The following is a 131,936-nucleotide window of genomic DNA, read 5'->3' as shown; positions in this document are numbered from 1 at the left end:
AAATAAAGATGGCCATGATTAGCGTTACCTTGAAAAGTATTAAGTTTACGAGATAGTGCTGTCAAAGTAAGAATGGACAAATATTTGTCGAATGTAACAACTACAGCTTAGTTCTGTTGTATGGACCGTGATGTTGCTCAGCAATAGAATCTTTTCCTACATTGGATTATAGAGGATACAATTGGAATGTGCGCGTTATTAGCATTCTTTGTTTTGATAGAAGTTTGGTTTTAGATCATGAATATGTAAAGCAATAAATGGCTGTGTTATTTGTTGCGTGATGGTGATCAATCTAAAATTTGCAGGCAAGATTTAGGCTGGGCATCACAACACACATTGAGATTATAATCAGATTAGATAAAATAATGTCAAAGGAAAAACGGGCCCTACTGAGATAGCTCTGCCTATCTCAGCACTAAGGAGAAGAAAGAAAGAGCTAGGTCCTTTAGGAAAGGACCTTCTTATTATCTCTGATCAGATTTTGAAGGGAAGTTGTACCACTCGTCCCGTATGTGGGATGATATTGCTCAAGAGCGTGTGACAGAAATGGTTGTATGGTATCTTTTGCGGCCCTATATCTTTAAGGGTTGTCGCTCTCCTGGCAAAGGTCTTCGTCTGTTTGACTTTGGCCCTCCTGGCACTAGGAAAACCAAGATTTGAACAGCTAGTATGCTCTTGCGCTATGGATTGACGAGTTTATTTTGTTTTCCAAGTGTCAGAGTTCATGGGATATGCACTGGTGCTGTTATTCTCATATGAATTTCTGTGGAGGGTATTGGCATTTGCATTAGGGTTTTTATATTAGGCATTGCCTAGGAAAGATATGTCAGGAAACGGTTTTACGGGGTATCTATAAATGCACTGCATATTACATCTGAGAATTTTATCAGTGTAATTTTCTATGAACCACCAGTGTACAGACCCTGGGCTGCTATCAGTATGCGCTAATTTTACATTTTGAAGATAGGAGAAGGTATGAATGATATCGAAATCCAAGCAAAAGATGATAGCAGTTCAGTCATGGGCTCAGTATAGGATGTTCTAGATGATATCGTTGTCTTGCAGACAGAACATTGATCTGACGCAGAGGCAATTGGCAACTCATTTGAAGATTTCTTTGCACTGAGCATTTGTATTGATGGACACTCCAAAAGGTACAGGTCTCCACTGGAAAATACCACATGTTTCTAATTGAAGATCGGATCAAGTATATTTGCAGTTCTGGGCCGTGGGTCAGAAATCACTCAGTGTGGGGCATGTTTCAGGTTGAATTTTCCATAGTTTTGAATGTGCCTCAAGTATCAGGCTCTCGTAGTCATGCTGCTTTTGTGACTCAGAATGGAGCAGCTTTTATATGGGAAAATTTCAAATAATTTTTCTTGTTATGGCAGATTATGTCAAAGATTTTTAAACTTATGCGTTCATATAGTTCATTCAAAGCAGGCAAGGATGGAATCATCTAATCAAGAAGCAGATTAACCATTGGTATTCATTTCGCCCCCCCAAACAGTGGTTAAAAAATTTATGTTCTCCACGCAAAGAAGGGCGTCCAAGTTTATACAGTGGCCAACGGATGCCACTTCACCTGAGCATATTAAGGAGGATTTCCACCTTAAACAGGGCTTCCCAAATTGTTGTGGGGCAATAGATGCAACCCATGTAAAACTTGAGCTTCCATATAATGAGTTATCCGGTGATTGGTATACCCAGGCCATTTGTAGATAGTAATTTACACCTCCTCGACATTTGCACCAGTTGGCCAGGTCTCCTAATAATGTTGGTCTACTAAGGAATTCTTCCTTTTACAGACTTTGTGAGAAACTGAAAGACATAGCGGGCTCTTTTCGGTGGGCTCCATATAGAAATATGTTGATTTGGGTTAGTATCAGATGTGCTCTAGCTACGAAATTTGGTGGAGAGGTTGGGGCACATGAGATCTCCAATACCCAGAAAGGGTTTGGGCAGATTCTAGACAGATCAAGAAATATTAAAGTAATTAATATTTTTAATGGAGTCTCTAAGTCTAAACTTAGGGAAAATAAAATATTAATGTGTATTAATATGAATCTGTGTTAGAATGGTCCAAAAGACATGGATCAAGCCAGATCTAATTTTAACCGTTGATTAGAGACTTAATCTCGGCCGTTGATATGTTAACAGGAAGAGTATAAGAGGAGGCTTGAGGGTCACTTGGAGAATGCATCATAGTGATCAGTCATTCTATTCTCTAGAGCGGGGTTTGCTAAGAGAGATAGAACTCTAGAGAATATAATTAGTGATCGGGAAATGCAGCTGAGGGGCATTTGAGTACAGAGAGATAGAGAGGCATAGATAGTGCCGGGAGAGCAGTGTAGTAGCCAAGGAGAGTGACGCAAAGCCAACCAGGGCTCACGTAAGGCCACGCAGAGGCAGTAGGGAGCTGTGCAGAGCCTCAGAGAGGCCAGTGTTGCTGATGCAGAGGGCCAGAAGGCTGACGCAGTGCCTCCCAGAGCTGACGCAGACCCATCCGAGGTGACGCAAGGCCAAGGCACCTTCCAGGGCTGACGCAGACCTCATGCCTTTTGGCCTTACTAATGCACTTTCAACATTTCAAGGTTTGATGAATTCCATTTTCAAACCCTTCCTTAGAAAATTTGTGTTAGTATTTTTTTATGATATACTAATCTACAACACGTCTTGGAAGGATCATGTTCAACATGTTAACAGGGTGCTCAAATTATTGGAGGAGAATCAATCATATGCAAAAGTCTCCAAATGTTTCTTTGGAGTACACGAGGTGGAATATTTAGGTCATATTGTATCTGATGAGGGTGTTAAGGTAGGCCTAACAAAATTGAAGCCATTAAGGAATGGAAAATCCTCACAACCATTAAGCATATTCGAGGATTTCTCGAGTTGATAAGGTATTATCGCAAGTTTGTTAAGAATTATGGGAGAATAACAACACTACTGAAGAAAGATGTATTTTCTTGGACTCTAGAAGTGACTAAGGCCTTTGAACATATTAAAGAGGCAACGTGTCAAGCATTGGTCTTAGCTACACCTAACTTCGCAAAAACCTTTGTTGTGGAATGTGATGCCTCAGGAAATGGAATTGGTGTCGTTTTAATGCAAGAAGGAAGACCCGTTGCTTTTGAAAGTTGTCCAATCAAAGGAAAGTGTTTACAAAAACCTATTTATGAGAAGGAAATGTTGGCAATACTAAATGCACTAAAGCAATGGAGACCTTATCTAATGGGAAGACACTTCAAGGTAAAAACGGATCATGATGGTTTTAAATATTTTTTGGAACAAAGATTATTTTCAGAAGAGTAGCAAAAATGGTCACAAAGATGTTGGGTTATGACTTTGAAATCATTTACAAAAAGGGAAGCAAAATGTTGTTGCATATGCACTCTCAAGAAATAATGAGGATGTGGAAGCATTGGTTTTTTCCATTTCTATTATCCAACTTAATTGAATAAACAAAGCAAGGGATGAATGGAAGAATGACGAAGATGTGTGGGCACTCATTCAAGAGTTGTGGCAAGATCCTAGTACATCTGATACATTTAGCTGAAAACATTATTCACTATGGTACAAAGATTTCTTATATCTTTGTAAGAATTCTCTACTCAAGAAAAAAATTCTTTTGGAATTGCACACATCCCCCTTAGGAGGGCACTCAGGATTTTTGAAAACTTACCATAGGGTCAAGAAGGAATTTTTTTGGGATGGACTTAAATATGATATTTAGAAGTTTGTGGCAAAATGTTTAGTTTTCCAACAAAATAAAGTTGAGATAATTAAGACCTCGGGTATGTTACAACCTTTAGTCATTCTAAGTCAACATTGGGAGAAGGTCTTAATGGATTTTCTCACAGGTTTACCCAGGTCTAAAGGAAAGAGTTTCATCATGGTGGTAGTTGATAGACTTCCCAAGTATGCACACTTTTGTGCATTATCTCATCTTTTTAAAACTAGTACAGTTGCTATTGCATTTATGAAAATAATTCAAAAGCTACATGGAAACCGAAATATTATGTAAGTGACAGAGATCCCATTTTCACTGGAAATTTTTGGACATAATTATTTTCTTGTCTTAGTACTCAACTAGCTCATAGCTCATCTTATCATCCTCAATTTGGCAGACAAACTGAGATAGTGAACAAATGTTTGGAAGGATATCTCTGTTTCTTTGTATTGGATAAAGAAACACAATGGGTCAAGTGGTTACCTCTAGCTGAGTGGTGATATAACACTTCCTTCCATACTACAACAAAAATGACCCCATTTATGGAAATTTATGGATATCATCCACCATCTATCACATCATCTTTAAGAGAAAATTCTAAGGTTCAAGCAGTGGAATATCACATCGAGCATCAACAACAAGTTCTCCAACTCTTAAAGGATAACCTCACTTTGGCGTAGAATTGAATGAAACAACGTGATATCACCATTGCAGTGAAAGAAGTTTTGATATAGGCGACTGAGTATTTTTACAGATACAACCATACAAACAAATGTCCCTAAAGAAAGCTAAGAAGGATAATAAAGTATCACCCAAGTACTATGGTCCTTACAAAGTGTTGCAAAAGATTGATAGTATGACATACAAATTGGAGTTGCTTGCATCTTCCCGAGTACACCCAGTTTTCCATGTTTCATGTTTCATGTTTAAAGAAGGTTATTAGTGACAAGCTCCCAGTTGAAGTAGTGTTTCTGGAACTCGACGAAGAAGGAAAAATTATATTTGAGCTTGAAGAAATCATGAAAACAAGGACCTGAAAGCTATGGAATTGACTAATTTCATAGTATCTCATTAAGTGGAAGAACTTACTCGTTGAAGATTCCACATGGGAGGATGACAATTTTATACAGAAGCATCCAGAACTACTCAAGCGTTGAGGACAACATTATTTTGAAGGAGAGGGGCATGTTTGGTCCCTATAGCACTGGTGTATTCCCCTTATTGTTATTAGTGTAGCACCATATTGTTATTTTTGTGCACATGTATCCCCCACCCCATAGAATCTCACTATTGTTATTGTTGTTCCGTTACATTATTAGTGTTATGTAGGCTCTGATTATATTGTGACCCTTAGACTCCTATATATACCAAGGAGGTCTTATCATTTGCATTTTCCAAAAATTGTTCATTTATGTAATGTAAAGGAGGTTTACCCCTTGAAGAGGATACTTTTTAAGTCGTTGATCTATCTTTTTTGTGAGCTGGTTGCATAACATGGCCATAATGAACGAGGTAGAACTCATGCTTGGATTTTTCCCACATGCCAATTCAAATGTCCTAGCCATATTTTTCATTTTGATTTTTCTTTTGGTTTTCTTGTGGCCATCATATGTTTTTCTTGTTTTTTTCAGTTGCATCAACCTCCCAGGGTACATTTCCATGCACTACCCAAGTATGAGGATGTGTGGGTTCCAAGTCCCAATGAACCAGTGGTTATTTGAACTCGAAGAATGGAGGTGGAGGAGGGGCTCATAACATAATATGGAATGTGGTAAGTATGGAATAGGGAGAGATGGGGCTACACTATTGCAACCATGACTTCCTATGTAGTGGCCCTCATATACTCATTGGGCCATTAGGGGAGGTCCCACTAGACTAGGATTGAAAATTAACCCCCATTTAAGGTGAGGGAACAAGATCACAAGTAAGACCCTTTTTTCTTCTAATTTACCCCATAATGCATGTCAAAATGCCCAAATACAAAAAAGCATAACCCCCTGATTGCAAAATGAATAACGTACCTTTTGATCAAAATCCCACCTTCCAACATGTGGTCTTGGAAAATGGGTGAGGAAACATATAATTGATGTAGGTGGTGGAGATATGAATGACACGTTGTCATCAACTAATAATGGCTCTCAGGGGTTGCTGGTTGCCGACTGGAAAAGATGAATAAGAGAAAAAAATTTCCTAGGGGTCACCCACATTTGGTGGGTAACATCTCGCTGTAATTGAGATATGAGCTCACCGTAGAGTGCATGATCCATGTACTTGAATGGGGAGTTCATGATAACTCCAATAATCCCCTTAGACCGCAGACCTGTAACCTGCACATTATGATACAACTGTTTGGAAGCATGTGCACTAGGTGTAGGGTATTTCCCATCTTTTATATAAAAGATAATAATCCAGATAGAAAATTAAATCTAGACTAAATGTAAATATAATCTACATGTAGTATATTCTCGCATGAGAACATGAGTTGTTGATATTAGCTATGAAAAAGGAACATGCAATGCACCTACACTGCCATGCATAACATGTGAAATCATGTATCCAAGAAAGGGGTGATATGGTTAGCTTTTATCGCAGAGGGCCAAAGCTCACTATCAATTTTAGCTATGTAAAGTAACCCACACAACCTTTCCCAAGGATATTATCAAGGATGGGATGCTTATCGAATAAAACCATTTCCCTAATTTGAAATTATTTCTTAGGATTTTTCACCCACTACTTCTTAGGTATGGTCAACTTGGGATCTGATCTCTTAATAAGGAAAACATCCTGAGAAGGGGGAAGATTGATAGGCTTAGATTGGCTAGCGGGAGGGCCTAAAATTTTGGTTCTAGGTTGTTGACTAGGATATGGGAAAGGGTCCATATCTTCAACATGATTTGGGAGTTGAGGCTCCTTGTAGAGGATAAATGGGGTCCCCACCAGGCTGAGGAATAGTGGCATATGATAAATCCATTTGAAGTTGTCCAAAAATTGATGCACCCCATTTCCTAGATAGAAACATTCCCCATACATCGGGTATATCAATAACAACAATATCCATTAGTACAAAAATTTCCTTGTTAACAACTAAAGTCATTTTCAAATCCTTAATGAGCCCATGAACATGAATGTACCTGGAATCAAAACCATAAACATTTCTATAAGGCCTAGTAATATACAACTCTAATTGGTGCATGACCTTTAATGGCATGATATCGGCGAAAGCTCCCAAATCTAGCATACAACTATGGAGACAAAAACTATTAATGGCCAAATTAAATAAGAATGGCTCATGATCGAGGTTTGTCCTATCAAAGTGCATATTTTGCAAAATGACAGGGGATCATTGAGTTCATCATCAAGTCCAAGAGCCTTCTTAACTTTCCTTCTATGGGGAGTGAGCTTCACTATCTCTCTTATGGGAACTTGCATGCTCATCTTACCCATGACACTACCCATATTAATGTCCAGCTCGATTTCATTGTCCTTGGCTTTGTGCTTGGGTCTTTCTTAGTAATGCCTCTTTTCTTGAGACAGATTTGCATTAGAGCTTGGTTGTGTCTTCTTATCATTTTTTTAGATTATTGCAAGCCCTTAAATATCCCACTATTTTCCACGACCAACACCTCTTCTTCTTGCTCACCTTTGAATTTAACTTGGTCAGGTAGTGGGTGGACATAAGTATTCCCAAGAAAGACATTAAATGGATGAGTCTCGTCTACCATATTCAATCACTAAGGATCCTCCTCATTTTGCTCATACGAACTATCCTCTTGGGGTTCCTCAGAAGATTGACCCTACATTGACCCTCCTTGCCCTACTATGTTGGTTGGGGCAAGAGTGTTAGGGACACTTTGTTGAACATCAAAACCTCCCTCAACATTATTCTTAGAAAAGGGTTTGTCCCTATTGAATTGCTTCTTAGGATGATAATTCAACCTTGACCCTTTCTCCATTTTTAGAGAAGTCATCCTATTCATGATGTAATTTTGACTAGTAGTGACATCACTAGGTATCTTGTCAACCTTTGGTCCAGGGATAAAACCACTTCCTCAAGTTGAGACTTTGGTCTCATTTTGGTTTCAATCTTGGCCCTAGGGTAATTGAACATCTCAATTTGTACGAATTTCATGTTTTTTTCAACCTCTATGGCAATATCCTTTGCCCCGGCCAAAGTGGTAGGATTTTTATCTCTAAAGGCATATGTAAAATGATCACGGATCCCTTGATAAACCTTTCTATGATAATAACATCAAAGGGTTTGATTCTATCAGGAATTTCCCTCAGGAGATTATCAAATCTTTGAATATATTCTTTGACACTTTCTTTATCAAGCTTATCCATTTGAAGGAACTTATCAAGGGCTATGCTTCCATCTAATTAAGAGGCCCACCTCTTCTTAAAGGAATTTTTAAATTGATCAAAGTTGGCCATACTTCCTTGAGGTAGGATAGCATACCAATCCTTAACATCACCTTAAAATTTCAAGGAAAATGGCATCATAACAATATCCTCCTCATCAACATTCTCAGAACATAAAGTTGCTCACATTTCTTTCTATAAATATAACAATACTTCCATCAAACTTAGGTATCCATTCATGGAATTTCTCAAGAAAATGGTGAGGCGCTGTTAAGTCCCTATAATATTAGTGATTACCCCATTACTATTGTATTTGTATCCCTTATTAATATTGTTGTGCCCTTATTGTCCCCATATTGTTATTATTGTGCCCCATAGAATCCCTCTATTGTCATTTTTGTGCCTTTATATTATTATTGTTAGGTCGGCTTGGTTATATTGTGACCCCTTAGACTCCTATATATAGAAAGGAGGTTTTTTCATTTGTATCATCAAAAGAATTGTTCATTTATGTAATGTAAAGGAGGTTGCCCCCTCAAAGAGGCTTAATTCTAAGGCGTTCATCTATCTTTTCTATTTTTTTTTGAGCTAGTTTCATAACATTTGGTATCAGAGCTTGGATTCTAGGGTTTCGCTTCTCCAAACAGGTCATTGTGGCATTTGCGCTATAACTTTTTTTTTCTGCAATGTTTCAGATGCTAAAAACAAAACCCATTTGGGTTGAAATCGTTATGAACCTCAGATCCGAAATTCAGAGCTTTTCACGCTATATTTCCGGAGATATGATCTGAGGAAGTTGCCCTTTTTGCAGACTCTCAAATTACATTCCAAACAGGTGACCTGGGGAAAATAGTCATAACTTTTGTTTTGAGCATCAGATTGAAATTTCGTAAGAAGTTGCAGAAAGAGGATAGACTGTAGTTTCTTGTTTATATTTTCAGATTCTAAGGTCAAAACCGTAACACGTGGCACTTCATACAAGTTCGCTCTTCTGAAAAGGTATATAATCAGGTCATCTTGAGAGATTGTGCATAACTCTTTCTTAGAGAATCTAAACTCGATCAAATTGGTGGCATTGGAAAGAGGACGCAGAGGGCTACTATAGGTCGCAATTTCATAACTGGAAGATCCGAAATTGCAGAGATACATCAGATGCAATAATGAGCTCCTACAAAGTGAAAAAAGGTGTGTAGATTTTTTAACTTTTTGCATAAGCTTGGTTTGAAAAATTAGTTTGAAGAAATTCAAAGGGGCATAGTGAAGCATTATTATCGGTAACTGATACCTCGAGGAAAGAAAATGCAAACACCTAATAAGCAACCTGAAAGCTATAGCATGACTCATGAAGAAGAGGAAGAAATGCAACATGATATATCAAAATTACGAGACCAAGTGCAACAAATGTCACTCGCATAAAAAGTAACAGAATCTAAGATGTATGGCATGGAAGCTAAGATGAATGACGTGGAAGGTAAGATGGACGATTTGAAGATAGATTTGAAGACAGAATTGACAAATTTTCTACAAGAAATGCTTACTAATGGTGAAAGGGTAGTAAAGGAAACTCATCATGAGAACAAAATAAATGTTAATCGTGATTTCATAGACTCTAATGTTGGATCGAAGAACCACCATATTCCAAAAATCGATATGAGGAAGTTTGACGGCAAGGATCCTGCAACATGGATACTACAGATGGAGCAATTTTTCGATCCGCATAATGTGCAGAACACACAAAAGGTATGTATTGCAACTTTATATTTGGAACCAAATCAGTTTGTATGGGATCGATGGCTTTTCTCTTGTAAACAAAGTGTCACTTGGGCAATTTTTACGGAAGAAATGACAACACATTATGAGGATACAAAAAGCAACACTTTTTTTAGCCAATTGATAAGTCTCAAACAAAGGGTTCAATGATGGATCACATTGAGGACTTCCAAAAATTGAACATAAGGGTAAAATATATTCCAGAGGAGCATAGTATTGATGTGTTCATAGGGACTTTAAAGAATAATATCCAACATGAGGTCCGCCTTTGGGAACCTGATTCATTGGAGAAGGCATTCAGGTTAGCAAGAAAAATGGAAAGCAAAATTATGGCAACCAGGAAGCCTACCACTCACAACTATAAACATGGAAGTGTTGTTGCCCCTAGCCTTCCACAACATATAAGGTTGACACAACAACAATTGGAAGAAGAAAGAGCAAAAGGGCTTTGTTACAATTGTGATAGCAAATACACTAAAGGTCATAAGTGTGTTGAGAAGAAATTATTCTACATAGATTGTGACGAGGAAGAATAGGAACAAGAAATGTCAAAAGAAGAGGATATACTCCAGGAACAAACCCTAGATAAAGAAGTAATGAATCCGACCATATCTTGTAATGCATTGGCTGGAATTACCACTCCTCAAACTATCAAGATAGAAGGGCATATCAAGAAGAAAAAGGTAATAGCGTTGATTGATTCAGGAAGTACCTACAATTTTATTCATTGTAAGATAACAAAAGAATTGAATTGGTTCCTATATCCAACACTAGAGTGTCAAGTGATGGTTACAAGTGGAGGAACCATAAATTGCTCTGGAAAGTGCCATAATATCAAGCTATCCATGGGAGAATATGTATTGAATAGCCCAATGCTTTCCATTCCAAGTTGAGGTGCTGATGTTGTACTAGGAGTCTAATGGCTACAATCCTTGGGTACAATAGCTTTTAATTTTCAATAACTTTTCATGAAATTTTTTGCGGAAGGAAAGGAAGTTGAATTAAGGGGTATTGTAGGGAAACCAAGAAAGATAATCAGCTCTAACGGCATGACAAAGCTTCTAAAAATGAACAATGAGGTGTAATTGCACAATTCTGTTCGCTAGATGTTTCCACATCGAAATCATCTATTTCTCCAGATCTCCAAAAAGTCTTGTACAATCATTCCAAGGTATTTGAGACTCCCAAAGGTCTCCCACCTATTCATGATCATGATCATGCTATTCATTTGATTCCAAGAAGTGTTCCTCCAAACATCAGGCCATACAGATATCCCTATGCCCAAAAGAGTGAAATTGAGCGTATGGTTGCAGAAATGCTAGAGGATGGTATAATTCAACCTAGTCAAAGTTCTTTCTCTGCTCCAGTAGTATTGGTGCACAAGAAGGATGGATCATGGCGCATGTGTCCGGATTATAGGGAGCTCAATAAGCTCATTATTAAAGATAAGTTTCCCATTCCTATCATTGATGAATTATTGGATGAATTGCATGGATCAATTTACTTCACCAAGTTGGATCTTCGTTCAGGATATCATCAAATCAGAATGAAGACTGAAGACATTCCGAAAGCAACATTTAGAACTCATGAGGGTCATTATGAATTTTTGGTCATGCCTTTTGGCCTTACCAATGGACCTTCTACATTTCAAGGTTTGATGAATTCGATTTTCAAACCCTTCCTTAGAAAATTTGTGTTAGTATTTTTTGATGATATACTAATTTACAACAAGTCTTGGAAGGATCATGTTGAACATGTTGACAAGGTGCTACAACTATTGGAGGAGAAACAATTATATGCAAAAAGATTCAAATGTTTCTTTGGAGTACAAGAGGTGGAATATCTGGTCATATTGTATCTCATGAAGGAGTTAAGGTAGACCCTAGAAAAATTAAAGCCATTAAGGAATGGAAAATCCCCACATCCATAAAGCATATGCGAGGATTTCTTGGGTTGGCAGGGTATTATTGCAAGTTTGTTAAGAATTATGGGAGAATAGCAGCACCTCTAACAACATTATTGAAGAAAGATGCATTTTCATGGACTCCAAAAGCAATAAAGGCCTTCGAACATCTTAAAGAGGCAATGTGCCAAGCACTGGTCTTAGCTACACCGGACTTCACAAAAACCTTTATTGTGGAATGTGATGCTTCAGGAAATGGAATTGGTGTTGTTTTAATGCAAGACGAAAGACCCATTGCTTTCGAAAGTCGCCCAATCAAGGGAAAGTTTTTACACAAAGCTATTTATGAGAAGGAAATTTTGGCAATACTACATGCACTTAAGAAATGGCGACCCTACCTAATGGGAAGACACTTCAAGGTAAAAACAGATCATGATAGCCTTAAATACTTTTTAGAACAAAGATTATCCTCTGAAGAACAACAAAAATGGGTCACAAAGATGTTGGGTTATGACTTTGAAATCATCTACAAAAAAGGGAAGCATTGTTGTGTGCCATTTCTATTATCCAACCAAATTGAATAAACGAAGCAAGGGAGGAATGGAAGAATGACGAAGAAGTGTGGGCACTTATTCAAAAGTTACAACAAGATTCCAGTACATCTGATACATTTAGCTGGAAAAAATGATTCGTTATGGTACAAAGATCGCTTATACCTCTGTAAGAATTCCCAACTCAAACAAAAGATTCTTATGGAATTGCACACTTCTCCCTTAGGAGGGCACTCAGGATTTTTAAAAACTTACCACATGGTTAAGAAGGAATTTTTTTGGGATGGCCTTAAATCAGATATTCAAAAGTTTGTGGCGGAATGTTTGGTTTTCCAACAAAATAAAGTTGAAACAATTAAGACCCTAGGTCTATTACAACCTTTATCCATTCCAAGCCAATGTTGGGAGGAGGTTTCAATGGATTTTATCACAGGTTTACCCAAGTGTGATGGAAAGAGTGTCATCATGGTGGTAGTTGACAGACTTACCAACTATGCACACTTTTGTGCATTATCACATCCATTTAAAGCCAGTACAGTTTCTACTACATTTATGGAAACAATTCAAAAGCTACATGGAAACCCAAAGATTATTGTAAGTGGCAGAGATCCCATTTTCACTGGAAATTTTTGGACATAATTATTTTCTTGTCTTGGTACTCAGTTAGCTCACAGCTCATCTTATCATCCTCAATCTGATGGGCAAACCGAGATAGTAAACAAATGTTTGGAAGGATATCTTCATTGCTTTGTATCTGATAAACAAACACAATGGGTCAAATGGTTGCCTCTGGTTGAATGGCGATATAACACTTCCTACCATATTGCAACAAAAATGACCCCATTTATGGCACTTTATGGATATCAGCCACCATCCATCACATCATATTTAAGAGAAAATTCTAAGGTTCAAGCAGTGGAACATCACATTGAGCATCAAAAACAAGTTCTCCAACTCTTAAAGGATAACCCCGTGTTGGCACAAAATAGAATGAAACAACAGGTAGATCAACATCGCAACGAAAGAAGTTTTGATGTAGGTGACTAGGTATTCCTATGGCTACAACCATATAAACAAATGTCCCTCAAGCAAACTAAGAAGGATAATAAATTATCACCAAAGTATTATGGTCCGTACAAGGTGTTGCAAAAGATTGGTACTATGGCATACAAATTGGAGCTTCCTGCAGCTTCTCTAGTGCACCTAGTTTCCCATGTTTCATGTTTAAAGAAGGTTATAGGCGAAAAGCTCCCAGTTCAAACAATATTTCCAGAACTTGACGAGGAAGGAAAAATTATATTGGAACTAGAAGCAATCACAAAAACAAGAACTCGATAGCTACGAAATCGATCAATTTCGAAGTATCTCATCAAGTGGAAGAACTTATCTGCTGAAGATTCCACATGGGAGGATGAGAATTTTATACAGAAGCATCTAGAACTACTCAAGCATTGAGGACAACACTTTTTTGAAGGAGAGGGGCATGTTAGGTCCCTATAATATTATTGATTACCCCATTACTATTGTAGTTGTATCCCTTATTAATATTGTTGTGCCCATATTGTCCCCAAATTGTTATTACTGTGCCCCATAGAATCCCTCTATTGTTATTTTTGTGCCTTTATATTATTATTGTTAAGTCAGCTTGGTTATATTGTGACCCCTTAGACTCCTATATATAGAAATGAGGTTTTGTCATTTGTATCATCAAAAGAATTGTTCATTTATGTAATGTAAAGGAGGTTGCCCCCTCGAAGAGGCTGAATTCTAAGGCATTCATCTATCTTTTCTATCTTTTTGTGAGCTGGTTTCATAACAGGATCCCTCAGGAAGGCACTAAAGTTCAAAGGCTTGAAGGATGCAAGATTCCATATCTTAGCCATCACGATAATGTGATTGGGATTATGGTTAAGATTGGTATTATTATTAGGGAACAAATGCCTATCTACAGGGGTATGTTGTCTTGTAGGAGAAAAGCTAACTTCACCCCTCCTATTAGAGGCTCTAGTTCTTGGAGTTATGGTTCTTTTAGGAGTATTCTTTGGAGATTGGGAACTAGTTTTTTTAGGAGTCACCGAAAGAGGATCTATCTTGTCGTCAAAGAGACCACCTCTTTAAATGGGGAGAAGCTTAGATGCTTCAATCTAGGGGAAAGTTAACTCACTTCCTCCCTGGCAACGACACCAAAAATGTTGCTGCAAAATCTAGTAAGCTTTGGAGAAGGAAACCCTACAAGGCATAAACTAGACTAAGAGATAACAATAAGGTAATGACCCACTGTCACCACAACCAAACCCCCTTCTTTATGTATTTTCATTGATGGGATGTGTCCCAGTATGTGAGAAGGCCACCTAATTGATATTCCAAGTTTAGGATATAAGGTGACACAATAAAGCTTTCTACAAGAAAGGCACAATTTAGGTTTAAGGATCTAATGGGAGGAAATTCACTTTCTTGGTAGAGGCCTATTTAATGAGGCACAAGACCTAGGGTTTGGTTGATGGTTTGAGAGTTGGAGTAACAAAAGGTCAAGGCTATGAGAAAATGTTTCCAAGAATGCGTATTAGCAAGTCCAAGGCTCATGAAACCTTCAAGAAGCCCCCAAGTTGAAGGAATACAAAACTAGGGTTTCCCTCTTAGGGAAAACAACTAGGGAAAGAGAATTTAGGGATGAAATTAAAGTGGATGCCCACCAAAAGGATATATTTTATGGAAAGTACTATCCTCTTGATGTTTAGGCTCTCCAATCCTCGAAACTCGCCTTTCCTATGGATTTTCACTAAGCCCTAATTTACCATCTTGGCTTTAAAGGGGTTGAAATTCAAGGGAGAGAGAAAATGGATAAGAAAGGTAAATGATAACCAATTGGACCAGTCACTTGTCCCTTGGGAGAATGGCATCTAGGATGAAATAAGTTAGCCAATAAGTTTCCAAGAAGGTTGAAATCTGATGTCCCAACAATAAGGTTTCAAGCATTTACCTATGACAATTCGTGACATGCTATGCATGAGTAATGCATGCCATAATCATCTAGATAGCAATTCAATTAATATTCAACAAATTATGGCACAATTTAGCATAACCTAGAATCAATTATTCCATACATTATACATAAAGAAATAACTTTTCAACAATTAGGTGCACTTACAAGATAACATGCAATATTTCCATCCATTTGACTAAAGAATAGCTCCAAAGATAAGTAAAATCATCTCCAAATATTAAAATGCATCCAAATCATCCACAAGAGGACAAATCCAAATTCAACTAACTAGGCTGAAAATCCAAAGAGGTGTTATGATGATAGATCACAATGACATGTTTCTAAATTTATATGAGGCATGCAAATGCATATTTAGCCTAGATTCCTCTCTCTATATAAAAATGGTCTAGGTCACAAGATGACCTAGTAGCCTTTCAAAAATTAACTAAAACTCCACATGTGGAAATCGAAATGATGATGTCATGCTAGTGTAGGCTTGCTTAGGGCAAGCATTGAGGGAAATAGGTGCCTTAGCAAGTGTAGAGGCCCTCTAAAATCACGTTCTAGGGGTTGGCCCCTAGATCTATATCATAAACATCATGTGGACCCTAGTTTTGGGTTTGGGGCACAAAATGGGTTTCATGGGTCTCCCTGTGGTCAATACGCCTCACTTTGTTGCAATGTTGAGGGCATTGAAGATGGTGCTAACCCTCTCATGTCTCAAGGTACGAGACAAGCCTCATCTGGGCCTTGGATCAACTTCTTTCCTCTATGATCGTTACTAAGCCAGTTGGGCGGATGCTGGTCCAGGTTCATCATCCCATGAAAGTAAATGATATAGGGTCAAGTGCAAGAACATTGTGGGTTTTGAATGTTGGTTGATATAGCTCAGATAGGTGTTCTAGCCTCGAGTGGTGTTAGTTAGGCTAAGAACACAAGAGCAGAAAATATCTCCAAGCTCAAGTTATTATTTTGAATGGAAAAATCTTAATTACATTAATTAATCAGTGCTAATTATTTTCTTAAATTTTAACTTAGGGAAATATATTAATTAGTTAGTAATAATTGAGACATGGTCAATTTTCCTCTAAAGACTTCTAGAAAATTTTCTAAGTGATCTTAGCCATCGATTAGATCATTTCAAATCTAGATCTTGGCAGTTGATTTATTAACGAGAGATTATAAAGGAAATTGATGGGTAGCCTTGGAGATGAATGATCATTGTGATTGCGGTTTAACACAACGAGGGTTTCAATAGCAGTTGAAGCAATGAATATTTCTTCAGGGTTTTCTTTTATCAGTGTTCTTCTAGTTTCTGAGATCCAGGGGAGGAACTCTCCAAGATTTATTCTGCAGATAGGAAGGTCGAGTTATTGAGGTTGTGAGGATTCTAGGAGGGTCAATGTTTCTCTAAGGGAGGCCAAGATTCATAGTAGAGGTCATATTTTCCAGGAGGAGGTCATACTATGACACCCTTGGTATGATTTCCCCTTGGTTTTTGTAATGTAATGATACCTGATATAATAAAATAATGCATTTTTATGTAATGGCCTGAAGGGTGGGACAACAGATCCATGATCTAAGAGGCAACATGAAATATGTACCCATGTGGGGTGTGTATGGGGTTGGATGGCACCGTTAATTAATTTTATGGTGCAAATAATAAGAAAAAGAAGAGGAAGAGTCCAATAGGAACATGAAGAGGCACCTTGAGGAAATAATAAAAAGGAAAATGCACAACAATGTGGGGGTTGGACCTCCTCTTGGTGAAGTTCATGAGGAAAGATGGAAAGAGCTATGAGTTGAGGGAATGGGATTCCCTGAAAGGGAAAGTTGTGACCAAATTGCAAGAGGATTAAGAGGAAATCAGAATGAGTGTTTTCCAAGGACTAGCTGAGAAACCAATCAGGTTGCTAGATAGCGTTGATAAACAACATGCATATGGGTCGTTGCTGAGAGAGAGATGATAAACCACCTAGGGTGCTTGTTGTGGGTTGATAAACCACTCTTAGAGTGCTTGACACAACTGATAAACCACCCATTGTTGTGAATTCTACTATTCTTGACTAGTTGACAAACCACCCAATGCCATGTGTATTTCCTATCCTCTGTGGACTGAATATGGCTTCTTGCTAAATCTGCTAAAAATAAATTCCCCTTAGATCGTGGATCTGACTTGGGGGTGACTACTATAAATCTAGATGCAGTGAGTCTAAGGTTTTGTAGAAAATTGAAGTCCCACCTTCATTTTGGCCATTGGCTTTATTCTAATTGCATGTATTTAGCGGAGAGTCGTGGAATTGAAGCATTTCTTTGGGTAATTTGATATGTAGCTCTAAATGATGTTGCATTTCTATGTAATTCAGGTGCATGAACTTATTAATCTTTTTATGAATTTCTATCATGAATCTATAAGCTAAATGCCTAAAGTTTTCTATTCAATGTATATGGAGTGTGTTTTGGGTTTTGTGGTTGATAGATGGTTCCAAGTCTTAGCATGGAACACTCTCTTTCTTATGTGGAAACGAGAGGCTCATTTCCTGATTACTTTCCTAAGGAATGGGTTTATTCCTATGTCTACTTTGGGACTGTAGATTAGTCTAAATACCTATGCATGGAAACAAAAAAAAAACTCTGTTAAAAGGAAATTGAATTACTATATTAAAATGGTTTGGCCATCGGGCCTTATTTTATAATTTGCAAGTTTAGGAGGGATAGCCTTGGTTATATATATATATATCACAATGATGACATGATGGGCCTAGATTGTGTAAAAGATAAGAAGGGATAATGTAGGGCATATATATAAATATATGCGCTTATTCATGTGTGTATACCCTTGCATACAAGAATAAGGGTCGGGTCGAGTCTTCACAAAAGCTCAAGAAGGATAGCTAGTTAGGCCACCAAAACATTCACATATGTTGTGGCTTTGGAGGCCCTAGTAAAAGGCTCGGTTATTTATTCTTATAAAAGCTTTGAACTTTGTTGAACGTGCAGGAGTTGGAAACCCTAAGCCCCAGAGGAAATTAGGCCTTAAGCCTCATACACCCATGTGTCTAGGCGCCATGACCAAAGGCGAGAGAAATGTGGTCTTAGAGTCGTTGATTTACCTTATAGAGTTTTCATTGTTAGATGACCTCGATGTTTAGAACCTGTGATGTCATCTTGGAAATTTAAATCTATGACGTTACCTCAATGTTTATTCCTCGACAATATCCTGTGGTGATGGGTACAAATGTCCTAGGATTTTATTTCAGGGAGTACGTGGCATGGTGGGCCAGTGTTACACTGCGTTGGAGTAGGGAGGAGCCTTCTCATTCATCCATGCCACCCCAGAGTTTTTAAAAGGAGGCCAGTTCACCCTGATGGTTTGAATGCATCATCAAGGGATAAGTTCGTGACGATGTGGTAGGGTGGAGCCTAAGTGCGCAACCACAACAAATGGTGATGGGACATGTGGAAGAGGGTTCAAAAAAGGGTCCATGTAACCTCGGCAATTCTTTACCAGTGGTTTCAATGGGGGATTGCAAAGGAAATCCCTAGGATTTTATTTCTGGGGTGAGGTGGAATAGGGGGCCTGCATGACATATGTCTCTGGAAGGAGGGTTCACCCTTATATTATTTATATATGCACATATGTCCAATGAGCAATGGAAAATGTGTGACATGACACCATCATGAACGGGTTAGTAGTTTCCATGTGGGAAATGACATGGCATTAATTTAAATAGCCATGTGTCGGACATGTGGGTGCCACATGGGGGACAAGTGGGTGCCATGTGGTAGGCTAGTATGACTTGGAAAAAGTTAACAGGAAACATCTTAAAATGGATATATCTTTTGATGTGGGAGGCGGATCAAGCAAATTTTGTATCATTGGAAAGGTCTTGACGAGACGAACGTAACAATGCTATCCATTTTAAGTTTTGAGGAAGTTGGAAAATATTAAAAATTTTAGATCCCATTTCCATAACTAGAATCTTGGAGTTCGTGTCAACTTAGTAATTGCCCTCTTTCTACCATAGTGGGAACTATGGGTTGTAGGGGGATATGTTAGAAAGTGGTATCAAAGCTCTAGGTTCAAGCATTGGACTTGAAAAATATTACATGTATACTCTAGATGAATGATTGATATGCTTGATCTATTATATTTCCATTTTGCTGACAAATGTGTGATGGTTTTGAGAACACAAATCACTGAAATGGATGGTTTCATGGAACTACTGATAGAATATTATTTATGTGATAACCAAAATTTGTTGTTTTAGATTGATATATACCAAGGTAATGAGAATCTGCACTATTATTCTTTTCCTTTCTGATTAGCTAACATATATGTGTGTGTAAAAGAAGATTAACATGCATCAAGATACATTAAGAAAGAGAAAGACTAAGAAGCATATTTGAACAGTACGGTGTATTAACATAACCCAGCAAGGCCCCAAAGAAGAGTCAATTGGAATATGAAAGAAGAGAAAGATCTTGAATTGATGGACACTCTTCGAAGCCTAAGAGCTGAAATAAGAAGTTGTAAGGAAGATAACAAAAATATTGTTAGAGAGAAAGAAAACGTGAATGACATAATATTGCAATATGTTAGACTTGCAAAGACAGAGGCAACAAGGGATTGGTACTAGCCATCATGATAAGTATAGGCCTAAGAATAGTTCACTAGAGATCCAAAAGCATGAGTTGGATAACAAGAAGGCATAAGATAACCAATCAAGAAAGAGGCATAGACATGTCGAAGAGGGAACAATTTTGTTCAACACACCAAAAAGAGAATGAAGCATTAGTTACAGATCATCAGAAAGTGCAGATAGAAGATATTATAATCAAGGGAAAAGCAAGAGGGTTCCCATGCAAGAAGAATTCAAGAAAGAAAAACCCTCGACCTTTGATGGAGAAGTAAAGAAAGAAGAAGATGCAGAGGCTTGGCTCTTGGGAATAAATAAGTACTTTAGATTGCATGATTATTCTAAGAATATTAAGGCCAGGGTAGATGTCTTCAAATTAAAGGGAAAATATGATATATGGTGGGAATATTTCAAGAGCATCAAAGGAATTAAGGAGGAGTTGACATGGAGGAAGTTTGAGAAATACTTCTAAGCAAAGTTCCTATCCGAGAAATATTATGACAGTAGAGCCAAGGAATTATATGAAAACAAGATAGGGTAGATGACACGTCAGGAGTATACTAAAAAATTCTTGGAACTACTAAGGTATGTACCTTACATCAAGGATGAGAAGACTAAGATCCAGAGGTATGTCAGTGGGTTACAACAAGCATACTGAGACAAAATAGAATTCGATGAACCTAAGACTCTAGAGGAGGTTATTCAAAATGCGAAGAATTTCTATCACTAATCTAAGTATAAGGCCGAGGTGCTGGCTGAATGGAAGAAGAAAGGAAAAGGAGGAGGACAAAGAACCCCATGATATAAGCAAAGGGAAAAGGGTGGAAATTTTAATAACCTCACCAAAAGTGAACATTAGTAAAATTCCACAATCAACAAAAATACACCTCAGAAATTAGTGAATGAACAAGGTGAAGGATTCAGGAAAGGGAGCATACAATGCAGAGAATGTGGAGAGAACCATTTGCAAGAAATTGTCCTATATTATAGAATACTGGCAAGACGTTATATAGCATACAAGAGGCAACAACTATGAATGATGTGGCCTAGAGCATCCCTAGGATATATGTTGCATTGGATAATAGGCAGGAAGACTAGCAAGCAACGATCATTCAAATGGAAGGTATGGTAAAAAAATCACCAATCTCAATTTTAATTGACCTGGGATCTAATTTTAGCTATATTAGCCCTAATATTGTGGGAAAATGTGAATTTCCAAAGAAAACCCATGAAGAATCATGGCTTGTTCAGTTGGTAACTGGGATAAAGAGATGGATAACAAATATGGTTGAGTCTTGCCCTATACAAATTGAGGGCATCACTACTGCAGTCAAATTTAATTTTCTGCCATTGGGATCATAGAATGTCCTAATGCATATGGATTGGATGACATCCCAGAGGGTGAATGTGGGTTTTTATGACAAAGTGCTGGAGTGGCTTAGCGAGAAAGTCGACCCAATAACACTGCAGGGTATTAAGAGGCTGATAGCACTAAAAATGATCTTAGTGATGCAATTGGTGGCCTGGGTGCAGGCGATATGCACAAACAGTCGAAACCTTTTATAATTTCTTCTAACTCTGGCTGAATTTCTCCTTCTACTTCAAATGGTGTATTAGTCATCTATTGTTAGACTCACTGCTTCATGAGTTTTCCCTTCTGATCACCCCAACCTCGTTATCGACACAAATCATACCATAGGCCTGGTTTCCTCCTTCGGAATATAATTCCATAGGAATTATAAAAATACACTATCGTTGTTTTAAAATGAGGAAACTACATTTTAAACGCAAAATACACAGACGACAGGCTTTTGTTCCAAAGGATCGGAATAACACTATTGGCGCTTTAAAACCACTATAGTGTTGATTCCGAAGAATTACACTATCGGCGCAAGACTTCAAAGAAAAGCGTTATACCCAAATAACACTATTGGCGGTTACTATCGGCCCTTCCAACGCTCCTTTCTCCGATGTGATAACACGTAGTGTTATCAGAGATCGCAATCAGCGACTCCAATATTCTAAAGGCTTGGATCCTCCCACTCCGATCTTGCGATGCGATAAGCCTCGTGGACCCGATAACTTATCCACCTTGCTCTATAGCATTTCGAGTCTGAGCTATCAGAGTTTCGGACTTCGACGGTTCCAAAGGTCCTTTCTGCTCCACTTTTGGTTCTACGATGCGATAATGGTTCAGACCCAATACGGGTATGAGCTAGATTTAATAAGATTTTAGGTCCAGAACTTCATTCAGACTAAGTATTTTCACGGGTTTCCTGTGTAAACAGAGTTTCCACTTGCGAAACTCAACAATTCTTATAAGGAAAACAGGCGTGCCGATATAAGGGAAAAACCATACCAACAAGCTTAAATCAAGTATAAATAGGGAAACAATGCCGAATCACCATTAACAAGGTTCAGAAGAAAAGAATCGCCACCAAATACACATGAAAATACCAACTAATAGAGAACCGTCAGTTCAAATGCACAGAGAGAGTTCTTCGAAAGTCACAATGCATCTGGGATTGACTGACTCAGAGAAGTCTCGTTATCTCCTTTTTAAAATCATAGATAAAACCCTTTTAGTCCTTATCCCTTTACAAAAGCATGCCAATTACATAGATCGATTAAAACAATTATCCATAAAGCTTACTACAGCTTATCCATAAAGCGATTATTACAACATGATCTTATTCTTAAATTATATCCTTATCCTAAACTAGAAAAACATGGAAATTAATGGCTAAAGGACCCCACTCCTTTGCCTGTAGATTTTTTTTTTTTGGAATAAGTTTGAAGATTTTTTCCTCCAAGTCGCATGCTCCTACATCAGACTCCTGAGGACAAAATTCTTCATGGGCTCCTGTCCATGAGCTCATCTACAGAACTTTCCAGTTTCTATAGCATGTCTTCTGTAACCCAAGTAGCTTTAGTGGTTGGCTGATCCTTCCATTTTACCAAATACTGGAAGTACTCTCATCCCCTTGTCTTCTTAAACACCTTCTTGTCCAGAATTCTTTCTGGCTACAATTCCTTTGTTGTGGGTAACTGTTTTACCCAGTTGATCTCTTAGGTCTCTTGATCCTTTTTTGTATCACTTGCAGTTTCACCTTCATACTTGTACAGATCATCAACATTGAAAATTGGTGATATTCCAACATCAGGGGGTAACTCAATCTCATAGGCATTTGTAGAAAATTTCCTCAATACTCTGCACGATCCAATTTTCTTGAACTTCAATTTTTTATACTCCCTCTTTGGAAACCTCTCCTTTCTGAGGTGTGCTAAAACCATATCTCCAACTTCAAAGTTTACCTCTCTTCTTCTCATGTCTGCTCTAGTTTTGTACTTGATGTTGCTATCCTGCAGCTTTTGTTTCACTTGTTCATGTATTGCTTGCATTTCTGAAGCAAAATCTTCACCCTTTGCACTTCTCATCTCTTATTTTCCCAAGTTTCTTAACTCAGATACTCCTCTTGGATGCATTCCATAAACAATATGGAATGGACTCTGTCCTGTACTCCTGTTAGGTGAGTCATTATATGCATATTCAACTTGTGCCAACACTTGATCCCACTGTTTTGGATGTTCTGCAGTAAGACTCCTCAAAAGATTGCCCAAACTCCTGTTCACAACTTCAATCTGTCCATCAGTTTGTGGATGATAGGCAGAACTAAAACTTAGTTTAGTTCACAATTTCTTCCATAGTGTCTGTTATCACTCAGGTTGCCCCTTGGCTCCTTAAGGGAGACGGCCGAGGTAACCACAAACCAATCTTTGGACTGCAGGTGCTAGCCCACCAGCAATCAGAGAGGGCTCTCTCTTTAGGATTTAGCTTTGTTGATGATGATTTTAGGCTAGTTATTGAGTTCAAAGGGTTTTGTTTGAGTTTTGGTGGGAAGGATGATGCTTTCAAGTAAAGAGGCAGGGATATCATGAAAGTTTTAAAACCATTGGGCGTGGAGTCAAGGAGTAGGACTGTTGGTGCATTTTCTTGGTCACAAGAGGGAATATGGAGCAAGCTAGTTGCACATGAAACAATGATTCAAGCTAAAAGGATGGAATGAGGGCTAGGAATGAGAGGCAGTTAAGAATCTCTCGTTCAGCTTAGCAGAGGGAAGGTGAATGGGCTCTATCTAGGAGCAATAAAGAATCCCTAGATAACTGTCAAACATGGGTGAATTAGGGTAAATATGAGCCACGGGAATTCATATTCATTACTAATCCTGATGAAAACATAAAGAAACAACAGAAATTGAGCATAGAGGGCAATTAAACCAAGTCTAAAATATTCATTCTTTCTGCTATTTTAGATGGTACATCAATGGAAAACAAAGGTAAGAAACACTTATTGAGTCATGTTGCAGCACAAGAATTCCACACTCAATTCTTCAAAACATTAATACACAGTCATTCCTCCAAGATTTTCAGCAGTCTTTGATTAAGTAAAACATCAGATATACAAAGTGAGTCTCTCTTGGAGCTATACAACCAACCAACCTTTTTTACAATGCAGAGGGTCGTATATATACAAAAAACAAGATACAAAATATCTAGATGATGAATTAATAGCTCATAACTTCTTCGCCAACTTTTAAGGAGTAGTAGCTAAAAGAATAAGTTCCACAGTAATTATGAATGTAACAGTTGTTCATTCTGTCAGAAAAATTTGACTTTTGAGTCCAATTGAGTCGTCCAGGCTGCGCTTTTAAAAATCCGCGCTTTTAGGCTTACCGTCCCAACTCTTTGCTTTTCCACTGCTCCAACCTGCTTTGCGCATTCCTTGACCGCTCTGTCCGGTGCTCTCATGCCTCCTTTTGCTGACTCATAGCTAACCGAGATTTGAAATAAACAAAAAGGGGCAAAAACGGAAATTACCTGGGCAAAATGGCCAACATCGCCTGCCACCAATCCTCGGGAGGCAACTGATGCTTTTGTATCTTGACGAGTGTCTCATCAGCCTCTGTGTACTTGTAATAGTTGGGTGGCATCTCAAACAGATGGTTAACTTCATGTTCTATGTAAAATAAGTTTTCCAGCTTGTCATAGGGAGTCTGTCCTGAAGGAGGTTTTGCTTGTGTTGGAGAACCTGATGAAGCAGTAAGTTGATTTGTGACATAATTATTGAGCCTGGTTGCATATTGGTCACGTGTCAATAACCTCCCAGCGCTAGTCAGTAGGTTGGGCAATCCTTTAGTCTGTAGTTCTGCAAGCTTTACTTCAAAATTGTCTACATCCCTTTGTATTTCCCGACATCTTGCTTCTAGGGTTTGCACAAAGCCTCTTAATACTAGCACCCTCTTTGCTGTCAATATGGCGTATGTTCTGTTCATGATATGGAGTGTTGCCAACTCTTCCTTAATATGATGATTTAAAAAGTTGATCATCTTGTTGGCCTGCTCAGGCATGTTTCCCAATGCTGCTTTGGCTCTCTGAGTTTCAAACTGAGCTAGGCCAATTAGTTCTACCTGTTCATACATGGCCTGAATTGACCTCCATTGGCTTGTGATTGACTGATTAACCTTGGCCCACAGAATCTTTTTTATTTCAGCCAGGGTTTTGTCCAAAGACAGCTCTTTCTCCAAGGCCTTTATCTTGTCCTTCAGGGCTTTAATCTCCCTTGTCTGCTCAACCACTGTCATTTTGGACTTATCATATTTTCCTTCAAGATTGGCCAACTTTTCTTTGGCCTCTTTTATCTCTGTTGCTTGAAGCTCTAGCTGCTTGACAGCTTTTGTCAATTCATCCATGCTCATGCTAGAGCAAGAGCTGTTGTTGTTGCCGCTGTAGCTTGTGTAGCTGTTGTAGTAGCTGGAATAATTGGAGGGGTCGCTGATGCTTGCATAGGAGGTGTTAGCGCTTGAAATTTGACCTCAGGCTGAAAAAGGTAAACTCCAAGGCAACATCAAACCACTTAGCCTCGTAGCTAGCCCTACGGGGCAGGAGAGGGCTCTCTCTGGTCTATCTCGGTAAAGATCTTCAACGGGTGAGATAGCCAATGAGGAAACACTGATTTTAGGCTAGTAAACTGATCAAAAGGTTTAATTTGGGATTTTTAGGGTTTTGGTGGAAAGTTGGGGAAGGGCAAATTTTGGTGCGGGGATTGGACACAGTTTCTGCAGGGGGTTCTTTGGGGCGAGGTAGGAAACAGTATTGATGCCTTTGATAGAGGTGGATGGATGAGAATGACCGGTGAGGAGTTAAGGAGAGCAAGCAATAACCTTGAATTCCCCTTAAACAGTTGAAAACATTGATATTAAGCAAACTTAAAAGCAGAGCATGACAGTCATGAATTCTACTTTAACACTTCATTTGCCTAATTTGCAGAAGGAAAAGTAAGGAAATGATTCACATAACACACTTACAAGTACAAAGAGAAACACACCATCAACACATGTGACCACAAGAATCCCAAAAAGGACTGCAAAACCCTGGTCTTCCTTTGCCAAAAATTGCAGAGATACAGTGAGTAATACAATAAGAGCTTCTCCCTCAAGAGTCCAACCTCTCCAACCTCTGAAAATGACTAAGAAAATACATAATATAGGCAAGCTAACACCTTTCCTTGCCTCTAGGGGTCGAGCTCATCCTTCTAGGAGCTGTTTCAACCAATTCTAAACTGAGCACTAAAATCTAGGCAATCAAAACAACTTGCCTCTATAAGCTAGGAAACCAATTCATTCATTAAATGTTTGCTATTTCATGAATGAATCTTCTAGAAGAGATAAATAAGTGTCAAAATATCATAAAATTACACCATTTACAACAAGGACGATGAAAATCAACTCCAAAAAGTCAAATCCAGTCAAAACTGCGTTTTGCTGAGCTGTAGGTTGAATTCCTGTGCAAACTGCCTGATGGGTCGCGTGCAATTCCTGAATGGGTCGCGCGCCTTTGGAGGCACTTTTGAGGCACTTCTAGGTGTCCAAATGAGGCAAAAGTGGGATTTTTGGAAAGGTCTGGATGTCTACTTTCCAACCCAAGTGGAATTTCTAAATTTGGTGGTCATTTTCCCCTCCAAAATTGCAATCTCCCAAGACTGCTTCCTGTGTGTCAAAAATGTGGCAGAAAGTCATTTTTTGCTTGTTTTTTGACTTTCTGGAGGCCCAAAACTTGGTGAAATTTCTTGGCAATGGCTGAGCAAGTGTAACTTTTCATGAAAAATCCAGAAATGCTGAGTTTTCCCAAAATGGAGTTGCCCAACGAAAGGGTCGCACGCGGCGCGCGACCCATTGGTGGAGAAAACCTGTTTTTTGGCACAAAAAATTCACAATTGACAAAATTTCCTCCAAATTTCTTGAAATTTGGGCTGGGAGTCTCCAATCAAGTACAATGCTCATTCAAAGAGGATTTGGCCAAAATTTGGAGTGGATCGGGCATTTTCCGTCGTTTTAGTGCCTTGGCCAACCTCCTTGGATCTGGCGATTGTAATTTTGACATTTCTCTAAAACCATGACACCTGTGCAAAAAGTGAAGGAGGTTTTTCTTCCTTGGCCTGTTGTGGACAAAAACCTCTCTCATTTTTCCAAAATTCATTTTTGATTGCTCTGAAACGGCTTTTGAGTGAGACTGATCCCGATGTGTGAAGCAAGGAATTTCGTGGAAATGAAGCGAAATGAAGGGGATAGGGGGCTTCTAAATTCTTGGGGAAATTTTTGGGAGTGGGGAGGGATGTTAGGAAGCAGGGGAAAGTGGAATCTCAGAGATTGAGCGAGGGGAAGGGGTCCAAAAGGGCAAAACACAGGCCAAACCTAGAAAATTGCCAGGTTGTAGCTAGAAACTAGGGTTTGTGCAAAAATGAGGAATTTGGGGGATCTAAGGAATGGGAAGCATTTAATAAGGTACTTTAAGGATAGGGGAAGGTGTATGAACATCAAGATACAAGTTTCGCTAATGATTTGACCGTCCAAGAGATATTGCCTTCAAAACCCTAGGAGAGGGAAATGGCCTTGCCTGGGCGCAACTGAAGCATGAACAAGGTGTAAAATGACTCATTAGACACTGACATGATAATGAAAACCCTATGAATGATGATAGACTCAGCTGAATAGTGACATAGATTGGCATTTGGACAATTTTAGAAGGAGTGAAAGCAAACCCTAGACCTAATGCCTAGTGACCAAATTTTGCTTGAAGACTCACTGAAATGACAAAATTTGACCTTGACACTCTGAGACCACTTTGTAAGAGCATATTTGATCACTGGAGGAAGGCTGGAAAGACTGACACTAACAGGAGGAACAGTAACAACAGTTGGAACTGTTTGAGGTGGCTGGGAAATTGACTCTCCCTGCTTGCCTTGTAGTGCTTTCTCCAACTCCCCTTCCATCTCAACTATTCTCTAGTTCATTTGCATTAGCAGGGCCAATGTATCCTCAGTTTCTTTCTCTTTCACCAGTTCTCCTGTTTGAGGATGCTCAGTGGGAAGCAACCTCAATCGCTTTTTTAATGCAGCAATATCATCATCCTTCTTTTTCATAAGTGCCCTCACACCTTTAGGATCCTTAGGATCGTGTCCTAAGTCAATAATGATCTCCTCCAATGTTTTAATTCTGTTGTCTTTAGCTGTGGAGGACATTCTTTCTAAATCCAGCTGAGTGTTTGTATTCTTCAGAGATTCCTTCAACTCATGGGCCAATGTGGCCTTGTCTACCAGGGTGGCATAAACCATTTCCCCTGTTTGCTTATGTAACTCTATTTGATCCATGGGGTGAATGTCCTTGGCTAGGACCTCTAATCTTGTCCTGACATAGTCTGCAACTGACTGTGGCTGCTGAACCTTGGGCTTGAAGTGGGTGAGAATCATCCTTTCTTCTTTAATTTCATATGCTACCATCAACCTTTCCTGCTTGGCAGGTGTTGCTTTTAGGAATTGGTCATACAATTGCACTCTCAGTAGCTCATTTTGAGCCTTAATTTCTTTAAAGCTGGCTTTGACGCTAGTTGGTCTCTTGCTTTGTTGTGTGGAGGAAGATACCTCCATGGCATGCTGTCTGTCTTGCTCTTGTTGGAAAGAGCTTGTAGCTGTATGCTGGCTTGCTTCCCTTCTCGGGCTTTCTATGAGTTCCTCACTGACTTCCTCCTCAAATGGAGGATCAACTCTTTGCCTTTTAGCTTCGGGCTGCTGTGCAGAGCCACTAGCTGGTGTAAATTCTTCCCTATCTCGCTTCTTGCTTCTTTCTTCATTGACAGGAGTTTGCAAAGGTGGCACTTGTAGCGCCTCTGTTTGTTGAGGAGGGACCTGCCCTTGAGTTTGTTCTATTGAAGTGGCAGGCTGATCTGTGACCACTCCTTGCTCTGTCTCCATTGGCTCTTTTCCTTTAGCTGTACCTGTTGCTGATGTAGAAGCTCCTTGGGCAGCTTGTGAAGCTGTAGTTGTAGATGTTCCCTCTTCAACTTGGTATTGCAGTTTGAAAGTTACCTGGTCAGCAGAATCCAAGTCAAGAGTTTTTTCAAGATCTTTAGCAGTTTGCTCCAAAATTTCCTCCTGAGTGAATTCTTCAACTAAGGTTCCTTGTGCCCATGCATCTTGATTAGCGTATTTTTCAATGTGTGGGGTTTTGCAGTGATCATAGGGTGTCAATCTATATTTGACTCTTCTGGCATTAATAAAGCCAAGTGGGTCATAAGGGACCCACCAGAAACTTCTTTTCAGCTTAAGTTGATCCTTGAGTATCAGGTTAGCATCTTGCCAACCTTCCTTCTTGTTCACGATAAAGGGGCCTAGGTGGTCTTTAAGTTTCAGTCGAGCCTTCTTCTTGGTGCTGTGTAAATGTGTCAGATCTGAATTGATAAGCTGCCTGTAGTATTCCAAGGCAAACAGCCTCATTGGTACATATCTTGGGAGCCTGTAGGGACAAAGCTCATAGCCATAGATTCTGATGACAGTGTGATTCTGGTATAGGTACCAATCACCTACTTTGTAGCTCTTAGATAGCTGCAGTATCTTCTGCATCTCATAAGTTATTCTGGGAGGAGGAGCCTTCATTAAGAGGCAGGAGACTGGATAAACAAACTGGTCAATGAACTCACAGTAAGAGTAAGGAGAATGCTGCATTTGATGGAATACTGATGACCAGAAGACAACAGATCTTCTTTCTCCCTTTGAATCCAATTTCTTGATGGGGCATTGGAAGCATTCAGACTGGTAATACATGAACAAATGATAGATGTATGAGGAATATTTGAAAACTCCCTGCCTATCTAGCTTAGTGAGCTGGTCATGAATTTTGTTTGCTATGAACTTGGCATAATTATACTTGATAGCAGGAGGCTGTCCTTGGCTGAATGAAGACAACAGAACCAGCACTGTCTCATCCACATGTTCACTTGTTTTGAAGCCTAACACATAGGATATCATGTCTACAAGTAGCTTGCCCACCTCATTGAAATGGACATAAAGGAATGGAGGTGGTTCCTTAGGTTGGCAATCTGCCCTCATAAATGTCTTAGCAATTCTCTCAATCCTGGGGCCAGGGAGCCAGGAGGCCTCATCCAGCAAGTGCTTCATGGAGAAGGGCAGTAGTAGCTCAGTCTGTTTGAAATTTAACATCTGGTTGATGGAGTCAGGAGTGATGTAGAAAAGTATGCTCCCAGATGGAGACTTAACAACCCTCTGATTTGGCTCATAGTTTGCAGCACACAGATGAATAATCTCAAGAAAAATATTGACAGAGGGGAGAAATAATGTGGCAAATTGGACTCCCATATGCCATACATGTCAGTGTTGTTTATAAAGTTGTTTCTTAGCTGGCAGTAGGTATGCAAATGATTCCTGTTCCCAATTAGGTCTTGAATGAGATAATCTGTGTCAGCCAAGGCCATTGACTCAAGCTCTTTGCTTGCTGGATTCATGGGAGTGATGCTCAGGTCTGATGGAGTGGCCATTATGTAATTTTTCACTGTTTGAGCTTGGAAGGAAAGGTCAATGCAATAGCTGGCTAACAAATTTGCCTATAAGGAGTAGCAGAGGAACCTAGGATTGAACTCAAATGTAACGATAGCTTGACTGCTTGGCACTTATGCTATGAGATAGACAATCTTTGCAAAGTTTGTGGGCCAAATTCCCTTCCCTTAGTGAACTTTCTGGAGTTAAAGACTGCGAGGATTAATGCAGAAGGGGAAGGAGTTACTATGACTTCAAATGGATTGATTTATACAGTGGAATGAGGTGAAATTGGGCAATGCTGAGCTCTTGAAAGGTTTTGTCTGGAGGCCAAGCTTTAAATGGAGTTTTGACGGTGAAACTGGAAACGGGTGTGGGTTTAAAAGATTGCTTTTGAAATAAGGGCTTACCAATGGGTTTTAGTGAAGTCTTAGGTGTAGCAGAATTGCCAATTGAGGAATTTTGCAGGTTTGCAGCATGTACAGCGGAAAAACATGGAAGAACAGGAGCGAAGAGGGGAGAAATTGGCAAATACCTAGTTAAAACGACGCCGAAAGGGGACGAGCTGGTGCAATGGCAAGCTATGGCGTCGAATAACAGGCCGCAGCAGCTTGGTTGGTTGATTTCAAGCTTTGGGAATGAGAAAATGGTAAAAACAGTGAGCCAGAGCTTTGCAAATGAACCAATAGAAGTGAAATACAACGGTCGTTTGCGCGCTTTTTATGCAGAAAATGACATTTTGGCGATTTGGCGCTTTTTCGGGATGACGTCAGCGCGACGTCATCGGCGGGTCCCGGGTACGGATAGGTGACGTGGCAGCTGATGGGGCGGTGACGTGGCAATGACACGGTGGCAGGGCGCGGGTACGAAAGGGATGAGGTGGCGGCAATCGCGGCAGAGCAGCGGAGGCGTGGAGGTGACGTCATGGGGAGACGTGGCGCTGACGTTTACACAGGGGAGGGCAGTATCTGGTTTCAGGCGCACCGCTTTTGTGCGTAGGCAGTTTCGAAGGGGGGGGCTCCGCCACAGCCGGGAGGGCGACGCGTGGCAGGAGTACGACGGGAAAACCGCCCATCTCCCGGACGCTAACCCTCGGCATGTTGAGTCACAAAAAGGCCCGCACACCGTAGATCTTGGACGCGACAGATTTGACGGTCGGCGGCACTGATAACGCGGTGGATGGTTAGATACGGGGCCCACGGCGTTTTATATTAATTGTTTTATTGTGGCGGGGGGAAAACTTTAGGAAAGTGGGTTTTGGGTTATATACAAACGGGGTGAAATATATTTACATGTGTGACCTTAGGACAAGGGCGAGAAATGAGTATTATAGGGTCAGGACTTAAGGGAAAAGGTTATTAGTGTGACCAGTTGTCAGACTAATTCCAGGCTTGGACACGGAAGGGTTGGTAGGAGCCCCAGATGGGCTACTATCTCCCGGACTAAAAACATATGGCTATAGTGCCAAGGTGGGGGGTTATTTAATATTTTTGGGAATTTCATATAATTTTAGTAGTAAATGGGAATGGGGAAATAGTTAGGGAGCTACATAATACAATTAGAAGTTAATATGGCTTGGTGGAGTGTAAATGGAAAGGGAACAATGATAAGTCTATGAAGTGGTGATATACATAGGAATTGCATAGAAAGTGGACAAATGACTTTTGTACAAGAAATGTGGCTTTCTTTTCATGGAGAAAACCAAAACTTTGACTTGATGTTTCACAAAAATGAAATGAAATCAGGACTTGTTGGGCAGATTCCAAGGTCCTTTAGGGGGATGTTAGTAAGAGACTTTAGGGGGGGTGAAGGGAAATTAAACATGCTTTTCATAATTCTGCCATAAACACTGCTTTGCTACCTCTGCCACTGATGAGATGAGCTTTCTTTGTCAGGGCCAAAACTGAAGATAATCTTGCTTCTGCAACCCCAGGCTACCTACCCAGCTTAATACTCCTAGCATTTTTGTTACTTCAGGAAGGGTGCACTTAGACTTACAAACCCTAATTGCTTTTTTCTTTTCAACTGCCCTCCTATCTAAAACTACCCTTATTGCTTCCAAGAGCCCAAACTAGACAGTTGGGCACCTTCATTCTCTACCTAGCTATTAATCTGCCAAGCTTAAGCTGTTTGGACAGATGTTTATTCTCTATCTCTAAAATAAGAAGTTTAAACCTAAGGAAACCAAGATTAAGCTGTTTGGCCTTCCTTTAACCGAGGAATCTTTCAAAAATGAAACTTTTGCAGTATGGAAAAGATGAACATTTTTGGCACTTCCACTGTCAATCATGAAATATGAAACCTGTTGCAGCAGGAGGCTAACAGTGTCCTCCAGAAATGTCCAACAAATTTGGAATCCCTATCTGAGACAATACTCTTAGGCAACCCATGCAATCTTACAACCTCCTTAAAAAACAAATTAGCAATGTGAGAAGCATTGCTAGTTTTATAACATGGAATAAAGTGTGTCGTTTTTGAAAATCTGTCTACTACAACAAAAATTGAATCATTACCTCTTTGAGTCTTTGGTGAGCCTAAAACAAAATCCATACTTACCATATCCAAAGCCCTATCTGGAATTGGTAATGGAACATACAAACCTGTGTTTTGGCTTTTTCCCTTTGCATATTGACAGACTTTGCAAGTTCTCACATACTTCTCCACTTCAGATTTCATTTTCGGCCAAAAATAAAATTTGTTTAACTGCTCATAAGTCTTGTCCACACCAAAATGTCCTGCAAGTCCTCCACTATGTTTCTCTATGATTAAGTTCTCCCTCATAGAAAAATTTGGTATGCATAGCTGATTTCTCTTAAACAACAGTCCATCTTGTAAGAAGTAATTCAACCATTTACTCCTATCCACCAAAACAGGATTTTTACAAGCTTAAAATGCCTCTTTAAAATCTGGATCTGTTTCATACAATTCTTTAAGAAAATCAAAACCCAACACTTGGATTTGACTCTCTTGAAGTAATAAAATTCTCCTACTTAAGGCATCTGCAACTTTTTTTGATTGGCCATTTATATGCTTCAAGACAAAATGGAAACCTTGAAGATACTCTAGCCATTTGGCATGTTTCTGGTTAAGCTTTGGCCGCTGCATAATATACTGTAGTGCATGACTATCTGAATAAAGTATGAACTCCTTTGACATTAGATAATGCCTCCATTTCTTCAATGACTACATAACTGCATAGAACTCCTTATCGTAAAAGAATACTTCTTTGAATCATTCAACTTTTCACTAAAATAATCTATAGGTCTGTCTTCCTGACTTAAGACACCGCCAGTAGCTTCTTTGCTGGCATCACACTTCACTCGGAAAGATTTACTAAAATCAGGTAGAACCAAAATAGGCTTTTCCGTGATCTTCTTCTTCAATAGCTGGAGATTCTTTTGTGCTTCAACAGTCCTAAATGGTTGTTTATCCTTCTTTATGGTCTCAATAATAGGTGCATTGATCTTACTAAAATTATTTATGAATTTTCTATAAAAACTAGCAAGACCATGAAAACTTCTTACCTCAAAGACACTTTTAGGTGAAGGCCACTCCATGATTGCCTTGATCTTCTCTGGATCCATCTTCAGTCCTTCAGCAGAAATAACAAAACCCAAGTACACTAGCTCTTCTTTCATGAATGAACACTTCTTCAAATTCAACAATAATTTCTCTTGCTGTGGCCTTTGTAAAACATAATGCATATGTCTCATGTGCTCCTCTTTGGATCTGCTGTAAACTAATATATCGTCCAAATATACTATTACAAATTTACCAATGAACTATTTAATAACTTCATTCATGAGTCTCATAAACATACTTGGTGCATTTGGCAACCCAAAAGGCATTACTCTCCACTCATACAATCCCTCATTTGTCTTAAAAGTGGTTTTCCACTCATCCCCTTCTCTTATCCTTATCTGATGATACCCACTTTTAAGATCTAGTTTTGAAAAATACTTTCCTCCACTCAAGCAAACCATTAAATGTTCAATTATAGGTAAAGGAAATCTGTACCTGATTGTAATTTTATTGATGGCTCTTGAATCTGTACACATTCTCCAGCCTCCATTTTTTTTGGACTCAACACTGTTGGTACTGCACAAGGACTCAAGCTTTCTCTGATCAGCGCTTTGTCAAGCAATTCTTGCACCTTCTTCCTAACCTCTTCATTTTCTGTAGGAGTCATTCTATAAGCTGCTTTGTTAGGTAGACTTGCTCCAAGAATAAAATATATATGATGGCTAATTCTTCTAATGGGTGGTAACTCATTAGGCAAATCATCGACAATAATATCACAATATTTCTCCAACATTTCTTGAATTTCAATGGGTAAATCAAAAACTTTAGTAGAAGTCATTATTACCTTGGGCTTGCAAATTATAGCAAAATATACCTCATTCTCTTCAATCTGCTTCAAGTATTCTTTTCCTCCTAGTAATAAAATTTTTGGATCAGTCTTCTTTCTTGATGCATCTTCTTCTTGCAGAGGTAGCAACGTATGATTTACACCATCCTTTCCAAACTTGTAGGTGTTTCTTTTCCCATCATGCATGGATCCTCTGTCATATTGCCAAGATATTCCAAGCAATATGTGACACACATCCATTGGCATCACATCACATACAATTTGATCTTTATACTTGCCCAACTGAAACTCCACTTCACACTGTTCATTCACTAACAGTTTATGTCCCTTTTGTAACCATGACACCTTGTAAGGTGTTGGATGTTTCATTGTCTTCAGCTTCAATTTCTCCACCACTTCTGTAGAGACCAAATTATCAGTGCTGCCACTATCAATGATCATCTGACAACATTTCCCTTGAACCTTACACACTGTTCTGAACAAAGTCTTCCTTTGTGATGGTTCAACTATCTCCTTTGTTGGCTTGAGAAAAACTTTATTAACTACCAAAGATTCTCCTCTCTCTAGTATAATTTCTTCTTCTATCACTGTTGTTGTTGTTTCTTCTCCCTTAGCTTCAGCAACAATGGCATTCCTCTGATTTTTTTTCTGCTTTCTCTAGGCACTCAAAAGCTCTGTGTCCCGGTTTGTTACATCTGTAACATCTTATTTCTCTTCCTCTTCCTCTGCCTCCTCTTCCTCTAGAAAAACTCCATCTGCTTCTTGCATCACCTCTTGTGGGTGCATGTTGGGTTGAGTTGCTGCTAACTCCATCTTTAGGTGTTGTAGATCTTCCTCTACCACCTTGATTTCCCCTTCCTCGGAAAGTACCTCTCCCTCTGGCAGACTGCTTCCTCATGAGTTTTTCTTCAGCTTTCAATGCCATCTGATGAGCTTCTTGTACTGTTTTAGGAGACATTATACTTATCTCATCTTGAATGTCCATCCTAAGACCATTCACATATTTGGATACCTTCTCATCTGTATCCTAGTCTTCTCCAACTCTTATGCTTACCTTGTATAATTCCTCTATGTATTCTTTCACTGTCAAAGACCTTTGTCTAAGATTTTGCATCTGTCTGAACAAGGTTTGCTGGTAATTACCTGGTAGAAACTTACCTCTTAGCTTTGCTACCATCCTACTCCAATTTTTTGATTGGTTGCTTGCCAAGTCTCTTCCTTTATGCCTGCACACCATCCCACCAAAGCACTGCATGGCCTTTTAGCTTGGTGACAACAAACTTTACTTTCTTCTCATCTTATGTTTCTTCATAGTCGAAGAATTTCTCCATGCCATTAATCCAATCTATCAATTCTTCTGGATTCAATCCTCCTTCATATATTGAAATCTCAGTATTTGGCCTAGCTGTGGATCTCAACACTGACTGGAAGAATCTCATCTCAGGAGTAACTGCTACAACTTCCTCCTCTGCAGCTTCAACCTCAGGCTCACTAACATCTCCATCATCTATATTTCTTCCTATTGTTAATGCATCCAATCTAACTTGCATCTGTTGCACAGCTTCCATCACTTCAGCATTTGCAACAGGCTGTCCTCTTCCACCACGTCCTCGTCCTCTTCCAACTCTGAAATCCATATTAACTTTCCTTATCCTGCTTCTGAGATTCAATTCAGTGTCAGCTGGTGGCTCTGATACCACTAATGGTGGCCTGGGTCCAGGTGATATGGACAAACAGTCGAAACTTGATATAATTTCTTCTAGCTCTAGCTGAATTTCTCCTTCTACTTCAAATGGTGTATCAGTCATTTATTGTTAGACTGATTGTTTCATGAGTTTTCCCTTTTGATCACCCCAACCTCGTTATTGGCACAAATCATACCATAGGCCTGGTTTCCTCCTTCGGAACTATAATTCCATAGGAATTATAAAAATACAATATCGTTGCTTTAAAATGAGGTAACTACGTTTTAAACGCAAAATACACAGACAATGGGCTTTTTTTTCCAAAGGAATGGAATAACACTATCGGCACTTTAAAACCACTATAGTGTTGATTCCAAAAAATTACACTATCGACGCAAGACTTCAAAGAAAAGCGTTATACCCAAATAATTGACTATCGATGGTTATTATCGGCCCTTCCAACGCTCCTTTCTTCGATGCGATAACACATAGTGTTATCAAAGATCGCAATCGGTGACTCCAATATTCTAAAGGCTTGGCTCCTCCCACTTTGATCTTGCGATGCTATAAGCCTCGCGGACCCGATAACTTATCCACCCTGCTCTACAGCATTTCGGGTCCAAGCTATCGGAGTTTCGGACTTCGGCGGTTCCAAAGGTCCTTTTCGCTCCACTTGTGGTTCTGCGATGCGATAATGGTTCAGACCCGATACGGGTATGAGCCAGATTTAATAATATTTTAGGTCCAGAACTTCATTCAGACTAAGTATTTTCACGGGTTTCCTGTGTAAACAGAGTTTCCGCTTGCGGAACTCAACAATGCTTATAAGGAAAACAGGCGTGCCGATATAAGGGAAAAACCATACCAACAAGCTTAAATCAAGTATTAATAGGGAAACAATGTCGAATCACCATTAACAAGGTTCAGAAGAAAAGAATCGCAACCAAATACACATGCAAATACCAATTAATAGAGAACCGTCAGTTCAAATGCACAGAGAGAGTTCTTTGAAAGTCACAATGCATCCAGGATCGACTAACTCAGAGAAGTCTCATTATTTCCTTTTTAAAATAATAGATAAAGCCCTCTCGGTCCTTATCCCTTTACAAAAGCATGCCAATTACATAGAGCGATTAAAGCAATTATCCATAAAGCTTACTATAGCTTATCCATAAAGCGATTATTACAACATGATCTTATTCTTAAATTCTATCCTTATCCTAAACTAGAAAAACATGGAAATTGATGGCTAAAGGACCCCACTCCTTTGCCTATAGATTTTTTTATTTTTTTATTTTTGGAATAAGTTTGAAGATTTTTTCCTACAAGTTGCATGCTCCTACATCAACAATTAAAGTAGTGAAACAGAAAAATGTTGTGCCCTTTATGTCATCCAAATCACATAGGATAAAGAAACTAGCGTAGATCCCATTGCAAATTTCCCATTATTAAATAAGTATATCAACGTGTTCCTAGATGAATTGTTAGGACTTCAACCTAGCAGAGACATTGAATTCACAATTGAACTGATTTTGAAAACAACATCAACAACGAAAGCCCCCTATCATATGAGCACCCATGAACTTGTGGAGGGAAAGCCGCAATTGATGGAGAAGGGATACATACAACCTAATGTTTCATCATGGGGAGACCTAACACTATTTGTCAAAAAGAAAGACAAAACACTGTGTATGTGCATAGATTACCAGTAGCTAAATAAAGCCACTATGAAAAATAAGTACCCATTGCCCATAATTGATGATCTATTCAACCAATTGAGAGGGGATATTGTATTTTTCAAAATTGATTTAAGGACTGGTTACCATCAGGTCAAAATCAAATAGGAGGACATTCAGAAGATTGCATTTAGGACAAGGTATGGTCACTATGAGTTTATAGTATTACCATTTGGGCTTACAAATGCCTCAACAACCTTTATTTTCCTGATGAATAATGTGTTCAGACCATACTTGGATAGATTTGTACTAGTGTTTTTGGATGACATCCTGGTGTATTCAAAGAATGAAAAGGAGCATGAGGACCACCTGAGAGTTGTTCTACAACTTCTCAGAGAGCATAAATTGTATTCCAAACTCAACAAGTGTGAGTTCTTTCAAACTTAGGTTCACTATTTGGGTCATGTAATCTCAAAAGTAATGGTTATGGATCCATAAAATATCAAAGTGATAATGGAATGGCCCATGCCTCGGATATGATAGAGGTCAGATCATTTATGGGGTTGGTTGGTTACTATCAAAGATTCATTCAAAACTTCTCAAAGATTGGGCATCCCATCACTGCCTTACAAAGAAAAGGAGTGAAGTTTCAGTGGACACCTGAATGTGTAGCTAGTTTTGAATAACTAAAAATTTTACTCACTTGTGCACCTATATTAAGAATAACTGACCCTGAAAAGGATTTTGTAGTTTGTACTAATGCTTGTAAGGAGGGACTTTGTGGAGTCATGATGCAAGAAGGGCATGCAATATGCTATGAATATAGGAATTTTAATGAGCATGAAAGGAATTATGTCACTCATGACTTGGGGTTGGCATTCATTGTGCATGAATTAAAAAAATGGAGGCATTACCTACTAGGAAGGAGGTTTGTGTTGATGATTTATTATGGTGGTATGAAATACTTGTTTCACTAGTCCAGGATGAATGTCATACAAGCTAGGCGGTTGGCTTTGATCAATGAATTTGATTTTAAAATTTAGCACATCAAAGGAAAAGAGAATAAGGTGTCAAATGCACTCAATAGAAGTTTTCAAGAGGTTCGTCTAGCATCCATAAGGATTAGCTCATTTGAAATCAAGGAGAGGATTAAAGAAGGGATGATAAATGATGAACATTACTAATATGTGAAGAAGTGTTGCCAATAACAACCAGATGGATTAATAAGCAAAAGCTACGAGCTCAATGATGATGGAATACTAATATTCAAGAATAGGAAATATGTGCCCAATGTCAAGTATTTAAGGAAGCTTATCATGGATGAATTCCATAAAATACCTTACTCAGGTCACCCTAGATATTGAAAGATGATTACCACCATGAAAAGGACATATTTTTGGTTAGGAATGAAGAAATAGAATATCTCGCAAAATGTTTGGAATGTCAACATGTGAAGTGGAGTACATGCATACAACTAGACTGCTATAACAAATTCCAATTCTAGAATGGAAATGGGAGGTCATATCCATAGACTTCAGTACAATATTTCCCAAGACATATAGACAACATGATGTTATCATGGTGGTAGTGGATAAGTTGAGCAAGGCGACTCACTTTATAGTTGTTAATTCTACTCATAGAAAAATATATATAGTCTATATCTTCATGAGAGAGATAATTAGGTTGCATGGAGTACCTAAAAAGATAATATTAGAAAGAGATGCCAAGTTTACTTTGAAATTTTGGAAGTCATTGTTTGTTGGTTTTGGAACCTAGCTAGTTTTTAGCACAACTTATCATCCTCAGAACGATGGTCAAAAAAATATATTAAATAGAATTTTGGAAGACATACTGAGAATGTATGTGATGCATTAGCCAAGAAAGTGGGAATACTATTTACCACTAGTATAATTTGCATACAACAATAGATATCAAGAGTCATTGGTAATGAGTCCCTTTGAGGCACTTTATTGCAAGAAATGCAACATCCCTATCAGTTGGGATAATCCAATAAACAGAGTAATTGTTGGGCCAAATTTTCTAAAAAGAAATGAAGCAAGAGATGATCAAGGTTAAACAAAATTTAAAGGCAACCCAAAATATGCAGAAAAGTTATGTAGACCAAGAGAGACTACATAGAGTTTCAAGTGGCAAAGAATGTTTATCTTCATATTAAGCAAAAGAAAAGCTCGTTAAAAATGGGCTCATGTGACAAGTTGGAACCCATATATAGCAGACCATTTCAAATCTTGGAGAGGGTGGGGCTAATGGCCTACAAATTGACCTTGCCACTCATAATGAAAGCACACAATGTTTTTCATGTTTCCTTACTTAAGAAATATGTTCATGACACTAATCATGTTGTTGACTAGTCTGTGATACAGGTGGAACCAAAGAGAGAGTTCCAACCAAAATCATTATGCATCCCGGATCAGAGGAAAATGACACTCCAAAATAGAACAATAGAGCATGTCAAGGTGCAATGGAAGCACTTTGGACCTGATAAAGCCACTTGGGAGATGGATGAAAAAATAGGGGAAATGTACCCATGTTTTGTTTGTTGTATAAGTGGACCTAAGAGCCATGTGAAGCTCAACTTTTTTTCTTCATTGATAAGAACACCAAGGATGGTGTTCCCTTTAAGGGGGTGGGGTTTGTGACACCCCGAGTATGTTTTACCCCTAATTTTTGCAATGTAATGATACTTGATATAATACAAGAAGATATTTTTATGTAATGGCTTGAAGAGTGGGACCACAGATCCATGATCTAAGAGGGAAGAGGAAATATGTTCCCATGTGGGGTTGGATGGCACCATTAATTAATTGTATGTTTCAAATTAATAAGAAAAAGAAGAGGAAGAGTCCAAGAGGAATATGAAGAAGCACCCTGCGGAAATAATAAAAAGGAAATGCACATCAATGTGGGAGTTGGACCTTTTCTTGGTGAAGCTCATGGGGAAATATAGAAAGATCTATGAGCTTAGGGAATGAGATTCCATGAAGGAGGAAATTGTGTCCAAAGTGCAGGAGGATTAAGAGGAAATGGGAATCAATGATTGCCAAGGACTAGCTAAGAAATCACAGAGGATGCTAGCTAGGGCTGATAAATCACATGCAGATGGGTGCTTGTTGTGAGAGAGTTGATAAACCACCTTGGGTGCTTGCTATGGGCATAGGGGCTTCACTCAATGAAACTCTAACGTATCACATGTTGTCATGGAACATTAAACAATACCCCTAATTTTACTACATATTGGAAAATACCTCTAAATCACATTATTTAACCCTATATCAATACGAACCTAATACACCTTCCCAATTTAGAAAACCCCTACTTTCACTAGATATTGTAGGTATCCATTTTTTTATTAACATTTTTTATACCCCTAGAAATATAAAACCCCTTTACTCCCTATATATCCCCCAATATATTATGTCATTTTTTCTCAATATATATCCCCCAATATGAATGCATGTGGTATGCTATTGCTCCCCTAGTGAAATCCCCTATGCCTATCACCTGATAAGCCAATCTTAGATCGCTTGACACAACTGATAAACCACCCACTGTTGCGAATTTTGTTGTGCTTGGATAGTTTATAAACCTAATGTCATTTTCATTTCCCTTCCTCTGTGGACTAAATATGGCTTCCTGCTAAATATGTTGAAAATAAATTTCCTTATATTGTGGATTTATCTAGGGGTGACTACTGCAAGTAACTTTGGCTATGGTGATTCTAAGGTTGGGTGCAAAATCGAAGTCCCACCTTCAATTTTTCCATTGGATTGATTGTAATTGCATGTATTTAGCTGAGAGTTGTGGAATTAAAGAATTTCTCTGTGGATATTGATATGTAGCTCTAAACAATGTTGCATTGTTGTGTAATGTTGATGCATGAAATTATTAAATGAAATTCTTAAATTCTTATGGTTGTTTTTATGAGTTTTTGTCATGCATCTATAAGCTAAATTCCTGAAGTTTTCTATTTACCATATATGGAGTCTATTCTAGGTTTAATGTTTGGTAAATTGCTCCAAATCTTAGCATGGTGTCAATTTTCCACTGTTCTACGATGTTACAATCACTTTTAGCCCAATATTATCTTCAATTAGCAATCACTTTCAAAAAAATTTAATCTTTCCAGTAACAAATAACAATTGTAGATAGAACAACAAATGCAATGATAATAGAAGACAATCAAGAGCAATAAGAGACACAAGGATTTGGTCAAAGACCAGGGAAAAACCCACAACATGGAAAGACATTTCAAATTCTTATTCTTATTAGATCGACATAAAATGTTCACCAAAGAGAGTACAATGATCCAATTCACCAATCAAGAGTCAAAGTCAATCCTTTGACTATCCAACAAAGTTAACCAACCAATATCCAAATGATGAGCCAATAGTCAAATCTATCCCAAGTCAAATTTGGTCATAGTCAATGATAGTCAACAACAACAAATGATGTCATAAGTAGTCATAAGTCAAAAGTTAAACATCATCCAAGAGAGCTCAGTTAAAGGTAAAAATATTCGGCCTTCCAAGCTAGTCAAACCTCAGTGAAAATAGCCCCAAAATACATGGTCAAACTTGGTCAACAAAGAGAGAAAGTCTGTGATCAAGGTTTGTAGTCAACTGCAGTAAAAAAATCCAGAAAAGATCAATCTTTGTGCCAAAGAAAACAACCTCCAAGAATAGATACAAATAAGAAGTCAAACCAAGTCAAAGTGTTGGTCAAAGGCAAATTTTGGCCCTTTGAAATTTTCTCTTTCTCCTCTTCACACATGTGGATGAAGACCTGCAACTTTTAGATGAATGAATGTGTGATATGATGCTCCAAATGAGGTTGACATGATTTGTATTTATATGCGTTGGAGGATACCTAGTTTGTCCTTTAGGTCGACCTGTACTTTTGTGTCATTATGGATTTTCACATAAAAGATATATTTTTCTTTGACCAAATTAAATTCTTCCAAGGCAAACTTGAGGCTTCTCTGGATGAGGAAGACTGTCCAATAGGGGAATTTGTCCTTGAGCTACCAAATTAACACTCCCTCTCAGGTAGGGAGAAATTTTTTACTATAGTATATGTCCCATTTTTAATTTCTTAATATCCTCAAGTCAAATGTCATCTCATCTCATCTCTGCTCATTTCTATTGAACACTCTTGAATCTAAAAGAATAATTTGATATCATATGGGAGCTCAAGTTACCACCCTCTATCCAAGGATGATATGCAAGATACGACTTACCATGAGGTAAGGATCATAGCTATTCTATTGTCATGACAATAGGCATGATACAACTTACTGTGAGGTAAGGATCACAACTATCTTATTATCCATTGATCTACCTAAATTGACCCTTAAGAGTTAGTGGTGGAACACTTGAATCCTCTCACTTGGGTAGGATACTAATTACCATAAATGGTAATGATCGGAGCTATCCCAAGTCACCTCTCAACATGTTGGCTAGATGGGTAGGAATAATCCCAACAAGCTCAACTTGTGGGTAGGATTCCAACTGGGCTTTACTCTGTCAAGTCCAAAGATGACAATAGGGAGGATACTACTTACCATGTGAAGGATCTCAACTATCCTATTACCATACAATAAGCAGGATACTACTTACTGTGAGGTAAGGATCACAACTATCCTATTGTCCAAAGTTCCCTCAACTCCAAGATCCCTTACTACTCCATTCCTCACCCTGGGAGCTCAACATGGGGTAATACAACGCTCAATGATCTCAATTAGCCAGGAACCTTACTCGAGAGGGTCACATCCATTATTCCAAGCTACTCTATGAAGACCAAGAACTTCTGTCACACGAAACAAGTCGATCTTGCGGACAAGATAGACCTTCCTAGAATCTAAAGAAGACCTAATGACAAGCAAACCAACCAGACACTATCTTTCTCTAAATATGACTTTATAAACAATGGAAAACAAGTGTTTTTAGGGCCTACCTTAGGTCCAACACAAGTTTGTGGATGCCCTTGCTCCTTCGATCCAAATGAGCTCCTTTGTCGCGAATCTGCAAACACAAACAAGGCAAACAAATTAAATAGCACTTGAAAAGCCGATATCATAAAACATATTTAACATGAAAGTCAAGGAGTCCATGAAACAAATAACATGAGATACTTGTTGAGAAAAAAGAGTTTGATTGTATTAATTCAAAAGAAGAAGAACTTTACAACCTGTGCCTTGACGCTGTACAAGCTCCTCCCAGGGTCCAGCAAGAAGTCTCCTCTACTTTGACAAGTTTCACTCACTCCCCAATGAAGCCAAAAAGGTATGTGATCTCTCCTCTTAAGCTCAACTAGGAAGTCTTGATTTCACCAGCATTTACCCTCAAAAATGTTCAGCTTCTAACCTCCCCAACAACCAGCCCAATGCCTGAATTTATAGTGCAATGGAGGGAGGTTACTAGGTCCTCCTTCAAAGGGATAAAGCCCTCCTTCAAAGGGATAGCTCCTCTCATCAAGGGATTAGCTCCTTCTCTTTTGGGATGCATGAACCACCTCAGAGCGAACAATCCACGTCAAAATTCCTTCTAGAATCCTCTAGAATTAACCCAAAGTGAGTTTTTTAAGATAAAACTTGCGCCTTTTGACTTTCACAGGGGTCCGCACCCACACCTTTAGGGACAGAGCAGGCAGGTCCGCATTTTTTGTAAACAGAAGGTGCGGGACCGCAGGTGACAGTGAGAGAAAGTGCGGAACCAGAGTTTCATTGATTTTCAATGTCTTTCTCCCATTTTCAAAGCTTGACTTGAAGAGCTGAGGTCTGAGACTTGCTTAGGAGGACAGTACAAGTGATGATAGACCCATACTGACTGCAAATAATCATGGTGACGATATTTTTGTGTAACAGATTTCCCCCTAAAGTGCGAAGTCTGTAGTAGATGAGGATTTCATTTATCATTTAGGAAGAGTGAAGTACTTTATCATTTCGAGGATCATCTTGTGGAGAGCCCGGTTGGAACCTGTAAAAACATTCAATGAAAGATATATATATGAGATCATATCATCGCTGAGGTAGGCATTCCCATAATCAGATCAAAACTAACTAGAAAACTAACTACTGCTATGATACATGAATGATCTTGTAAAACATCACAAGTATAGACTCATGTGGACATAGTATGGACGCAGCCATCTATTTATGAATAGCCCATTATATAATGAATACAAAATTCCTCGCAACCTAGATTGTGGAAACTAGATCCAGGGTCTTCACTTCTACTTCCCGAAACAGTATGATTCTATCCATGCGAATGAATGTGTTGATGTCGAACATGGTAGAAACCACTTGATTAACAGTCAATGATGTAAACTGTTAACAAGTGTGAGAGAAACCACCAGTGATGTCAATGGCTCTCAAAGTACCCAGTACAATCCATGAGATGCGAATAAATGTGTTGATGTCGAACATGTCACGGAATCCTTTGATTGAAGGTCAATGATGCAACCTTTCGACAAAGGCGAGAAACCTGCCATTGAGGCATGCAGATCTCAAGGTACTGATGATTTCTAGATCATCTTTCTAGATAATGAGCTGATGTCGATAGAAAGCAATCCGTCGTAGGCAAGCCCACAACACGAAATCATAGATCAAGTCGAAGAAATTTAGTTGAAAGGACTGACTCAGGGATGGTCAAGATGGACGGTAGATATTTTGCAGATGAATGGCTTATTGGCAGTGACCTCTTGAACACATAACGACACAACAGATGGTTTGGTGACAATTAACCCAAAGTTAATACCCAGAAATCGGCTGAAGACTTTCAATGTGGTTTAATCAACTGTTAGGCAAAGGATTTCCCAACCTAGGTGAAAGAAAGTGTCGTGTTCAAGAGTGGTTACAAAGTATGACAAACAGACTCATTTTTTTCTCTTTTCCCCCACCATTTCTGGCAAGTACTTCTTTATTTTTGACAAGCTTGAGGAGGATAACATTTGCTTGTTTATAAGCTCATCCTTCGGATGAGTCCAAATTAGTTTAAATTCGAACCCTAAGGAGTGGTTCGTTCCTGTTTGTAATTGAACAGGTCTTTTACTGTGAAATTTTAACGAGTCCAGTATAGGAGAAACTCGGCATTTTTCAATTTTAGAGAGTCTGAAAAAACTTAAGAAGACTCCATGGTTGACCTTTTTCGTAAGTTTGTGTCTCCCAAGCCCGAAAAAGTATAAAATAATACTTGAGAGAACCGCTTGATCTTTTACGACCAAGGAGTACTTTTCTTCATTAGTGCCTTTGATCCAAAAAAGTAAAAAAGCGATCAACGACACGTCGTTTTATAACCAATATCGAATTTGAAACGACAAAAATCTGGCAATCTTTTCATGTTTTTACGGTCGGAAAAGAGCTGTAAGTGGATCGTCTTTTAATTCCGTTTTAACAAGTTTAAAAGAAACACTCGGCGATCTTTTCATGTTTTAGGAGTCAGAAAAGAGCTTAAAGGTGACTCTAAATGTTTTTTCGTTGAAAATGATAGATTTCGCCTGAATAATCCATTATCCTGCACAAAAACACAAACATTACTCATACCTATTTGAAATGGATAAAAATGTCGCAAAAATACCTTTCCAAAGTGAAACATAAACAAATTTGCAATTTATTTACTCAAAAAACTTATAAAAAGGGCCTTCATCAATTCATTTTTACCATTTGAATTTTGGGTGAGAAAATAGTTCTTTTGCTCAGAAAACTTCCCGTGAAGATTGCGGAAAATCCAACCATCGGAATCGAACGCTGTCTTCTCCAGGTAATCCACATCATCCTACTCTTCATTTTTAACCGTTTCAATTTTTGTTTTAGTCATTTATTTCATTTTTTGGGAGGGCTTTTAGGCTTAAAACCCATGCGCAGGGGCCCGCAGGTTTACCACTGCTGGCCTGCGGACCCTGACTTTTTCTCCATTGGGAAAAAGCCAGGGGTCCGCACCTTCCATGTAGACAAGGTGCGGTCCCACGCACTGTGTCTAACCCGGAGGGTGCGGTCCCCGTCGCAAGGGTTTTTAACCCAAAAATTCTCAAAAATGGACCAAACAAAATAATTTCTAGCAATTTAATTTATCTTTATACTTGATGCAGAGAGTACATCATGCTAGATTGGCGTGAACGAGAGCATGAGGATGTGGATGCTGCCGCATGGAATCATCAGCCTTCACTTGATGCTTTGAGGGCATGCGGCTTGTACAAATTCTGGGCCATTCCTGGCATGAGGGCTCAGGTGGATTTCTTACAGTGGTTGGTTGACAGATGGAGCATACAGGACCAGTGCTTCTTCATTGGTGGCCACCAGCTCGAAATCGAGCCGGCGGACATATATTTCTTGACTGGTTTGCCTAAGAGAGGCGAAGACTTGACTCTGTTTGGGGCTAGGCCAGGTGGCCAGTCTGTCGATAGCCTCCGGCTAGAGTACTGCAACAGCCAGGCTAGAGACAAAGGGATAGACATAAAGACCATATCCCGTCCTTAACTCATGGTGATTGCGTTTACTGTCACCAGACTTTGTGGGGCTGTCGCATTACATATTGCCACTGGATCCCAGATGCGTATGGTAGTTGATTGCTTTCGAGGTACCATCTTCAACTGGTGCGATGCTGTGTTGGCCAATCTGAAAGGCCAACTGACCAGGGCCAAAAACGGACAACTAAAGACCTTTGGTTATGGCGCTTTGGTTGTGATTTTTGGCCTGGAGAGGGTTCCTATGTTGATCCCGCAGCACCTTACTATTGGAGCTGGGCTTCCTTGAGAGCCCAAATTGATGCGATGGGTCGCAGTTATGGCCCGTCACCCGGACGAGAGGACAGAGGTTGCTCGATTCAAACCTGAGTATTTCCAATGGCTGGAAAACCAGGTCTTTTCTATTAAGGACTTCCCTTACGCTGGGATAGATTTTCGTGGTGACCCAGACATGGTTCTTCCACCAGGAGAGCAGTGGGATGACTCAGGTAAAATCATTTTCAACATTTTTCCTATTTTATTTATTTTTTATTATTTTTCCATCGTTTCAAAACTGATAGCAAAAGTTTCAAATGCAGATGTGGGTCCACATCAACCAGCCGCTCTCCGGCCTTACGAGAGAAAACAACCAGTTGCAGCCGCGCCAACCCCACAGGACGAGTCAGCAGAGGTTTTGGCCGAGTTGGAGGGTCATCTCGAGCACTTGACAGGAGATATTCTGGAGACCACTATAGATGACATTCCTCGTCGACTTCAGCGCTATGTGTTTGGAGTCCCGGGACCTTTTAGGAGGTTCCTTTGCAAGGTGGCACGTGCAGTGGTTTCTTATAGAGATCATCACCAGTGATAGGATGATCGCCTATTGTGGGCACATATGACATTTTTGTTTTTTGTAGTTATCATTTTTGCCTATCATAAGGTGTTTTTCAACCTATGATCAGGACGATGTATTTTTTGACACACTCCTATATATATATCACTATTACCGGCTTGTCTTGTAAATCATGTTATGGGATGGTTTTAAATTTACATGTATGATTATTGCAAATGTCTATTTAACATTCGAGAAGCAATTGCATCTGATAATGTATTTAAAGATCTTGGAATATGCTGATATTCAATATAATCAAATTCACGTTCCAAGAGACGCACACTCAAAAATAATCTTAATAACATTGGATTTCTAATGGCATACACTCTATTAAGCTGTAATACAATGAGATCAGAATCTAACCTCACTATCAAACTCCGAATCCCAAATGAAATAGATTCAGATAATAACTCAATCACTGCACTATACTCGGCAATGTTGTTCGTTGTTTGACCGAGGCTTACCCCATGCATAGATACTAACTCATCAGAGGGTGAATAGATAACCCACGCTGCGGAAGAAATGTTCCGTGTATTACGACAAGCACCATCAGTGAAACCAATGTATGTTTGGAGAGGCATTGACATCTGCAATATAAGCAGGAATAATGACGAAAAAACACTCTCTAAGCTAAGCACATTGTTTAAACTAAAACACACCAGCTAGAAAGAAAAACTATCCTAACTAAAAATCTCCATACCCATTCTTTAAGCATAATACCTCTTCAAGTAAAGACCATTTCTGGGTTTACCCAAAGAGTCCCCGTCAAAGTCTACCAATTCATAGGCCCCTTTTGCTAGCTTTCGCTTGACAACATAGGGACCATGCCACATAGGAACGAATTTTCCAACGCCTAATTTATCATTAGCTTGATCGTAAACTAAGACTAGATCTCCTTCCGAAAAATTTCGAGGGGTCACATTTCGATCATACTGACCTTTCATGCGTTTTGAGTGAGTCTCGATCGCCAATGCAGCATCACGTCGATTCTCATCTAATTGAGCCAAGTATAACAAACACTTTTCCTCTTCAGAAGTGGCTGGAAGTAACTTGATGGCCATTTGCAGTGACGGGATTTCGCATTCAATGGGTAACACAGCTTCCAAACCATAGACTAGTTGGAAAGGAGTGGACCCTGTTGATGTTTTTACTGAAGTTCGGTACGCCCAAAGCACTGAAAATAGCATGTTATGCCAATTCGACCGATGAATCCCAATGATTCGTCGGATCATGATAACTAAAAATTTGTTGATGGATTCAACCAGACCATTAGCTTGTGGATAATAAGGGGTTTAACTATCGTGACGTAAACCAAGCTGGCCTGTAAGTTTGGTCATCATAACGTTTTGAAAATGACGCCCATGATCAGTGATTATCGTTTGTGGGACACCAAACCTAGAAATTATATGATTGAACATGAAAATTGCAGCTGTCTTGCCGTCTGCCTCAAATGTAGGCATTGCCTCGGCCCACTTGGTAAAATAATCTACCGCAACGATGATATACACATGCCCCCGGCCGAGTGAGGGTTACATGTAATAAAATCGATACCCCATTTGGAAAAAGGACCAATGGCAATTATAGGGTGGAGAGGAGCAGGTGGAGCGCGCATCTTTCGATCAAAAATTTGGCAGTTGTGGCATTTTCGGATCGCCGTAATACAATCTTTAAATAAAGACGGCCAGAAGTAGCCAGCGCGCAATATCTTTTGGGTTGTGGCATACCCAGACATATGACCGCCACACGCCCCAGAGTGACAGTCATTTAGAACCCTTTCAGCTTCCTCGTGAGTTAAGCAACGTCAAAAAATAGAGTCCGTCCCACGGCGATAAAGAGTATCTCCAATAATCCTAAATTGTTGGGATTGGAATCGAATTTTTCGATGTTCTGACCTTGAAATTTCTAGCCGAAAGGATTGGGTCTGGAGATAAACGATAATATCCCCATACCACGGATCTAAAGTGCTGATTAGAAACAAGGATTCGTCCGCAATGGGCTCTTCCGCCACAGTTTCCGTGTCAGCACGTGGGAAGTCACACATTAACTCCGCAAAAACTAAAGATTTCTTAGACTTGGATTTCTCAAATACCAAGTCGAACTCCTGCAGGATAACGATCCATTTAGAGTACTTGCCCCCTAGCAATTGCTTGGTCAAAATGTAGATCATAGGGTTGCAATCCGAAATTACTGTAGTTTTACGTAGTAAAATGTAGTGACGAAAACGTTGGACAGCTTGAACAGCTGCCAATGCCAATTGCTCCACATGTGAGTATTTTAGCTCAGTTGGATTTAAAGTTTGACTAAGGTAATATATCACATGTTCAGTTCCGAATTCATCTTCCTGAACTAAGACCATTCCAATGGTGGAATGAGAGGCGGCGAGATCCAAGAAGTAATCCTGGTTGTAGTTGGGAGGATGCAATAACGGTGCATGGGTCAACGCATGTTTAAGTGCATCAAAAGATTATGAGCTATCTCATCCCAATAGAATGGAGTATTCTGTTTCAACAACCGGGTAAAACCCTTTGTAACCTCGGCGTAGTTAGGAATGAATCGTCGTAAAAAAATTGCGTTCCCTTGCAAACTTTGGAGTTGGCGAAGACTCGAAGGAGGAGGCAATTTGACGATAGCTTCGACCGTCGAGGGATCGACGTGAATGCCGGCTTTCGAAACTAGAAATCCCAGTAATCGACCCGTTTCTATACAGAAAACACATTTGTGTAGGTTCAAACGAATTCGATAATGCCTACACCTCATAAAGATTTCTTGTAAATGGACGAGGTGATCAGCTCGATGTAATGAATGAGCAAGCAAGTCATCGAGATACGGTTGCACAATGTGCTTGATGTCATGAAACGCATAAGACATGGCCCTTTGAAAAGTTGCTCCAACATTCTTGAGCCTAAAAGGTAACTTGCAATAAGCAAATGTACCCCATGGACAAATGAAAGCCGTCTTTGGTTGATCGGCAGGTAGAATATTGATTTGATTGTATCCGGAAAAACCGTCCATGAAGGAGAATATTTCGCTGCCGGCACAATCATCAATAATTTGATCGATATAGGGAGTTGGGCAATTGTCCTTTGGACAGGCTCGATTAATGTCCCTATAATCGATGCATATTCTTATTGTTCCCTGCTTTTTGTTAACCGGAACAATATTCGATACCCAATCCGTTAACGGGATCGGATAAATGAAACCTGCTTTCAGTAATTTTTCAACTTCTGCTTTAACTGCAGTAGCTTTTCGTGGGTGAATCTGACGCAAACGTTGCCGGATGGGTTTAGCATCCGGGTAAGTCTTGATCTCATGAACAACAATCGCGATATCAATTCCTGGCATTTCCTCATAGGACCAGGCAAACACGTCACGGAATTCTTGAAATAGGGCCTTATATAGTTGAATTTCATCATATGTACACGAGGCACCTATATGAATGTTCTCAACAATTCCGGGCTTAACCGAAATGTCAATAGGAATAGTTCGAGAGATGTTTCCCAAATTTAACTCTGAATTGGGATGTTTCATTGGATTCTGAGGTTCCTTGACATATTCAGTAGTAAAAATTGATGAGAAATCATTTTCAAAATGATCATTCTCGGGTAAAAACGAAGATCTGTGATGGAGATCTTCCCATGGTAAATCATCTACACATAGGATTTTGCGAATTTGCTCATTAGAGTGAACAAGTTCAGAAAACGTGATTAAATCCGAGTTTGATGTGAAAAGTGATTTCTCATGGACCACATTCATGAAGTCAATTTCGGTTGAAGATGGGTCGGTAAACGATTGCACGGCCTCATACGCAATTTCATATGGACTCAAAGGCATGAGATCACCAAAAGAGTCTATCTCAGATTCAGAAGGAATGATCCAAGGATCATCATAAACAATGGTGTCTGATGTAATCATATGAATGGTTGCAAATGAAGACGATACGTTGATCGAAGGAAAAGGAAAAGTTCCCAGTAAACCGACATCTTTAACTAATCCTACTCCAACATCCTTATATGGGATAGTCGTTTTATCGACATGCTGAATACTCTCAGAAGAGGCTGGATCAGATGAAAAGTAAGCCAACTAGTCTATTGTTACGATCTTTCCATTATGTGGAAACTTTATTACTCGAAAGACCGATGAAACGATCGTTGTCATAGCGTAAGACCAACTTCGACCCAAGAAAAGGTTGTAATCTAGAGGGGCATCAACCACCTCCACATATAGACTAACGGTTTTTCCTTCAACCCCTATAGGCAGATCCTATAGAATGCCAAAAGGATGAAACCCACAGCCATCAAAGGCCTTTAGAATCGTCGGGGATTGATTTAGCGAAGGAGAACCAAGCAATCTCCAACACTGTATCGACATAATACACATTGAGGCTCCCTCATCAATTACAGTCCGATGAATAGGCCTGTTTTTTACTATCACTGGAATCTGGAAAGCCATTTGATGAGGCAAACGCGGTGTACTATTTTCTAGATCGAAAATTATTAGGTTCAAGTCCTGAACGTCAACAGCTCCTATAGCCGACAAAAGTAATTTACGTTGTGCTGGACATGATTGCAGCACTTCCAAAGCCGACATTGCTGAGGCTGAAACAGTTAAATCCTCAACAATGTTATAATTCTGAGCCGCTCTCGCATGTGGATTGAAAGCTGACTTTCGAAGTATACCCTTGGCGGGCGGTTTGATTACCAAGTCTGGATTAGGTTTCTCAATCTGTAGTGGATCGGAACTGGGAGCTGAGGTTGATGGATTAGAATGAGAAGATTCTGCTTCTTTACCATCACCAAGACTTTTACTACCATAATCTTGCGATCGAGTCGCAATCCTAACATGGGACATCATCAGTGTGGGTTCTTCATTGGCACTCGAGGACGAACCTATCATCTTACTGTCTTGAGCTGGAAAAGGATCCTTCAAAACAGCAGGAGTTTGGGAACCTTTGACAATCTTCGCAACCTCTGCACGATGAGGGCAGTCTCTTGAAAAATGTTCATCGTCACAAATGAGACAAGGATAACGAGGTTTGCGCTTTTCATCATTGGATTCCGATTTTTCAGGTTTCTCCTTTGAATTTTTGTCCGTTTTATTCTTCTTCTTTCCTTTCTTCTTCCCATCGGATTTTGATTTGGCTGTAGATGACTCTACAATGTGAATATCGGCGGAAATTTTTGTAGAAGAATCTCTTGTTGGGGAATCCGGCAAGGTTATAATAGGAGAAGAATTCTTGGAAGATTTCTTCTTACTTTTAGTGTTAACCGTACTGATCATACCATCGGCGGCATGAGATCCTGAAGGAGCTGCAGCGATTTGATTTTGCTTGGGAAGATCAGGAATTTTCTCGTGTAACGTACCTGACTGAGTATAGACCAAGTCAAGGTATTGTGCTTGAGAAATTACTTGCTCCTCAGTAACAACCCCGGCTTTAGCTACATCTTCAGTGATCTTTGGCAGCAAAGATTTTACAAACCACTCGGCCAAGATCTGATCCGGAATAAACACCTTCACTAAACGCCGTCGACGTCTCCACTCATGAATATGATCTGAAATGTAAGTGGATGTCGATTGTTTTAACGAAGTTAACAATTCCGTGCCATTGTCATATCAGACTGGCAACTAAAAATGAGTTAAAAACGAGGTAGCTAATTGACTAAAATTATAAAAAGTGCCTCGCGGTAACTCAATGTACCACTTGGCCGCGAGACCAATTAGAGTGCGCTGGAAAAGTCTAAGATGGATTGAATCATCTGAAATGGAGTTAGACACACACCAGAGGTGGTAAGTCATCACATGGTTCGACGGGTCCTCTTCTTATTTACCTTCGAACTTAGGAATGTCACTGGGCAACTTATTCGGCATTGGCGGCCAAAACGGAAGATAATTAATGGGATCGTTCGTTAGGCGTGACAAGTCAGGCAAGTCCAAATTTGCGATAAACGATAACTGACAATTAGGATCCCTAAAACTCGAGGTCATGAGACCATCCCCAGGAGGAGGATATCCAGGATAACTAGGAATAGGAATCACGTTTGGGATATTGTATCCTCCCGGAAAACCAGGATTAACCGAACCGTACTAGGGTTGTTGAGGTTGTTGATAAGTGTACCCAGGGTACGGTTGATATTGATAGACTGGCTGCTGCACAGCAGGACCGAATTGGTACTGTCCCTGGTACGGTTGATAAGTAAATTGTGGTTGACTTGTGACAACCGTACTTGAACCAGGTTGTCCTACAGGCATCTGAACCGAAGTTTGAATCGTAGATCCAGATGGTGGTAAAGATGTCTAAGGAGTAGATACAGGAACAGTAGAAACCGGAGCTGTCGATACTCCAGAAGTAGGTGGGGTAGATTGAACAGATGTTGCGGCAGTTGTAGCAGTCATTTGAGGCGGAGTACGAGGCGTACTAGGCCCAGGTTGAGAAACTACCGAAGGTACAGAAGTTTGAATGTTAGACTGGACTGGTTGCTGGGGTGTACCAGAAACTAAGGATTGTCCAGTTTGAGATGACAACTGTACATTTGGCTGCAACACCTGTTGAGTTTGCGATGGATCCCACACTATATTCATTGCGGGGTATTGACCCATAATAGGTTGAGAATATTGAGGACCATAACCGGGTTGAGGGTAGGATTGATAATTGAAAGGTACATTTCCCGTTCCTTGAACATACGTTTGACTGGAGGGTGGTTGGAAACCTTGGTTCAAGTACTGACCTTGGGGTTGATACCCTTGAGGCACGTACTGATACTGGGGTTGACCTTGAGGAACGTACTGTCCCGTAGGTATGTACTGTCCTTGAGGTTGCCCCCCAGGCGATAATTGAGGTTGCCCCCCAGGCGGTAACTGGCCACCTTGAGGTTGAGGATTGGGAATAGAACCTGACATCATGAGAATGTCTTCTACGCTCAACAGTTTAGTACCATTGCTTTTAGTTAATAATCCTTGCTCAATGGGTTGAGGAGACGCTCCCGAAAAAGTACCAGAAAGTGACTGATACCCAGAGGGAACAGAGGGACCGCCGTACAAAAAGGATTCAGGCGATTGAGTAAACATGGATGACTGATTCGACATATTTAATGGAGGATAATAACCTCTAGGTGTTGGGTGATAAGGAGCGCGAGGTGGTGAAAAACTTAACCCTAGGTTTTCTAAGAAATTAGTCAAAGAAAGATACCAAGTACTGCTCCTAGGTGGATTGTAAAAAATTGATTCACGCTCCCTTAGCTCAATAACAGGTTGATTTTCAGGGATAGGGATGCCTACTTCTTCTTCCGGAGTAGCAAGTTCTTCAATAGCAATAAGTCCAGAAGGAAGATCTTGGGTGATTACTCTTTCTACCCTATGTGAACCAGGACCACTAGAAGTTGGAGAAACAAACCCCGATGTCAGAGTAGCAGCAAATTCACTTTCAGGCTCGGATATTTTAGGTTCCTCACCTATATCACCAGTAGATGAAAAGCTACCAGTAACTTCGGAAACAGACACTGACTGTGGATTATAATCTGCCACTAACGTTTGAAAATCAGGATGTACTATTAAAGAAGATTCTCCTTCTTCAGGTGACCCAACTCTACTGTCTCTAGGAGTTACAAGGACTTTCAAGCCTTCAAGCTGGCTCGGTACTTCCTCAGGAGGTTGGCCCCGAAGTCTACGGGACTTCCTCAGTAACTCAGCCACGCTTAAAAACTCAGGAGGTTGACCCCGAAGTCTATGGGACTGCCTTGGTAATTCAGCCACAGTTAAAACTTTTAACTACTTCACACGCAAACAAAGTAAAATCTCAACGAAAACCACCTAAAGCCTCTAAAGAACCAAACAAATTTGAATCACACGCTTAAAGAATCTAGGAGATCAAACACACACAAACAGTAACTTTCCGTACTGAAAACACTAGTTGGTGATGAAATCCAACGTCGCAGAGTTCAATACAGAAATGGTGGTTGGAACAGTTACCCCGGCAACCTACTTAATGAATAGACTGGCACAAGTTCCTCCACTTAACCATCTCGAGTGAAGAGAACCCCCCAGAAAATCCAAGTGAGTCTAGCCGACGTCTACTCCAGGTACAGTGGGATCTTCCCACCACTGTCACCTTAGGAAGAATCCTAAAGAATATGGCCACTAAGGTTACCAACTGAAACAAATATACCTGGGGGAACAGTCTACGATCTGATATGCACGCAAGGGCAGAGTAGCAAGCTCAATCCCCTTGAAGGCTCCTTGACATAATCCAAGGTTTACCAACAAGTGACCCCAGGCTCCTCGACAATGGTTAATCCGAGGTTTACCATTTTTAATACGTGAATATCTGGCGTCGTTCCCAATGAGGAAGGATTGATTCCCACACTGGTTCGGACAAGATCTCGTGCTTCTCCTTTAAGAGGAGCTTTCCCATAGCATAAATGCAACAATTGGATTTCTTCCCTACCACAAGATACAGCTACTTGTTTGTTTTTACTATCTTGGAGAGTTAATTACTCTCCTACTCCAAGACACTAGCCTAAGCTAAGTTGGTGTATCAGAGCCCTAGAAATAAAAATGTTACTAGATGAATTTTACTTTAAGCGTTATTTTTATTGGTTTTTTGTTTAAGTCAAAAGGTGCGGAGATGAAACTCGTGGTATGAAGACTCGACTCAAAATCACTAAAAATGCACCTAAGATGATTTAAACAATCTTTTTCTCTTCGATGAATTTCTAAACTAAGAAAGAGTTTGAGAATGCAAAAACTTTGTAAACACAAATCCTTCTTAAGAAACAAATTAAAAGAAGAGCTTTTGTCCTTTCCAATGCACTCAAAACGAGACAACTAGTTATTTCACAAAAAATTCCCTTTTTCGTTTCAAAGCACTCAACCACTACAAAAAACAAACTTTTTTCAAAAAGAGATTTTTTATATTTTTAATAAAACACTCAAAACTATGGAAATGACTAAGTTTGAAATCTATAAATTACAAAAACCTATTTGAAGTCAAAGCCTACAAGATGTCTTTTTTAAGGATGTTTTACTGAGCTAGATGTAAGCTAAGGACCAATTTATGCAGAATCACAAATCAGTCAAGAACAACCAATTTTGTTTTCTTTTTGAAAATGAAAATCCAAACTTTTAAAGACAAGCTTTTCGAAGTTTTGTAAAGAGAAAACTCAAAGCGGATTCCTCAACAAGGGGAGATTTCATAAATGGTCAGACTCATAAGAAGGATGGTAGACACTAAGGTGATCTGAAGTCCCTACAGCTTCTACGCTCGAAGCCACTACACAACCAAAATGAAAAACAAACCCAACAAGCAAAACTCCTAGGAATTTCACCTAAAACCCTAACACTAATGAAATCAACTTAAGGAAAGCTTCTGACAAGTTATATGCAGGTCTGGGCAGTGGATAACAATTTCTAAACAAAAACTAAGCTGACTAACAAAGGAAATCTTAGGTTTTTCAAAATTTTGACAGGGTCCGCAGGCCCACAGTTGACACAAGTGCGGTCCCGCTCTGTGCTAAAAGCAAAGGTGCGGATAGGTACGCATTGTGTCAAAGGGTTAGGGTGTGGTCCTCTCCCAAAGCTATGAAAAACAAAAAATAACCCTGGATCTACAAACTCTACCCAATTTTACACACAACAAGCCAGAAACAGAAACAAAAACACAGTTTCTCAGGTCAAAGTAAAAACAAGGAAAACAATCAAGTCCCCAGTGGAGTCACCATTTTGTCACAAGAAAAAAGTTGATCTTGCAGACAAGATAGGCCTTCCTAGAATCTAAAGAAGACCTAACGACAAGCAAACCAACCAGACACTATCTTTCTCTAAATATGCTTTTATAAACAATGGCAAACAAGTGTTTTCAAGGCCTACCTTAGGTCCAACGCAAGTTTGTGGATGCCCTCGCTCCTTCGATCCAAATGAGCTCCTTTGTCGCGAATCTGCAAACACAAACAAGACAAACAAATTAAATAGCACCTAAAAAGCCGATATCATAAAACATATTTAACATGAAAGTCAAGGAGTCCATGAAACAAATAACATGAGATACTTGTTGAGAAAAATGAGTTTGATTGTATTAATTCAAAAGAAGAAGAACTTTACAACCTGTGCCTTGACGCTGTACAAGCTCCTCCCAGGGTCCAGCAAGAAGTCTCCTCTACTTTGACAAGTTTCACTCACTCCCCAATGAAGCCAAAAAGGTATGTGATCTCTCCTCTTAAGCTCAACTAGGAAGTCTTGATTTCACCAGCATTTACCCTCAAAAATGTTCAGCTTCTAACCTCCCCAGCAACCAGCCCAATGCCTGAATTTATAGTGCAATGGAGGGAGGTTACTAGGTCCTCCTTCAAATGGATAAAGCCCTCCTTCAAAGGGATAGCTCCTCTCATCAAGGGATTAGCTCCTTCTCTTTTGGGATGCATGAATCACCTCAGAGCGAACAATCCACGTCAAAATTCCTTCTAGAATCCTCTAGAATTAACCCAAAGTGAGTTTTTTAAGATAAAAATTGCGCCTTTTGACTTTCACAGGGGTCCACACCCACACCTTTAGGGACAGAGCAGGCAAGTCCGCATTTTTTGTAAACAGAAGGTGCGGGACCACAGGTGATAGTGAGAGAAAGTGCGGAACCAGAGTTTCATTGATTTTCAATTTCTTTCTCCCATTTTCAAAGCTTGACTTGAAGAGCTGAGGTCTGAGACTTGCTTAGGAGGACAGTACAAGTGATAACAGACCCATACTGACTGCAAATAATCATGGTGATGATATTTTTGTGTAACAACTTCCCTTTTGGTAAATCCTTGGTGAGTATGTTTGCTATCTTCTCATCAGTCGATATATGATGGAGTCTCACTACTTCTCTCTGCACCATGTATCGTATATAATGATACCTAATCTGAATATACTTGGATTTTTCATGAAATACAAGATTCTCTACCAATCATATCCCACCCTTGTTGTCGCAATATATCATGGTTGTATCTAGGGCCTGTTCAAACAACTCTCCAAAGAGATTCCTAAACTAGATTTCTTCACAACTAGCCATGCTGGAAAAAATGTACTCTGCATTGGTCATGCTTGAAACTATGGACTTCTATTTATTGCTGATCCAAGATATCATTATAGACCCCAAGCTAAAGCAACATCTCAATGTGCTCTTGCCGTCAATAAAATTTCCAGCCCAGTCAACATCAGTGTATCCATGTAGTCTCACATCTCCAATAGTATATCTTACACCATATTTGATTTTTCCATGCAAATATCTTAGTACATGTTTGGAAACAACCTAGTGTGCATGAAGGGGCTCAGTCATGAATTGAATCAAAATGTTCACTACAAAGCATATGTTTAGACGAGTGTTCATGTGGAACATCAATTCCCCAATCAACTATCGATATTCATAGGGATTCACCTCCAACAACATCTTCGCATAACTTCTTGAAGTTCATCTCCATTAATTTCGCTAGGGACTTGCATTCTACCATTTCAAATATTTCCAATAGCTTCACGACATATTTTCCTTGGGAAAAGAAAATCTCATCAGGTCTTTGCCACACCTCTAATCCCAAGAAGTAATGCATCAAACCAAGATATTTCATCTCAAAATCAAAGTCCATCTCCCTCTGACACTCGAGCATCAGGGGTTCACTACCTCTCAAGAGTAGATCATCATCATATAAAACCACAATAAAAGGCATACCTTAGGCCACTTTGAAGTAGAGGTTCAGAGCAAAACTAATTCTTGTGAATCCAAGCTTCACCAAGTAACTATCAATACCAGCATACTATGCTTTGGGGGCTTGCTTCAAACCATATAGATATTTCTTCAACCTGCATATGTGACTTCCCGTCTTTCACTTAAAATCCCTAAGGCTGCTCAACATATAATTCTTCCTATATTATGCCATGAAGAAATGTCATCTTTACATCCATTTGGTGAAGAGTCCACCCTTGACTAGCAGTAAGGGAAATAATCGATCGAATGGTAGTGTAGTGAGAAACAAGTGCAAAGATGTAATTATAGTCTTCTCCCTCTTTCTAGGAGAAACCTATAGCCACGAACCTTGCTTTATACTTCTCAATGCTTCCATCGGCTCCATGATTTATCTTGTATAAACACTTCGAAGTCACACATACTTTCCTTTAGGTCTCAAAACAACATCCCATACATCATTCTTCATAATCAATTCATACTCCTTGGCCATGGCATCCTTCCAAACTTGTTATTTCACTGCTTTTTTAAAAGTTGGAGATTCAACCTGTATGAGGGAGCTCATAGCTACAACGTATCCTTTGTATTGACATCGATTCTTGCTTTCTCTAAAGGTCCCTTTGGTAGGAACATGTCTCTCAACATCCAATAATGCATCATGAAGCCAAAGGGGTCTCTTCCTGGAAGGATGATCACATGGAGGAGGATCCAAGAGTTCCAAATGATCCATGGGATCATCAATAACATCCTTCTCTGTTTCGGGCACAAAAGGACCTTCTAGGAGGTCCATGTCATTATATTTCTTCACAATAGGAGGAGGTGAAGGAAGATCCCTTTCTTTTCCAAGGGAAACATCTTCATCGAAAGTTACATTCCTACTAAACTTGATCTTCATTTGACCAAATATATATGTTCTAAATTCTTTAGAGTTTTCACAATAACCAACAAACGTACCTTTATTTCTGGTGGCTTCCATATTTCTCCTCTTATCCTTTGGCACATGGAGATATATGGGGCAACCAAATATCCTGATATGTCCAATGTCGGGCCTCACACTGTATACTTCTTCGAGAGTCTTGTTATCTAGAGCTTGATGAGGAACCCCATTTTGTACATAAATCATTGCATTTGTAGCTTCTCCCAAAAGGAAATTTAACAAGTTTTAATCATGTAGGCAAATTCCATGATGGACTTGTTCTTTCTTTCAACCGCACCGTTCTGCTCGGGATTATAAGGTACGTTAGTTTCCTTCTTGATTCCATCATGCTTGCAAAAGTCAATGAACTCATTTGACATATATTCTGCACCATTTTTGGACCTGAAGACTTTTATATTATTCCCTTTTTTATTTTTAATCAATGCCTTGAAGTCCTTGAACATATCAAAAGTCTCATCCTTATTATTCAAGTAGAATATACATGTCTTCTTGGAGAAGTAATCAATGAAGATTATGTAGTAGATATGTCCACCAAAAGAGTGGATTGGCATGGGTCCACATATTTCAAAAATGAATAAGTTGAAGAATATGACTGGTCTTATTCTTGTTGGAGGGGAATTGCCCCCTTGTCCTCTTTCCATTGGCACATCTCAGGCATACACCATCATGACTAGCTTGAACATTAGGCATCCCATAGACTAATTTATTTAATTTTGATAGGGATTCATAATGTAGATGTGCCAACCTTCAGTGTCATAGCTCACTTTGATGATTGATGAAATTGACCATAAGTAGTAGAGGTCTTCCATTGACTCTATATATTCCTTCAATTCGAGATCCCAAAGTAAAAGCATTTCTCATGCGAGATTCCATAGGCCAAGTGAGGACATTTCCTCTTATGAAGGCTACTCTCATCCTTTTGTCTTCAAATGAAGATATAGATACAAAGTTCTTATTTAGTCTTGGAACATGCATCACATCATGAAGAAGAATTGATTCACAAGAGTCCAAATTAAATTTGATAGAACCGAAACCCTTCACAGGATGAGTAGTGTTGTCTCCAAGGATGATTTTTAAATTTGTCTCCCTCTCAACTAGGTTTGAGAGGACTTCCCAGTATCCATAGAAGTGTCTAGAAGCCCCACTATCTACCAACCAACTATCATACGAATATGGAGGGGAAGAACTAGAAAGAGCAGAAATGAGAACATACTCAGATTGACTAACAACTGCATTATTTTCATACTTGGAGTTCCTTGATCTCTTTTGAGGACGGTGGCCTTCTTCACGATCATCCATGACATATCTTCTTCCTCTGTCATCCTTTCTTCTTCTATCACCCCCTCGTCTTCGATCATCTAATCTTCTTTTATCATTGTACCTATTGTTGTTGAAGTCACGGTTGGACCTTGGAGCATTCCTCTTTTCTGGGCATTCTCGGGTATAGTGACCATGCTTATGACAATTGTAGCACTCAAATTTTGATAATTCCCTTTTGAATCTTCTATTAGAGTCCCTATAATCAGGAGGATACTTTCTTAAACTAGATGGTTTCACTCTTCCTTTTCTCTTCTTTCCTTGAGAAATAAATGTAGATGACTCTCCTTCTTCATGCTTTTGAATCTTCCCTCTGGAAATTATCTTGGTCTCCTCTTGAGTGCATTTACCAATGAGCTCATAAAATGTCAGATGAACATTATTGTTCCTTAGAGTAGTAATTAAGGTTTCCCAAATAGAAGGAATACCTTGAAGAGTGACCACCGCCAACTTCCTGTCACATATTTGTTCACCAGCGGATTGCAATTGATCCCTTAGGTCGGACACCCTCATGATATAGGATTGCACGTATTCCTCTTTGTTCATCTTCATCTCTTTGAGTTGATTTTTCAAGGAGAGGATATGATTCAAGTTGTTTACTTCATACATCCCAACCAACTTATCATAGATTTCCTTAGATTTCTTCAAGATTCCAACATAAACAAGTAAATGATCTTGCAAACCATCAATGGAAAACTTATTGTCTTTGAGCTCACCTTTCTTGTACTTGGAATTTGTAGCAGCAAGAGCATTCTTCAAAGGTACATGAACATTTCCTTCCATATATTCCAAGACATCATTTTCATCCAATATCACTTCCAACCTAATATTCCAAGAAACAAAATTTGATGAGTCTCCTAGTTTCTCAAAATATTTGAAGATGTAGACATATTGACCAAGTCAAATAGGCTCCTTCAACTTCTTCCAAAGATGATTGCTTTTTTATTTTGTCTCCTTGGTCTTGTCTTCACCTTGGCTCTGATACCATGTTAAGTTTCCACAATTCTACGTTATTACAATCACTTTTAGCCCAATCTTATCTTCAATTAGCAATCACTTTCAAATCAGTTTAATATTTATAGTGACAAATAACAATTGTGGATAGAACAATAAATGTAATGATAGTATAAGACAATCAAGAGAAATAAGAGACACAAGGATTTGGTCAAAGACTAGGGGAGAACCCACAACAGGGAAAATCCTTTAAAATTCTTCTTCTTATTAGATTTTCATAAAATGTTCAAAAAAGAGAGTGCAATGATCCAAATCACCAATCAAGAGTCAAACTTAATCCTTTGACTCTCCAATAAAGTCAACCAACCAATATCCAAATGATGATCCAATAGTCAAATATGTCCCAAGTCAAATTTGGTCAAAGTCAACAATAGTCAACAACAAAAAATGATGCCCTAACTAGTCTTAAGTCAATGGTCAAACAACCTTCAAGAGAGCTCAATCAAATTTCAAAATATTCATCCTTCAAAGATGGTCAAACCTTAGTCAAAACAACCCCAAAATACATAGTCAAACCTAGTAGTCAATGAGAGAAAGTCTATTTTCAAGATCTACAGTCAATTGTAGTCAAACAACCCAGAAAATTTCAGCCTTTGTGCCAAAGAATGTGGCCTCCAAGAACAGATACAAATTAGAAGTTAAACTAAGTCAAAGTGCTCCCAAATGCCAAAAGTCAATGTTGGTCAAAGTGATGATCAAAGACAAATTTTAGCCCTCTGAAATTTTCTCTCTCCTCTTCCCATGTGTGGATGAATACCTAAAATTTTCTGATAGATCAAAACTCCAAGAGAAGAAGAATGAATGTGTGATGTGATACTCCAAATGAGGTTGACATGACTTGTATTTATAGACATTGGAGGAGACCTAATTTGTCCTTTAGGTCGACCTGTACTTTTGTGTCATTGTGGGTTTTCACATCAAAAATATATTTTTCCTTGACCAAATTAAATTCCTCTAAGGGCAGTTTGAGGCTTCTCTAGATGAGGAAGTCTGTCCAATAGAGGGAATTTGTCCCTGAGTTGCTATATGAACACATGGAATGCCCTCTTTCTTGTGTGAAAACAAGAGGTTGATTCCCTGATTATTTTCCTAGGGAATGGGTTTATTCCTATGTCTATTATGAGACTATAGATTAGTCTAAATACTTGCGCAAGGAAAGAAAAAAAATCTCTGTTAAAATGAAATCGATTGCCTATATTAAAATGGTTTGGCCATCAAGCCTTATTTTATAATCTACAAGCTTAGGAGGGACAACCATGTTTTCATTCATCTATCTATATATATATATATATATATATATATATATATATATATATATATATATATATATATATATATATATATATATATATATATATATATATATCACAGTGGAGACGTGATGGGCCGAGGTTGTGTAAAAGCTTAGAAGGGATAGCACAAGTCATATATATACATGTATGCACCTACGCACCTATGTAGATCCTTGCATACAAGAATAAGGGTCTGACTGAGTCTTCTCATAATCTCAGGAGGGATAAATAATCAGACCACCAACACATTCACATATGTTGTGGCTTTGGAGGCCCTCATAAAATGCTCTGTTGTTTCTTCTTATAAAAGCCTTAAACTTTGTCGAACACGCGGGAGTTGGAAACCGTAAACCCTAGAGGAAGTTAAAACTTGAGCCTCATACATCCATGTGGTTGAGCACCATGACCAAAGGTGAGAGCAATGTGGTTTCATAATCATCGATTTCCCCTATTGAGTTTTCATCATCGGATGACCCTGACATTTATAACTCGTGACATCACCCTGATAATTTGAATCTGTGATGTCACCTCAACAATTATTCCCCGAGGGTATCCCGTGGTGGTGGGTACAAAAGTCCTAGGATTTTATCTCTAGGAGTATGTGACTCAGTGAACTAGTGTTATGCCACGTTGGAGTAGGGAGGATCCTTCTCATTCATCAACACCATCTCAGAGTTTTTCAAAGAAGGCTAGGTCACAACGATGGTTTGAATACATTGTCAAGGGAGAAGGACGTGATGATGTGGTAGGGTGGAGCCCAAGCATGCAGACACAACAAATGGTTATGGACCACATAGAGGAGTGGTCCACGGAGGGTTCACATAACCCAGACAGTTCCTTCCCAACTGTTTCTTCATGAGACTACAAAGGAAATCCCCCAAATTTTATTTCCAGGTGAGGTGGAATAGGGGGCCTACATGTCATTTGTGTTTGGAAGGGGGGTTCACCCTTACATTATTTATATATGTGTGTATGTCCCACGAGGAACGAAAAAGGTATGGCGTGACATCGTCATGAATGGGTCAGCAACTGCCATGTGGGAAATGACATGTGGGTGCCAAATGGCAGGCTAGTATGACCTAGCATAAGTTAATAGGCCAAATATTTAAATGGCTTATATATTTTGATCTGAGAGTTGAATCAAGGAAAATTTTATATAGTTGGAAAGGTCTTGATGAGAAGAAAGCAATGACACTATCCATTTTAAGTTTTGATGAAGTTGGAAAAGATAACAAATTTTAGATTCCATTTCCATAACTAGAACCATGGAGGTCAAGTCAGCTTAGTCATTGCCCTCTTTCTACCATAGTGGGGAATATGGGTGGTAGGGGGAGATGTGACACATACAATATTGGCAGGAGGCCCATACGAGTTTCTAGAAAATCCGAGAGGCTGATTCTATCCAAGCCATGAGAATAGAGGGTCCAGGGGCTACATGTGTGAGGTTGTACTATTTTCTAGTGGGAGGACATGCCAAGTTGTAGAGGGAGGCCATCAACCTTCTAGGGGTTAGATTGAATTGTGGAGTTGAAGAAATATTTTACCGGAGCTTTGTCAGAGTTTGGAAAGCAGTATTGTAATATTTCTCAATTGCAAAATTCGTTGAAGATTAATAAAAATCTCAGATGCAATGTTGAAAATGCAGAAAAAAAGCCTCAATTTTGATTTTCTCCTTAATTAAAATTGAGAAAATTCAAATTTCCACATCAATAGACAACTTGAAGGAGTTAAATAAGGTGACATAGCACTTGTCACTTAGTTAAGAACACTCAATTCAAGTTAATGAGTTGAGGTTCAGTTTACTTGTGTTGATTCCTAAAAAATAGGAGTCTAGCTTAGTTAATTTGAGTTAGGGGCATGAAGTTCAGTTGTGTGCAGTGGGTTCCTAAATTTTAGGAGCCTAGGTTGAGTTAATTTTAGTTGTAACAATTTAATTCAGTTAAATTGAGTTATGGTCAGTTAAAATAGTTCTAACTGTTGGAGGAACTAGTGGAGGTCAAGTTGTGGGTGTGTAACTTTTTTCACACTGAGTGATCATCCAGATAACTAATAAATAAGCCTAAATTAACTCATGCATGTAGAGAATTCTAGTTACCCAGTTGATATTGGAGTTTAAGGGTAGTGTACTATCAGTTGTAAATTATTCCAAGTTGTACAGGTGGTGCATGCAGTCAAAGAATTGACCTAAAGGAATTGCGCAACCTAGGTGAGGGAAATTCCTAATTAATAGGGGCCTAATTCCTCAGGGAAAAACACAAGGAATTAGGAGCTTGGAGGGCTTGAAAAATTAGTTAAGTATTGACCAAGGTCAGTTAGTCAGGCAGAGGATAGAAGAAATAGCTCTAGGTTGTTCTCAAGATTGAGCAAAGAATATTGTATTCATCTAGATTCTTTGATTAATGCAATACAAGTAGTAAGGGGTTTTGAGAAGTTTCTTTCCCCTAGATAAATATCTATGTATGTGTGTTGAATATTGATGCATGCTAATGATTTATGTTCTTGATCGTGAATTTACTTCCACAGATCGATAGAGTAACTTCTAGTCTTGTGATTTAGAAACTTTCATGAGCAGTAATGAATCTAGACATTAATTTCTACATGGAATTTCAAACTTGTTATTGCAAGAGGATTGAACTTGCAGGATCAATTCTTCAGAGCTAGTTGGATGGCCTTCTATGGACTAAGACTTGATTATGCCCTTGAGGGAATCTCAAATTATGTTTCTTAAAAGGATTGCATGGAGGCAATGCTGGAAGATAATGGTTTGAAGGAATTCATTGATAATGATATCCAGAAACAAGCAATAGTTGATGCTCAAAATCCAATAGATTGGAAGAAGTGTGTAGATAGAACTAGGAGGATCATCCTGGACGGTGTGAGAGACCACATAGTCTTGAAACTACATGGAAAAGGGACTCCCTTTTCTATGTGGAAGACTCTCAATGAGCTATTTGGAAATAAAAATGAAGCCAAGAAACTTGAAGTGATAAAGAAATTGAGGATTGAAGACAAAGGGTATGAAGTAATCTTCAAAGATGGGAATTCCTACCTCAGGAATATTGTTTCATGTCAAATCAAGAAATTTGGTGTTATGATCGAGATCCTCTACACATTAGAGGAAGATGCATGCACAACCTTGAGGAGCAAGGCAAGGATTAGAGATGTTATGGTTGAGAGGGAGCATGATTTAGCTCTTAAGAGGAAGCCTCAACTAGTTGGAAGTTGGGATGACTATGAGGATGATGATGAAGAGGACCAGTAAGAGATCTCTGGTAGGAGATGATTTTGAGCCAAGTTGGCAGAGGGAGAACATGCAACCATACCTCCAAGAGTGAGGTGGAGTGATGTAGATCCTTAGTCCAAGAGTTGCAGAAATTTGGGCATGGTTCATTGAGGCATTTTACTCATGGATCAATACATTGCTACGGGGGCCCACAATATTCAGTAGTAGCAGGACCAATTTTAGTCATATAATGAGGAGTACAGAGGAGTGTTGACAACAGAGTAGGAAGCTCAGTAGTAAAGTCGAAAACAACACAATTTTCCCAGTAGACAGTTGTCAACACCATTGATTCAGTTTTTTTTTTATGCTTCTCAGTTGTAGATGTTGCAGTAGAAACAAAATTAGTGAGAGGTGTTGCATGTAGTAAATTCCATAGGTGAATGATAGGGGTGGTTGATAATCCCCTTCTTGCTGAGAGGGAGTGTTGAAAATGCAGCAAGAAAGTCTCAATTTTAATTTTTTCCTTAATTAAAATTGAGAAAATTCGAATTTCCACATCAATAGACAACTTTGAGGAGTTAACTGAAGTGACATAGCACTTGTCACTTAGTTAAGAACACTCAATTCAAGTTAATGAGTTGAGCTTCAATTTACTTGTGTTGATTCCTAAAAAATAGGAGTCTAGCTCAGTTAATTCGAGTTAGGGGAATGAAGTTCAGTTGTGTGCAGTGGGTTCCTAAATTTTAGGATCCTAGGTTGAGTTAATTTCAGTTGTAACAATTTAATTCAGTTAAATTGAGTTACAGTTAGTTAAACTAGTTCTAATTGTTGGAGGAACTAGTGGAGGTCAAGTTGTGGGTATGTAGCTTTTCCCACACTGAGTGATCATCCAGATAACTAATGAATCAACCTAAATTACTTCATGCATGCAGAGAACTCTAGTTACCCAGTTGAGATTGGAGTTTAAGGGCAATGTACTATCATTTGTGTACTATTCTAAGTTGTACAGGTGGTGCATGTAGTCAGAGAATTGACCTAAAGGAATTGTGCAACCCAAATGAGGGAAATCCCTAATTAATAGGGGCCTAATTCCTCAAGGAACAATGCGAGGAATTAGGAGCTTGGAGGGCTTGAAAAAATGGCTAAGTATTGGCCAAGGTTGGTCAATCAGGCATATGATAGAAGTTATAGGTGTAGGTTATGCTCAAGCTTGAGCATTGCATATTGTATTCATCCAGATTCTTTGATTAACACAATACATATGGTAATGGGTTTTGGGTAGTTACTTTCCCCTAGATAAATCGCTATGTATGGGTGTTGAATATTGATGCATGTTAATGATTTGTGTTCTCGATCATGAATTTACTTCCGCAGATCAGTAGAGTAGCTTCTTGTCTTGTGATTTAGATAATTTCATGAGTAGTATTGAACCTACACATTAATTTCTACAACCAGGTCACCCCGACGGTTTGAATGTATTTTCAAGGGAGAAGGTCGGGACGATGTGGTAGGGTGGAGCCCAAGTACGTGGACACAACAAATGGTGATAGAACATGTGGAGGAGTGGTCCACGAAGGGTTCACATAACCTAGATGGTTCCTTCCCACCAGTTTCATCAGGGGACTGCAAAGGAAATCCCCCAGATTTTATTTCCAGGGTGATGTGGAATAGGGGGCCTGCACGTCATTTATTTCTGGAAGGGGGGTTCACCCTTACATTATTTCTATATGCATGCACGTCTCACAACAATAGAAAATGTATGAAGTGACATCGTCATGAATGGATCAATAATTTCCATGTGGGAAATGGCATGGCATTAATTTGAATAGCCATGTGGGGGACATGTGGGTGCCAAATGGTAGGCTAGTATGACCTGGCATAACTTAATAGGCTGAATATTTAAATGGCTTATATATTTTGATCCGAGAGTTGAATCAAGGAAAATTTTATATAGTTAGAAAGGTCTTGATGAGACAAATGCAACGATGCTATCCATTTTAAGTTTTGATGAAGTTGGAAAAGATAAAAAAAATTAGATCCCATTTCCATAACTAGAACCTTGGAGGTCAAGTTAGCTTAGTAATTTCCCTCTTTCTACCATAGTGGGGACTATGGGTGGTAAGGGGATATGTTACACATACAAGATTCCTAGGATGTTCGTACGAGTTTCTAGAAAGGCTGAGAGGTTGATTCTATCCAAGTCATGAGCATCATAGGGTCCAGGAGCCACATGTGTGAGGTTGTACTATTTTCTAGTGTGAGGCCATGCCAAGTTGCAGAGCGATCTTGTGAGCCTTCCAGGGGTTAGATCGACTTGTGGAGTTGAATAAATATTTTGCCGGAGCTTTGTCAGAGTTTGGCAAGTAGTATTGTAATATTTATCAATTGCAAAATTTGTTGAAGATTAATAAAATCTCAGAGGCAAAGAACTAGTTTTCCCTTTGGGGTTTTTCCACGGACGTTTTGTCCAAAAATATTGTGTCCATTTTGCGATTGGTTTCTTATCAAAATTTCCACAGCTTATTTTTAGTGAATATTACAATTGTGTTTTTATTCAGTATTTGTAGTTAAAAAAAATTTCTCAAAATTAAATACATTGGATAATTACCAGTTGATGGCAATAAGCGATATTTTTATCATTTTTTTCACACTGAAGGTGCCCATGGATACAAGTAATACTCTACAATTTTTTGGAGACCCATGAATCTCAATGCCTCATTTGTGGGTGTCAATATGTCTCTTTGGAGGACCTAGACCCAATTAAGTTACCCAGACCCATAAATGGAACCACTAATCAATTACACCCAATATCCAATGTTGCAACTTTCGCCATTAGGTAGTTGAGAGAAATGGGAAAAATAACACTTTATACAAGGCTTCCCTTCCAAAATTGTGGTCTTAGTCCCGTAATGGTGTTACCTCCCTAGGTAGGAATGGTTAATAGACGATCTTCTTGGTTGTTCTCAACCCCCAAGGGGAAGTGACATGTCCTTGGTCCACCCATCAATCAATAGGTTCCATGTGAATAATGATGGAACCGAGGGGGAAAGTCTTCATGGCCAAGTGCCATGGTCAAAGGGACTCATTATGATAGAGGCTCCATAACCTGGGTGATCCGGGTTTAAATAGGAACGCAAAAAATTACAGAGACAACCATAAACACAGAGATGTAGCGGAAATAATACTTCATTTCATTAATTTAAAATACTGAAATATGCTTACAAACAGAAATGGAATTAAACCAGTTAAGGCGATGGTAGCTTATCTTTGAGAAGAGATGTGGTGGCTACATGCCTCTGAACTGTGTTACAATGAGACTTGAAGGCCTATTTATTGTTGAGAAACAATAGAAAACCCTAAAAATCCAAAAACCTAACCCTAGAAGATGAAACGCCAAACTGTGGGCCCCGTTTGGGTAAATTGGTACATCAACTTCCCGGGGTTGTAACTTTGGCATATGATCTCCATTTGACGATCACAATAGCTCGTTAGAAAGATCTATCTGAGGACTACAACTTTGGGAAGAGAAACATGGGCTATGGCCCATGTTGCTCTTGGTTTTCCAAAAAAAATTCATTTAGGGCCTCAAAATGGCTTCGGAAGTTCAAGACCCGAAAAACTGCTTAAAATAGTAAATTGTGCTAGAATTAAGGAAATTGAAAAACTGAAAGAGATAGTTGTGGGGATCCAAGTGGGATAGGTGGGTGGCCACCAACATCCACCTGGATCATTCCTCCCCCCTTAGGAAGCAATGGTCCCCATTGCATTGAGTTCCTCCATCTGCTGAACTTGGTCCTTGGTGAGTTGTTCTGCAATCTCTGATGTGTCCAGTAATGGTGGGAATCATGGTAGAGGGCATTCCACATTGAACACTTGGTGCAAGTGAAGGAATGGAGGAATGTTGTGCTCTAAAGCATTGTTTCCCATAGCCTTGGTAATGTTGTAAGGGCCATGTCGGAGTGGTCTGAGCTTCTGATGGGATCTTGTAAGGCGTTATTTCTGCAGATGTAACCAAACTTTGTCGCCCACCTGAAACTTGTGTGGCACCCCTGTGGGCAAGGAGAATTTGTTCCTGTATTCTGTCATGACCGTATCCCTTTGTTGTTGCTACTGCATGGAGGAACCCTTCGCGGGGGTCACGGATGTGGCTACAATCTTCCCCTTACTTTGGGAGCGAATAACCAAACTTTGTCGCCCACCTGAAACTTGTGTGGCACCCCTGTGGGCAAGGAGAATTTGTTCCTGTGTTCTGTCATGACCGTATCCCTTTGTTGTTGCTACTTCATGGAGGAACCCTTCGCGGGGGTCATGGATGTGGCTACAATCTTCCCCTTACTTTGGGAGCGAATAACCAAACTTTGTCGCCCACCTGAAACTTGTGTGGCACCCCTGTGGGCAAGGAGAATTTGTTCCTGTGTTCTGTCATGACCGTATCCCTTTGTTGTTGCTACTGCATGGAGGAACCCTTCGCGGGGGTCATGGATGTGGCTACAATCTTCCCCTTACTTTGGGAGCGAATCAGACAGAAAATGAATTTCCTAGTTTGGGAGACGATCTTGCTGCATTTCTTAGCAAAGATCAAAGAGGTGGCGGTAGGTGGGGCTACCTCCGGTATCCTGTATAATGAATTACCGAAAGTAATAATAATAGCACGAGGTCTTGACTCATACACAACATGTGGCCTCCATAAGTATGGCTTGCCTAATAATACATCATAAACATCCAGAGGTGCAACATCACATAATACCTCATCTGTGAAGGGTTTGATGCTGTAGGGAAGGCGGTATTGCTGGCGAACTCGAAGATCTCGTCCTTGGTGAAGCCACCCGATATTGTACGGCTGCAGGTGTGGTGTAGTCGGTAGGCCCAACCACTTCACGACCTCTGCTGAAATGAGGTTCTTCTGGCTCCCACTGTCAACAATGAATTGTAACAGTGAACCCTTCACCTACATTTGTGAGTGGAAAAGATGCTCCCCCTCCTCTGGGTCTTCAAGCTCTTTCTTCTGGATCTTGGCGATGGCAACAGTGACGCTGGGCTCCACATCAATGATATGCTTTTCTTTGCCATTCCCCTTGCCGAGTTTTGACTCAGGGTCAGAACATGCATCTGATTCTAAAGCCTTTAACTCAGCCACCAACAGCTGCTTGGTCCGACACTCACTTGTGTTGTGAGTGGGGCTCTTGTGGAACTCACACCACTTTCCTGTGTGCTTCTTTGACTTCATGGTGTTGTTCTTTTCTTGCAAATTTGACGGGTTGTCTTGGGTCACCCCGCCTTGGCTTTGTCCTTTAGTCTTCAGATGTGTAGATTCAAAGTCTCGCTTCTTTTGTTTCAACTTCTGCTCAATTTTGACAGTGTATCGGTACGTTGTCCCGAGCGAGGAGATGTTCAGGAACTCCATCTCTTCCTGGATGTACATGTGTAGGTAGCCGCAGTATTTGAGTACCAAATGTAGCTTAGAATCCTTGATACCCAACTGTGTGCGAAGGGTATGAAAAATATTTGTGAACTTTGGCACATCTTGGTCCCTTCCCTGCCACAACGTGGTCCACTTTATGTATTGTCTCATAGCTTTTGACAGGGTAGTACTGCTCCTTGACGACATCCCAGAATGAATTCTAAGTGGGTGTGACTGAAAATAGTGAGCATGTACTTTCATCCTTCTACCCACAGTAGGTTTTCCACTAGTCTTTGACGTGGGGGCTGCTTTGAGAAGAGCGAAAACAATCTTTTCTCGACTCGAAAATTCATGAACAGAAAAATACCCTTCTAGCAGATTTAACCATTTATGTATGGCATCTGCATCTATTTGACCCTCGAAGATGGGGATTTCAAAATTAACTTGTACCTTAAATGGTGTGGCGTTTCTAGAGTAGTTGTTGGAAGCCGATGCATCGCCTCTGGGTAGCTGTTGAAGGATCTGGACAAAGCTGTCCATCATCGCGTTCCTCTGTCGCTCGAGGGCTTCTTCGAGCAAGATTTTGATAGGATCTCCTGCCCCCTCATATTTATTTTCATCTGCCATGGGAGGCCATCAGGATTTGCGAGGTTGGTCTTGTAAAGGTTCGACCAGTTCAAGCCCTAACTCCTTATATCTCGACCTCGTTGGGGACATGCAAAGAAAAAACAGAGAAAAAAGCAGACTCACTCTGATACCACTGATCCATATTTAAATAGGAACACAACAAATTACAGAGATAACCATAAAAACAGAGATTCAGCGGAAATAATATTTCATTTCATTAATGTAAAATACTGAAATATGCTTACAAACAGAAATGGAAATAAACCAGCTAGGGCGATGGTAGCATATCTCTGAGAAGAGATGTGGCAGCTACATGCCTATGAAATGTGTTACAATGAGGCTCGAAGGCCTATTTACTGTTGAGAAACAATGAAAAACCCTAAACATCCAAAAACCTAACCCTAGAAGATGAAACGCCAAACTGTGGGCCCTGTTTGGGTAAATTGGTACATCAACTTCCCAGGGTCGTAACTTTGGCATACGATCTTTGTTTGACGCGCACAATAGCTCGTTAGAAAGATCTATTCAAGGAATACAACTTTGGGAAGAGAAACATCATAGTATATGACCCATGTTGCTCTTGGTTTTCCCAAAAAAAGTCGTTTAGTGCCTCAAAACGACTCCGGAAGTTTAGGACCCAAAAAACTGCTAAAAATAGTAAATTATGCTAGAATTAAGGAAATTGAAAAACTGAAAGAGACAGTTGTGGGGGTCCAAGTGGGATAGGTGGGTGGCCACAAACGTCCACCTGGATCACTAGGTGTATAGATGTGAGGAGGGAGTAATCATGGATGCATGAGTTACCAACTTGGCCTTTGCTTTTCCACCCCTCTTATGCCTTTTGGATTTTCTTAATTCTTCTTTGTATTGTTGTTCGAAGCTCAAGGAATGAGACCTTGATTTGTATGATGTATAACATTTGTTTACCCCCTTTAGGGTGTGTCAACTAACTGTCCACCAGGGGTTGGGACGTGTAAGGGTTCCTTGACTTCTATCAGATAGGGAATCATTAGCCCCAAAATTGGGTGATGGCCATAATGAGTGAGGTAGAGATCATGCTTGGCTTTTGCCAGTGTGCTAATTCAAATGTACCGACCATCTTTTTCATTTTGGTTTTTCTTTTATTTTTCTTGTGACCATCATATGCTCTTTCTATTTCTTTTAGTTGCATCAACCTCCTAGGGTACACTTCCAGACCCTTCCTAGGTATGAGGATGTGTGGATGCCAAGTCCCAATGAACCAATGGTTAGTTGAAATCGAAGAATGGAGGTGGAATAGGGGCTCATAATGTAAGATGGAAATTGGTAAGCATGGAATAGGAAGAGATGGGGCTACACTATCTCAGTCATGGCTTCCCAAGTAGTAGCCTTCCTATACTCGTTGGGCCATTAGGGGAGGTCACATAGACTAGGATTGAAAATTAACCTCCCATTTAAGGTAGGGAACAAGATCATGACTAAGACTGTAATAATGCATGTCAAAATTCCTAAGTACAAATAAGCATAAGAACTTGATTGCAAAACGAATGAAGTACTTTTTGAGCAGAAGCACACCTTCCAATATGTGCTCTTGGAAAATGGGCGAGGAAACATATGACTAATGCGGGTGGTGGGGATATGAATGGAACATCATCATCAGATACTAGTGGCTGCTAGCCATCGACTGGAAAAGATGAATAGGAGAGAATTTTCTCCTAGGGGTCACCCAATTTGGTGAGTAACATGATGAATTCAGAGTTCGTGCTCAACTTTAGCTTTTCATTTGTTGGATTCATTTACCAATTCCTAGTAGTTCACATTTCTTTGTCTCAACCTTGTAGGGACTTCCTTACTCTCTAAAAAGTCCAAGATTTATTGTTTTCTTCACTTTCTTCCATCTTACATTCTCAATTTTTGGCTTTACTAAATGAGACTTTGTGCCCAGTGGAAAGGCCTCTAGTTTGAGATGTTTGCATTCTTTTATCCCAGTTTGTTGCCATTTATCCTCAACCCTATTTATCAACCCTTTATTTGTTTATACCATTGTAAGTCTGACACTATGAACTTAATGAGTAGGTTGTTCCTTTGGGATAGTGAGCAATAAATTATTATCAATTGTTGAGGGCGTGCCCCTCTAACCCAAGAGCCAGTTTGAGGCCTTAAGTAAGTCTGTGGATGCCTTGGCAAGACCAAGACCATACCAATTCAAGATTATGAAAACAAGAGTTTGGCATTTTTCTTTTATTTATGCACACTTAAACCAAGTTATCCTAATAGACTTTGATTTACAATGACTTTGGAACTACAGATTCATTGGCGACAATGAAAATACAAAATATAATCTGTTGAAATGTTGGGTTGTGTTATATCCTTTCCACGACTAACCTACGTAGTGAACTAGGGGGTTAGAGGGGGGGCGGAGCCCCCCCTTCGTTGCGCCGATTGCACAGCGAGGGGGTCACAGAGGGGGGTGGGTAGCCCCCCTCTACGAGGTCCGGGGCAACGCCTCGGGAAATTTTTTTTTTGGACCCTATATTAGGTTGGGCGAACCTACCTATGGTTTTCTGTCCATGGTTTTGGACGCAATGGTTTTCGGTCCATGGTATTGGATGCTTCAACATGTATAAATATGTATTGTAACATTGAAAGGAACATAATGAAAAATCAAGCTGGTAGTCCCGGTTTTGGGATCCAGTGGGAAAAATCTCTGTGCATATGTGTTATGCTCTCACATTGTTTATTTTTTTGTGTTTTAGAATTCGTATGCAGGTAATTTCTATATGGGGTTAAAACCTACATTTGGTATCAGAGTTGTTTTGGCTTCAAGGGGACGCCTTTGTTGCTGAGGGGTTTCGCTCGGGCCTGTGGTAGACCCTGTTCAATGGGAGATCTGCGAGATTGATTCTAGTGGTAAAGGAAGATGGCGAGCAGTGGAAAGATAGAGATCAATAAATTTAATGGTCAGAGTTTTGAGTTGTGGAAAATCAAGATGTAGGATCTGTTGGTGGATAAAGGTCAGCAGATCGCAATAGATCCAGGTACTAAACCAACGGGAGTGATCGATGAAGAATGGAAGAAGTTGGATCGGAAGGCAAAGAGCACAATACGATTGTGTGTCTCAGATTCAGTATTGTTGAATGTATCAGCGGAAGCTACGACAAAGGCTTTGTGGGACAAGTTAGGGACTTTGTACCAATCTAAGTCTCTGGTGAATAAACTATTCCTGCGGAAAAAGCTGTATAACCTAAGGATGAAAGAAGGAGACTCAGTGACAGAGCATCTGAATGCATTTAATACTGTGGTAAGTCAGTTATCATCTGTTGATATAAAAATTTCAGATGAAGATAAGTGCATTAGATTGTTGTGTTCTCTACCAGATTCGTGGGATAGTCTGGTTATTGCAATAGGTAGCAATGCAACTGCCTTGCAGTTTGATGAAATAGTCTCATCCTTGCTGATGAGGGAGATGAGATGGAAAAATATGGAGAGCCAGAATGGTGATGCCTTGTCTGTATGAGGACGGTCCCAGAATAGAAACAAAAATAAGTCATTGAGTGGGAGGTCTAAATCTAGAGGGAGATCTAAATCTCCAAGAAAACCTGTAAAGGTGGTGTGCTGGAAATGCGAAAAGGAAGGGCACCACAAAGGGACTGTAAATCTAAAGCTCTTGAGAAAGGAAAGGGATCTGATGATGCTCCTTCTGTAGAGGCAAAAACCACCTCAGATGAAGGTGGGGATGTGTACTTGGCTTCTTCAAGTACACATGTAGATCATGAGGCATGGTTGATTGACTCAGGTGCATCCTTTCACTTCACTCCCCATAGAGAGTGGTTCTGCGAGTATGAGAAATATTGGTGGTGATGTCTTCTTGGGGGATGACAGGAAGGCTAGAATCATTAGTCGTGGAAAAGTAAAGTTGAAGTTGCAAGGTGGAAGAGTTATAACACTTCCACGTGTTCTGCATATTCCTGCATTAGCCAGAAACCTGATTTCTGTAAGCAAGATGGATGATGCAGGTGTAAAAATAGTGTTCGAAAAGGATACCTGTAAGATGATTCGGGGGGCACTGGTATTGATGCAGGGAGTTCAAACTAGAACTCTGTACAAGCTACAAGGTAGCACTATTGTTGATGGGTGCAACAGTTCTGTGGTTCCTGAAAGTGGAGCAAAAATCTAGTGGTCTTTGGAAAGAAGACCATGTTGTGGCATCAAAGGCTTGGACATATTGGAGAGAAGGGCCTTCGAATACTTCATGGTAAAGGTATGGTAGAAGGTATGAGTAATAACTCTCTGGATTATGATTTATGTGAAAATTGTGTATATGGGAAGTAGAATCGGGTGAGTTTCCCCTCTGGTGGTAAGAGGGTGAAACAGATATTAGAGCTTGTGCACAGTGATGAGTTTGGACCTGTGAAGGTTCCATCACTGGGTAAGTCTGTGTACTATGTATCATTTATAGATGACTTTTCAAGGAATACTTGGATATATTTCCTTAAGAAGAAATTTGAAGTCTTTGACAGGTTTAAAGAATTTAGGGCTTTGGCGGAAAACTAGACAGAGAAGAAGATAAAGGTGTTGAGGTCAGATAGCGGTGGAGAGTTTTGCAGCATAGAAAATTTTAGGGGCGAATGTTCGCCCTTTGGCGAAATTAAGGGGTTTTAAATTTTTAGTGGGCGAATATTTTGTATCATAGTACATTTTTACAAATCACCTCAAATAGCCTACCTTATTTTAAGGGAGAGGGTAAAAAAGGTAAATTTAGCCCTTGAAATTAGGAGTTACAACCTTCCATTCGCCCATTTTCAAGAACAGGTTTTATTTAAGTGAATCCATTCGCCCATTTTCAAGAATAGGTTTTATTTAAGTGAATCCTATGGGCCAAAGGCCCAAATACCATATTTATAAAAGAGGTATGGTAAATTAATAAAAATATAAATAAATGAGAGGTATGGTAAATAAATAAAACATTTTTTATATTTACTCCATAAGTCACCTTATATACATGCAAGGGTGTAAACAAATAAAAATATAAGTAAAGTGGAGGTATGGTAAATAAATAAAATGTTTTTTTATACTTACTCAAAAGGTATGGTAAATAAATATAAATATAAATAAACTAGACGCATGGTAAATAAATAAAACCTCTTTTTATATTTAGTCCATAACCCTCGTTCTATTTATGAAGGCTCAAGAAAGAGGTTTTATTTAAGTGAATCCTATGGGCCAAATACCATATTTGTAAAAGAGGTATGGTAAATTAATAAAAATATAAATAAACGAGAGGTATGGTAAACAAATAAAACATTTTTTTATATTTACTCCATAAGTCACCTTATATTTACAAACACTCAAAAAATGCGTTATATTTAGGTGAAACCTATGGGAAAAATACCATGGACTAGATTGTTATTAATACCATGCAAAAAAACATTATTAACCCTAATATTAGTATTGATAAAAATAAAAATGGCACATGGTATTCACCCATGGTATTCACCAAAATGGCACATGGTATTGCCCATGGTATTCACCTAGAATGTAGCCTATTTAAATGGGGGAATTAAACCAACATAGATCCATCTTTACTCTGGATCTACTAACCCCCGAGAGGTATCAAATATCGTGATATGCAAACTAGCATAGAGTGAAAAAATATTTGATCCGATCAAGAGTAAAAATGGATGTTGTAATTTAATGTATGTTAAACATTTTAGCTTGGTTAAAATATAAAATAAAATAAAAATCAACTATTAATTTTATTAATTTTTATAAATTACTAATAGTAATTTTTAAGCTCCAGGTTTATGATAACCCATGGTAATACCATGGTATTCATGTCAGCATAGACTATTTAAAGGGGAAATTCTATCATCTTAGATTCATCTTAATTCTGGGTCTACCAAGTGCTTAGAGGGATAAATAGATTTCATCCCCCTAAGAGTGGTAGATGTGGAGTTAAGATGGATATAGGTTGGTTTTTATGATAATGAAGATATTAAATAGACTTAGGAAATTATATTGTAAAAACATCTTAAGGTGAATGGTTAAAGCATAGACATTGGACAAGTATATTTGTATACTTCTGTTTTAAACTGAAACAAATCCAGGGCTACAAGGAATGGATTGATTGCACTAGTCATCCTTCTATAACTTTCCAACATATGCTGGAGTAAACAGATTGTAATTTGGGTAATTTTTCTAATTGCAAATAGGAACATACTTGTGTAGTGGCAGGGTGGTTATGAGGTCCCTAGAAGTGATGAATTTGATTTTTTCTTGGTTTTATGTATAGTATTAGGTTTTTTTTCATGCTCTTTGTGAATGGCATGGGTGAATTTTATCCTACACCCACTAGGTTATCGATATGTAATTTCGGTAATTTTGATTTCAAAAGATATTTTTAAGAAATGCAATTATTTCATTTGTGTATTCAATAAACACAAGATTTTATAATTGAGTAAAATATTTTCCATGCCTGGTGACAGATTCGCCAAAAAATTATATATACATATCATATTATTGATAAAATCGCCTTGCATTTTTCCTATATACCATGGAGATTCGCCCATTTATTATACATGTAAATTTAGGGGGGGTTCTTAAAATTTTCCCTGTTTTGCAGCAAGGAATTTGAATAATTCTGTAAAAAGTGTGGTATAGCATGGCAAAAGACTAATCCATATACACCTCAACAAAATGGAGTCGCAGAAAGAATGAACAAGACGTTGATGGAAAGGGCAAGAAGCATGCTCAATGATGCCGGGTTAGGACAGGAATTCTGGGCAAAGGCAGTGGAGACAACATGTTAACTGGTCAACAGATCACCTTCATCAACTTTGGGGGATAAGAATCCACAAGAGGTATGGACTGGTAAGAAACCCTCTCTTTCACATCTGAGGGTATTCGGATGTGATGCATATGTACATGTTCCAAAGGAGAAATGAACCAAGTTAGATAGTAAATCTGAAAAGTGCATCTTTATTGGGTATAAGGATGGTTTAAAAGGTTATAAGCTTTGGAACCCAGTAACAAGGAAGGTTGTGTACAGCCGAGATGTGGTGTTCAGAGAGATGAAAGATGTTATTAAACATGAAGTCCAACCAAAGGAACCTAAGAAGATAGATTTTGAGCTAAAGGAGGAAGAATCAGACTCTACAGCAGAGGAGGAATCATAAGATGAAGAGCCACAAACTCTAGGTGTAAGAAGATCAACTCGAGAAAGAAGGCAGCCAGAAAGGTATAGTCTATCTGCTTTCTATTCAAATTTTGCTTTATCTATTACTGATGATGATCCCAGAACTGTGAAGGAAGCAGTAGATTCAGAGGATGGAACACTCTGGAAAGAGGCCATGGTTGATGAAATGGCATCTTTGCACAAAAATGAGGCTTGGGATCTGGTGGAGTTGCCAGCTGGAAGGAAACCATTGGCAGCAAATGGGTGTTCAAGAAGAAGACAAATGCAGAAGGAAAGGTGGAGAAATACAAAGCTTGGTTGGTAGCAAAATGTTATTCCCAGATGCCGGGAATTGATTTTGATGATATTTTTTCTCTCGTTTCCAAGGTAACTTCTATTAGATTACTTTTATCTGTTGCTGCTGCTTTTGATTTTGAGATAGAACAGATGGATGTGAAGACAACATTTTTTCACGGGGATCTGGAAGAGGAGACCTACATGAAGCAACCTGAAGGATTTGTGGTGAAGGGTAAGAAAGGACTGGTATGCAAGTTAAAGAAGTCTCTGTATAGGTTAAAACAGTCACCAAGGATGTGGTATCAGAAATCTGATACATTTATATGGGGACTTGGCTTCACCATAAGCAAAGCAGATCACTGTGTGTATTCTAAATTAATTGGTGACCGTGTTATTTATCTGGTCTTGTATGTGGATGATATTTTGTTGGTTGGAAATGACAAAGAAATTATATAAGATTTGAAGACCCAATTGTCCTCCAAATTCGACATGAAAGATCTTGGTGCTGCAAACTATATTTTGGGCATGGAAATTAAAAGAGATCGAGCAAAGAGGAAGCTTTGGTTAAACCGGAGGAAGTATGTTGAGATAATACTGCAGAGGTTTAATATGTAGGATAGTAAACAGGTGAAGGTTTCTATTCCTGTAGGTGTAAAATTATTTGTTGATCAGTGTCCCAAGACACAAGAAGAGGAAGAGGATGTGTCTCATGTTCCATATGCAAGTGTAGTTGGTAGCTTGATGTATGCAATGGTCTGTACTAGACCAGACAGTGCACATGCAGTGGGAGTATTGAGCAGGTTTATGTCAAAACTAGGGAAGGAGCACTGGATAGCAGTGAAGTGAGTTTTCAGGTATTTGCATGGCACTAGTGATTATGGTTTATGCTACCAAGGAAGACTAAGATTGGACAAAGTTTTGGATATACGTGGCTTTGTTGATGCAGACTGGGCTAGAGATTTGGATCAGAGAAGTTCTACAAGTGGGTCTATGTTTAACCTATTTGGAGGAGCAGTCAGTTGGACGAGTAAGAAACAATCTGTAGTGGCACTATCAACTACAGAGGCAGAATACATGGCAGCCACTCATGCAAGTAAGGAAGCAGTTTGGTTGTAGAGATTGTGTTCAAGTATTGGGTTAGTATAGGGAGCTATAAGGATAGATTGTGACAGCCAAAGTGCAATTTTCTTGGCAAAGAACCCAGCTTATCATTCAAAGACAAAGCCCATTGATGTTCAGTGTCACTTTGTGAGGGATATGATAGAAGACAAAAAGGCGTTGCTGGTAAAGGTGGACACTTTGAAGAATACTACAGATGCATTCGAAAAATCTATGAGCTCTAAGAAGTTCTCCTGGTGTAGAGAAACAATGGGCGTTTCAGGGCTATAAAAATGATTAAGCTCTCATGTGGCCCCCTGTGGAAAGAAAACAACAAGTGGGAGAATGTTGGTTTGTGTTATATTCTTTTCACGACTAACCTACGTAGTGAACTGGGGGGTTAGAGGGGGGCTGGAGCCCCCCTTCGTTGCGCCAATTGCGTAGCGGGGGGGTCACAAGGGGTTTGAGGGGGGTGGGTAGCCCCCCTCTATGGGGTCTGGGGCAGCGCCTCGGGGATTTTTTTTTTTGGACCCTATATTAGGTTGGGCGAACCTACCTATGGTTTTCTGTCCATGGTATTGGATGCTTCGACATGTATAAATATGCATTGTAACATTGAAAGGAACATAATGAAAAATCAAGTTAGTAGTCCCGGTTTTGGGATCCAGTGGGAAAATCTCTGTGCATATGTGTTTTGTGTGTTATGCTTTCGCATTGTTTATTTTTCTGTTTTTTAGAATTCGTATGCAGGTAATTTCTGTACGGAGTTAAAACCTACAAGTCTAACATTATGAACTTAATGATTAGGTTGTTCCTTTGTGATAGTGAGCAATAAATTATTATCAATTGTTGAGGGTGTGCCCCTCTAACCCAAGAGCCAGTTTGAGGCCTTAAGCAAGTCTGTGGATGCCTTGGCAAGACCAAGACCATACCAATTCAAGATTATGAAAACTTGGCATTTTTCTTTTATTTATGCAAACTTAAACCAAGTTATCCTAACGGACTTTGATTTACAATGACTTTGGAACTACAGATTCATTGGCGACAATGAAAATACAAAATATAATCTAACTAATTGGAAAAAAGATGAAGTCCTTAAGAAAATTTAAACCATCCTTTGGTTGCAATAAAATGAAATCAATGTGAGGATTTCTTTCACAAACCTAACTATTTTGTTACAAAATTAAAATTTCAAAATACCTTGAAAAGTTTTATCAAAGTAGTTCCTATAATCATGGAGCCCCTAGTACAATACTTGAAAATATTGATAGTTAAAGATTTTAAGTTAGTAATGGTATTTGGAAATTCTCTATAATTTGATATGTTGATAATAATTGTTAATTTGATGTGCGAAAAATAAATAAATAAAATGATGATGACGATAATCATTTATTGAGATGAATTTTAGTATATTGGATTTATAAAATTAAATTAATTTATTTCATTGATAACTTTTGTTTTCTATTGATTCAAAACAAACATTTTTCAATAGTTGGAAAATTTATCATAACTCAATTGTCAAACCAGTAGTGAGGACATTCATCTCTAAATGCTATCTATGAATGCAAGCTAACTCATCACTGTTATTTAAGGAAAACCACATCACCTAGAATGACACATTGGTGCTCCGTAAGGGGGCAATATTTCACTCCTACCAAATGCCTCTAGATCTTGGGTTGCTAACAACATTTGAGATTGGGGAATGGAATGCATGTTGCTTTAATCCATAAAACCAATTATTTGTAGGAAAATTAACTTGCTATAATAGTTAGTAGAGTTGTTCAACTTTATAATAACTCGGTCCCCTTAAATGTTTGTAAGTAAATTTTAGTATAAGCTTTAAATTAATGATTAAACATTCAAATTAATATCAACTTACAAATTGTAATAATTAAAAAATGCTAAATCACATTAACTAATAAAACAAAATACAAATATCAAATGTAAATATAAAAATAAGTGCTAAATACAAAGATCAAATGTAAATTTAAAAATAAATGCTATAAACAGAAATCTTGAGATCATGAATTATAAACATTGAGATCATGAATTAAAGACACAGAATAACATTCTAAATTTAAATTAATATTCTATTAGCATATGTTAATTTAGTTTTACTAGTTAGTATACCAAACAATATCACAACTACATCGTATATCACCTTCATAACAATATGCTACAGACATCATAAATATATTATCACATTAAATGCAAGGATGGGAACATGTAATCATGAATAACGATCATAATAATTGAAGGAAGATAAAAAATGCTACCACAATAACACATATAAAACATCGTTATAATTGTAGCGCACATTAGCTAGTGGCCAATTAGTAGTATATCTTAAGCAAGTTTGATGAGGTTCAAGTCGTGAGGGTAATTATTGTGTAAAATTAACTTAAGTCTTAGAGCTATATTGCAATACTTTGCAATCAAATACATGTTGATTAGAAAATGGGTCAACAATTCTATGATCACATAATTTGGAAATTATATATTGAGTTTAGTATTGCAATCAAATACATGTTGATTAGAAAATGGGTCAACAATTTTATGATCACATAATTTGGAAATGATATATTGGTTTTTTTTTCTCATTATTATGGATTAAGAAATGGAGATCAAGTTTATTACACATGTTTAAAAGTTAGATCGAATGTCTTTGTAAGTTAGTGTTTCACTTTAAAATAGGTCAACAATTTTATGATCACATAATTTAGAAATATCATATGATTTTTTTTCATTATTATGGGTTAAGAATTTATGGAGATCAAGTTTATTATACATGTTTTAAAAGTTAGATCAAATGTCTTTGTAGGTTAGTGTTTCAAATGTAAAGTGTTTTTAATTTTTTATTTTATTTGCCTCACAATTTTTTACAAATTTTTTCATGCCAAGATGTTTTATGTATTGTTTAATGTTGTGCTTGATTATGAAGATCAGGAGAATTTTCAAATATATCTTGGAAATATTTATTTTCATTTTTCAGCTAGCAAAAATAGAAATACAATTTTGATATCTAACTTAAGGTTAATGTGTTTATGAAGTGTTTGGGAATTTGTTTTTATCAAATTTAGCACTATTTATTTACTTTTTTGAAATAACAACAATAAAAATGTAGTTTTGATCTTCTAACTTAGGGTCAATAAATTCTTTGTAGTAATAACTTTATCATATTCTCCCTCTCCATATCAATCGGCATTTTTCCTTTAAACCTAGTTATGTTAGTGTTTAAGTAATAATATTTATATCTTAGAGAGCATCTTACTCCATTATTTGTTAATCATCTAACCAAAAAGTTGCGTCTCTAGTTCAATATCTTTTGAGCCTTGAATGAATTATAATAATATTTGAAGCAATAATATGAACCCTCTCAAATGTCATGTGAATTATCTTGTGCTTGTACATTAAGTACATAATCACAATCTTACTCTTGATGGATGGAAACATAATTTCTAAAAAGAGGATTAGATAATGTGTATTGCACTTTATTTTAAGGTTATTTATTATAAATCGTTTTTTATTTACTCGATTTTGCTTCAAGTTTCTATTGAAATAGTATAGTTCTCAACCTCATAGCCATATAGAATCATCAAGGAATCATGGGTATCGAAAATGAACTTCTTTCCCTAAACCAAAGTTTTTCCTATTTATACTTGCTCCTTTCTAAAAGAACAACACAATCCACTTATAGGAGGAGGATAGCTGATTTTGCGAATTCCATGCCTTCACAACCGACTTCCTTTAAGGAGTCACCTACCTTGTAAATATAAATTCCAAAGGAAAAACTCGCTTAACCCTTGTATTACAATTGATTTCTTTTATTAGTCTTTGTTATTTCTAAAGTTGGTAATGACCTTCTTATATACACTTATCACAAAAAACCTCAAATCAAAAGGACCCTCAAAATATTTTAACTCCTTTCAAAGGATATTTTGAGGGATCGTGTTAAAAGCTTTTTTTGAAGTCAATTAAACAACAAATGAGATCAACTTGGTTGATCCAATAGTGTTGAGCAATAAACCTAAGAGTAATTAGGTGATCTAAAGTGGAATAATAACTTTAAAGGAAAGCCTTCTCCTTAGCTCTCTTATCACGTTTTTCAATCCCACAATTGATCTTCTCCTCCAATGTTAAACCATATAACTTAGCTAGAAGATGGTTAATCACAATAGTCCTATGATTTGAAAGCATGTTTTTGTCATCACCTTAAAAAAAATAGGAACAATAAGGCTTTATGTCTAAAGCTTGGAAATACCTTCCTTAAATACTAAATTAAAAATCTTTTGCATGTGAGGAGCAAGAAAAGAGCTTTGTATTTATAAAATTTAGCTTGATAACATTCAATACATATATATTTTCCTTTTACAAGACATTTGACTCCAAATTCAATGACTTTTATAGTGAAAATGTTTTCCATAGAGAATCTATTGTCCTTTAAAGAACTTTGCTTTCATGATTCTTGGGAATAAATATCCATAAATTTAACTAGTCAAGAAACCAAAAAGATAAATCTAAAGATGTATATAATAGGTCATGAAAACAATAAAAAAAATGTAAACAAAGATTGAAATATAAAGAAAAATAAAACAAAGAAATGAATAGAGAAAAATAATCTATATCAACTTATAAAAAAAAAGATGCTACAACCCCAAGGGTTAACTCAATTGGTCAAGTTCCCATCGCTAAAGCACCTTGCTAATGGAAGGTCACGAGGTCAATTCTCCTCGATGCCCTCAGGGTTTAGCTCTGCTAATAAGGTGGTTGGATGTGATCCCTTCGAGTGCATATGCCTAGATATTTCCTTGAAAAAAAAAGATTCTACGAAGTCATAAAAATAAATTCAAAACCAAGATTCCTCGAGGAGGATGTCCAGGAGCGAGCGTTCTGCACCTTTGCTCCCCCTCCAACCTGCCATGATATGATGCCAACTCACACGAAAGGGGGTTGCAATTCCCACTATACTGGGTGCTCCCGTCACCTCATCTATCATTGCACAAAGACAGCGCAATATTAAACGTCATTTGAATATTGCAGATACATAGGGAGGTACAAAGGGATCAATAGGAGAATTATATCATATTAGTAGAGCTGGAGGAAAAAATTGATAGTATTGATCTCAAGCTAACCATTTTTGATAGGAGATCAACAAACATCTCCTTCTCCTTGGATGAGGGTAGTGACCAGTTAACACAAATGCATGGAAATTCTGCCTAATAGTTGTTATGACTCATTGGTTTTTTGCTTGCAACACTAGTAGTATTTTTTGTCTTCTCATGTCGATGTATGTCAAGGTCTCACACACTCGAGTTATATTTATAAGTTTCTATTTACAAGACATTTTAGGTAGACCAGGTCTTGGCAACTTTAAGACTCCGACTTTATGTTACTAGTCTGGTTTTCCTTTAAGCATACCAACAACATAAAAAAATTAGTATAAGTAATCCTCATTTGACGTAATACATTTTTTTTGAAACCGAGATTAACATAAATAAAAGAGAGAAATAATATAAATAAATAAAATAAATAATAGTAACAAGGGGAATAAGAGTAAAGAGGAAAACTCTAAAAGGTTTATGGTGATTAAAAAGGAAAAAAAAGTTTATGGTGATAAAAAGGAAAGGAAAAAAATATAAATGAAAACTTTTATTATGTAAGAAAAGATGGTTTATAAAGTTTATATTGACAGAAATAGAATTAGAAAATGTTAACAAAATAGAAAACTTAACAACATAAAAAATAATAAAAAAATTGAAACACAAAATATATGAATATAAAACTTCTCACATTTATAAAGAGAAGCTTTATATTGACTATTAATTATGAACCAAATGAAAAAGGTTAATATAAAGGGAGAAGAATGAACAAAATGAAAACTAATAAGTTAAATTGAAAAAGTATGAATGGTTGAGACTCCTCTTTCAAAAAGAAAAACATTGGATATTGATGATAGTGAATATAGAAAAGACTAATAAAGAGATTGATCATATAACTCAATGAGAAATAAGGTGAATGCATCATATAATAAATAAAACAAAGGGAAATGAATTATTTTTAAAAAAACTAAAAATAGCACAATCATATTAATAAATGTGATTAATATATTTAAATGTATGATGATATAATTTAATTAATTTTTTTTAAGGAAATAGTAACACACAAAAAATTATACAAACTAATTTAATATATTAATTTTATTTAACCTGACTTTTATATATGTATACAGATATAATAAATAACACACATTAAAAATTAAATTTAATAATAAATTAAATAAATATAAATCTAATTTTATATAAATATAAATAAATAAATCTATTTAATTATTTTCTATTTTACCTTTCATAAAATCCGAAACATCTACTTAAAACCTATACAAACAAATAAACTCTTAAAAATAAAGAAATATAAATCAGTCTAATTGATGAAATATCACATTCACTTAAAACCCAACATAAATTCAAAGCAATCTCTATGAGATGGGAGCTACACCGCGAGTTGTGTTCACGATTCCCACATTCATAATTCAACGAAGCCCATTCACCTCTCAATAATTTTGCCAAGTAAGCCATTCACGAAGGGCTCAAATCGTCCGATTCAAAACCCAACGACGTGCTCGAATCGCCAATGTGCTTAACAGGGGTGAAATAAATGATTTATTCTTTGATTTCAAATTAAAAATATGTTAAAATATTTTTCACGTTATTCGTAGGATGATATATTAGATAAAGGAATATTTTATTAAAATTAAATTATAAAATCAGAATTTTCCAAGCCCAATTCCAATATAGACTAGGATTACAACGTAATTACAGGAGTATAAAGAAAAAATAAAATTTTATGATAAAACAAAATAATTAATTATTTTATAATTAACTCTAACATTAATAAAACAAATAAATATATTATTATCTATTAATGGAATGACTCTTATATTTTGGTGTGTCATGTTTAGGATAGGGAGAAAAATAGATTAAAAATTTATTTTTAGAAAAGTATATATTGGAACACATTTTTCTATATCAACTTAAAATAAAACAAGGTTAATAGCTACAATGCAGCGTAGTCCCTACCTAATGCTATCACTAATTAAGGAAATCAAAATTCGGCATTTCTATCTCTGCACACGCTTCTTCCGCACACACTCCTTCTGCACAACTTATTCTACATAGCCATACTCCACACAACCACCTCCACACATATTTCCTCCGCACATGCTTCCACCACATAGCCACATTGCCACCAATGACTTGCTCAATGTGTGAGTTACATACTTTCATATTAACAATTAATTTAAAGTATACAAGTTTTACAAATCAATTTACAAATACTCACCAAGTGATTGACACAATCAACAAATTCGTGAATCCTATATATAGATTTATCTCTTTCTTATATTACATTATGCTTCATAGTTACCTATTAATATATAATATGTCTTATGTGTTTCTGCTATATTGCGTACATTGAAATGCAAATATAGATTTATCCCTTCGTTATGCATTCTGCTTCATATTTACTTATTAATATATAATATGCTCATTTGTTCTCCCATAATAATATTACTGTATTACAATGTATAATTATCACTAGCTATATATATATATAAACCTAACTTATTGACACCTAATTAAAATAGAACTATTACAATAGCAAAGCACTTTTATATATTTGAAACTAGTTATATGTACACGTCAACCGATTCTCTTAGAAAGGAATCCACTTTTAAACGGTGTTTATATAATTTTTCTTATGAAATTTAGTTTTAATTGTTCATTGTGTGGGAAAAAGTTTTTTGTGTAGAGCTTCTGCACAATGTCGTTGGCCATGTGGGGCCCACGTTTTTTCATACTTCATTTAACGATGATATATGCTTATTATGACGAAGGAACTAATTGTGCAGAGCTTCTGTACTTCCACACAATGAAATCCACTGGCCACTTGGGGCCACCTCGTGATTATTTTTCATATTTCGTTTAACAATGGTATATATATGTTCATTGTGCGGGAAGACAATGATTGTGTGGATTTTTCGCATAATGAAAACCACTGGCCATGAGCGCCACCTCATGACTATTTTTCATACTTGGTTCTGTTGAAATGTGGCAACAAGAATATTCCAATTTTAATTTGTCCTTGAATTAAAATTCGAATTTAGTCTCACCAGTTGCTTGAAAATAATTAATTAATTCATTATGGATTAATTAGTTGGAGAAATTCAAGTTAGAAGTCTTTCTTAAGTCATGCAACAAGTTTCCCTTAAATTAAGGATATTATCCCTTAATTAAGGAGATAAGATTGAGTTATATTTGAGTTGTAATTAATTAGCTCAGTTTACTGAGTTAAGTCAAGTTAAACTAGTTCCAAACTGTTTGAGGAACTAATTTTAAGTTATCAGTCAGTTGATGCATGCATGCACTCAACCAATGTACTCCAGATAACTGAAGATCCCCTTATTAGTAAATCATGCATGTCTATTCTGAGAAAGACCCAGTTGAACTAAATTTCAAGGACAGTGTACTATCAGTTGCATGTGTTTTCCTATAAAGAAAACTCATGCATGTAGAAGGAATCATTCCTTGAGGATTGCGCAATTCTGACAGTGTGTTAGAGCAGTGTGTGAGATCAGTGTTCCACTTGGTAATAGGAGGATCACCCAGGAGAAACTGCGCAAGGAAATAGAAGCTTGGAGGGCAAAGGAGAAGGTTTTGTGAGAAGCCAAGTTTGCCTATGAGCATCTATGAGGATTGTACTAAGAGCTGGCTCGCTGTGAGAGCTAAGGCTTTGTATAATTCTTATGTATTTCCACTTTGTATGATAATACAAATAGTGAGGTTTTTAGCTGAGGCTTTCCCTGAAGTATTCTTCTGTGTATTGTGCATTGATTCTTCTTCTTCTGGTTATATTGTTCAGCTTGATCTTTAAGCTTCCGCAAATTGATAGTAGAAGTAGATTATAGTATTTTGCTTTGGTTATATTGCATTATTGGGTTAATCTACAGTCAGAATTTCTACATGGTATCAGAGCTGTGAATAGTATACGGAGAAGAGAATTCGAAGTTTGAAGTTCGGGGTTGTAGGTGCAAAATCGAATTCCTATCATACTTCAAGGTTGGCCAATGGCGTTTAATGGCTTGAGACTCGAGTATGCCTTGGAAGGTAGCTCGAATTACATAGCATGGAAAGATCGCATGGAGGCTGTATTAGAAGACAATGGCTTGAAGGAATTCATTGATCAAGAAATCCAAAAGCCAACTTCAACTAATGCACAAGAGTTGGCTGAGTGGAAGAAGTGTGTGGTGAAGGCGAGACGGATCATCCTTGAGGGAGTTTGAGATCGTATTGTCTTGAGTCTCCATGGGAAGGATACTCATTTTCAATGTGGAAGACATTGAAGGACCTCTACTAGAACAATAGCGACCAGAGGAAATTGGCGCTCAAAGATAAGCTTCGAAGAATCAAGATGGAGAAGGGTGATACTATTTCCACATATCTGAACAAGCTCACCACCTACAGAGACGAGCTTAGCAGTGTGGGAATAACTACTGTCGATGATGATATGGTGAGCCTCGCTCCCCTTGGCCTTCTAAAGAGCTAGAATAGCTACCAAGACTCTGTGAATGGAAGGGAGAAATTGTCATATTGGGAACGACTGTGGTCGGATCTCATGCAGGAGGAGATCAGGAGGAGCACACGAGATGGTTCTTCATCCAAGAATGATGATGAAGAAAATCTAGCCTTAGCAAGTAAGGCAAGGAAAGGGAAGGGGAAGGCTTCCCATTCCAAATCGAATTCTTCTCATGGAGGGAAGAAGGTTGATAAGTCTAAAGTGAGATGCTTTAATTGTCACAAGATGGGACATTATGCGACTAATTTCCCATCGAAGAAGTCCAAGAAGGGATCCTCGAAAGGATCGGAAGGTGAGGCATTAGCCTCCTAGTTCGAAATGGACTTTACCCTCATCGCATGCATGGTGTCATCGATGATGGGTTGTGTTCAGTATCTTGACAGTGGAGCCTCATTCCACAAGACCGGTGATAAAAATTTATTCAGTGCCTTGGAGGAGAAAAACCTGAAGATGCGCATAGAGATGGGTGACGATGGAAGGCATAGTGTTTTAGGAGTGGGCACGATTGCTTTTCAGAGGGAGCATGGAGCTCCAGTCACCTTGACAGATGTGATGTATGTTCCTGGACTGAAGAAGAACTTGGTATCAACTGCGATGTTGGAGGACAAAGGCTACGTTGTTATCTTCAGTGAAGGAAAGGTGTTCCTAAGACACATAGCCACGGGTCAGACCAAAAGGGTAGGGATTTGGGTGAAGAATCTTTATAAACTAATGGTAGATGATTGTGAAACATTGATTACAAAAGCAAAATTGGTACAAAGCCAAGATATTGGGGAGGTGTGGCACAGGCGATTGGGCCATTTGCATCATGGGGCCTTGAAGACAATGCAACAAATATCTATAGGACTTCCCAAAGGTAAACTTGAGCAAGTTGACACATGCAAAAGTTGTACCTTGGGAAAGTACACAAAGTCTTCCTTTCATGATCGAGACAGTTGAGCAGAGACTATCTTAGAGCGAGTTCATATTGATTTGTGTGGACCATTCTCGACAACATCCACAACGAAGCAAAGGTATTATGTGATTTTCATGATGATTTTTTTCATAAATGCTGGATTTATTTCATGCAAAAGAAGGACCAAGCCTTCACAAAGTTTTGTGAGTTCAAAGCTTTGGTCGAGAAAGAGTCAGGGAAGAAGATCAAGGCCTTGAGAAGCGACAACGGTGGAGAATATGTCTCTCAAGAGTTTAAGGACTTATGTGCAGTGGAAGCAATTAAATGAGAGTTGACGACACCTCATAACCCACAGCAAAATGGGGTGGTCGAGAGGAAGAATAGAACTATTGTAGGGGCAGCACGGGCGATGGTGCATGACCAAGGCCTACCACTTCACTTGTGGGCTGAGGCATGTAATACAACAGTCTATTTGTAGAATAGAAGCCCGCATTGCATATTTGGGATGAAGACACCAGAGGAAGCTTTCTCCGGTAAGAGACTAGATGTGGGTCACTTCAGGATCTTTGGCTCATCGGTATATTGCCATGTGACAAAGGATGCACAGAAGAAGCTTGAGCCGACAACAGAGTTGGGGATACTTATGGGGTACACTGATACACCTTACAACTATCGGGTGTACTTGCCTACCAGTTGGAGGATAGTGGTTTGTAGAGATCTCAAGTTTGATGAGCAGAAGGCCATGCGAGTTTCCCTTGAGAGGGAGCTCCAACTACAAGCTATGGAGGAATTGTTGGTTCCTAAGGAGGAGGAGCCTCAGACTGATACAGAGCAGCTGCATGTAGAGGTTCCTGGAGTAGAGACATCCACACAAGAAGAGTCTTCTAGAGATGGACAGAAACGCACAAGAGACGCTGACAGATTGTTGGGGGATGCGAGAGAGAATGTGGGAGCACTATATTCTCAGCGCAGATAGAGGAGGTCACCTGAGAGGTACACTGGATACATGGCCCTTGTTGGGGAATGTGTTGAGACCGAGCCATCTTCCTTTGAGGAAGCAGTGCAGCAGCCGATTTGGGTTGATGCTATGGTGGAGGAGTATGACTCCATAGTTCATAACAGTGTTTGGGATGTGGTTCCGAGACCGGAGAACAAGTCAGTTGTGAGTTCTCGTTGGCTTTACAAGGTAAAGCAAGCTGTTGATGGTAGTGTGGAGAAGCATAAGGCAAGATTTGTTGCCTGTGGCTTTTCACAGGTCAAGGGGATTGACTATGATGAGACTTTTTCTCTTGTCGCAAGGTACTCATCTATCAGATCGATGTTGGCACTATCAACACAGATGGGTTGGAAGATCCATCAGATGGATGTGAAGACTACATTCCTCAATGGCCAGATTGAGGAAGAGGTGTACATAGAGCAGCCAGAAGGTTTTGAGACCTTCGATCGTGAGTCACATGTGTGCCGACTCAAGAGAGCGTTGTACGGGCTGAAGCAAGCACCTCATGCTTGGTACACTATGATAGACAACTACTTCACCAGGTTGGGCTCCACAAAGAGTGAAGTGGATGTGAACCTGTATAACATCGTGGTGGAAGGTAAGTTGTTGATCATCATTCTTTGTGTTGATGATCTCATATTGATTGGTGATGATTAGTTGATCGTGTCTTGCAAGGAGTACCTTGCAAGAGAATTTGAGATGAAAGACATGGGTCTCATGCATTACTTCCTTGGCATGGAAGTGTCGCAGAAGGATGGGGAGTTGTTTGTGTCTCAAGGCAAGTATGCCAATGAAATACTCAGGAGATTCAACATGCAGAAGTGCAAGCCCACGCAGACTCCTCTAGATGGTAACTGGAGGAAGGAGGATGCTACTTCAAGAGAAGTAGTAGAGGCTACTGTGTACAGACAGCTTGTGGGTTCACTAATGTACTTAGTGAACACACGACCAGATTTGTTCTATGCTATGAACCAGCTGAGTCAAGCCATGGTTCAACCTACCAAGATGTTTTGGAAGGCGGCAAAACATGTATTGAGATACCTCAGAGGCACATCTTAATATGGATTATGGTACAAATGGACAAAGGGAGTGAAGCTACAGGGCTTCACTGATGCAGATTGGGCAGGGAGTCCATCAGATCGGAAGAGCACATCAGGAGGGATTTTCAACCTTGGTTTAGCTACAGTTTCTTGGTACAACAAGAAACAGAGGTCGGTTGCACTTAGCTCGGCAAAGGCTGAATACATGTCTGCAAGTCAGGTAGCATGTAAGGCCATATGGATGCGGAAAATCCTAGTTGGTTTGTTTGATTAGAGGATGGATACAACTGTGATCTAATGTGATAATTAGAGTTGTATCAAACTCTCTGAGAATCCAATATTTCATGATAGGTCCAAGCACATTGACATCCGGTATCATCATCTCAGAGACTGTGTAGCAAGGAGGATCATGTTGCTGCAGTATATTTCGATAGAGGAGCAAGATGCTAATGTTTTGACAAAGGCATTGTCAAAGTGTAAATTCAAGTTCCATAGAGACAGGATCGAGGTGGCAGATAATCCCTTTCTTGTTGAGAGGGAGTGTTGAAATGTGGCAACAAGAATATTCCAATTTTAATTTGTCCTTGAATTAAAATTGTGAATTGAAATTCGAGTTTAGTCTCACTAGCTACTTGAAAATAATTAATTAATTCATTATGGATTAATTAGTTAGAGAAATTCAAGTTAGAAGTCTTTCTGAAGTCATGCAACAATTATCCCTTAAATTAAGGAGATTATCCCTTAATTAAGGAGATAATATTGAGTTATATTTGAGTCATAATTAGTTAGCCTAGTTTACTGAGTTAAGTCCAGTTAAATTAGTTCCAAACTGTTTGAGGAACTAATTGTGAGTTATTAGTCAGTTGATGCATGCATGCACTCAACCAGTGTACTCCAGATAACTAAATATTCCCTCATCAGTAACTCATGCATGTCTATTCTGAGAAAGACCCAGTTGAACTAAATGTCAAGGAAAATTTACTATCAGTTGCATGTGTTTTCCTATAAAGAAAACTCATGCATGCAGAAGGAATCATTCCTTAAGAATTGTGCAGTTCTGAAAATGTGTTAGAGCAGTGTGTGGGATTAGGATTCCACTTGGTAATAGGAGGGTCACCCAGGAGAAACTGTGCAAGGAAATAGGAACTTGGAGGGTAGAGGAGAAGGTTTTATGAGAAGCCAAGTTTGCCTGTGAGCATCTGTGAGGATTGTACTGAGAGCTGGCTAGTTGTGAGAGCTAAGGCTTTGTATAATTCTTATGTATTTCCACTTTGTATGATAATACAAATAGTGGGGTTTTTAGCTGAGGTTTTCCGTGAAGTATTCTTCTGTGTATTGTGCATTGATTATTCTTCTTTTGGTTATATTGTTCAACTCAATCTTTATGCTTCCGCAAATTGATAGTAGAAGTATATTATAGTATTTTTCTTTGGTTATATTGCATTATCGGGTTAATCTACAGTCAGAATTTCTACAAGTTCAACAATAATATATGACTAATATTTTACATGTGTGGAGCATGTTAATGAGCTTTAGTTAAAGTATTGTATCACAATTTGAATTGGTTGAAGTGGTTTGTACACAAATAGAACACAACTTTCATTTCACATTTTTACAGAGCCCTTAAATATAGAACAAATGAAATAAATTAGGAACAAATCTTTCAGGCAAAGACAACTTCACTATATCAAATTTCAAACCAAGCAACGACTATAAAAATCCCTAATTTATTAATTTGAAGGTTCAAAGCCTAACTCATGAAATTTCCATGACCTAAACCTTAGCCCACATGAAAGCAGGGTTAAAATGACGCAACTGAAGCCAATTAAAAGCATGATAGAGGAATCGAATCCATAATTGAAACCCTAGTGAACTATAAAACAAGATTTAGTGGTGAAGACTCATCAGAGTCGCATTTCAGTTTGCGCTATTATCACTTCTGCTACTACCACTCTGAGCTTTTCTCATTATAAAAATCACCAAAACATAATTTTGACGACACTAAATGAAATTAGCACATGGATAAATGAACGAATCGAGGCATTGTACGAACGAAACTAACTAGGGATTCTGTCTCCCAAGTAACCTGATAATTATTACTTAAAATCTTGTCTCGAATGAGTGGAGGCGACGAGAAAAAACTAGGGAAATATGGAAACACCAATTTTGAAGAGCGCATCAAAGCTTTAGGTGCTTTTAACAATCAATCAAGCAAGCAACCGTTGCAAGACGGAGGGACAACAGTGTTGGAGATTGTCTTAATAGCCATTACTTTATTAGATCTAGTTAAAGAAAGTAGTAACACATGTCTATAGTGGAAGAAACTATAAAATCCTATGTCTTTTGACTGCCTACAATGTCTTGAACCTAAGGCTTAGGCCAAATTCAAGACTACAATGCTATGAATTGTGAAGGTATGGTCCTAACCTTTGGTTATTTGCATGTTGATAATTTGCAAAGGATATATTAAAGAATGCAAATATGTTGTTGTTACAAAAGTCATTGCTCAAGAAATCGCAAAAAATCTTGTATCAAAGGTTGGCATTAAGTGATTGTGGAAAGGGGGCATTGAAAGCTGCATTTAGGTTAATTGTTTAGGTATCATGGTTCGTAACTAGAGACCCAGCGACACCCTTGTGCTTATGCTATTTAAAGACACAACACGATTCATAAACTTCATGTGATTGTGTTTTCTTCTCCCAGTTTTTTGTTTGTTTGTTTGTTTTTTTTTTTGGTTTTTTTTTTTCCATCCAAAAGAAGAAAAAAACATCATAATTCAATATAGTGTCTTTGTATAAAGTGTTACCAAAATTTTTTCCAAGGAGGATGTATAGTCAGATAAGAGCACATATACTAACATATATTTAGGAAGCATTTTCTATGCTTAAGAATAGTTCAAAAATTATGTTTTAGTAAGATCCCATAAACAAACAATGCAAATATATGGTGCATTAAACAAAAAACAAAATCACAAATCAAAATATAATGAGGAGTAGGACAACAAAGAGATTAGGGGAGGGGGATAATTCCCTTTGCTCTAATGGTATCAAACTCCAAAAGTGAGTAGTGCATATATCCAAAGTTTACAGAGAGTCCTTTCTTTGAAAATGAGTCTGCTATCCAATTTCTCTCGAAATATATGCTCGAAAGTGATCTAAGTAAAAGAAATTCTGAGGAGTTTAATTTATGAAATCCAAGGAGTGAGATGGGGAGGAGAGAAATTTGGATTTGTCGTCATCCCTTCGATGAGCACCTATGAGTCCCCATATAAATTTAAGGAGTCAATGGACATACTTTTGGAGAACCAAAGAAGTCCCCAAAGTGTCAAAACTTCAACCCTCATGTTTGTGCCTAGATCACCATTCCAGTGTAACTTAAGTCCTATAGTGATAGTTTTGGTCCACAAGAAGCGATACACCACAGCCACATAGGTTCCTCTATGCAACACCATCGATAGAATATGGGATGAGGAAGAAATTTGTACAAACGATCCCAAATGGTTCGAGAGGGTGTCTTGACATTCTCCAGCCATAGTAAAATTTTATGAATGACACAGTGAGTTGATATTTGAAGTCCCTAAAAAATGTGTCCATTCCTGGCACACCATATTTCCCAAAATATAAAAAGTGGAATAACCATAACTTTACCTCCCCGCGCCAACCACCATTGGATACATTCTTCAATGTGTACAAATCTCCTATAAGACAAATCCAACGAAGAAAATATGCCATCCCAGACCATAATGTTGATCGGGCATTCCAAAAATAGATGGTTGTTAGTTTTAGCAAAGGCCCTACACAGTGGGCATCTCCCAGGCCCATTATAACCCCTCTTACAGAGATTCTCCCAGGTAAGGTTTTTGTTCCTCCAGACCAACCAAATAAAAAGAATGATCTTAATAGGGACATCAAGTTTCCAAACCTTGTAGAACCAACAAGAGTGATTAAGTTCCCTTAGAGTGTAAAAAATATACCTGTAAGTGTTTTCCACCTCCACCATGTTAGATCACATCTTTTTGCCCCAGGAAATATGGTCCCCCTCCTCTACGGAAAATTTTAAGGATGGAAAATTATCTTGAAGTTTAAAAACATTGGCGAATCTCGCTAGTCCGTAATATGTAAACTATAAAATCTTTATTGATGTATTTGTAAAATTATTAAAATTTATAATGATTTTATATATACTCTCTATATAATGTTGGCAATTTTTAAGGTAAAATAATTTTATATTGTAAAATTTGGGCGAACCATTTTTATAAAAAGTGGAAATTGGCAAATCTTTTTTTTGGAAAAATCATGGAAAATTAGCTCACCTATGAATATTAGCCCCTAAAATTTTCCATGCCCTCTGCATAAGCCCACAATTCTAAGAGACTGTATGTATGCCTCCCATTCCACTGCATTCGTACCTTCCAGGCCCATCTCCCCTGCCTATTTACATACGGGAAAGCTCCCATACCAACCAGAAATAACATGTTCTAATAGAAAAATACCTTAAGAGTGTAGACATCGCATAAGGCCCCCATTTAAATTATGTGTTGCAGCCACACCCCGTATGCTATCAATACCAATGATAATATGATTCCCCTAGCCAAATGACCAACAAATTCTCTGCAAAAATAGATCCTTCACTTTTTGGAAGCATCTCCAAATGTAAGATCCAGAATTGATCCCAAGATGGCCCAACCTGATCCAGTCCTCAACCCTTTTCTTACACAGGTATTTTGAGAAAATGATATCCCTCCATATTCCTTCCTTAAATAGTCCTCTCCACAAGGATTTTATAATGAGGGCCCAACCAAAAATTTTAATATCTAAAATTCTCCAACCTCCTTGATCCTTTGGAATAGTGATGTTTTTCCATTTTACGAGATGAATAACCTATGTCCACACAATGACAAGGGCATTATTTTAGTTGTTGGCATTGCTTCTTGGCTGCTTTGAGAGGCCCGTGCACTTCAAAGGGTTTGGTTTCTACATTCATATTTGTGTCCTAGGGTCTGCAACAACAGTATAGAAAAGCTAAAGGCAAACACATTCATTGCATGTTGTAGGGTTATTATGGTGTACTATGCTTCTTAGGGTTTTCAGCACAAGAGGAAGAAGAAAAAAACATAATTAATGGTAAAATCTATTGCTTATACCTAGATATTTTTTTGTTTTTGGATGTAAGATTGCATAATTAATTAGTTGACAAATGCTATATTTTCTCGTGGTTTGAGCTGTTTTGCTTGGGGAAGGTTTTATGTTCGACGAAAAATTCAATCTTTAATGCTTGAAAAGTAGTATTTTTCTAAAATTTTGTGGAGTTAAGCCGCTATTGAACATTTTTTTTGAAAGTGTGAAGTGCTTCTGGAGATGAATTAGAGTTCATCATAGTGGAAGAAAGAGATCCGGTGAAAATATTTTATGTTGAGTGGCTTCTTTGCGAGGAATTGAGTCTCGGTTGTTTATTTTGAGTGAAATTTGTGTTTGAAAATCTTTTGAGCTATGGCAAGCTGAAAATTCTCAGTATTTAAGATTTTCCTTTAAATTTCAAGCTCAAATACATGATTTTCAGTGACATCTATTCTGGCACGTACTTCTGAATATTTCTGCAATTCTAGTTGTAATTGGACTGTTAGAAGCAAGGTCATCAAAATCTTGTTGTTCAGGCAGTTCTTTAAAGCAATTTAAAATTTCGACTAATTATTTTGAGAAACCTTTGTAGTCCCTTAAATTTCTTTCCTGCAATATAGATTATGGAGATATAGGCACACTCAAGGCTGAGAAGATGATGGTGATGAAGAAATTCAAGCGAAATCGTGAAACAAAAACGTTTTTACGCTACTCTATTGTTGCAACAAGCACTATTTTCCTACCTTGGAGCTCAGTCTGGTTGCCATTGATTGTCTAAACATTCGATATTTACTTCCTCCATGCGTGCTTGGTTTTTGGTAGCACATAATTCATGTTTTTCATGTGTAATGTGATTATAGTTACGCTAGTGGTGAAGTCTGGACAACTTAGTCTCAATGGGGATTCGAATGAGGTATCTTTAGACCTATATGAATAATTTGTGAAGAACATAGAAGATCGACATCATACAATTATAGTCAATCCAAAGCTTCCTTCAAACGTGCGAGAGGAGAAGCAATCTGTGTTGGTGACAGAACTAGAAGTGCATGAGAAAATGATTCTTTCAGAGTTCAATTCGATCAAGACATAGACAAAGACATTCATGAGTTCAAAACGTGGCAAAATTGTGAGGAGAAAGTGTGGAAACATCAGTGCAACTAAGAAAACAACAGTGAAAGGCCAAAGGAAACTGCAATTATCTAAAACAAGCATTGAGAACATGGAAAGAAATGAGTATGATTATATGGATGAGGAGTTAAGCTTTCCTATCAAAGAAGATTAGTTGTGAAGAATGTGAAGTGTGAGGACCTAACCTAGGTCTTCTAACTAAATTATATTCATCCTTTAATTTAACTACAATAAGAAGAAATAACATGTTTATAACTCTACATTTACTTAATAATACAAACTAATAAAATTTTCTTTAGAACATTTTAAACACATAAGAAAATTTCATTTTCAACAATTTACATAAATAAAACAACAATGGAAGAATACATGTTTAAGTGGCTTGGTTGGGATGCTCCCAACTCTTTTGGGATGCTCTTGTTGAGCTACCCGACTGAATTTACCACCCAGCCAACTAGGAATGATTTCCTAGCCTAGAGAACCTCCACAGGTTCCCTAGCCCTCCGAGCCCAAGTCCAACCAACTTTGGTGTATCCAAGTTAAATGGAACACTCTCCAATATATCCAAGTTTGAGTTCTCTCATTCTCTGACTTCTCCTCCACATTCCTCCCCAAATTAATATCCTCCAATGCCCAAAACAGAGACCAAGGATCTCCCCTTCTCCTGTCATCCTCCTTCCCTTTATGTCTCTTCCTCTCATCCACTTCAACCACTTACCATTAATGCCATGACTACCCCTTCATCATTTTAATTTAATATCCTTGACTTTTCTTACCATATCTTATCCAAAGTAGATTTGAGAAGACACACTGGGAATAGAGACATGGATATTTAATTTAGAGATAATTTGGATAAGACCATATCTTATCCAAAAGTATATTTGAGAAGACATCTTGGGAATAGAAATATGATATTCAATTTAGAAATAAATTGGAGAATGCCATATCTTATCTGAAAGTAGATTTGAGAAGATACCTTTGGAATAGAATAATATCAAATAATAAAATTCATATTAGTAAAATAAAATTACATATTTAAAAGTGTAGGTATATACCAATATTACTTAATAATTGCAAGTCAATATTTGCAAGTTAATTAAAAATTAAAGAAAATTTGCCTGATCAGATCAAGTAGGGCATTAAATACCCCCCTCCTTCAGAAAACTTTGTCTCGATGTTAGAGTGAAAAGGACACAAGAAGTTCAAAAGAAGTTTGAAAATAAGGCATAACAAAGTAGAGAGAGAGACAATAGTCAAATGAAGTAAGCCAAACAATGATACCACTTCCCATCAAGAATCTCTGACTAACTTATAGCCTCCTATCCTTTCTAACCTACTTTCGTTCCCATCCTATCCATCCTATGCTACAATATATTATGGCATCGGCTATACCAATCTAACCACTGATAAAACCAATATGGCAGAAGCATCGACTATATCGACCTAAGTTACCCAGTAGGCAACTAACAATCGTCATCACACATCTAAGGGAGCGTGTCCATCACTTCCCTCCCACGATTCTAGGCTTGGAGGTTACACGGAGGGAAATTCCTCCACGCATCCTTAAAAATAGGGTCAACACCCTAATATGGACCACACTATGGTGTTGGTTGGATACTTGTCATCGAATATTCCAGTCAGGTATTCTTGTCACTCACCATTTAAATTTTACCCATGTCATAATAGTGCATATCAAGTAGATAGAAAATGTAATAGAACAATGTACATCATAACATTCCTCATTGGATGTCTCAACATTCCCCCATCGGAAGAGTAGATCTTGGTTATCATATAGTTCTTTCCAATTTGTAGGTTAGTTCTCATTCATGCATATACATAACAACAAAATATATATAGATAAGTGATGCTATTAAGTCTAGTATCTATGTGTCAATTTTATACTTCATAACAAAATACTGGAAATAAATATTACATTAGATAAATCATAATTTTGATAAGTAATTCCTTAGATAAATCATATCCCCTTAATCCATACATCAAACAACAATAATTGTGATAAGTGATACACTAGATAAATCATAACCAAGTAAGCCGTACATCAGGTAAATCATACATCAAATAAGCCACACATCAAATATTTTAATCAACAATAACTTATATATCTAATGATTTATATAAGTAGTTTCATCTATCCAACTAAAATGCATCAATATTACATGACGCTCATAAATAAAATAACATGGAACTATAAATAAAGCCTTAGCATAGGTAGCTATCTAAGTCAAAATGGGCATCACAAATGCTCAAGAGGTGAGGGGTAGTCAAGACGTATAGTCTCTGCATCCTCCCACGTAGCATATCCTGGGCTATACTTGTCCCACTAGACCTTACCCTAGTCCACCATGCAACGTCTGAGCTATCAAATCCTACGGTCCAATATGCGTAATGGTTCGACCATTACAGTTCCCCCATCCAAGACACAAAATTCCCTCCAATCCGGTTTGTGAGATTCATCAGAAACATAATGTCGTAGAATAGATACATGAAAAACAACATGATTTTTATGCAAATGGGGCAGTAGTACAAGACGATATGCAACTGGTCTAATCTTCTCCTTGATTCTAAAAGGCCCTATAAACCGAGGTGATAACTTTGTTCCTTTTCCAAACCGAATGGTGCTTTTTTTGGGGTCTGATACGAATAAAAACTTGGTCTCCTACTTCATAACTACGATAAGTCCTATGCGCATCAACATAAATCTTTTTTCTATCTTGTGCTTCCTTTAACCTTTGTCGAATTTGTCTTACATGTTTCTCCATTTCTTGTACCAATTCTGACCTAACTATTACTCAATCCTCCAACTTTTCCCAACTTAATGGCATACTACATGGCCTCCCATATAGAGCTTGATAAGGAGGCATCCTGATTGAATAGTGGTAATTTCTATTATAGTCAAACTCTACTAATGGTAGGTATCTTTCCCATTGAGTCAGATTATCCATTACGTACATTCTAAGCATGTCTTCCATAACCTAATTTACTCTTTCACTATGGCCATTTGTTTTTGGATGACATGCAATACTAAGGTTCAACTAAGCCCCCAATGATGACTATACACTTGTCCAAAACCTAGATGTAAAGTGAGGTTCTCTATCAGATATTATCTTGTTAGGTAACCCATGTAGCCGAATAAATTCACTTATAAAAACTTGCGCTACATCAGTAACCTCATAAGTGTCTCTTACTAGGATGAAATGGGTACTTTTGGTCAATTTATCAACTAAAAACATTATAACATTGTGCCTATGTGAAGCGAGTGGAAAACCCACAACAAAATACATATAAATGACCTCCCATTTAGACATAGGGATGTCATGTGGTTGTAGGAGTCCTGATGGATGGCAATGATAAACCTTCATCTGTTGACATTCAAGACATTTGACGACAAACTGGACTATTTCATGTTTCATTCCTGCCTAAAAGAAGAGTTTCTTCATGTTTGCATACATCTTCTTCACTCCGGGATGTGAACAACAAATTGTTCTATGTGACTCTTCAAGGATGGTTCTTCTTATACCACCTTCCTTAGGGATGTACATTCTCCCTTGGAATCTCAATAGTCCATCTGGTTCAAGGACATATACCTAAAATTTTGGTTCTATCTGCTTCCCACTCTAGAGTGTTAATATAACCTTTAGATACCAACTATCTTCAAAGAGTTTTTCCAACACATGTTCCCTCAAATTAACCCTCAAGGGTACTAGGGAGAAGATCCATGGCCTCCTGCTTAGTGCATCAGCCACCACATTCTCCTTTCCCTTAATGTATGAGATCCCAAAATCATACTCACTCATGAATTCACTCCACAACCTCTATCTAACATTCAAATCCCTTTGAGTGAAGAGGTGCTTCAAGCTTTGGTGGTTAGTTCTTAACTCAAAGCTTCTCCCAACGAGGTAGTGTCTCCACATTTTTAAAGCTAACATCATTGCTACTAATTCTAAGTCATGGGTAGCATACAACTCTTCATGTTTCTTCAACTTTCTAGATGCGTAATTTATTACTCCGACTTCTTGCATCAACACTACTCCCAATCCTTGCTTTGAAGCATCTGTGCAGACAATGAATTCCTTTTCCATGTCAGGCACTTGAAGGATTGGTGCACTAGTTAGTAACCTCTTTAGTTCGGTGAATGCAGTGTCACATTCATATGTCCATTCATACCTAACCCCTTTTCGTTGTAATGTGGTGATGGGTTTTTCAATATTTGAAAACCCTTCCATGAATATATAAATTGTTAGCCCCATGAAACTATGCACCTCATGAGATTTTTTTGGTATTTGCCAATCCATTATGGCCTTTACCCTTTCTAGGTCAACTAAAATCCCTTCTCCTAAAATTATGTTCCCAAGATAATGAATTTTATTCCGAAAGAAGAAACATTTTGACAATTTTCCATACAACTGATTTTCCATTAAGCAGATCAATACAACCCTTAGGCACTCTTCATGCTCCTTTTCATTCTTGGAATACATAAGAATATAATCCAGAAAGGCTTGCAAAAACTCGTCTAAATACTTCCTGAACACACCATTCATGAGATTCATGAATACTGTTGGTGCATTGGTCAATCCAAATGGAACAACTATCAACTTGTAGTGCCCAAACCAAGTTTGAAACGAAGTTTTTGAGATGTCACCTTCCTTAATCCTCAATTGGTGGTATCCAGATCATAGATCGATCTTTGAGAAAACTGTTGTTCCCTTTATTTGATCAAATAGGTCATCTATTCTAGGTATCAGGTACCTATTCTTTATTGTGGCTTGATTTAAGTCCCTATAATCTATGCATAACCTTAAGGAGCCATCCTTCTTCTTGACGAAAATCATTGGTGCACCCGAAGGTGAAATACTAGGTCTAATAAAGCCTAGGTCTAAAATCTCTTTTAACTGCATCTACAACTCACAAAGTTCTGGAGTTGTCATCTTGTAGGGTGTCTTAGATATTGGTTCTGCACTAAGTTTTAGTTGATTGTGAAATCGATCTCCCTCACCGGAAGTATAATTCCTTAGGGAAAACATCCTTGAATTTTGACATAACTGGGTGTTGATCTAGGGAGAGTCCTTTTTGGTCACTTATAGCCTCAACTACATATAGTTTACAACCTTTCCAGAGACAATGTTTTACCTTCATCATGGAGATGAATCATAGGGACACTTCTCTCTTGATACCACAAATATCAATTGACCTACCTTCATCATCTAAACAAATCACCTTCTTTTTGAAACAGTCTACCAAAACTTGATGAGCTTCTAGCTAGTCCATTCTGATGATTACAACATATGTCTCTAGTGCTGTGACGTATGCCTTCAATTTAGTTGTACACACCCTGAGGTTCACCTGACATTGGAAAACATGAGGTCCTACTATTTGTTTTATCCCATAAACCATTTCAACTTGTTTAAAGTCAGCATGCTCATACACTGTCAACCCACATTTTTCTAATGTAATTGGTGAAATGAAACTAGAAACTATCTATAACACCATAATCTTTCTCATCCAACTAACGGCTCCTCCAAATATGTTAAACACATACCCACTTTTAGATCTTCTTTGGTCCAGATCTCCAGCGTATTCTACATCAACAAAGACATGTACGTTCAACACTTTGTCCAACCATGGTCTTCTTTGGTAGCAAAAAACATAAACACTAGTGCCACACAAATACCTCTAAACTCAATTTATTGTTGTCCAATATTCCTTCCTTGGTTTTGACATAGACCTACTAAATGCTCTCACTACATGTGCAATGTTTGGTCTCGTATAGACCATTTCATACATCAAACTACCAATTGCACTCACATATGGAACACGTGACATGTCCTCTTCCTGTGTCTTGGGACACTGTTCAACAAATAACTTTACACCTACAGAATAGGAACCTTCACCGATTTACTATCTTTAATTATAAACCTTTGAAACATTGTCTCTACATACTTCTTGATTTAAGAAAATCTTCCTCTTTGTTCAATCTCATTTAATTTCCATTCCCAAAATAATGTTTGCAACACCAAGATCCTTCATGTTGAATTTGAAGGACAATTAGGTCTTCACATTCTGGATAATTTCTCTGTCATTTCCAATTAGCATAATATCATCTACATACAAGACTAAACAAATAACATGATCATCAACTAATTTATAATACTCATAGTGATTCTCTTTCCTCCTTGTGAAGCTAAGTCCCTATATATATGTATCGATTTTTTGATACCATATCCTTGGTGATTTCTTTAACCCATACAAGGACTCCTTTAACTTGCACAACAATTATTTCTTACCCTTCACTGTAAAGCATTATGGCTGCTTCATGTAGATCTCTTCTTCTAGTTCCCCATGTAGGAATGTTATCTTCACATCAATTTGTTCTACCTCAAAATCAAAATTAGAAACAAAAAATAAAAGTAATCTAATAGAAGCTAACTTCATAATAGGAGAAGAAATATCACCAAAATCAATTCTTGACACCTGGGAATAATGTTTTTATACTAGCCAAGATTTGTATTTTTACACTTTTTCTTTTGCATTCAGATTATTCTTAAACATCCATTTTCTTCCAATGGGTTTTCTTCTAACTGACAACTCCACGAGACCCCAAGCCTCATTCTTTTCTAAGGTTGCCATTTCTTCAACCACGGTCTTCTTCCAGAGTTTTTCATCCTCTTAATCCACTGCGTACCTAACTCTTCTAGGATCATCATCAATAATAGATAAAGAAAATTTTGAATGGAAATCAGATGGAGTGTACTTCTTTGATTTCCTTCTTTCCTGAATTGATCTCCTCAAAACCAGATTCTGTGGTTTTTCTTCTTCTAATTCTTGTTCTTCTACTGAGTAGGAATATTCATCCTTTAGATCAAACTCTATCTTCTCTCTTTCCTTTTCCCTCGATAGGAATTCTTGTTTCATGACATCCTTCACTTCTCTAAATACCACATCTCGACTGTACACAACCTTTTTTATTTTTGGGTTCCAAAGCTTGTAACATTTTAAACCATCTTTATACCCAATAAAGATGCACCTTTCATATTTATTATCCAACTTGGTTCTTTTCTCCTTTGGAACATGTACATATGCATCACAACAAAATACCCTAAGATGTGTGAGAGAGAGTTTCTTACCAGTCCATACCTCATGTGGAGTCTTATCCTCCAACACCGATGAAGGTGATCTATTAAACATGTAACATGCAATATCCATGACCTCTACCCAGAATTCTTGTCCTAACTCGGCACCACTAAGCATGATCCTTGCCTTTCCCATCATCATCTTGTTCATTCTTTCTGCAGTTCCATTTTGTTGTGTGTGTATGGAGTAGTCTTCTGTTGTGCTATACCACACTTCTTACATAACCCTTATAATTACTTCTTATGGAACTCTCCATCATTATTTTTCCTCAACACCTTGATCTTCTTCTCTGTCTAATTTTCCATTAAAGCCTTAAATTATTGGAACATGTCAAAGACTTTATCTTTCTTCCATAGGAAATATATCCATGTATTCCTTGAGAATTCATCTATAAACTAGGCATAGTACAGATATTTACCTAGTGATGGAACTGACACAGGTCCAAACACATCATTGTGCAATAGCTCTAATATTCCTTCTTCTCTCTTAGCAATAGAGGAAAAGCTCAACTGATTTTCTTTCCCTTATACACAATATTCACAAAAATCAAATTCCAAAGAGAAATCAAACATGATTTCTACCATACCATTACCATGTAGTATCTGAAGGCCCTTTTGTCCAATATGTCCTAGTCTTTGATGCCACAACATAGTCTTCTGACCAAAGACTACAATAGTTTTTGTTCCACATTAAGGAACAATAGAACTATTGCACCTATCAATAACAATACTTCCCAGAAGCTTGTATAGAGTTATGATCTAAAATCCCCACATCAACACCAATGCTCCTCGAACCATCTTGTAGGTACCTTTCTCGAACACTATATTTACCCCTATATCATCCATGTTGCTTACAAAAATTAGATTTCTGGCAAACCTTGGAATGTGCAAAACACCTGAAAGTTTTACAATTCTTCCACTTATTAGCTTCAACTTGACTTTTCTTCATCCTATGATTATGATCTTCCTGTCATCACCTAGGAAGACATCACCACAATCATACTTCTTGTATTCACAGAACCAGTCCCTATGGGGAGGGAGACAGATGAAAGGATGCACTTGAGTCAATCAACCAGGCCTCATGATATACATCTGTACTCAAAGAAGCCAAGTACACATTCCCACCTTCATCTGAGGTGGTTTTTGCCTCTACAAAAGAAGCATGATCAGATCCCTTTCCTTTCTGAAGAGTTTTATATATACAATCATTTTTGTAATGCCCTTCTTTTCCACATTTCCAACATAGCTTTACAAATTTTCCTGGATATTTATAGCTCCCTCTAGATTTAGATCTCCTATTTGAGGGCTTATTCTTATTTCTACTTTGAGAGAATCCTCTTACAGACAAGGCATCTTCATTCTAGTTCTCCATGTTTTTCTGTCTCAACTCCTTTGACGAAAAGGATGAGAATGTTTCATCAAATTTCAAGGAAGTTGTATTATTATCTATGGCAACAACCAGACTATCCCACAATTCTGGTAGAGAACACACAAAACTAATGCACTTATCTTCATCTGAAATTTTAATATCAACAGATAATGACTGACTCACCACAATATTGAAGGCATTGAGATACTCAGTTGCCAATTCTCCATCTCTCATTCTCAGGTTATACAACTTCTTTTGCAGGAACAATTTATTTACTAGAAAATTAGACTGATACAAAGTCCCTAACTTATCCCACAAATATTTCGCTATAGCTTCTCCTAAAATATTCAACAATATTGAATATGAGACACACAACCGTATCATGCTCTTTTCCTTTCGATCCAACTTGGTCTAGTATTATATTGACATTGATGTTGGTTTAGTACCTGGATCCACCATAATCCACCGATCTTTATCCACCAACAGATCCTCCATCTTGAGCTTCCACAACTCAAAAATTTGACCGTTGAATTTCTTGATCTCTATCTTTCCACTGTTTCCCATTTCATTTCACCAGAAGAATTGATCCCACAAATCTCGCATTGTAACAGGGTCTACCACAGGCCTGAGAAAAACCCCTCAACCACAAAGGCATCCCCTTGAAACCAAAGCCACTTAAATACGAAATGAAGGGTTTAACCCTGTACAAAAATTATCTGCGAGTGAATTCTTAAAAAATAGAAAATATACAAAGATATTTTTCTCCTGGAACCCAAAACCAGGAAAACCAGATTGGTTTTTTAATTATATTCCTTTCAATGCTACAATACACTATATATATGCCAAAACATTCATAAACCCCCAATCCATTAACCCTAGATTAGAATATAATCATAGTTCCCTTGACCAGATCTACAAAATATCATAGGCAAAAACATCATACCCAAAACCATGCAAATCCCCTAGTAAAGAATATAACACATACCTAGTAGAAAAAATAATTAAATTTTTGGAATTTGACAAATAGTATAATAATGATGTTGAGATTGCCCCAAAATACTCCTTCTATATAAAGGAACAGAAGTGATAAAAGTATATGGTATGGAAATTTGACCAATGGTGGAACTAAAGAAAAGACATAAAACGAAAATTTTCATCCAAACACAGAGACAAACTATAGGCCTAAAAAAAAGGTACCATGATGGGGTGTAAAGAAAACTCCTAATGAATGGTTTGCACTAAATTTGAATAAAGCTGATGTAAAATTGGATAATGAATTAAAACCAACTAACGAAACATTACTATGACAATAGACTCTAAAATATATTTTAGTACAAATATTTTTGGGAAAATAACAATGGATAGAATTAGTAAAGAGATAAAGAGATTATAAATATGACAAACAATTTATTTTAGTAAAAAAGATCCATCTTAACTACGGATCTAACATGAATGCTAAAAAAGTTTTATATATATATATATATATATATAGATACGTTTTGACCATAAGAACCTTAATTTTTTCATGATATATACATAATTTTCTTTTAAATGATATGTAATTGACACTAAAACACTTTAATAACATGTACATCAAGACATTTTATCACTCAAATTAAAATTGTCTTTTATTATAATTTGTATTAAAATATTTTATTGATAACCCACATTGAATAGTTTTTTTATATACAACATTCAAATATTTTATTTTAACAAATTAGTTGATATCAACATAAATTAGATAACATACATCTTCAAATAGTTTATTAAAATTTCTTGTTGGAATTTTTTTGAAAAGTATAAAATTTAAACATGTTACTCACAGATATTTTTACTTCTAATTACTTTATAATATATTCATTTTTTTTTATTATAGTCAACATTATTTTTCTATTTAAAACATATTTTTTATTTTTTATACTGAATTGTAGAATAAACCTCTAGACTAAAAAATATAATAAATGATAAAATTAATAATAAATAAATAAAAAAACTTACAAACTTGAAAAACCATTATTTAAAAAAAAATACAAATAATAACATTAAAAAAAGATTGCAAATAGTAAAACTAATAATGAGTAAATTAAAAAGTTTGATACAACATACAAACTAATGACTGTACGTGAAAATATCATGTATGTTTGAAGTGAGAATAAAACCATTAAAATTTTTTTTTTTATTAAAATTAAAGAACAAAGTTAAGTGAAAATATTAATGAGTTAGATCAGTAAACTTAAACGATATTTTATATGATTTTTTAAGTAATTATAATTGAAATAAATATTTTTTTATAATTATTAATATTTTATAATTAATAAATAAATTTATTTTATTAAAATTAGAAATCGTATTAAACATGTTTCCTATTCTTTTAATAAATTTAAAAAGCAACCGTAATATCTAAATAATTTTAAAAAATTGTAATCATAAAGAGAATTTGAAATTGAGATTGGGTAGGTATTAAATGTAAGAGCATTTAATAATTAAGCTATGGAAATGTGAAGATGCCTTCTGTTCCCACTTTAGAACTGATACAATTTGTGGGATTGGTTTTGAGTGTCTTATATATCCTTTATCTTATTCTGGTGTAGACGGTCTCAGCTTCTCGACGTAAATTTTGATGTTTGTTGTGAAGAAAATTAAAGATGTCGTTTTCTATCAAAGAGATAAAGGATATTGGGGGAGAGACGGGAAATATGGAAACAACACAACAGAGAAAGAGGTCGACCTTTCTTATGGTTTTTAGAGGATTTTTGTTTTAGATGGTGGCTATGTTTGGGGTGTTGGTATTGTTAACTACTTCTTTTTTCCACTCTGGTTCATTCACAAGTGTGGATTCAGGGTTGATTGCAGGTCCCTTAGTTCAGACTTAGGGTCGTTGTTTTCGTATGGTTTCATTGTGAGAGTAGGGTGGCGAATTTTTTCCGGTGGTCTTTGATCTCGATCTACATTATTCGGGTCTGGGAGGTGAGGAATAACCAACTTCAGAGTTGCATGTGGGAGAGAGGGAGTTCGTATCACTGCGTTGCCCAGATGATAGATAAGTGGGGTTAGTAGGAAATCTAGCCATAAACTGCGAGTGGCCCTCCTGCTAGTGTCAAAAATGTTGACGGTCCTGGACCCGCCAACATTAAGGGGATCTCTTCGATATGAAGTCCCAACTAAAATTCACACCATTTGGTGTAGGAGTCTTATCCGGTATGATGGCCTCGTTTCCATTATCTTAGAGATTTTCCTTAGTCCTTGTTGTTTAGCACGTGAGAGTGTTATGCTTGTATGTTCAAAAAGCGAGGTGAGTATGCCTAGTGAGTGCGTAATGTAATTTGTGTCCAGGTTCTCTTACTGTAAGGGAGAGGGTAAAAGTAAGCATTAGATGAGAGGTAATAGTACCACCCAGGGAGAGACACACGTGAAAACAACAAAGCTCTGTCCAACATCCAGCGTAGTAGTCCATATCGGATGCAACAGTTGTTAAAACCAAAGTGCAAGGGAAAACATGTACACCATCCAGTTGAGTAGTCCACGCGGGAGTGACAGTCGTTCTAACCAAGAAAAACAAGAATGATCTGTCTAATGTCTTGCAGAGTAGCCCACACGGACGAGACAACAATGATAAACAATACAACACATCTTCAACAATGTCAGTACTAAAATAACCAAGGTAGTTCAATTGTCTTAGTATAGATTAAGCAAACATGCATTACAAATTTTTAAAGAGTAGTCTTACAAACATCTATAAAACATGTGTGAAAACGTGTTGGCCTGAATAGGCTTCTGAATTAAGCAAAAGTCCCAAGACACATATGTACAACCATACATCACTAATCTCAGTAGTGGGACCTTAGAGCCACTCCTCGCTCCTTAAAGAATAAACTACAGACTCTCAATGCTATTTGGGAGGAGCCAAGGTGAAAATTCCTTTGCTCATATAATGGGAGGGGTATATATAGCCAAGGTTGATGCTTGGCCATTGTGACTCTTGGACTTCCCTTGTGATTGTTCAACTTCCCATGAATTTTCAACTGAAATGAATCTTTGATTTCTTGTGTGCGTCCATTGGACTTCACTTTACATTACATTCAGTTATAACGGATATGGCCCATAATGGTGATGTGGCCGAGACAACTCATGACACAACTCAACATGACATCTACTGACATGTACTAGTTGACTGTGGTTTTTGTGCCAAGCTGTTGCGTTGCTGAGTGATGGATGAATTCTTGGTGTGATTTGACTTCTCCGCTGCATGGCATAGTGTTGCGGGGTCTTTGATGGTCTTGGTCTTGCATGTGTGCTCCTTCATCTTGTTCGTTGTCTCGTCCTGAACTACTAGTGTACCTGTTCCTGCAATTCACTCATAACGGGACGACATCAAATCCAAAACCTCCTAGTGTAGCATGATGCATTTTTGTCGTGTTCTAGGTGACAGGGAGGCACGAAAATTCACTGAGACAACACAGAGCGTAGCTTAGGCTGGAATGAGGCATTTCAGGAGGACAACCTGCACTATCGGGAAAAAATGCACAGTGATCACTGGGAGGAAGAATTGCGCAGTGAGAGTCACTAGTGTCATCTGCAAGGCGGGACCCGAAGGGAGGCAACTTCTGTGCAATTTTTAGAGGGAAGATAGAGCGCGATGAAGGGGACCTGCTGGTTAGGTCTATGCAATTTCTAGGAATGGTGTAGGACAGGAATCAAGGGAAATTCCAAGGATAACTGCGCAATTTCTGGAGGCAGGGTAGAGCAAGGCAGCAGGGGTCATCTAGGTAGCTCTAAGCAATTCTGGGGAACAGTGAAGAGAAACGCAGCAGATGACCAGTTGGGCATGTTTGCGCTATTTTGAGGGATAGTGCAGACCTGGGTCTCAGATCAGTGCACGATCCCAACGGGCAAGGAGGAGGGTTGATCAATGTGCTTGAGAAATGCGCAATAAAGTTGGATAGGGAGGCAATTTCTGCGCAATTCTGGGAGGCAGACATGTTGCTCATCTCTGGGATTATGCAGTGCAGCTCACCTGGAGGCTAGCCTCAAGTAATGCACAGTTCTGGGCAGTTGAGCAGGGTCACCGAGGGCTGATACTGTGCATTGCAGCTAAGTCGAGGTCTGGCTGAAGAGGGTTGTCTGGTCAAGAAGATTTCCAGGAAAATGGTTAAGTGTTGAAAGCAAGTAGACTTGTGCAGACTGACATTGTGAACATACACTTTGCATACTCGACAACAAGTCAACATAAACCACCATGACAACAAGATAAAACATGCCCTCAGTGAGACTATCTTGGAGTTGAGAGTGACAAGTGTGACACTTGTGATAGACCTTCAGACGACTGTGACGATACTTGCACGACATTGTTTATAACTTTGTGTGTGAGTATGATGGATGTTTACATGGCAAAGACAACCCAAACACACAAAGACAGACCTTCAAACTCACCAGAATTAGATCACAAACATGGCAAAGTAATCAACATGTCGAAAGACAATCGTTGGTCAAAAAAGCAAAAAGTTGGAAAGACTTCACGGGATCTCATGGGGTGAGCTCAAGTGTTTTAAACCATCAAAGGAAAAACCAAGGAAGGCTCCGAAATTGGGATGCAAGCCAGAGCTTTGGAGGGTGTTGCAACTGCTACAACACTTGGCGACACAATTGTTGAATACCAGCTTCTCTGTTTTGGTTCAATTTCAGCGCAGGGCCTTAGCCTTTTGGGAAGTTTCGATTTGTTGTGCAGATCACTTCGGCTTCCCCACTTACCCCGCGAACAAACATGGTTCACCTTGTGCAGACTCAATTGAACAAAATAAAAATTAGCCATATCACAGTGTTTGAAAGTGGGAAGAGTAATTTGGCTTGGGAGCTTAAGATTTTCAAAGTATAAGTTTTCATCTCTAGTGTTGCTCTGTTGCCAGCAGGCCTGGACAGTACCCCGACGGAGTCACACAGGAACACAAACATTGCTCCACTGCCAGTGCACCTAGATAGTACCTTGGCGGAGTTGCTTGCTTCACCTCTCTATGCAAGAAGCCTTTCTCTTCTTTTGCCTTTGTTATTTTTTGAAAGAGGACTGTGCATAGGAACTTATTTATTTTTAGGTCGGAAGAGGGATCCCGACTTACTAAGAGCAGAAGAGGTTATTCCTTCAGAGAAGCATGTAAGACCTCTGATTCAGGTTTGCTCGTTTAGATTTTCCCCTTCTCTGTTTCTACTAGTTGGATAAGTTTGAACACACAGAGTAGAAAACTGACGTAGACTGGACACGAGTTCATGGTTTGACCTAAAATTTCCTTACAGACGGATCATATTTTTCATCAAGACTTCATCGACCAAAATTTACAACCAAGCACAAAGAAGAAGAACACATGACTGGCCAAGTGTTGCAATGTCACAAGACTCTTTTGAACTTCAGCCACATGCACATTCAAAATCCAGAACGTAGTGTGGGACAACACTTGTTTACAAAACAAAAAACTGAAGAACAAAGTAGAGAAAATCAAAAAAGCAAAGAAAAAACAACAAAGCAAAGCAAAAAAGCAAAGAAAATGACAGAACAACAATGAAAGAAGTATATACACAGTGCGGGGCATGGCCCCAGATCATTAAAAATAACATTTTAAATCTTAGCCATTGACAGGGATAGTGTCAATATTCCCGTCAAGTGATTGTAAACGGGACGAGTGCTGACCAAGCTTCTTGTGAACTGTGAATGGGCCAATCCACAGGGATTGAAACTTCGTATGTTTACCTTTGTCTTAGTCGGGTTTATCCCACTTCAAGACTGATTTACCCACAGCAAAGCTGGTTGTTCCCTTCAGACTTCCTATCGAACCATCTCTTGATACGGTTTTGGTAAAGTGTGAACTTTTCTTTCGCTTTCACCCTTTCTTCCTATAGCTTGTGTAATGTCACCATTCTACACTAAACCAATAGACACGGCTTGCCTTGGGATTCTTGGGATAACTAGAGAGCAGGAAAGTAGATATTTGGTGGGAGTATGGCTTCTTTTCCGTATACCAGGAAGTGGGGGGGGTATTTAGAGAGTGTTTGGGTGTGACTCAATCAGCCCTTAGAGAATTCACCAACGCAGAATGCTAGTTTCGTTGTTAAGAGTAAATGGTATTTTTTATGATGTGGATAAGATTCTTATTTGTAGACTCGGCAAAACCATTTCCCTACAGGTACTAGTTAGCTAAATTCTTTAAGACGATACCATTTTGCAATGCAAATTCATAAAGCTTTAACGAAGAGAAATGTGTTGCATTGTAAAAACAAAAGTGATATAGGAATGAAAAACCTCGAGATGATGTTAAGTCTTAGGAAGTTGATGACTTCCTGGTCATTCACTTGTTTCAACGAGACTACTTCTGTCCACCGCATGAAGTAATCATTAGAAGTTAAGATGTAGCGGTGTTTCTTTGACGAATGTGGGAAAATCTCCCCAATGATGTCCAAGCCCCACTATTGGAATGGTTCGTCCACTGCAATAGGCTACATTAGGGCTGCTGACCTTCGTTTTCTTTCAGCACATCTCTGACAGACTGGACACTTGCAGGCATAAGCATGTGCATCTTTGAATAATGTAGGCTAGTAGAAATTGGCCCGCATGACCTTGTGTGCTATTGTGTTTCCCATGAAGTGACCCTTCGTTGGTCCGTCATGGAGATCACATAACACCCTTTCCGAATCTTGTGCCTCCAGGAACTTGAGAAAAACATCGTTCTAATGTCTTCTATGAAGCACTCCATGCACCAACTGGTAAGATAAAGCTTTCAGTCAGAGTGACTTCTTCTTCCTCATAGAGAAGTGAGAGGGCATGGTGTCATGCTCAAGATACTGGCGCACGTCTGTGTACCAAGAGTTTATGTCTGTGGACTGGCACACATCTGTGTACCAAGAGTTTGCCACAACTCGCTCAACATTATACATTTCAATTTATTGCTCGCGACCGACGAGCTCTACTTTTTTCTCTTGCACATGTAATACTTCAGCTACTAATCTGCAAAGACCATGACCCTTTATGGTGTGAACTTGCTTGATGTCAAGAGCATACTCTTGCAGTCCAGTCATCCAGTTCACCCGCCTCTCACCCATCTCTTGCTAAGAAAGCAATGATCTAACTGTTGGATGTGGCACAAAGAGAATGCAATGATTTTTTAAGAGGTTGGGTCCAAAATGTTTAACTGCCTTGTATACAACATATGCTTGCTTTTCCACAGTGAGATAGTTCATTTTAGGTCCTTGCAAGCTTACGCTCATGAAAGAGATGCGTTGTTCATTGTTCAACTCATCTTTGTGAGTGAGCACAAAAACTAGTGAAGTGTAGGAAGCAAACGTGTAGAGCAAGAAATCTTTGTTGAAGTTATGGTTATACAACACAGGCACCTCTTCTATAGCTTGCTTAATCTGGGAAAATGTTTATTTTTCCTTCTTTCCCCAACTATACATTGTGTCCTTCTTGGTCATCCCTTGTATGGGTTTGACAATTTGTGCATAATCAGAGATGAACTTTCTGAGGAAGTTGATCTTCCATAGGAAGGACTACATAGCTTTCTTATTCACAGGATGAGGAATCTGCATGATGGTCTAAACTCTATCCGGATCTACCTTGATCCCACTCTTATTAATGATGTGCCCAAGGACGTTACCCGCAGACACTGCGAAGACACTCTTCTTTGGATTCAATGATACCCTGTACTTTCGACGTCGCTCAAAGATTTTGTTGAGATGGCGTAGTTGGTCTGACCGATGTCTAGAGAAGACTGTCACTTCATCGAGGTAGACCTCTATGCTCTGTCCTATGAGCCCATAGAAATTGATGTCCATTGCGCACTGAAATGTAGCGTCTACGTTTACCAACCCAAACGACATTATATGGTAAACGAACATACCCCACTTGGTATGGAAGATTGTTTTAAGTCTGTCAGACTCTGCTACCAGAACCTGATTGTATCCTGAGAAATTGTCTAGCAAAGAGAACATTTCTGCTTCAGATACTGTCTGTAATATATGCTCCATAGATATCACTGGGTAGTTATCATTGTCTAAGGCATGATTCAAATTTTGGAAATCAAGGCACAAACGGATCTCCCCAGACTTCTTTCTGACAAGGACTAAGTTTGAAACCCACGTGGAATGATGAACCTTGTAAATGATCCGAGCATCCAACAGCTTAGTCAATTCTTTTTGTATGAGAGGCTCAAGTGATGGATGTACCTTCCTTAGCTTCTGCTGAAAAGGCTTGGCCCCTTCTTTGATTGGAATGATGTGCTGGATTATTTGTGTGTCATATGTTTTCAAGTCATCATACATCCACACGAACACATCACGGTACTGTCTGAACAGGCGGAAAAAATCTTGCCACTCTTCTGGTGTGCAACATGTACCAAGATTTACGAACTTCAGATCTTTGTCCATTCCCAAGTTGATCTGTTCATACAACATTGTGGAATTGTGGGTTTTGGCATTCACCGGCCCCTGAAAGTGGTTTTGCAGGTCATACAGCTTCTCGAGTGATACCACACCCTTGGGGATGAGGTTTCCTTTACTGTCATCAGTTGTGCTCTGCAGATACTACTCGTGCTCATCTTCATCTATTGTCGCTTCCTTGAAGATGTCAGTGTTGGCGATGAATTGTAGTATCTGTTTATCATCATAAAAAACACGTAAATTAGTGATGTTGTCACGGAGAGATATCTTATATAAAATTTCAACAGAAAATTGATCCCTAAGTAGTGCCATCCTATCAGCTACATCTGCCATAGCATCTGCAGCTGCATTATGCATTCTTGGTACAAAAATGATGTTAAAATATTGGAAGTTAGAGATAAGTCATGACACCTCTTGTTGGTAACTCTTAAGACAGGGTGAAACACAGTGTATGGTGTTACGTACCTGACATACCACAATCTCTAAATCACCTACCACTTTAGCACAACAATATTGAGGTTGATGGTGTTCTATAAGCCCAAAACAAGTGCTTTATACTTAGTGGTGTTGTTCATGCACTCAAAATCCAAGCAGCTTGAGACTAAGTGTTTCCTTTGCAACAGGTAAGTCAAAACACAATCAGCTCCAGATCCCTCCTGTGTCTTGGATCCATCGAAATACAAGGTCCACATGTTATCTGTACAAGGAATGCTTTCCATCTTGGTACTACTCTCAATATTGTTGTTATTTTTAGAATCTATGGTACAAGTTTCATTTTCATCAGTTGGGCAAGGAAATATACCTAACTATGTGTTTGGTGGGGTTGGGGCTGGTTGTGTGAGATAACACCCCAGCTGCGTTTCTAGAAAGAAATTGTTGAACATAAGTTCTCCGAAAGCCGACCGTTCATTTTCACCATTTAAGGGAGTAACGTTATGTTTCATATATCTTTATGAAAACACTCGGATCTGGTTGTTTTTTCCCTTGTGCAGAATCCATAAATGTGACCAATCCATAGTAAAGTACCCTTCCAACTTGTTTGAGAAATAAGCCATATGCTTTTGGGATGTCCATAATCACAATGTTAATGCACTGGTGAACTCGCCCATCAGACGATAAATGGATGATCACATCTCGGAGTTCACCATTGGCTAGCACACATGTCCTGTCAAGTTGATATATCTACGCAGTTGTACTACTCCATTGAGTGTTGATCTACTTAGCAATAGAGAGTGGAATTACATTGAGTGATGCACCAGAATCAAACGAACAGTTGTGGACATTGAAGTTGAATATTTCAAATGATAACAAAAACGGTGGGGAAAGCAAGTTTGCTTCCTCCATGCGAAGCGCGTTGAACACGGATGTGAGTGTGTCGGGAGACTTTCTTGGTCCCTTGCTGGAAGAGGCAACACTGTCTATGGAGGTTTTCCCCAGTGAACACAAAAGAATATCCTGCTAACCTGTGAGCTTGGTTAACTCATAAAGAGATATGTTCGCAGGGTATTTTTCATGTCTTCAACAATGTTGTAATCCATAGAGGAAAGGCTCGTCGATTTGTCCAGGGGTAGACTTGTGTTTTTGTTTTCCGGTGGGCTACTTTTGTCTTTGTTTCTCATAGATGTACTTATATTTGTAGATGTCTTCCCGGACTTGCCTTGTGTTTTCTGTGTTGAGCTCACAAACGGATCAACTGTTCTGAGCAGATGTTGTCTTAATTTTTACCTAGGTGTCTCAAAAACAGCAGGGGCCCCTTGACTCCTAAAACTGTATCAACTATTTTTCTTTGGGGCTTGACGGTTGCTTGGAGCCTCCTTATCAGTGGTTGTCTTCTAGGCAATGTTAGCACATTGATACATGTTGATTACATCCCCAACACTTGGATCTTCATCAGATGTAGCAGCTTCCTCTTCGTGTTCACTCTCAGGCTCAACCTACTCACTAGCCATAAATTGATCAGTTAACTGCGTGGTCAGTGCGCTCATTCCTTGTTTCAATCCTTGGAAAGTCCTTTCTAAATTTCGTTCACCATGGAAATTTTAATAACGATCTATCGCAATCGCACCCAAGATGAACACAAGATTAGAACTCTACGTAGTTTTGGTCGGGTGACTGCTTCTGCTCGAAGCTGAGTTCTTCTTATGCGCAAATATTGGAGGCCTATTGTTCACGGTTGTCTCACTCATCCACTGCTTGAGTTCGAAAACTTCGGTCGTCATGGAATTAACGAGATGAGTAAGGTTTTCGATTTCACTTGCTTCCTTTTCCTTTTCTTTACTCATAGTAGCCCGAAACATCCTTCCCATGTCTTTGGAGTCCTTAGTTGATTTGTCATTTACAATTAATCTGATAGCGCATAGGTCTTTCTCCACAGCAATTGCCTCTTGGAAATTTTCCAAGAGTGTTGGTTTCGCAGCTCGCTTGACGAACTTCACAATGTTGGTCGGCAGTGCAGACGTGTAGTAGTCAACTATGATGGAGTCGTGAGGTTTGGTGTCTGTAATGAACTTGTTCAAGATACAATTAAACCTCTGGTTAAAATCTTTCACTTTTTCTTTCTACTCCATCTTGAGACTACCCAACTCTTTTAGCAACGTGGCGGGGGTTTTTCCTTTACCAATCTTCTCAAGGAAAATTCTCTTCAACAACCCCAGTTCTGAATGGAGTTGATAAGTAGGTTGTGGTACCATACAACTGCTCTTCCATCCAAGGTACATGGAAATAGTATACATGAAACATCGTCATAATGTACCTCGAGTGTCTGCAGATGTAGGTAGAACGTGTCTATATGATCTTCTTCCCTCACTGCTCTGTCAGGGTCATATTTTGTTAACAGTTTCTTTGTGTGTCTTAACATCTTGTGAAAGACACCCCAGAGTGTCAATGGGCCCTATGTCATCCATTCCAGATTTTGTTTAGCCATGTTTTCCTCTCCTTCATCCTCCTCCTCTTCTTATGAATCTGACGGTTCAACATCTGAATTTTTTGGTTCGTCTCCACCTTTGCTACCTCTGACGGAACCTAAGCCCAAGAGTAAGATGTTATCTTCTTCTCCATCTAGGAAAAATGGAGGTTCCTCTTTGTTTTCAACAACTTCTTCTAGCTCTTCAAGAGTGGCGAGGATTACTTCTTCAATAGATGAGACTACCACTCTTGTGGGTGTACTCTTTTGCTTCCTCCAGGAAGAGGGAAGAATTTGTACTCCTGGAATCAATCCAAAAATTTTAGAAAAATGGCAGGTGATGGGATAGACAACATGGATGTAATGATATGAAATTTCTTGTTCAGGTCTGGGAGGTGAGGAATAACCAACTTCAGATTTGCGCGTGGGAGAGAGGGAGTTCATATTACTGCCTTGAGTAGATGATAGATAAGTGGGGTTGGTAGGACATTTAGCCATAAACTATTGGCATCCCTCCTTCTAGCGCCATAAATGTTTATGGTGTTGGACTCACCAAAATTTAGGGGATCTCCCCAGTATGGAGTCCCAACTAGACCTCACAACGTTTGGTGTAGGAGTCCCATCTGGTATGATGGCCAAGTTGCCATTATCTTAGATATTTACCTTAACTCTTACTGTTCAACACATGAGAGTGTTATGTTTGTATCTTAAAAAACTGAGGTGAGTGTACCTGAAGAGTGCATAATGTAACTCATCTTCAGGTTCTCTTACTGTAAGGGAGAGGGTAAAAGTAAGACTTTATATGAGAGGTAGTAGTACCACCCAGGGAGAGACACATGTGAAAAAGGTAAAGGTTTGTCAGGAATCCATCATAGTCTACAACAGACATGAAAGTCGTTAAAACAAAATTGCAAGGGAAAACATGTACACCATCCAGCGGAGTAGTCCACACGGGGGTGACAATCATTATAACCAAGAAAAACAAGAATGGTCTGTCTAATGTCCTGTAGAGTAGCCCACACAGACGAGACAACATTGATAAACAATGTAACACATCTTCAACAATGTAAGTACTAAAATAACCAAATTAGTTCAACTATCTTAGTACAGGTTAAGAAAACATGCATTACAAATTTTTAAAGAGTAGTCTTACGAACATCTATAAAACATGTGTGAAAACGTGTTGGCCTGAAACAAGCTTTTGAATTAAGCGAAAGTCCCAAGACACATTTGTACACCATACATCACTTCTCTCAGTAGTGGGACATTGGAGCCACTCCTCGCTCCTCAAATAACAGACTACATATTCTCAAGGCTATGTGGGAGGAGCCAAGGTGAAATTTTTTTTTCTCATACAATGGGAGGGGTATATATAGCCAAGGGCGATGCTTGACCCTTGTGACTCTTGGAATACCCTCGTGAATGTTTGAATTCCCATGACTTTTCATCTGACATGACTCTTTGACTTCTTGTGTGTGTCCATTGGACTTCACTTTACATTACATTCATTTACAACAAATATGGCTCATAATGGTGATGTGGCTGAGATAGCTCATGACACAACTCAACATGACATTGCTGACATGTACAGGTTGACTGTAGTGTCCGTGTCAAGTTGTTGCGTTGCTGATTGATGGATGTATTCTTGGTGTGCTTTGTCTTCTCTGCTGCATGGCATAGTGTTGTGGGGTCTTCGATGGTCTTGGTCTTGTTTGATGGTTCAATGCATGTATTCATTTCTCTTGTTTCTTGATATGCTTGGTATGTTCGTCTAGTTGCAAGCAAGTCTTCTAGTATGTGCGCTCCTTCTTCATACTGTCTGTCGTCTCGCCATGATCTACTGGTGTACATGTTCCTGCAATTCACTCATGATGGGACAACATCAAATACAAAACCTCTTAGTCTAGCATGATGCATTGTTCTCGTGTTTCGAGTGACAGGAAGGTAGGAAAATTCACTGAAACAACGTAGAGTGCATCTCATGCTGGAATGAGGCATTCTGGGAGGACAACCTACACTATCAGGAAAAACTACACAGTGATCACTGAGAGGCATATTTGCGTAGTGAGAGTCACCAGTGTCAGCTGCAAGGCAGGACCTTAAGGGAGGCAACTTCTTCGCAATTTTCATAGGGAAGACAAAGCATATTGCAGGGGACCTATTGGTCAGTTCTGCGCAATTTCTGGGAACAATGCAGAACATGTAGCAGGGGAACTTCCAGAGATGTTTGTGCAATTTTTTGACGCAGGGCTGAGCAAGGAAACAGGGGTCATCTAGGCAGCTCTGTGCAATTCTGGGGAATAGTGTAGAGCAAGGCAACAGATGACTAGCTAGGCATGTTTGCGCCATTTTGAAGGAAAGTGTAGACCCAGGTCTCAGAGTAGTGCAGGATCTTGGTGGGAAAGGAGGAGGCTTGATGGTTGTGCTTGAGAAATGCGTAGTTAAGTTGGATAGGGAGGAAATTTTTGTGCAATTCTGGGAGGCAGACATGTTGTTCATCTTCGGGATTGTGCAGTGCAGCTGACCTGGAGGCCAACATCAAGCATTTCGCAGTTCCTAGAAGTAGAGTAGGGTCACTGAGGGCTGAGACTATGCAGTTTATCTTAGTCAGGGTTCGGCGGAAGAGGGTTGTCTGGTCGGGCAGATTTCCAGGAAAATGGCTAAGTTTTGAAAGTAAGAAAACTTGTGCAAACTAACATTGTGAACATACACTTAACATACTTGACGATGAGACAACATAGACCACCATGACATCAAGACAAAAAATGCCCTCAATGAGACTGTGTTGGAGTTATGAGTGACAAGTACGACACTTGGGATAGACCTTCAGACAACCACGACAACACTTGCACGACCTTGTTTAAAACTTTGTGTATGAGCATGATGGATGTTTACATAGCGAAGACAACCCAAACACACAAAGATAGACCTTCAAAATCACTAGAATTAGATCACAAACATGGCAAAGTAATCAAGATGTCGAAATATGACCGTTGGTCAAACAATAAAAAAGGTGGAAATACTTCACAGGAGCTCATGGGGTGAGCTCGAGTGTTTTAAACCATCAAAGGAAAAACCATGGAAGGCTTTGAAATTTGTATGCAAGCCAAAATTTTGGAGGGTTTTGTAATGGCTACAACAGGAGTGAACATGATTTTTGGAGTCTTCTATAGGATTACCTTCGAACTTGGGAATGTTGGAAGGAAGCTTGGTAGGCATAGGAGGCTAATTTAGGTTATGGAGAAGAGGATAATTGATGATTTGGCTGAAATCAGGGAGGGTCAAATTAGCCATATAAGGAAGAAAGGGAGGGTTATTGGCCACATCGGGAGAGGTTCCACCTATGGGATTACCTTGGTTACCACCTAGGTTTTCAGTACACACATTGGTGCCTCACATGGTGGCGATGTGGGGATGGGAAGATGTGGAATCATAGGAAGAAATGGATGAATCAAAATAAATAGTGGTGGTATGGGGACTCAATTGAGGACTAGGAGGATGGGTTAAAACTTGACGAGAGGGACTAAGATGTCCTAAAGAAAATTGGGGGCGAAGGCCATGAAGTCTCTGTGAAAAATTCCTAGGGGGCACAATGTTATCAAGAAAAAAGATGACTCAAGAGGCTAAAGGGTGATGATAGGAGAAAATAACAACAAACAACAAGCAAACACCTAATGCAGTGGTGCCAAGTGTAAAATAACTATAATGATATGCTACTCTAATTCAAGCAAACATGTCCTATCAAAAAAAAAATGACCTCTAGCCTAAAGGTGATCTAAATCCTCAAACAAGTCCTAGTCCTACTATTTCAGATGACCATCCAATCCTATAGTGTGTTTTCCTAAGATTGGCCACTAAGGTCACCTTCCTCCCATAGGGGTGGTCGAGTCTTGAGCTTATTTTTTATCAACCACGACACTAAATTCCCTACCATGAGTTAGGTATCCCTAAGGAGAACTGCTCGCACCATGATCTAGCCTAACCCCTCTGAATCATGTTTGTGACACACTCCGGATTTGGACCGTGGGATGGTTAAGGATTTTATGCTCCCTAACGTGTCAACTTTCTATGTATCAATGTAAGTGATCAGTGGGTGTTATTGGAAGCCTATCCCACTAATCCTACACCTAATTACAAAGATTGTTTTAGCCCTGGTAACCAAGTGGGCTTAATATATGTGAGTTGAGTTATTCAGGTGTAGTGTTTGAAGTTTTGGCTTGGCGGTGTTAACCAAGCTCACATTCGCTTAGGGTGTGCGTGTGTGTGAAAAATGTGTCAAGTGGATGAGTTAATTGAGCATGTTTTGATGATGCCAATGTTGCTAAAAATAAAAGTGCATAAACTGTAAATAATACTGAAAATGAATAGTAAATTGAAGCACACAACCCCCCACCCAAGAAGGCAATCAAGCAGCAAAATAAAAGAGGGAAAAAAATAAACTCAAGGACATACACAATAGCCAAAATATATAATGTATAAGGGACTAGGATCTAGAGGGAACAATTTGAAAAAAATGGTGTAGAAAACTAGAAAAAATCAGAGGTGAAAATGATGGAAAAGTACATGCAAGAAGCTCCAAAAACTAGGATGCACAAGGGGATCTTATAGAGGAAAGACCACATTAGATTCTAAAGGGAATAAAGTTTTGGAAAAGGATGTCTAAAGGGACTATAAAAACTTGCCAAAAGGGCTGAAAAACAATGGCTGAAACTACTACACATTAGATCCTCAACTCAATAATTCTCTTCTTAAATGGTGGAGGTGTACTCTAAACCCTAGGGGGGTTTTTCCTTCCTCAATAAGAAATTATTAAGAGGATCTAGACCTAGAGGTGGCCCGGGAAATAAAAGGAACCCTTCCCAGCACATGGGCAACAATCTTGGCAAAGCTGGAAAGTACTGAAAAATTACAGAGTGCGGAAACTGACCTAAAAAGTGCACTGGGTGAAGTTTTTGGGATAAAAAGTGTGATCTGGTCGCTGAAAAAGGGCCAAAAAGTGTGCTCTATTCTCGCTTCTCCTACTTAGCAGATCGGACCTAGATTGTGTTGTCTCCTGCTCAACTGGTACCTGTGGCCTACAAAAAGATACGAAACCCTTATAGAAACTAAAAGTTTTCCAAAAAAAGAGATCTAAAAATAGAAATAGAGAGGGCTAAAAATAACTAGAAAAACACTAAAGATAGCTAAAACAGAAGTCACCAAGGTTCTAAATTACTACACCAACGGAGTTGCCATCTGTTGACGACTATGTAGTTAATTCCTTAGTGGAGTCACCATTTGTTAGTGTAAAGATTTTAGAGAAGTGTACCAAAAATGCTTCACTTAAGTCACTGGTGAAAAGTGACCTTAACAAAAAAATATGGTTATCTATGCTTAAGATCTACAATGAAAAATAGAATAAAAATCCTACAGCAAAAGATCATATGCAACCCAAAACATATAACAACAAAAACGAAAGTGTAGCAACCTAATGGATCATATAAATACGCAAATTTTATTAATGTAAATGAAACACCTGGTGAGGAGAATTTACAAACTTGGGTCTATAGATCCCCCTCCGTGGGATGGGTCCTTTTGATGTCCTTGTGCTTCAACGATATGTTTCTCTCTCTCAACTTGCAATGGGCGAAAAACAAACAAAAATAACTTGAACTCAAGTGGGAGCTCAAATGTGATAAGATAATAGTGGTGACGATGAGAATGATCAAGGTGAAGAATGAATGGAAAAACCCTCTATTTATAACAAAGTATTGAGGTAAATTAGGAATTAAACAATAATAAAATATTATTGACCAAATCAAAATCTAGTTGTTGGGAATACTTTATTATATTTTTTGAAGAGGGAAAAGATATTCAAAATGGTCAAATATCTTTATTTAGAAAGTGGTTGAAGTAATTAACAAATAAAAATAATTTATTAATCACTTTGTGAGAATTAAGAAAGAAATAATTATTAAATAGTGGTTTAATAATTATCTCATAAGGAAAATATGGAATAAATAAGGAATAATAAATAAATAGTGATTTATTTAAATATTCCAAGGTGATTAAGTCAAAATTAATTAAGAAATAATTATCAAATAATTATTTAATAATTATTTCTAGAGAAAATTAAATAAATAATGATTTATTCAATTATTCTCATGGGGTTTTTGAATTTTAATAAGAAATAATTTAGGAAAAATGGTTTACTAAATTATTTCCCATGGTGAAAGTGATTTTACCATGATAAAATTAATCTTATATGGTGTATTTCGATCCACTTAGTAAGAAATGGCTAGGTGATCATTTTTTGGGTGATAACAGATGAGACTCGCCACTCCACTTTATAATACAAATATCTTATTGACAAAATTTTCAAGCTTGCAATTCATGACTACTAAGATATTTAGATGCTTATATGTTAATTAAGATCAACTTGGTCTAATGCACTTGAAGGGAAAATTTGTTTCTTTAGTGTGTTTTTTTAATTATCTTATCTTATGGTTATTATTATGTTTTAGACATGAAGGGATTTAATGATTCATCTTATCCTCAAAGCTAATGATAGTTGATACATGGCTTAAAACTTTATTGATCCGTGATTTCTATTTAAAAAAAATGGAAGGTCATTTATGGGTACTATCATATAATACTTGTGCTCTAAGTTAATGAACTGATACTCACTAGCAGTGATCCCAAACTTTTAACCATGAAATATAGCCTTAAAAGGAAATTTAAATTATATAACTAGAAATTATAATTGTTATACATAGCTAGAACTTATGCAGTGTAGTGGTGATAGAAGGGTTTCTCATCGTTGCATATAAACTATTGTGCCAAATTGTATACACTCCTATCCAAAAATTAAATAGAAAATGAAGTAAACCAAAGAAATGGGAGAGGTTACCTACATGAAGCCTAGTTCCACTTGGAAATTTTCCATCCCTCCACTAAGAAACAAAATTTTTAGACATACCATATCTCATGAATGAGAAAATTTTGGTAGCAATGAATATGTCCCAAATTTTCTTGCTATCATTATGATTAAAATGGTGGTGGTGGTATTCCTTTGTATCCATGGCATCATCCCCCATGATGGCGCTATCACAAATATTATTACGAGGATACTTGCTATTAGAAAGGGCCATATGACTTATGCTACAAACCAACTACCACACCAATGTACTAAGTTCGACGAGACCTCAAACCTCTTACCATAATCACCTTTTCCTTCTAGCAAGTGATGGATTTGGCTATTTGTCCCCTCTCACATCATCCTATGGCTCATGGAAAATTCTCACCCGGGAGAATATGACATGAAGTCTTATCCCTTCTTGGAGATGGAAATAAATAAAAACAAAAGCATATGAACTAAGACAAAAATGCATAACTAATTTTCTAAATGAAAATAACACAACTTAATAAAATTAAATCACACAGAAACTATACTAATAAAGGAAATTGTATTGAGATGAGAAAAAATATAAAATAAATCAATGCTCATATTAAAGAGCTTATTCATCCTACTCTAATTGTAGGTTTTAACCCCATAAAGAAATTATCTTCATATGAATTCTAAAAAATAAAAAATAAACAATGGCGAGAGCATAAAACATAAAACATTTATACAAAGATATTTTCCCTTGGATCCCGAAACCGGGAATACCAGATTGATTTTTCATTATATTCCTTTCAATGTTACAATACATATATATACATGTCGAAGCATCCATAAACCCCAATCCATTAACCATGGATTAGAATATAACCATAGTTCCCTTGACTGGATCTACAAAATACCATGGACAGAAAACCATCATGCTCAAAACCATGTGTGAAAACCATGCACAAAACCATAGGTAGGTTTTCCCACCTAATATAGGGTCGAAAAAAATTTCCCCGGGACGCTGCCTTGGACCCTGTAGAGGGGGGCTACCACACCCCTCAAACCCCCCGACAGGGGGGCTACCGCCCCCCCTTTTGTGCCCAACGCAACGTACAAGGGGGTCTACTGCACATCGGGTAGTCTTGGTAAGAATATAACACACACCCAACATTCTCCCACTTGTTGTTTTCTTTCCACATGAGAGCTTAGTCATTGTTCTAGCCCTACAATGCCCATTGTTTCTCTACACCAAGAAAACTTCTCAATGCTCACAAACTTTGTCAATGCATCTGAAGTATTTTTCAAAGTGTCCACCTTTACCAACAACACATTTTTATCCTCAACCATATCCCTCACAAAGTGATATTGAAGATCAATGTGCTTTGCCTTTGAATGATAAGCAGGGTTCTTTGCCAAGAAAATTGTACTTTGGTTGTCACAATCGATCCTTATAGCTCATTGTACTAGCCCCATACTTGAACACAATATCTACAACCAAACTACTTGCTTGCTTGCATGAGTGGCTGCCATGTATTTTGCCTTTGTAGTTGAAAGTGCCACTACATACTCTCTCTTACTCATCCAACTGACTACACCTCCAAATAGTTTAAACACATACCCACTTGTAGATATTCTTTGATCCAGATCTCCAACCCAGTCTGCATCAACAAAGCCACGGATGTCCAAAACTCTATCCAATCCTAGTCTTCCTTGGTAGCACAAACCATAATCACTAGTGCCATGAAAATACCTAAAAACCTGCTTCATTGTTGTCCAATGCTCCTTCCCTGGTTTTGACATAAACCTGCTCAATACTCCCATTGCATGTGCAATGTCTGGTCTAGTACATACCATTGCATACATCAGGCTATCGACTTCACTTGCATATGGAACATGGGACATGTCCTATTCCTCTTCTTGTGTCTTGGTACATTATTCAACAGATAACTTTATACCTACAGGAATAGGAACCTTCACCAGTTTACTATCCTGCATATTAAACCTCTGTAGTATTGTTTCGACATACTTGCTCTGGTTTAACCAAAGCTTCCTCTTTGCCTGATCTCATTTAATTTCCATGTCCAAAATATAGTTTGTAGCACGAATATATTTCATGTCAAATTTAGAGGAAAATTGGGTCTTCAAATCCTAGATAATTTCTTTGTCATTTCCAACTAGCAACATATCATCCCCATAAAAGACTAGATAAACTAGAATTTGCACCAGATGCTACAAAGGAAACGCCGTAAGTCGGTAACGCATATGGAAGAAGAGCATAAATGAAAAAAAAATGTGATATGTTAGGTGATATAACTATAGACAAATTTGAATGAAAAAATAAATCTAAATGTTAAATAATATACAATCAAACAATCTACTCAAACCAAAGGCATGCACAAATTCCTTCGAAAGTGCTCAATCCAAGAACTTAATTTCATTAAAAATCGCATCCCAGACCAGAAA

The 131,936-nt window shown here is 38.3% G+C and overlaps 1 pseudogene; it reads left to right on the top strand.

Annotated features, from left to right (window-relative positions):
* Nucleotides 1–31,236: 31,236 nt before the first annotated feature.
* LOC149179774 (uncharacterized) lies at nucleotides 31,237–101,923 on the top strand (annotated as a pseudogene).
* Nucleotides 101,924–131,936: the final 30,013 nt, after the last annotated feature.

Source organism: Pinus tabuliformis, chromosome 3_2, assembly GCF_031772625.1.
Source record: "Pinus tabuliformis cultivar Carrire ecotype Pingquan chromosome 3_2, CPIR1, whole genome shotgun sequence".
Taxonomy (NCBI): domain Eukaryota; kingdom Viridiplantae; phylum Streptophyta; class Pinopsida; order Pinales; family Pinaceae; genus Pinus; species Pinus tabuliformis.
The sequence above is the reverse complement of the archived record's forward strand: the minus strand, read 5'-3'. Positions and strand labels throughout refer to the sequence as shown.